Source organism: Corvus hawaiiensis, chromosome 2, assembly GCF_020740725.1.
Source record: "Corvus hawaiiensis isolate bCorHaw1 chromosome 2, bCorHaw1.pri.cur, whole genome shotgun sequence".
NCBI lineage: Eukaryota > Metazoa > Chordata > Aves > Passeriformes > Corvidae > Corvus > Corvus hawaiiensis.
This window is the reverse complement of record NC_063214.1, coordinates 83,670,237-83,814,415: the sequence shown is the minus strand read 5'-3', so window position 1 is coordinate 83,814,415 and position 144,179 is coordinate 83,670,237. Positions and strand designations below refer to the sequence as shown.

The following is a 144,179-nucleotide window of genomic DNA, read 5'->3' as shown; positions in this document are numbered from 1 at the left end:
GAACATGCATGGGGAGATTGTGCCAAAGGCTTTGATGACAAGCAATGTCCAAAATATGGTATAAAGATGAAAACAGTGCATGTCACATCTTACTTGAGCTGGTGCACTGCACTAACCTGCTAAGTATGAAATAGACACAGCCAGATAATGAGTCAAAACCCATTCTTTAACTCATGCAAGCAATCCAAAACAGCATTGGAAGATGCTGCCAGATGGCAGTGCTTCACAGAAACACAATGTTAGCTTTCACAGACCCTGAGCAGGTAAAGCATTACCTGCAAATGGTCAGACTCACACCCAAATATTTGTAAGTACTTGGGCAAGTTCATACAAGCTAGCTTCAGGCTGTGCATTAAGACCAAAACAAAGAGAGATCTGTGACTTTCAGAGGAACCAGCGTTGTAAGTATAGTCTACTTTTTGTCTGAAATAAATGTCTTCTGTTTGCAGTAAGATACTTGTGGCAGCACCAGTGGGGCAGGCACTCTGCAGCATAAAAAGAAAGACACATAAAAACTCACAGTTCACAGAGGAAAAGGATGGAAGATAATTATACATAGACACTCATGGTCTTGATCATGGCCTATGTTCCTCCGATGATGTGAATGTAGAATATAGAAGGTCTATAAAACATCTGTCTATATTTCTGCAAATGGAAATTATTTCTTGGTGATGCAGCTTTTACCCACCTGTTCTGTCCAGATCCCACTCATGCACTCTAACAAAGGATGACCTGGCAGTGAGACAAATAGTGGTATGGAAAAGATAATGGCCAAAGCAATCTGTGCTATAGCCTGAGCTGCAAAAAAGATTTGGTTGCTTGTAATACCAGCTTGTGCTAATGCTCCAGTAGCTCCTATGAGCACCTAAACCTTACAGGTGCAAAAATAATACAATATCATCCTCAATTACTTTTAGCAAAACTTGGAATCAAAAATAAAACAACGAGGGACACGCTATCTATGTAGAGGGCCCAAGTCATAACTGTGGTGTCTAAATAGCCTTCTATTTGTAACGAAATACATAAAGCTTATCCCAATTATTCCTTAGACTAACGAATAATTAGCAACTAATTTTGTTCCTCTGTTCCTCTTGGAGAAAGTCACCTGATGCCAGCTATTAAATTACACATAGTAGACGGAGAGTTCTTAAGTTACCTTGCAAATGTCAGTGCCGGAGGTTGATATCCAGCAGTGTACAGAGTATCGTTACCTTACAGTTAATGCAGTTTTACGGGGAGTAGGCTTTATTCGTCGTATCTGAAAAACAAAAATTGCAGCTGCATGAGCCAACATAAATATTCAAACTGTTAATGCATCAACACAAGTGACAGTACCAGATTGCAAAGCTTAGCATAAAATCACAAATAACTAAATATGGTGTACAGCGTTGCTTCTCTGAGCAATCAAAAACCTTGCATAATATTATAGCACAGCTGGTTAGTAGCTCATGCCATGTAATTTAAGTCTCCTTAATAAATAAGAACTTTGAAGCATTCTCTAATGAAATATCCCTTTGGTTCCAACAGTATCAGGAATAAGTTCCCTCTTAGTTTTTCTCGGTTTCCAGGCTCATTGATTCATGACAGAGAAAGTAATGGTTTCTGTACATTATTATAAGCATTTTCACATTTATCATTTATATGAAAAATGGATATTATTCCATGCCCTTGAGCAGCTGTGCAATATATATTTTAGGTCAAACACTTGATGGTATGTGAGTATTCACAACACAAAATTAATAGCTTACATATTCAGAGCAGTGCAAAAGAAAGAGACCATAAAAGTTCTTCCATTACAAGAATTAGGCAAAACCAGCACACTTGACTTGTTGTGAGAGGTGATACTGTCCCAGAAACAACTTTATTACCTGTCACGTTGAGATCCAGAGCCATAAAACTCTCATTTCTCCTTGTAATTTCTGACATGCTCAATAGCCCTGGTAATTGAACTACACTCCTAGGACTTCTTTAGCAGGCTGAGATAGCTTACCAGCTAACTACTGGCAGTTAAAATCTGTAATGTGAATAGAAAAAAGAAATTAATTAATCAGCAGTATATTAGATAAGTAACAAATAACAAAAATAATGTTTTGGTGCAGAAGCAAAAATTTCAATACATAATGTGCATATAATACATGTAATGTGTGCAAAAATAAGAGGATGCAAAAAGCATTATTGAAACTGGACTTTGGTATGTGTTTCCATACATAAAATAAATCATGTGCATGTTCCTTGCATTCAGATGTGAAAAAACTGCCTGGAGCTATGATAACAACTGAATGTTTCATTCTGGGAAGAATTAATATTTTCAGCAACAGTAAACAGCACTTTATGGAGATCAGATAAATCATTGCAATAAATATGAGCTAAAGAAGAACAGACAGTATGTTTTCTTAATTTATTCATTCATCTATTCATAACATACATTGATGCATTGATGTTAAGACATATAAAACATTAAAAGAAACAGATAGGTGTCTGAGGCTGTGGAGCTTTTGCTTTGTTTTGATCATTAAATTGTAACAATTGAGCCAAGATTAAATTATGTATTTCCATTTGCAAAAATATGATATAAAAACATTCTGTTCTGGTACAAAATATAAATGGTCAATTAATTTCTTCACCAAGCCATTGTGTAGACTCTTTGAAAAACATGTTGAAGACATACACTATTCATAGAATACCCTGGAGAACAATGTGTTATGCTTAAGTAGTGATGAATTTTATGCTGGCCACTGCATTACCAGTCAGTTAAGCATTTTCTTAGTTAGACCCTTGAGAATTTAGCAAGTAATTAATGATCATGAAAGATGGGAAGATTCATTATGGGCAATATACTTCTTTCCAAAATATGTCATTTTTCAGGTTTGTCATAAAGCAGCACATATTGCATTAAAAATTTACGCAACAAGAACTCTAGGCTTAAGAAACAAACTTACGGAGAGACTGGAACACTGAAATATGAAAGGCTGTAACACACACCTTTCACAAGGCCATGACAGCCTTGAGGCAGTGTGTCTGTGCCCAGGTGGAGCTCCTCTGCCTTCACAGGAGCTCTACTAGAAGGGCAAGCTGCCTCAAAACAAGAAACAAGCAGGAAATCCAAATTGAAATTGTTTCCAATTCCAAACGTCATTGTTTTCAATGAAACATGGCAATCCAAATTACTTACAAGAGGTGTTGAAGAGGATAATGAACCTAAGCATCCTCAGCAATATTCTAAATATAAATTGCAGCAAGAGCTTGAATTCTGGTCTGGGTACATTTTAATAAACTGGAGCAGCTACAACAGAAGAAGACAAATGTTGTCTCTACGCTACCACACAGAGTGTGACCTTGAGGACAAATTCAGTCTATCCATATTTACCACCCACCTAGCTTGCTTGATCATATTAGGCAGACAAGACAGCTGGTACTCTTCCTACAAGTGCCCCAACGTCACATCCCTGAATTCAGATCACTTAGATGGGAAATGGGAACCCCAGGTAGCAGGACAATGAGGACACATCACTACCTTCTCCTTCCTTCCCTCCCCGCCTCCTCCTTCTATTCCGCCTTTGAAATAAACTTGTCAACTGAAGAGGCATGCTTACTGGTTCCATGATTCTGTCATTCTTACATTTTATTCTGTCTTGGTACACTTACCACACAAGGAAGAAAACAAAACAAAGCCAAAACCAAAAACACATTCTTAAAATAGTACAACCAAAAAAAAAAAAGCCACCTTCTTGCACTACAAATAATTGAAAAAACAGAAAAACCTGAAAATCCAAGAGAAGCAAGTAAAACCCTATAGGTAGCTGCTATTTTCTTTAAATCAACCTGCATCTTTGGGAGTTTGAGGTGACAATAACCCACAAAATACTATTCTTTTGGAAGGTAATTCCTTCCATACATATAAAGCTACACAAAATGAAATTTGGTAGTGCAAGTAAAAGACTATTTTCAGCCATAGAAATGATGCCTGCAGAACTACATTTTTTGCTTCCTCCATTGCTGTCATGCTGTTTCTTGAAAATCTGGGCCATCATTCAATCCGTAGGTTCTGCTGTGCTGTTTCATAGAGAACCGCTTGGGTTCTGTGAGAGCTGATCCAGTTTCAGCTGAGTGCACAGAGTGTTTCACAAAGAGCAATAAATCTCTGAGCTGCCTGTCTACTGTTTGATCTTTTTGATTAACGTTATATGATAAAGGTGATGTTTAGGAAAACAGTTCCTAAGAAATCGGCTCAGTCTAGAAAACTCATTTATGCTACCTTTCAGTTACGTCAAAGAAAAACTGGCACAGAGCTAATAACAGTCACCTTCACAGAAAGACCCTGATAGTCTGATTTAAAATGGAGCAGATCATGGGCCTGTTTCTCTAGAGGCATGAAAAGGTTTTTCTCCTGAAAATCAAGGTACTGATCTGAGGAAGTCTCCATAACCTGTCTAGATGCTGTGTGTTCATTTGATGACCCAGGCACAAACAATCACCAGGTATTTAGAAACCCATGGCAAGCACTTCACTTGGTAGCTCATAATTCTCAGAATATATTCACAAGCTATGAATATTGACCAGCAGTATGTTGTCTTCACTGGAGTACTCACTGAGATAATAATCTGTTCCTATAGGCAGCAACACTGATGGAAAAAAAGACCTAAAAACAGGGTTTACACACAATGCCATAAACAAGGATGAGAGGATCAGCCCTAAAGCCACTCTTCTGAGATGTGAAGTCAGGGAGCAGAAGTACAGGTGGGGGCTGAGCCAACAGCTGAGCAGATCCCAGACTGAGCCCTCCCCAGTGAGCACCATCCCATAGGGTCTCAGGACCGAGGCCAGAGCCAGGGACCAGAAACAGGGTCCATGGATAGACAAGGTAAACAATAAGCCAGTACTCACAGTGTAGCTTAGGGTCAGGGCTAAGTGCCCAGGGCTGAGTCAAAATAGGGCTCCTGGAGCATGGGAAGGAGGAGGCATAGGTGGGGATTTCAGGTATGGCTGCTCAGGGCAGTTAGGACCTACTAAAAACATCCCTGGTGTGACTGTAGTCGTGACTTTGAAACCAATAAATTTCCTTGGTAGCTTCCAGTTTTCTACTGTTTCTTGCCAAAAGGCCAATGTACTTACAGGAAATATATGCAAAGCATGAAAATTGAAAACAGATTCTAGCTCAGGTGCTCTTGTAAAGTCTGATAAATTAGAGACACGTGGCCAGCTTCTTTGCTTTTTTTAACCTCGTTAATGCCATATCTATAATGAAAACTTACATATAGAAAATTAGGGAAATCCTACCACTAATTTTCATCAACAAGCTTATATACATTCAAGTTTTTTATTGTTGGAGCTACCCTTAGTATAGGCCAACATGACCAAAGTTTTAGGAGGAACCAGGGTCTAAGCAAAATCTTGTGTAGTCGTTGGCCCAGAGAAAGGCATGAACTCTAGAAGGAAGCTTTTGGTTATAATAAGAGAGCCAAGATGACCTGTTTAATCTTTCCTTTCCTTTCCTAAATCTTATATTCCTTTTTATCTGTAAGGGGGTGAAATAATACTTCAACGTGGCAGCTTTATTGGCCTCCTAAAAAAAATTGTTATGCATAGTAACTGTGTTTGACTTGTCTACTGGTCTGGAAGACAGGCAGTAGATTGCCCTGCTATCTTCTAGGAATATCTTATCCTGATATTTTGCTTACCCTTTGCTGCCTGAATTAATTACAGTCTTTCTATATAAGAAAAATATATGGATTAACGAAGACCCTGCCTATCTTGTCAAACCCAAGATCTCCAGATCCATGTTACAGCCTTACTTTTGACTCAAGCCTCTGTCAGGGTCACACAGACTCAAGGGCCTTCACCACTTATCTACTCTGTCAAATGTATTTCATTATTTCCACTCCAACAAGACAAATTAATAACCCCATTGTTTAGATTTGTTTACCATCTTTTTGATCATTAACTGTGTTGGATGTGGACATCCATTGCCAGCCAGAGATGGGATAATTAGAATAGGAATATAAGTGCCTTTAATAAATTGCCTTGCAAACAGGAGTAATCTTTGGAACACAATTAGGAAACCATTTTCTTCTGTTTCCAGAGAACATCCCTGTGTTGTACATTAAAAAAGAAAAAAACTAAACACTGCAAAGCAAGACACTTAAACTATCATTTTATTAAAAGAGATTACAAGAGTGCACAAGATACAGGCCACAAAAGGGGACTGGAAAAAGTGATTTGTGAAAAATTAATTCTTTTCATCATCCTGTAGCTATGAAGCAATATATTTTAATTGGCTGGATGTGAGAACCTATATTTCTCCTCTTTCCCTACTCCCCTTTCACCTGCAGTGTTAGCCTTCTTATATGAGAACAAAGATGGCAGGGTACCAGCACAGCTATGAAGAAAATACCATACATGCACTGTGGGGGCTCAGCCAGGGTCTGAGTCTTACCAGAGTGAAAGGGAGAGGGCAGAAAAATGCTCATGTATTGCAAGTTATATAGGAAGAATTCTCACCCACAAGGTTTGTGAATCAGCACCACAGGAGCCATTGTGAGGGCACAGAAAACCTAAAATAAACCAAAATTAAAGCATAGGAAACTACTGGTTCCCTAACAGAAGAAAAATCCAAGAAATAAGAAAAAACATTCTGTCTTTTTTGTGAGGGACCTTTCCACCAAGTAAAATAAATACAACCTCTTTTTTTTCATAATCAAGATGTGGAGAGACAAGTAAACAAATGTGTTACAAACCACTTGGGCAAGATTTATTGGCAAGAGGTCTATATTGTGAGGAAGCCCAAACCTCTGATCCACAGCAAGGATCATGATTTCTCTGTGGAAAGGGGAGAGGGAATGTTCCAAGTCCTGACAACTGCAGTTTGATTGAATAAAACATTGCAATAAATAATGCTATATCCAGTTTTTCCCCAGTTTTGTATTTTAGGAAATACAGAAGTATGTTTCCTGATTAATATAATGTAAAAAGTCAGTAAGTATTTAAGTAGATGTACATTTGAAGACACAGCTTCCAGGTCTCAGCACAGCCAGCCACTTAGATACAAAGCAGCATTTCTGAACAACCTTTCTGAGCAACAATTTCAAGCCCTTTCCTGCATCAAATTACAGATAGCTCATATTTTTAAGACATCCTTTACTATCACAAATTATCATTTTGTCACAACTCTCATAAATACTTCTTTTATTAGTGACAATAAAGTACTGTAGGGAACATTAAAGGAGATGTCAAGGATATTTATAGCACAGTGAATGTGAGAACCAGAAAGGAGAAGGGCAAGACCGCACAGGGGTGGGCACAGGAACTTGCAGACGTGTATGCTCCAAGTAGAAGAGATGAAGGGTGCAAAGCTGAACCAAATACTTCATTTTTCATTTGTCCTACTACTCAATGAACAACTTCATCTGTAACCAGCAAAGACAGATTTAGAAGTTCTCTCAGAAGTTGTCTGCTATCCATTAGCTGGTGAAAGATGACATCAGTCCTCTGTTATACCTATTTTACTTTAAATTCAGATATCTTCTGATATCAGTTGTTGTATAAAAAGGATGGATTTGCCATTAAAGAAATACACTAACTCCATGTTTAAATTCCCAGCTGCTGCACCACTGATTTTCTGTTTCCTGTAAAGAGGCAGCCCAGGCTCCACTAGTAAGGAATAAGTTTAAATTTCACCTTTTCCCTGGTGTGGATGGAGGAAAACATGTTAGCATAAGAACTTGCCTAAAATGAAATATAATCAATGAGATCCAGTAAGATTAAGTCATCTAAATTACCTTGCCTGCAAACCACAGCATAGTTAAGGTGGAAGCTACATTACATTAGGCCCTTATTAGCCAAGCCTGATCCAGGTCAAGGTCACCCAAAATTAGGCCTTATTGCAAGTAGTTTAAAAGCCCAAGAATAATGCTTGGCAAATCAGTGTGTATTTTGAAAAATTAAAAAAAAAAAAAAAAAGAAAAGCATTTGGAGTGAATTCCAAGCATTTTTTTAATTCCCTTCTTCAGAATAGGAAGAAGTAAAAAAAGGACCTAAGGTAACAAAAAAATTTTAATCAAACCCAAATGAGATGTTTTATCTCCCTTTATTCTTTAGTATATTTCTAATGTTATTACTACTTTTAGCCAAAATAAATCAAGATAAATTTTGTTAAATGCAGTAGTGAAGTGTGATCGTGGAATGTAATTGAAAGAGCACTTTGAAAACATCAGAACAAATCATTTTCATTTTTCAGAAAGAATCCCCATTTGACAAACATTTTCAATCAGATCAAAACCGCAGTTTTCCTCTAAAAGTACTGTTCACCTAAGAAATGGTGCCTACCTGCACTCTTGGGGACTCTTGTGCCAGGCTGGAGAGAGGGAGCTTTCCTGAGCCTTCCATGGGGTAAATGGGGACATCACGGTCCCTGTGAATTCTTCCCACCCTGAAGAGTAGACAGTGAAAGGATTTAGCTCTAGACCATGTCTGTACTGGAGGATTGAGGTGGCACAACCTGGCCCTGACCACGTATGTCTACACACACATACATGTGTGTGTGTGTGTATGAGCACGTGCACACTTCGCCCACGCCCACACACAGCTATCATAGCTACACACACATATATGTACTTGCTATTGCTTTAGCCTTATTTTCAGCCAAGAGCACGACACAAGGACATGGTGCCAGGAAACACAGCAATATCTCAGAAAAAAAAGTCCTCTCTACTACCAACAGACGCAGCCGAAGTAGATTATCTCACACGAGTTTCCATGGTAAACTAAATTAATGAAAAATGCCTCATTTCTGAATTGCATCACTGGAGAGCAATTGTAATGGAAGTAACAATGAGATATGTAGGTGATAATATTCTCCCTCCTCAATGTAGCAGAATGGGAGGAACATATCCCTGTTGTGCAGTAAATGCCAACACATGTAGCCAAAGTGTTTATTGTTTTGAAGCCCTCAGGAAATTTGGGTAAAAACTAAAGCCAATTTTTCTATTGGATCACTCACTGAAATGAATGTTCGTTATAACACAGAGAAATGAAACAATGCAAGGCCATTTTAAATTTAAATATATTTTAGCAAGTAGAGCAAGGACTGCTACATTATTCTCTCGGTAGGGTGTGAGCTGCTGTATCGGTAAGCATCTGGTCTTTGTAATTCCTCCAGTCTGAATCCAGTGATTTAGTAAATATGCAAAAAGCTGTACTTCTGAAAATTAACATTTTTCCTGAGGTGTTTGTTTCTAGCTCGTATACAGCAGATGGCACTGGTGGAATAAGAAGTTATGGTACATGACATCTTGTAGAAGCTCTTCAGCAGGTCCAGTCAGGTTTTGAATGTCTGCAAGAACAGAGACCCCACAAAATACTTGGGCAAACAGTCCCTATGTTTTACAAGCCTTACCACCCAGGAAATTATTGTTTTCTTATGCCTAAATGGAATTTGCTCTATTTCAATTTGTGTCCATTGTCTCTTGTCACTGGACACCACATTAAAGAGCCTGGAGCTCCCTTCTGTGCATCCTCCAAGTATTTACATATGTTGATAAGATCGGCACCTGAATCTTCTCTTCTCCAGGCTGAACAGTCACAGTTCTCTTAGCTCCTTCTCACGTATCAGATGCTCCAACTCCATAATCATCTTCGAGATCTTCTGTTGGACTAACTCCAGCATGTCCATAGGTCTCTTGTACTGAGGAGCCCAGAACTGGACCCAATGCTCCAGATGCTGACTAGATTACCTACTCTCATATGCTGGCAATGCTTTTCCTAATGTAGCCCAGGGCAATTTTGGCTTTCTTTGCTGCAAGAACATACTGTCTGTGAAGATCCCCAAGTCCCCTGCAAAGAACTTTGCATTTACCTCTGCTGAATTTCACGAGATTCCAGTTTCTCCTGCCTGTTGAGGTCCCTATGAATTGGTAGCACAACCACCATGCCTAATAACCAATCCTCCCAGCTTTTTATCATCTGCAGATCTGCTGAGGCTGCAGTGTCCCACCATCCAGGCTATCAATGTTAATGTTAAACACCATGGTCCCAGTATCCACGGCCCTTCTCAAGGCAGACACTGTGCTGCTGATCACAACCCTTGAAGACTGATATTTAAGCCAGGTTTCAGGCCACCTTATTGTTCCTTTATCTAGTCTGTATTTCATCATTTTGTCTGCAAGATTTTTACAGAAGACAGGTTTCAAAGCCTTGCTAACATCAAGATCCACTCTTCTCCTTGCCCTCCAAGTCAGACGTGGAATCATAGAAGACTATTAGGTTTATGGTGTATGATTTCCCCCTCATAAATCCTTGCTATCTAAACCAAATCACCTTCTAGTCCTTATTACATTAGGCAAAGCTTTCCAGGATCAATTGCTCCAACACTTTTCCAGAGATTGAGATGAGGTCATCCAGCCTGCAGTTCCTTGGATTGTCTTTCTTGCTCATGGCTTAAACTGAGCAAAATAAATTACGCCTTTCTTCTGAATTAATGCAGACACTCCTTCCCTGCATGCTTAGATGCAACATCTCAAAATTTTAAAAAGCACATTATTTTTTTTAATATATTTTTCTGTTTTCACCATGTATGAAGCCAAAAATAGTTACTGAAGGAGCAGTCAGATATTTTACACTACTGAGAGATTGCTGGGGTTCTGGTACAGTTCCAAGTGACCACAGCTGCAAGAAACATGATGTGTATTTTAGAAGAAATCTCCTGTGGTAGGTTCAGGAAGGTTGTGGTCTGTCAGGTAAGCCTCTGGGCTTCCCTGGGATGACACTTATTTTGATGCCATCGTCCTGATAATGACTACCATTGGCCAAATGCTGCCAAGACAAGGCCACAAAAATCAAGGAAAAATCCTTTGACTGAAGACTAAACTGACTGCTGAGTTTAAAAAGTACATCCAATGCTCTCAACAAGGCTGTGTTTAGGAGGGACTTGAAGTCATTTAAGGTAGAGAGACAGAAGAAAGGACATGGATGGTGAATTTACTTGAGTGTCACTATGAAACTTGACCTTCCTTGGGATTAACAAAATATGCTGTCTGTCTCAAATTTTATTTATTTTTATTTATGCAGTTTTTAATGAGAAGGGTTTTTTCCTTTAGGAGATAAAGTAAGTCCCCAGAGCTGTTACATAAGGTTAGATGGTGCTTGGAAAATTCTGGAGCATTCACCCTGGGCATTAAATCCTAGTTCTGAATTTTCCAGCTTTTATTAGCGCTTTAAATATTACAGCCCAACCGATTTGCTTTTATGTTTAATACTGGTGCTAAAAAAGTGAAGCCAAATGGAACCTTTTACTTAGAAGTGCACTTTAAAAGCATTTTGATAGAAGAAGATCTTAAGTTACAACCTTCTATTCTGGCATGGCACATGTGAACAAAAGAACAGAGCCAGAGCAATTTCCTCACTACCTGGATAAAACACAGCTGAGATTGTCAAGTGTTCTTAAGAGCACGAAGTTATATAGGCAGCCTAGGAAAGGAGATAAAGGGCACTCTTTTTTACAAGAGGACACATGGTAATTCATGCGTATTCTCTACCACTTTAGCGTTTTTCCCATGCATTATCCCTTCAGCGCACTATTTTGGGATAATATCCAGCCAGCTTTTGCAGAGGACATATAATTGACAGGACTGGGAAATCATTCCTAGGTCTTTATTCTCTGCTGGACTTTGGGACTGCACAGTCTCATCTTCCACTTCAGTGCATGTCACTGTGTTAAGTGAAAAAGTGGGCAACCTCTTGGCTTCACTAATACTCTGGTGTCAGGTAACACATGTACTGCTCCCCAAACACTGTTCTGGCAGTTAGCTCACGGCCATCTGCTGCCCACCGTTAGGGGCAACCTGTCTTCCCCCACAGTTGCTGATAGCAGCAGGCAGCTTGTGTCTTCACCTTCTTCTGCAAGTTCAGTTCCCTTCTTCCTCAGCTTGAGGTCTATGGCTTAGGGCAGTGCAGAGCAGCTACCACAGAAATGTACGAGCAGAGCTGTTGTGGTCATTGCAGCAGTGTAAAAGGATGTTTCAGCAACTTTTTCCAACACTTCAGTCCATTCTCCTGGAAACAGTCCAAATTTTCAGAATTCATAAGAATAGCTGGCATTGCAAAAGGCATGGTAGGAGTAATGATTAAAATAATGTTAAAATTTTTACCTAAGCCTTGTTGAAAAACTGATGAGTTTTGAGAAGGGAGGCAAATGGCAAATTACAGTGGAGAAGAAATGTTTAACTGGACTTCCATTCTAACATCATGTAAAAGACAGACAGCTTTTCTGAACTCTGGTGTAACAATATCAGGAGTGATGTGGAGTTCAAAAGAACAATAAAATGGCATTGAATATAGTCTGTTCCTATTCTTGCAGTAACAGCTGGACCCCATCCAAGGCATTCACACAGAGCTACAGAATCCCCTCCTCCTCAGAACCAAAACACACAGTAGGGATGTTTGGTGATACAGATGAGAAGTGAGCGAAAGAAGGAAAATAGCTTAAAGTGTTCTAAATTCTTCTCCGAAATATATGCCCAGCAGGGATGAGTATGAATCATCATTCCGAAAGGCACAGAAATTATCAGCCACCCTGTGCTAGCTTTGTTTCACTTGCTTTTAAATTTGTTGAAAAATTGTTTTGGTTTGTTTTGTTTTAAACACCAGAACTGTTGTTTTCTATATGCTCATTTGGGTTACTTTCAGCCTTCAAAATTTTCTGACATACAAGCCATACAAAACAGGTCATTCTTTGATCACCCTCATAAATCCTCACACAACAAAGTCATTGCCCTACTGCCTGCAGGTGACTGATTGTAAAAAACGAGTTCTGACACTGAAGAGATTATGACAAAGAACAGGGCTTAAGAAAATAGAGCCTGATGTGGAAGAAGAAAAGGTTAACTTCCTCCCAATTAACTTATGGGGCACAGAATTTTAAAGCATCAGTTTCAATCTGATGCTTTGTGTCAAAAATCTGTACACTGAAGTAGGGTTCCAGTAATCTGAGGGGCAGGAATGAGAGTTGTACACAGGAGCTGAGATTCAGATGTCTTCACTTTTTCCTCTGTGCCATGTACAGAGCAGGATGCCATGTCAGAGTGGTACAGAATGTTCACCATCTGCTGCTGGCTGAACTCTCACCAGAACTGAGTTTCTAGGTCCCTGCATTTCAAAAGTGCTGAGACATCCTGATAGCTCTTTCGTTTTAAGGATAAGGATATTCAGCACTCCATCACCTAGAAATTACCAACAAAATTTAAGAGTGAGCTCCAAAATGCTGAGTCAGGCGCCTGCAGTCTATAGAAAAGGTATATGGTCTAGATGAGCTTTGCAACAGCCAAATCCCTGAAAGGAGCAATATGTAAACTGCACCATGAGCAATGCCAAGTGAGAGGAATGGGGAATTTTGCAGAACTAAGGTTTTGAATGAAAGCGTTGAACCGATGTGAAAGGGATTCAGAGATAAAAACCATCTTTTGACTGAAGTACCTAAGTTACACACATGCAGACCTGTAATGCCTTACCTATAAAATCTACATGTCGATGAGATAGCCAGGCTCCATTTATACTCATAAAACAGATGTGAGCAGTCCCAGAAAGATTAATTTGTCTACTTTTCAGTATCGATCCTGAGATGAACCAAGCCACGAATCACATTATTAGCACTCTTATAGATAGTTTCTGGACAACAGGTTAGCTCAGTTGGTTAGAGCACAGTGCTAATAATGCCAAGGTCACAGGTTTGATCCTCATACGGGCCTTTCACTTAAGAGTTGGACTCGTTGATCCTTGTGGGTCCCTTTCAACTCAGAATATTCTGTGATTCAGTGTAATTATTCAAATACAGACTTCTGTATTCACAGAATCATAGATCGGTTTGGGATGGAAAAGACCTTTAAAAGTCATCTAGCTTCAACCCCTCTTCAGAGAGCCGGGACATCTTCAAGTGGACCAGGTTACTCAGAGCCCCATCCAAACGGACCTTGAATATTTCTAGGGATGGGGCATCTGCAGCCTCTGGGCAACATTTCAACAGATGACTCTCATTGACCCATCAGATTGAAAAGATGAATGAAACAATTTGCCTGAGATCAGAAAATTAATTATTACAGCATGTACCAGATCAATAGGAGACTTGAATTTCATTTTTCCTCCAGTGACCAGCATTTGGGTTTGTAACCTACTGAGAGAAGGGAACTTTAATCTCTCATCTCTTAGTACGGGTGGGCCACAGCTCAAGCAAATAATAGAGAGTAAGCCAGTGGCAATACCCCTGAAACGGAATTACAGTCATCTGGGTTCCTGTCAGTACTTCCCTGAGTGAAACAATCATGATTAAAACAGAGCAACAAAGCTTAAAGCTAGACCTAAGTCCTCTCTTTGGTCCCTGGTAAAAAAACAGTGCTGGCAAGCAAGACATTCTCAGCACATCCTTTTAACCTCTCTAATTCTTTAATTCTTTGCTGCCCCTGAAGAACAAAGAGTGCCTTTCTCACAACCAGATGGTTAAGCTCTGCACTGGTTGCATTGCATACCTCTCAGGCATGTGAGCAGCTATGCCATTGACCAGAAAATAGGCTTGTCCATTCTGCTTCTATCTTTGAAACGCAGTAATACCGACTGTTAATTTGTTAGGTGTAATTAGAAAATGCTTAGAGACACTGCAGTCTTCAGGGATGTCATGGGTTGCAGTGTATTCTATTACCATCCCCATCAGCCGTTGAAATCAGGTGGGGCAGTGTTTCCTTGCCTCCTCCCCCCAGACTATCTTTCTGTTAATTGCCCATCATTGTCCTGCCGCCTGACTCAGAGATAACTCCCTCCGGACTATCTTCTGTTAATGAGCCTAATCAACACTTTGCCTCCTGACTCATTACCCCATTGTGAGATGCTCCACCCAGAGGGAGGAACCAAGCATCCCATCGTGGATATAAGCTGAGGCTGAACACCAGAGACACCGGCTTCCCACTGGATTTCCAGAGGGCAGGAGCTACACAGCCACCATTGGACTTCCTGAGGAAGAGCAGACTGTTTTACTACAGGATCACTACTTCAGAGGACTGCAGCCACCTTTCTACCAGACTGCTACCACCACCCTGCCTAACAGGGTGTCAGGTTGTACCTTGACTCTGTCAGTTTGACAGTGTTTTCTTTTACCTTTGTTTTTTCCCTTTTTCTTTAATTTCCATTAAATTGTTATTCTGACTTGGTGCCTCCCACTGGTTTGTTTTCAAACTAGTACATAATTTGGCGCCCAACGTGGGGCTTGCTCTGAGAAAAAGTCAGAATTACAATTTTGTATAAACAGAAATCTATTCACCATGGTGCTCAGCTGGTCTGCATGGGTACTGTATCTTGCTCTCTATATTTTTCCTCACATGGGGAACTACCTGCCTGTTGTATTACTCCTGTTAAAACCAGGGAATGGTATGAGAATTGCTTTATTGGTTTATTATGTCTATAGCATAATAACCTGCGAGGCGATGAATACCATTCGGAATATATATTCAATTTTGTTTGGCTGTCCTAGTCTGGGCTCCTATGTCTGGGACCTCTTCAACAATCACAGCCAGCCCCTGGTGGGAGGAGTAGAGAGTGGTTTCTTCCAGCCTTTCAGGCCAGGCACAGCAGTTTTTGAAAAAATTGAGTTCCCTCTGGATGTTAAGGATAGTATAATCTTCTTGTCAGTTCTCTTCTCTTTTTTCTCTATGGCCTGCATTGTGTACACCATGCTTAGAAACAAAACACTACTTAGTGTGGTGCAACGTCTGCTTGAGGAGGAGGCAAAAAGGAGCAAAGCAGCAAATACCATGTCTACACAGACTGTCACACAGAAAGGAGCCAAAAGCAAAGCAACCGCATCCATTTCTACGCAGACCGTCACAGAGGAGAAAGGAACCAAAAGCAAAGCAACCGCATCCATTTCTACGCAGACCGTCACAGAGGAGAAAGGAACCAAGAGCAAAGCAACCGCATCCATCTCTACGCAGACTGACTCAGAGGAGAAAGGAACCAAAAGCACTGTCAGCGTCCCCATGCAAACCATCACTGAACCAGAACAGCCTAAACCGATTGCAGTTGCCCCCGTGCAGAAGAAGAAATCAAAAAGCAAATCAGTCCGCATAGTGACTGACGAGGATGCAGCAGGACCTTCGCACCCAGCAGAAGAGGCAGAGCCAGAGATCATCACTCGGTCGCTATCCCTGGGTGAGCTGCGAGACCTGCGGAGGGAATTCACCCGCCAGACGAACGAGTCTATCCTGACCTGGCTGCTCCGCATCTGGGACGCTGCAGCCAATGACACCATTCTGGACGGAAGTGAGGCCAGGCAACTGGGATCTCTGTCCCGGGATGTGGTCATTGACCAGGGGATCGGGAGAACCCAAGAAACCCTCAGCCTCTGGTGGCGACTGCTTACAAGTGTAAGGGACAGGTACCTTTGTAAAGAAGACCTCCAGGTGCACCAAGGAAAATGGAGCACAATGGAACAAGGTATCCGGTGCCTGAGGGAATTGGCTGTGCTGGAGATCATTTTCTCAGAAGATGAGAGATTTCCTAAGAGCCCAGATGGTGTCCAGTGCACGTCACAGATGTGGTTGAGGTTCGCACGCCTTGGACCAGAGATATACTCCCGTTACCTGGCAACGCTGCAATGGAGGGAAGGCGAGGACAGGGTGGGCGTCTTGGTGAACAAACTGAGGATTTACGAGGACACCGTCACAGCCCCGTTTCGCACCCATGTCTCATCCGTGGAAACAAGTCTTTTGGCTGAGCAAGTCCGGAGCTTGATTGAAGAAGGCCATCAGAAATTGAAAAAGGAACTTAAGGAAGAGATTTACCAGATCTCACCAGAACCAACAAGAGTCTCTGCCATTAGGAGCCGGCGACCCCCAACCAGGGAGAGAGGATACACCCCACGAGGTAACCTCTGGTTTTTCCTTCAGGAACATGGAGAAGACATGAGTAAGTGGGATGGAAAACCCACCTCCTCCTTAGCAGCTCGGGTACGTGAACTAAAAAGAGGGACAACTACCACAAGAAGCGCATCTAGAGTCAACATTGCTCCGGTCTCCCGCACACAGAACTCCAGACGGTACAGGAATGATAATATGACTGATCCTCTTGAAGGGACCTCAGGAACGTATTCACCGGAAGGGAGCAACATGCAACATGACCAGGAATAGAGGGCCCCTGCCTCTAGCCAGGTAGAGGAAAGGGAGAATCGGGTCTTTTGGACTGTGTGGGTCCGATGGCCTGGCACATCTGACCCACAAAGATACACGGCTTTGATTGACACCGGTGCTCAATGTACTCTGATGCCATCAAGGTATGTGGGAGCAGAACCCATTTCTATTTCTGGGGTGACAGGAGGATCCCAGCAGCTGACTGTACTGGAAGCTGAAGTGAGTTTAACTGGGAACGAGTGGCAGAAACACCCCATCGTGACTGGCCCGGAGGCCCCGTGCATTCTCGGCATAGACTATCTCAGAAATGGATATTTCAAGGACCCAAAAGGACATCGTTGGGCTTTTGGGATAGCTGCTGTGGAGACAGAAGATATCAGAAAACTGAGTACATTGCCTGGCCTCTCAGATGACCCCTCTGCCGTGGGACTGCTAAGAGTTGCAGAACAACAGGTGCCAATCGCCACAGCAACAGTGCACCGCCGGCAATACCGCACCGACAGAGACTCTGTGGTTCCCGTCCATGAGATGATTCGCAAACTGGAGAGCCAAGGGGTGGTCAGCAAGGCCCATTCACCTTTCAACAGCCCTATATGGCCAGTGCGTAAGTCCAGTGGAGAATGGAGGCTGACGGTGGACTACCGTGGCCTGAATGAGGTCACGCCACCATTGAGCGCCGCTGTGCCGGACATGTTGGAACTTCAGTACGAGCTGGAGTCCAAAGCAGCGAAGTGGTACGCCACTATTGACATTGCCAATGCCTTCTTCTCCATTCCTTTGGCAGCAGAATGCAGGCCCCAGTTTGCTTTTACCTGGAAGGGTGTGCAATACACCTGGAACCGACTGCCCCAGGGGTGGAAGCACAGTCCCACCATTTGCCACGGACTGATCCAGACTGCATTGGAAAAGGGTGAGGCTCCAGAACATCTGCAATACATCGATGACATCATCGTGTGGGGAAACACAGCAAAGGAAGTGTTTGAGAAAGGAGAGAAAGTCATCCAGATTCTCCTGGAAGCTGGCTTTGCCATCAAAAGGAGCAAAGTCAAGGGACCTGCCCAAGAGATCCAGTTCCTGGGAGTAAAGTGGCAAGATGGACGACGTCAGATTCCCACCGAGGTCATCAATAAGATCACTGCAATGTCTCCACCGACCAGCAAGAAGGAAACACAAGCTTTCCTAGGCGCCATAGGTTTCTGGAGGATGCATATTCCCGAGTACAGCCAGATCGTGAGCCCTCTCTACCTGGTTACCCGCAAGAAGAACGATTTCCACTGGGGCCCCGAACAGCAGCAAGCCTTTGCCCAGATCAAGCAGGAAATCGCTCATGCGGTAGCCCTTGGCCCAGTCAGGACAGGACCAGAGGTGAAGAATGTGCTCTACTCTGCAGCCGGGAACAATGGTCTGTCCTGGAGCCTCTGGCAGAAGGTGCCTGGTGAGACTCGTGGCCGACCACTGGGATTCTGGAGCCGAAGCTACAGAGGGTCTGAAGCCAACTACACTCCCACAGAGAAGGAAATCTTGGCAGCCTATGAAGGAGTCCAAGCTGCCTCAGAGGTAATTGGCACTGAAGCACAGTTGCTTCTGGCACCCCGACTACCGGTGCTGGGTTGGATGTTCAAGGGAAAGGTTCCTTCCACGCATCATGCCACCAACACCACATGGAGCAAGTGGATCGCCCTCATCACACAGCGTGCCCGTATTGGAAACCCGAATCGCCCTGGGATTCTAGAAATTATAACAAACTGGCCTGAAGGTGAGACTTTTGGATTATCTTCTGAAGAAGAGGAAGAGCAAGTGACTCGTGCTGAGGAAGCCCCACCATATAATGAGCTACCGGAGACTGAAAGACGTTATGCCCTCTTCACTGATGGTTCCTGCCGAATTGTAGGCGCTAATCGAAAGTGGAAAGCTGCAGTATGGAGCCCCACACGACGAGTTGCACAAGCTACCGAGGGACAAGGTGGATCGAGTCAGGTTGCAGAGCTTAAAGCCGTCCAGCTGGCTTTGGATATTGCTGAACGAGAGAAGTGGCCGAGGCTCTATCTCTACACCGACTCATGGATGGTAGCTAATGCTCTGTGGGGATGGCTGGATCGCTGGAGAAAGGCCAAGTGGCAGCGCAGAGGGAAGCCCATCTGGGCCGCTGAGATTTGGCAGGACATCGCCGCCCGAGTAGAGAAGCTGACCGTGAAGGTTCGACACGTGGATGCGCACGTACCCAAGAGTCGGGCTAATGAAGAGCATCGCAACAACGAGCAGGTGGACCGAGCTGCCAAGGTGAAAGTATCACAGGTGGATCTGGACTGGCAGCACAAGGGAGAATTATTCCTAGCTCGTTGGGCCCATGATGCCTCTGGTCATCAGGGGAGAGATGCAACATACCGATGGGCCCGTGACCGAGGGGTGGACCTTTCCATGGACAGCATCTCACAGGTCATCCACAGTTGTGAGACCTGTGCTGCAATCAAACAGGCCAAGCAGGCGAAGCCTCTGTGGTATGGTGGACGATGGTCAAAGTACAGGTATGGTGAAGCCTGGCAAGTTGACTACATCACCCTTCCCCAAACCCGCCAAGGCAAGCACTACGTGTTGACCATGGTTGAAGCAACCACTGGATGGCTGGAGACCTACCCTGTGCCTCATGCTACAGCCCGGAACACCATCTTGGGCCTGGAAAAGCAAGTCCTGTGGAGACATGGCACCCCTGATAGGATCGAGCCAGACAACGGGACTCATTTTAAGAACAGCCTCATCAACACCTGGGCCAGAGAACACGGTATTGAATGGATATATCATATTCCTTATCATGCACCAGCTGCTGGAAAAGTTGAACGCTGCAATGGACTACTTAAAACTACCCTAAAGGCACTTGGTGGGGGGACCTTCAAAAATTGGGAAGTGAACTTAGCAAAGGCCACCTGGATAGTCAATACCCGAGGGTCCATCAATCGAGCTGGTCCTGCCGAGTCTGAAGCCTTACACACAGTGGATGGAGATAGAGTCCCTGTGGTACACCTGAGAGGTATTTTAGGAAAGACTGTTTGGATTAATCCCACCTCAGGCAAAGACAAACCCATCCGTGGGATTGTCTTTGCTCAAGGACCTGGTTGCACTTGGTGGGTAATGCAGAAAGATGGGGAAACCCGTTGTGTACCACAAGGAGACCTAATCTTAGGTGAGAACGGTGTGTAGGTTTCACTGTGTATATATATATATATATATGTATGTATGTGTGTCTTAGAGTTTAAGAAGGTATTGATTTGGGATAATGTAGATGGTAATAGAATAAGGGGTGGATAATGTCATGGGTTGCAGTGTATTCTATTACCATCTCCATCAGCTGTTGAAATCAGGTGGGGCAGTGTTTCCTTGCCTCCTCCCCCCAGACTATCTTTCTGTTAATTGCCCATCATTGTCCTGCCGCCTGACTCAGAGATAACTCCCTCCGGACTATCTTCTGTTAATGAGCCTAATCAACACTTTGCCTCCTGACTCATTACCCCATTGTGAGATGCTCCACCCAGAGGGAGGAACCAAGCATCCCATCGTGGATATAAGCTGAGGCTGAACACCAGAGACACCGGCTTCCCACTGGATTTCCAGAGGGCAGGAGCTACACAGCCACCACTGGACTTCCTGAGGAAGAGCAGACTGTTTTACTACAGGATCACTACTTCAGAGGACTGCAGCCACCTTTCTACCAGACTGCTACCACCACCCTGCCTAACAGGGTGTCAGGTTGTACCTTGACTCTGTCAGTTTGACAGTGTTTTCTTTTGCCTTTGTTTTTTCCCTTTTTCTTTAATTTCCATTAAATTGTTATTCTGACTTGGTGCCTCCCACTGGTTTGTTTTCAAACTAGTACAAGGGACCTTAGACTCCCAAAGAAGCCCAGGCAGGGAATAAGTTCCCAAATGTTCAGTTCAGCCACAATAGCAGTATTCTTAACTATGTACAATAGAAATACTCTGGAGGTTCTATTGCTGTTTAATTACAGAGATGATTGAACAGATTAATTTCTTTTTTAATTTTCCTGTCAAAATTAGATATCTGGTTTCTTTTCAAAATACACTTAAGGCATCTAGGCAATATTTTCAGATTTTTCCAAAATATTTGAATTTTTTTTGTATTAAATTTAATCACATTCCCACTGCACTGTTATCAAGGTTATCTAATTTTTCACGTATCCTTGCTCTCTTCCATATCAACAGCGTGACCCAGTTCCATATTAGATATCATTAGTTCAATCCTACGTCTCATGCCAAAATCATTAAAGAAAATACTAAGATCCACTCCAAGGCTGATTCATGAAAAATGGTCCTAGTAGTTTCCTTCAACCCACTACATATTTTTCTTAATATTGCTCATTTTCATCTCCACTTTAAACAACTCCCTAACTATCTCAAAGTTTGTACCTCCATGTTATTAATGAGTACTTTCCTATGGGCATCATTTCAGATTCTTTACTCATAAATTAGTCTGTCCCTACTGTCTCTACCAAATTAGTCTGGCACTACTTCTATTTAACTTCAGATATCTTTAGAGTGGTCATCTACAGCTGAGCTAGTCACCCCTGTCTAACTTTGCTGCCAATGGAGAGAAATAAGCACTTGCAGGTGTGATTCATCTGACATATTTTAGATATTTATTTCAGGATGGGATTAATCATATCCTAAAAGGAACTATTTTCTGGCATTGTTAAAAAAAGGGAGCATGAGGTGAGTAGTTCAGAAACAGAGGTCTCCAGAGTGGACACATGCATTTAGTCAGATGAATCCCGTCATTCATTACTAAACAAATTTGATCCTTCATACCTTTCAGCTTTATAAAACCTGTTATCCAAAAAATGAATTCAGTTATTCAGGCATAAACCTCACTTGACAAAATTTATTCTAATTTATACCATTTCTTTTACCTTTATGTCATAAATTATTCTTTCCATCATAATTTTATCTTGCATACTCTTAATGTTACACTAGTAGGTCTGTTGTTGCTCAATACCTTCACCCTGATTAAATTAACGTCAATGTGTTTTGCTCCAATCTGCAAAGCAGATTTTCTGTGCGTTCATTCAGATTTGTACTTTATTAATTTTTATTTAGTATTAAGTGTTTATACATAATTATATACTATATGATATTGATGCCATGAAGATTTTTGCCTTTTCTTTTATACCCCTGTTACACCTTTTTACAACTTCTGTATTCCTAGTGCTTTTTGCCTACATTCTTGGACTTGTTTGTCAAGCTAAGAGACTAAACATTTTAGAAGCTTCGTAGCTATGGATCAGTGTGCCCCAGACCCCAAGGTCCCCTCCAGAACATATTCTGTAAACCAAGATAGAACCATCCAGGGGAAGGTTCCTTGGGGAGGGGGGGCTCACTTGAACCTCTCATTGGGGAATCTTTGATAGATATGCTAATTAGTAAAACCTATAATGTTATACCCAATGTTGGAGGGAAAGACACACGGGAGGAGAGAGACACAGAGACACAGGGAAAGACTCGGCGGGGTACATCTCGATGCATATGACCTGGACGTGTACACCTAAGGATCCTTAAGAATAAATACCAGGGTAAAATCCCTTTTCCCCTTCTAACCGTGTATGCCTCTTGATTTTAAGACCAAGAGAAGGCATCAAAAGAGCTTCTTTTCTTTATACTTATGTCGGATATTTTAAAAGTTAAGCCCAAGCAATGTCAGAAGCTTGGAACACAGGAGATTCATCACTAAATATCGTTCAAAAGGATGTGCTGTCGATTTGTAACTCTTCAGTTGTGTGTTTTTAGTCCCAACATCAAAATAACTAGTAAAGCTAATAAATGCAGCTAATTATTCATTTTACATCCAGTGAATCACAATAGGTATCAAAATCTGAAAACATGGAAGGGGGAGAATGTAAAATTACTTAGAAATACATAATCCCAGAGCAGTAAGCAACTTCCAACTCCCCAAATCCTCTTTATTGTGAAGTTCTTTGCAAATAGATGCACTCAAAAATGATCTCTCAGCTTCTTAGTAAATTAATTTCAATTTGACTTTATTAATACCAAATAGGTATCCTCATTAACAACACATATTCATCACTAGATTGCCATATTTATCAGAAATAGTAAACTGCAAACATTTAGCATAACATTCCAATCATTAAAATGCTGTAGTAGGGAGGGGGTTTTCATACTCTGAACAGTCAAGAATCATGAATAATGTAATAGCGTGTTTTTCAGCTGGTATCAGCAGGCCAGATTTCAAGAGATGTTTAAAATGTATTTTTATTAACAAGAGAAAAAGGTCTTTCAACTCATCTGAAGCAATTTCTGTGAGAAAAGCCGAAGAGGCTATCATTATAAAATGTAATGGTAAACAGAGAATCCTGACAGAGAACATCCTAGGAAACTGTTTTCCCCTGTATTTGATCTGTATTTAGTGAGGAACTGATCCAAAGCTCATTTGAAAGTCGGTTGAAAAGCTCCTGCTGAAGCCAATGGATTTTGGATCAATGCTGGATTGCAAAAATAAGGTGGCTGAAATTATCCACAGGGGTTTGGACTTGAGATGAAAAGTAAATGGTGTTCAAGATCATGTATATAATTGCATGAGAGATGAGACTAACAGGCAAATTTGAAAACAATGTGGAGTTCTTTTGGATTTTTTTCCCTATTTGACCAGCCCCAATGGCCCTCAAGGCTTTGGATCTGTGGTTTGATTTAGAAGCATTACAGAAATAGATGGCAGGTATGAAGTGTAGCATATAGAGGCTTCTATGGATCCACAGATAAATCTTAATTCACATATCAGACCCTGGTTTATTAAATACTGTGGGTTAATAACATGAGGAGCTCTTAAAAAAAAATACACAGATGAAAATTTTATATGGGAAATCAAATGACCAGAAAACATTGGTAGTGAAAACATTCACATTCAAGAAATGTGTCTGAGCTTCCTATGAGCAAAGCTAGAGAAGCCAGGTCATTCACAAGTGGGTTTTTTAACATTTACCTCATGTAAGAGCGAGACAGTTTTGTATTATTAGTAATTCACTCATCTACCTTTTATAGATTAATATAATTTAGTATTTATAATAAACTATTACATATATTAAGCTGATTTTATATCAGAGTTACAATAGTAATAGAAGAGTTATGCTTTGCAGGAGTACTTTACTCTTGAGTCAGTGCTCATGCTGGGGTTTCCATCTGCAGACTTTCAAGCTCTTTTTCATCTTTAAACTTGGGCAAATTAGATTCATCCAAAATCGGTTAACTACCTAATAACACTGTTTTGGGTAAAATGTACATTTTTAATTCAAATGTCTAATCTCTCTTTTCCATTTGTTTTTATCCCTTGGCTATTATTGTAATAATAATTTTTAATATATTTCTTATTATTGAAGATATGAATTCTTAATGTGCTACCTGTATTGCATTATTCTGTATTATTGTATGGTATCATGTATATAAGATTTTTAGTAAAAATTAAAAATATTTGTTACACTGAGAGACTTTCATCAGGGGCTGGCTGTTGGAATCCTCTTTGGGAAGATCTCGAGACCTAGAAATGGCACATAGTTTCTAGTGTCAAAGGAGACAGGTTTTATTATTTGTTATATATTATATATATTGTTATATAGTATTTGTTATAGATTATTGTTACATTAGGATTTAGCTTCTGCCAGTGCAAATCTCTAAAATAAGTCTGGGGATCTATGGGTGCCTATTTTTCTTCCTATTGACTATGAAGAAGCCCAGAATGAGTAGCTCAGACATAGAGAAAGAGCTACGTGTGATCAGTTACATCAACCTCACTTCAAGTGATGTAAATTTATCTCTGTCTGTTGTCTAAAGGTCTTCTTAGAAGGGGAAATATAAATCCCATTCAAAACTTTACTCCACATCTTCAGGAGCAGTTCCAGCAGAGAGGAAGAGGATCGAACAGGACACTTTGTGTTCTGCAAGAGTTTGCAATTCTACCAGTCTGAAAAGGTACTAAAATTTTCAGAGTGACAAAGCTTCCCTTGACAGTTGTAAATTCTGACACAATTAGGATAACATTTTTAAGCAGGAAATTCCTCAGGGGGTGCAAACTTTGCCAAAGATAAGGCATATTAAAAGAGGCATTTACTCTACATAGCCTGTTGATAACCAGAAACCCCTCTTGAGCTTGAGAACAGGTATCAAAGGAATATCCAGCAATTAACTGGTGGTTAACCAAGAAGAAAAAGTTTTGTCTCTAATGCTGTGTGAGAACACTTGCGAGCACAGTGTATTCTGCCTTGCATTCGTTTACAGTGTACACAACAGCTTCCTGGTGCTCTTGTCCCCAGATACGCTGGTAAAGCAAATGTGAGATAAAATGTAGGCTTTTGGATGATCTGCAGGGCAAGTTCCACCAAGTTCACACTGACAGACTGGTCTGCCTGACTCATAAATTTAGTCTTGATAGCTAGCCCTCAGGTCACTGATTTGCTTTCAGCACATCACTTAGACACACTTGGTCATGATCTGGAAATTAATGACTGTTCAAAGTCACTGCCCTGGCAGTGTTCCTGCTGCAGAGAAAATCCCTAGCCTTTTTAGGAATTGTGTGGAAACAAATGATTGTGACCCAAAGCTTTAGATCTAAATCAGACCTAAACTCAAAGAAGAGTGATAGCAAATTTACAGCTTAGTCTCTTCTGTAACTTTGAGCATATTTTGCACTGTGACTTGCTTAAGAAGATGCTATACACTTGAGAGTCAGCAGCATAAATTTATCAGAAGGCTCATTCAGAATACTCAGTCTGGTTGAAAGTCCAACACTGTACTTGTTTTCTCAATGCAGTGGGCAGCACTGTCAAAATCACATTTCTGTTGCTGATAAGAACAAAAAAGCACTAGTTCTTTTCTGTTTCTCTTTTTTTTTCTTTTTTCTTTTTTAGAGAGCTGGGGTGCCTTAATCTTAAATTTAGCGCATGATAAAGCGCCTGGGCAACATTTTCTAGATTGCTGTTAATGCAGAGTGTAATTGAGGGCTATTTTTAGCCCTTGTGACTTTAACCAGCCATTGTGATTGAAGCAGACACCTTCCTAATTCATTCTTCATCATCCTATAGTTGTTTTTGTTTGACCTAATTAGCTGTGACTGCACGTGTCAGCCTTTCTTAATGTGCTTAAATTGTGTGCTTGGAAAAAACATCACAAGAGCTTTGAACATACAGATTCCCAGACAGACAATCTATAGAACCTTTTATTTGCTTTCCCTGTGTATCACTAGTGGTTTAAAAACTATACAAAGTAAAGTAGGATTTTTTTCAATCAAACTAGGTGATTTCTGGCTAAGCTTGGTGCTGTAAGGCCTGTAACAGAAGATAGGCACTCTGTTAGCATCTATGGTTTAGCAAGGTATTTAAAGAGAAAAAAATCACTGAGCAGACAGCCTGCAGCCAACTAAGTTCACATAGCAGCTATTGTGCAATGCCGAAAGGTGATTCTACCAAAAAAAAAAAAAGAGCCATTCTGCAAATCTGGGGTAAATATGGAATTAGTGCTACACTAGCAAGAAGGTCAGGATGCAAAATGTTACAAGGCAATCATCCAGAGTAAAGATGCATCTTGCAACACGGGATTGAAGAAGACAGGACGGCTCTCTACTCAGCATCCTATAATTGGATAAGTGGTGAAATCACACTCAGCTCCACTCATGCCAAAATATGCTGATGGTAGGAAGGTAGTACTCAGCTATTCTATTAGTCACTCACTGGAGAGATGAGGACTCAGGCTGCACTGTAGATACCTAAAGGGAATCAGAAGAATCCTCCCCTCTTTTTTTACAATCTCCCCATTGCTTTTACTCTGTTCAGTGTGCTCCTCCTTCTTTCATTATTAAACTCACATATTCAATTAATCACTTGGTAGTGAGAAAATACCATTCTCACACAGTTTGCTTTTCCACACTTCTTGGAGGCATGAGGAAATTTTGCATGTCTGTAAAGTTTACTGTGGTCATTTCTACTGAACCAAAATCTGGGAACCTTGAGGAAACATTTGGTTTAGGGTAAAGGTAAAGGACTTTCATGCACAATATATGTTCTTATATTCATTTACTATGTATTTTATTCTTTCTGTAGACTATAACAAAAAAACCTCCAACAATGCATGCCCTTTCCCTTAAACTATGTGAGACTGACTTGGCTTGTATTCAGCCTCTGCCAGTGGCTGCAGCAACCAATCCTCACCAAATGCAGTAGCACATACTCTGACTCTCAGGCAGCTTTTTTATGCTGTTTTGTTATTTATGATCCACCTACCATGCAGGGTGGGATGGTGGGGGAGAGTACCACTATTCAATTTAAAAGTGTAAGCAAAATTCTGGTGTTAAATTTTGCTGATCCCTTAGCACTTCTGCAGCTGTGTTCACAAACAATCCAGTCCGTCAGTGATGTACACAGACTAGCCCTTTGCCAGTGATATGGAACATGGGAATCCTTTTGTGGGAGATATCTCATTTTTATAACAGGACATGCAGATAGTAAAGGTGCCTTCCGTGTTCAGCTTTACCTTTCCAGAGTCAGGTTCTGATTCTTTCCTGCTTACTACTTCCATTAATTTCACTACCCCTATGGCAACAAATGAGGAAGGTGGTGTTCTAGATATACTGTGGATAATGCCTTCTGGAAAAGAGTTAATTTGGACTGACTGCTGATGGTTCTGACTGTGTGTCTGTGAGGGCCCTAACCTGCCACTGCTGAAGGGAACTAATGAGATGCAGCACAGGTCAGAGAGAGGGAAAGCACAGGCAGGCCCTTCAGCTGTCACATAGCCTTTGTTTTGATATTCTAACTCACCAGGATCACTATTTTGTCTTAGGAAAAAGCCTAACTGCTGTCTCTTCTCTTTTGTTTTTCTGAATGTTTCAGTGCACTTTTGGAACTCGGTGAAACAGCTACCACCAGGAAATAATTTTGTTGCTGGAGTTATCTCTACAGTAGAACTGTTTGTACCATTTAGCACCCCACACACACCCCAACTATTCTTTTTCTTGCTGCTCTACAGCACAGCTAACTGGGAAAATCTATTATCCCAGACCACCATGACAAAGACTTTCCTACTACTCAGCACAATTGGCTCTAATGTCTACCTATAGGGGAAAATCTGGTGGCAGATTAATCTGATTCTGCTGCTAAGAAAAAACTACATACACTGCTGTACACACAATTTTACCTAACTGTGCTCCTTGCCACCATCTAGTGGGTGTCTAGACATTTTGTTTATCCCTAAAAATTCCTGGGTTATCTTTTGGGAGAAGGCACGGAAGTACTTTGCATATGTACCATACTCAAATGTGTTCGTCAGAAATAGCTTCTCTGCTAGCTGGTTCAATAATTACTATATCTGTTTTATCTGCTACATGTTTTCACCATAAGTATACTGCTAAAAGTCAAATATGTCAAGTCTTTGCTCTGTATTTAGCTCATCAAAGCTGTCTTTGAAAACCTCAGCCCACTGAAAGCCCTTAGGAATGTATGACTGTTCTCAGATGGAGACATTACTTGCTTCAACTTTGCCTTTTATAACAGAACATATTGCATATGGACCTAATGTGTATATACAAAGAGAAACCAAGTCAAGATGACTTACTCAAATTTACTTCTGACCTCAGTCAGTTAAAACTGTTCTCCAGCTTTTCATACACTTGTGTATAAGCCCCCCGGCAGCCCTTCCGTACTCCCACTAAACTGAAAGCTTAACGAGGCAGAAGAGATACAGATGGAGTCTTAAGAATACATTTACTGTGCAAGAAAGAGGTTTGCTCTGCTGTCCAGCCACCATCCTGACCTCCTGTTACACTAACAAGCACTTTTCAGCTGGGTCTATCAATACAAATTCAATCCTCTGAAATCACAGCCAGCTGTGTAACAGACATGGAGTTTTGAGAGCCACAAAACTTTCATTCTGTTGCAATGAAAAAGCTTAAAATCTCTACTGCCAAAGTCACAAAAACTGCAGTGTACAACAGAAAAGAACAGCAGTATGACCAGTGCTCAAAATACCAATGAGGTTTTTAGGACATGGTTAAAAAGCTGCTCTTATTCCCTTCCAAGTATGTTTCCAGAGCTATTTTCAGCAGTCATTACAGTTACCCACATAGATAGATAGATAGATAGATAGATAGATAGATAATGTGTCTGTACACATCTATGTATACATACATACATATATTTTCCTGTACTTCGCCCATTGTGACTTACTGATGACTCCTTATTCATTCTTAGTCACAGTGATAAGGATTTCCTCAAGTCTTCCAGTGAATCTTGATAGTCCTTCTCCAATGAGTGCCCACCATCACCAGCTTAAATGGCTCTTGGGGACCTTCTATGAGAATGCTTTTCTTGCTTACGTATGACTTAATTACTACTGTTAAAACAATATTGAATTCATTCAATTCATCAATGAGTAGGTTTTCTCACGTTTAAAAACCAGTAATTCATAATTTGCTACAGTTTCAACAAGCAAAACAAGGTTCCCTTCTTCCAAACCCTGAGAATTGTCAACAACCAAAATGAAGCCGGTGTACACATATAAAGCAGGCAGTTTTCAGAGAATCATAGAATCATAAAATCATAGAATCATAGAGTGGTTTGAGTTGGAAGACACCTTAAACACCATCTAGTTTCCACCCGCCTTCCATGGGCCGGGACACCTTTCACAAGACTAGGCTGCTTAAAGCCCCATCCAACCTTGTCTAGAAGACTTTCTGGAGTGGGCCAGACAGAGCTCCCCTGAGCAACCTGTTCTGGTGCCTCACCACTCTCATACTGAAGAAATTCTTCCTAATGTTTAATTTAAACTTACCCTCTTTCAGTTTTAGGCCATTGTCCCTTGTACTTTCACCACATGCTCTTGCAAAAAGTCCCTCTCCAGCTCTCTTGTCAGCCCCCTTTAGGTACTGGAAGGCCATTCTCAGGTCTTCCTGGAGCCTTTTTTCCAGCTGAACAACCCCAGCTCTCTCAGACTGCCTTCACACGAGAGGTGCTCCAGCCGCCTCCTCATCTTCACGGCTCTTCCTGGACTCCAACAGGTCCACTTCCTCCTTATCTTGGGGTCCTCAGACATGGACACAGCACTCCAGGTGGGGTCCTGTGAGAGGGAAATAGAGGGAATTACATCCCTCGACCTACTGGTAAAAATCCTTTTCATGCAGCCCAGAATACAGTTTGTGGTTTTGATGCACTAGATGTCCCCTGAGCCAAAACTTGTATGAAGCGACAGCAGTGCCCCCTTGGGAAGAGCCTAGAATGCCTAAACAGGCCATATGTCTGCCTACGAGATCTAGATTTACCTGTAGGAAGAAGCTCCTCAAGTAACTGTTTTTCTAGCAAACTGTTAGTGGTGCTTCTGTGCTTAAAGAGTCAGAATAATGCTCATAACAATAATAATCATATGTTTGTTTTCTTTGCTGCTTATGAGAGAAATAGGTATAAGACATATTCAAGAACACTTTATATGGCAGCTGGTTTATTTAGGTAGTTAAATTCCTTAAGCCAAAAGATAAAAAATATTAGTTAGATGTGACACACAGAAAATATCCTTTCTTACGAGAAACCTTTTGAATTTGACAGATGGCTTAATGTGAGATTTCAATATACCTTCCACAGGAAAATAAAAGGAATAAAGGTGGTAATAAAAGTGGATGGTCTAGAGATATGTTATTTGCATGGGGTTCAGAAAATTAGTTTTCAGTTTGTGGCAGGAATTTACAGTAGCCCAGTAAGGTTAGTTTTATTAATCTCTACTGGTAAGCAGTGGAGCCACAGAGGAATATGCAAGAGGAAATTTAGCTGTTAGAAAAAACCTCCTTCCTTCCCCACATATTCCTTTTCCTTTGCTCACTGGACAATCAAGATCTTCACAGAATCACAGAATAAGGAGGTTGGAAGAGACCTCCGAGATCATCGAGTCCATGTCCTAACACCTCAACCAGACTATGGCACCAAGTGCCATGTCCAGTCTTTTTTTAAACACATCCAGAGATGGTGACTCTACCACCTCCCTGGGTAGACCACTCCAGTACTTCATTATTCTTTCCATGAAAAACTTTTTCCTAATATCCAACCTATACCTTCCTTGACACAGTTTGAGACAGTGTCCTCTTGTTCTGTCAGTTGCTGCCTGGTGGAAGAGACCAACCCCTGCCTGTCTACAATCTCCTTTCAGGAAGCTGTAGAGAGCAATGAGGTCACCTCTAAGTCTCCTTTACTCCAAGCTAAACAATCCCAGTTCCCTCAATCGTTCCTCATAGGGCTTGTGTTCCAAACCCCTCACCAACCTTGTTGCCCTTCTCTGGACACACTCAAGCATCTCAACGTCCTTCCTAAACTGAGGGGCCCAGAACTGGACACAGTACTCAAGATGTGGCCTTACCAGAGCCAAGTACAGGGGAAGAATGACCTCCCTGCTCCTGCTGGCCACACAATTCCTAATACAGGCCAGGATGCCATTGGCCTTCTTGGTCACCAAGGCACACTGCTGGCTCATATTCAGTCGGCTGTCGACCAGCACCCCCACGTCCCTTTCCACCCAGACACTCTTAAGCAGGAAAGGCTAGTCCTGCAATGATAAAAATCAAGCTGAAAGTGGCGAGTTTATTGGTCATCTCTCAGCTTCAAGATGGATGCAATGATGTATGAAGGTAGTGCACATGGATGGTGCCAGAAGCTTCACTACTCAAGAAGCTGAAATCACTTTTCCAAAACTATTGAGTGTACAACAGCATGGGCAGCCACTGAGATAAATATATCACTATATTTGGACCCTGTACAATCTTAACAAATAATTTTCTATATACTATTCAGAAGAAGACTCCAGCCTTTAAAAATATTTTAGAAAGTCTTTCTCAAAGTTGTTTGGTTGGGTTTTTTTATTATTACTTCCAAGATGGATAAATACTTAAAATAAATCCTACAATCTATGAACCAGCTCTACTGTACTACTTAAAGGATGTGACACAGATCATGGTGAACCATTTCAGAATGAGACTTGCTGAAGCTAAACACAAAATAATGGTTCCTGAGGGAATTATAAAATCAACAACATGAGCACAAGTCAGTTGCAGAAAAATTTTTTGTTATTATTGCAGTCAAGAGGTATTAATCTTTTGCCACATATTTAGGGGAACACAATTGCATGAAAGAAAATGTTTAAAAATTCATGTTATAGAACTTTCTGGGACAACATAATTGGAATTATTGCCTGCTACAATTATTGCCTTGGGTCTTAATTTTTTTTCTCCTTCTTCTACTTTTCCCTTCTCTCTCATTCCGCTATATAGAGATAAAATTCCTCTTCATGTATCAGTATACCATTTGCTGAGTACTGCCCAGTATTTCAGACAATGTGATATGCTAAAAACCCACAAAAATAAAGTATTTTATAATACATTTTCAGAATATGGAGTTCCAGTATCCGTTCTCATGATATCCAGAATTTAAGGGTAGTAATACATTTAAACCCCTGTCTTACTATTTTACATCTAATGGAGTTAGTGGTCTTGTATTAGACTTTGCATTTAGTTCTGCTGTTAGTGAGCACCATAATAGCCCTGTAGGAACAGCAAATTTCTCCTTTTGGATTAATTTGGTCTTTCATAAATGTTTTTTTGTTAGAGCTACACAACTGTATTTCCTGATGGCTCCCTGTAGTGTCGTACCAAGGGATAATTTAGGCAAGAGAGTACAGGACAGTACAAGACTAAATTTTTGCAACACACCAGTGTTGGCATTTGAGGTCAGGGACACGACATCACCAGGCCTTGATCCTGAACACAGCAAACTTGCTCAGAGACAGCTGATATCTTGCAAAATGTTTTTCAGACTAATTGCATTGGAAAAGGAAGACTTAAAAGCTAATGTGACTGTCTGTACGTACCAGCTAGGGCTATAGTTCTGCCTGGTTCCAGTCTTCTCCACCCAAGTGCTGATGCTTTCATACAACTATTGTCACTGAAGTCAACACACACATTTTAGGAGCACTTGGCACTTTTCAGAACTGGGTCCTCAAGCAGATTCTGATAAAAACTGTAAGTGCTGTGAATGCATGTGGGTTGCCAAGGATTCTTTAAAGCCAGATATCTTTCACAAAAATAACTAATGCCTGGCCTGTGTTTGGTCATGTTCCACAGGCCACTGCATCTGTGGAACAATTTCTTGACGTTTCTGACTCACTTGGAAGGGAATAAATACACAAGTAAGAAACACGAGTAAAAATGTTCTTCCATCAAGATGTGGTCAAGAAATCCCTTATGTCTTTGGATTCTGCCTGAAGGTTTCTACAGAAAGTTCAAAGAGACAGACTTGCTGAAAGCTCTCCATATATTTGCCTCAGGGAGTGGGACTGGAGTGCATGGTTGATATTTTTACTTCCAGTTTGCAGACTGGACCCACTTATTCTTCTTCTTGCTTTTTTTTTAAATTTATTACCTTTTATTTTGACACGTTAAAAAAAGTAGTGAGAAAATAGGCAGTAAGATTTTTCTTTCTTTTTCTTTCTTAGTAAATCAAACTAATAATTGCAAGAGATGTTTATTATTAGGCAGGCCTTGATTTGTGATACACTGAGCCATCTATCTTCTGCTGTGGTGACATGAACGACCTGCTATGGGTAAGCCAACATACATGTTCCTGTGGGGCATCAGCTCTTTTGCAGAGACTGCCTGCACACACATTGCTACTCTGACGTACCCTGGGGTAGATGCAAGCAAGTTTATCCTCCAGTGAAGTTATTCTTCCTTTATTATCCTATTGCAGACTCTATCAGAGCCAAACAATTCCACGATTGATTTGCTGGCAGCCGAACCCTGAGGCTTGGAATGTAAATAAGACTCAGAATTAAAGTGATGTGCACTGCAGCAGCCAACACTGAGTGCAGGTACTTCATCAATTGACCTGATTTCTGGAAAATCTGCTTGCAACCTTGAAACTTCCCTGCAGTTACAATTTTTGCAATAAAATATTAGTCTCCATGGTAATGAGAAGTGCTGTACTAACTTATTTTGGGGGGAAAAAATGGGGAGATTACAGTATCTCTGAGAAAATGAAATTTTCAGTATTATTTCACAGTTGGACAGCTTCATGCAGACTTGTCAACAGATTAGTAGCATTCTTCTCATTTTATATATGGAAAATCAGAGTAATTAGTATCCCTCAGGCCTTCCTTGCAAAAAGGAGATTTAATGAGCTCTGTAGCAGTATCAGAAGAGCACATAAATAGTTTGCCTCTGTCCATGCAAAAGAACACCACCAATAGAAGGATGGCCCCGCCTTACTCCTTACCAGATCTACTAAATGTTATTAGATAGATGTTGCTCTACCCATCTAAATGTTGCAAAATTCTGGGGCTTAAAAATTATCTCTTTGGGGCAGGAATTCTGTCTTTCCTATGTTTTCTATCACTATGGGAGTCTGACCCACAGGCCTTAGTTTACTGGGGGGGAAAGAATAATTGCATTTCAGTAGGCACCAGAAGAACAAGAGAAAATGTTACAGGCTCCATAGAAAGCCAGGTGCTCAATGTGTTACTCAGACCAACTTATGAAAAAGGGGCTCTTACAAGCCACATGCACAGGTGTACAAAGCTGGTTGTGAAATCTTTCTGAAAAACTTCCTCACAGGAAGCAGTCAAAATAACAGGCAAAAATCTTCAAGACTGGGAGGCACAAAACTGAAGCCAGGGTGGGGAGAGAGAAAAGAACTGTCCTTTCTCTCCCTACTTAGAGGGTCAGAGAAAGAGGTGCAGAATTCAGTCCATGGCAGCCTGCCATGGGGTGTCCTATCAACTCCTCCTTCCATCAACAAGAAGTCTTCTAGAAGATAATTGGTAAGATGGAAAACTCACTCTCATTCCTCCTGAGATGGAGCTCTCTTGGATGGGCAGAAGAAGAAGAGTGAAGTTTGTGTCCTATGAAACTGTTGGGGTTTTAACTTCCTTCTAGCTCAGCTAAAGTTCTTCTGAAACCTCAGAATTCCTCACTAGATGGAAAACATTATGTTATAACCGGCTCTGTTGGGTTCTGTTTCTTGTTCTTGCCGTTGAATTACTGTGCAATCATGGATAAGCAACTGTATCTCATTATTCTTCAGGTTTTCCACATCTAAAGCAAGATGCTTTCCTTTGCAAAGCACTGTAGATGAAAACAATGATAGATTGTATAGATATAGATAAAGTATTCCTTCTTAAATTTGTTATATAGTCTTAATTACCCCTGAGCAAGAAGGGAAAGAAAGAAAAATGTTATTTACAAATCGCAGCTGGAAATTATCTAAAAGCAGCCACTCTACCTACATTCCACAGTAACTCATATGTCTTAAATATCTCACTGCTTTCTTGGGTAGACACTAAAAATGCCAGCATTACTGTAGGATCTCATGCATATAGCCACAATTATATGGAACAAAATTATTTTAGCAAGAATAACAATTTAATTTCACAAATAAAAGCAACAAGAAAAGTTTAAAATAATTTCTGTGGTTTATGTCAGTGTTACTCTCTGACACCCTGACCTGCTGTCTGATGTCAAATGGCTGCCTGTTGGATCATGCTGCTCACCAGCTATACCTCAAACAGTGATGCAGTTTTAAGATCTTTCAATAAAGATTTCGACTTAGGAGTTATAAACTGGATTCATATGAATCATGCATTATTAACTTCTCTCTTTTTTTCATTATATTATAGTATTTTATTGCAGGTATTTCCCCAGAGTTCTCACTTTTAGAGATCAAAGATCCCTTTTTCCCTCTTATTTTTTAAATATAGGCCTCGGCCATGGAGCTCTTTACATGTGGATGAACTTTCAGGATTTCATGGGACCCATTGTTAGGTAAGCTGGTGTGTGGAAATGAAATAAAAGACAAGGTTAGACTCACGGTTGAAAAGTTAAAAATAGCAGGAAAAGGTAGAGGCCCCAATTCATTCTTTCTTCTACTTCACATCATCATAATTTCATACTACTCAGTACAAATGACATCATCTGACTGACTTACCACATTCAGCACTATATTTCATTTAGGCATATTAATATGTGAGTGCAAAATGAAGGTCCAATTTGCTAACATTAGGTAGAACAAGGAAAGGCAAATAATTTTTCTGGTGCTCTGACCAGGGTTTTGAATGCTTCTCAAGAGAAGATTCTTTAGATGCTGTAAGGTTTTTGCAGTAGATTATTATTTTCCTAATCTTTTAATGTATTGCCAAATGCAATTTTGTATTATTTACAGTAAAGTTCTAATCAACTTAACCTTAAGACAGATACAGTGGTCTTTAAAAATAACTATTTCTATTTGTGTGTGTATGTGTGTGTAGTTTAAAGACTATTAAACTGGAGGACAAAAGTAATGAACTACAAATTGATTCTGACAGCAGAGATGCTTGTACAGCCTCTTGATTCGGGCAATACAATTTTAAAATGTAAAACTTTGGTACATTCTTAAATCATAATGTTAGCACATGCAATCATTCAGACTATGTCTCCAACCTTCTCCTCATACAGCTTGAAATAATTTTAGGAAGGAAATTTGAGAACCTTTGAGAATGATTTAGGAGTTCCACTTTCCATTTAAATTTTCTTTTTTTATCTTCTGCTTCTTTGTGTGAAGCATAGATATTTTAATTTCAATGTCTGGCAAAGAGAGGTGTATTTTCTCTAACGTAACAAAAGCTAGGCAGATGCACAGAGTGAAGTAGTTCAGAAGTAATGGTGAATTTGTAATGAGCTGGAATAACTACACTGGTACTTTCCTTGCTTAGGTTGATTATTGATAGATAGTTCTTTATTTTTCCCATAAAAGCTGAAGTATAGCTTGTACTATGTCTAAAGTTCTATAGTAAGAAGTAGTGATGAGTATTCTTATGGTTCAGAGAGCAACAGAATAGCAGAATCTTTGTTATTCACAAGTCTTTGACCTGCTACATTTTCATTTTATATTGAAAAGAACACATTCCACAGAGCATGGTTCTCGCATTCAGAATAAACTGTTTTAAAAATATATTTCTTATCTACCTATTTAGGGGAAGGAGAATGTGTGATTAAATATATACTTCTAACCTAATTTAAGACTGTGAGCCATAATCCTTCAAATCTATGCTAAATATTTTAGTAGCAACAAAACATAGTAGCAACAAGTCTTCAAGGGACCTGTTCATTCTCAACCAGTGTGCAAGGATATGTCTACAGTAGCAGGGCTAAAGGATTCAGTACTTCACTGGAAGCCTCAATTCTAAAGAAAATTAAAGTTGTAGGGTCTGTCTGTCAATCCTTTTCGAATAACTTCTGTTCCATTTAATCCAGAGTTATCAAAGCCCAGGAGCCTCAAACACGTTCAGTTCCGCGTGTTTCATAAAAAAGCCCATAATGGCTGTGTAAATGGTAGCAACCCGACAGACACTTTACAGAGAGACCCAGCTGTCATCAATTCTTCATGGTGACTGCCTGGCCAGGAAGCCTGGGCAGGCTCTTCACTGGGGAACACACTCATAGCTCTGGTCAGTCATAGAATAAGGTGAACCTGGAACAGGTGGCAAGCCAAAAAGCAAAGTGAGGAATATCGAGGGATCTTAATGCAGATGACTTACATGGGTCACAAGGGGAACCGCAGTTAGTAAAGCAAGGAGGTGTAGGAAGATGAGACACAGAAAAAACAGGAAACATGACTCCATTAATTCTACTCCTCTTGAAACAATTTTGTTTAACTTCTGTTTCATTTCTACTTTGTTTTTAGGACTTACAGTTGATCAACACTGCAACTGCACCAGGCACATGAGTTTGCCTATCTCTATATCTGCATGTGTACTTATAGACACAAACACACACATACAATACATGACATACAAAACAAGCTGCCTCAGACCTTCTGCTACTTAAAACCCCTCATACAGAGTAATTAATTGGGACACCAGTTGTCTAAAGAAAGAGAATATCGAAATACTATTAACAATATGCCTATTATTTATGAAAATATTTGCATATATAATGCCTGTGCATGCCCCAACCATGGAACAAGTAGGGACCAGCTGGTTATCTACAGCCACAAGCAGTGGCTGTCAGTGGCAACAGCCACATTTATGATGACAAAATCCAGGTGATGGAGTAGACACAGCTGTTCGAAAAACAACTGCGGTAGCAATTGACAGCCTTTTTAAGCTTCTGAAACGTTTTGGTTGAATTCCGCATTACCACAGCCCCTGACATTTTATTCTCTTGTCTGCAAAGTCACTGTGATACTGTCAAGTGCTGATCCCTTGAAATATGACGGGTTTTGCACACTCCTTTCTTACAAGAGAAAGGCTGGCCTTTGTGCAGATCTGCAATGGCAGGCTGCTAAAAATAAGGATGCAATAGCCACTTAGGCAGATCAATTTAGCATGCTGAGAAAACTACAGAGCAAGGAGATACTCACTTCATACATACAACCCTCCCAGAAACTGCAGATTAAAAAAAAAAAAAAGAAGTGTTGTATTTAGGAACTGCTTCAAATTGAAGTGCTGTAATAACCTTCCGAAGAAGCAGACTGGAGATAAATTATGCAACTGTAGCTGATTTGAATCAGATTTTGAGGGAACTGGGGAACTCTCCAAAACAGGTATTTGCTCTGCAGTTCTTCATGTTAATTAAAACAGAACAGAAGGTCATCATAAAAGCACTATATTATAAAAAGAAAAATAATAAAGCCCTAAGAAAAAGGGTTATTTCAAAATGAAAAATAATGGGAAGCAGAGCCTTCTGCATGTGTTAACTAGTTAATAAGGAAATGTTAATCACTACTGTTGTATTGACATAAGTGGTGATGAGGTGATTTATACCATCTGTGCATCTGGCTGTGTGGAAATATATATATTTGACCAGAACTGATGATACCAGCAGACACACTGAACAAATGAAATTCCAGTTGTAAAGCACAGTTCAAGGATGTGCAGATGTCCAAGAAATGTGAGCAAAGGAGCTACTAAGAAGAGTATGTGATTTGAACGGGCCATCAGTAGAAATAAATAAATAACAAATGGGATAACATCAAACTAGCTACGGAACAAAACCCAGAAACGTGAAAGTGAGTCAAATAGTACAAGTCTGGCAATTGTCACAGTGAGTCTGGTGAAGCAAATCTCAGCCTTGATTCACAGAACCTTACATATATTTACATATGCTTAAATTAAAATAAATTCTTACATATGGGCAAACTTAAGCATGAACTGAAATTTCATTTACCTAATTAGAAGTTATAGAAGATAAGATTGAATACATGATATACTGTCTTTTCTAACTACGGAATTTCTTTCTAAATTGGGCCCCTCTCTTCTGAGTCAGGGCCCTTCCACTAGCAAACGCTAACTAAAAATTCTATAAATATTTTAATCTCAGGAAGATTGTTGAATTTGAGAACTCTTGTTGACAAGAATTTGACTTGATAATACGTATTTGTGGTAGTTTGGGAGGTGGAAGTTGAAACAGTAAGGAAATGTCAGGAAACATCAACCAGCACTTCCTTATCATGAACTAATATGGCCAATCAGCTAATTTTAGGAAGTGATATAAACCTCAATGCTCTGGATTGTAGAAGCAGAAACCTAGAAAACATGCTTTTGTTGATTATCTCATGCTTTACCTTGTATTTATAAGGCAAAATGACCCAAAAGTCATAAAGACATCTTTCACCATTTCATGATGGCAATTTATGAAACAGAAATCTTCCTCATTGGGCTCACTTAGATCACTAAGTCAGGGACAAAGCCAGAACAGACAAGATCATTTTAAAGTACAAGGCTCAATTTATTGGTTTGCAGGTCTTTGTGTATCTATTTCAGCTCTTGTACTACAGGGACCAGAAGTCTGCAATCAGTTCTCAGAGCTTTGGGTCCTCGATGACGGCAGGTCGCCACTTTTCCACCACTTCACGACCAAGAAGCATCTCAGACGCTTTGTGGTAGCTGTTAAACAGGCACAAGTTACAGACCTCCATCTTAAAAGCAGGAGCTTTGCATATACAGCTGAATAATATACGAGCTTGGCAATTGTGCTGGCTCAGCTGCTGCCTCACACGCAGCTAAGCTGCCCGTGCTGCAGAGCAGATGTTCCAAAGCAGGTGTCAGTAGACAGTTATGGGTAGCAGCCACCAAAGCCCTCCCAAAGCAGTGTTTCCACTCGAGAGTTAAAGCCTCAAAGGAGCCATGAAATAACCTTGTTAATTTGACGCTTGATAATGCAAACATCTTAAAAAATTCCACTCCAAAGTGTATGTCACTCCCTGGCACACAGCCAGGAGTTCTCATCCAATTTCAGCATATTAAGATTTTAATGGGCTTTTTTAGGGAAGCTTCTGCCGAACATTTGGTGCTACCAGGTCAATGTTTAATCACACTTTCTTACGAGGAAATCGCGGTGATGTTTAAACGTACGAATTAACTACACCTGATACAGCCTTTTTGTTGTCTCCTTACAGGACCTGTCCTGCGGAGAGCACCTGCAACAACCCCGGTAGGACCAGAGCCTCTTACAGAAAGGCTGGAACGCTCTGCTGAAGTCCCCATCTCGTCCCGCTACCCACCCCAGGCGGCGAGACCCCGACACCCATCCCCGCCGCCGCCCCACTGGCTCTGTATCAGCTTTCCGGGGGGATTATCGCTCCGCGCACGCCCGCCGCCGCAGGAGCCTCGCCTTTGCGAGAGGAGTGGGGGGCTCGGGGCTGGCGGTTCTCCCGCCCCGGTGCCGGGCAGCCCCCACTCTCCCCGGCTCAGCCCCCACCCCGCAGCCAGCCAGATACACGGGACAATGACCACCGCCGGGGCAGAGAGGGCGGGCGCGCTCCGGGAACGCGGAGCAGGCGGCAGCGGGCACTACCAGGAGCCCACCCGACCCCGCCTGTGCGCGGGGTGCAGAGTTTGGGATCCAAGGGGAGCGACCCGCACCGACCCCGCTGCCACCGCGAGTGAGGTGCCGGCTCCGCTCGCCCGGCCCCGCCCACCGCGCGTCACCGCAGCCGCAGCCAATGGGCGTGCAGGGCAGCCCCTGGGGGCGGGGCCAGAGGGGGGCGGGGCGGGGCGGTGGCCAATGGGCTGCGGGGATGATCCCGGAGGCGAAGCCGCCGCGGCCCCTCCCCCGCCGGCCGCTCCGGTTCGGGGCTCGCCGGGCGGGAGAGTTTCTCTCCCGGGTGGGAGATGCCGCGCGGGCTCCGTGTCCTCGCAGGTAATGCTGCGTGGGGGAAGGGGGGGGGGGGGTCTTGTCAGTGCCCCGTCCGCTGGCGGGACCGGCCTGGGGGGGCTGAGGGCCTGATGGGACGGGCCACCCCCTACGGCGGAGCCGTCGCCGCCAGGACAAAAGGGGAGCGCCGAGCGGGGCAGGGCCACCGCCAAACTCCCGGCGGGGCTCGCTTGCCCGCCAGCCTTGCCCCTTACTCCGCAGCCGCCGCTGCCTTGCCGGGCCGGCGCCTTCCCTGCGACCGCCCGCCGAGTGCCCGGGACGCCCCCAAGTTTGCGGGGCTCCGCTCACGGCCAGTGCCCGTCTGGGTGCGAGGCATCCCCGCGGCGCCGGCGCTCTCCGGCGGGACGCACCGTGCCCGCCCGGCCGCGGAGGTGCCTGCGGTGTGGGGCGGGCGTTCTTCGGGTCGGTTCGGGCTCGTCTCTCCCCGGAGAGGGCGGCGGGGAGGCGCCCTCCCTGTCCCCGTGCCGCCGGGCAGCGGCTGTGCGCCGCTCCGGGGGAGGTGGCGGTCCCTCGTGGGTGCTCGCACCGCCCGGGCGGTCACCGCGCTGCCCGGCGAAGGGAGCCCCCGACGGCCCGGCCTCCTGGACCGCGGGGAAGAGGGCTGGCAGCAGCTGTGCGCCGGATAAATAGAGCAAGCGTAATGGGAGAAACTTTCACGGCGGAATGAATTTTGACTAGATTAAATATTTTAATTCCGTGGTGCGTATTGATGCTGTATCCGTGCTGTTGGGAGCAACGCCGTGCGCTTCCCTCAGTTAACAGCCACGCTTTTTCTTTGTCTCCGTCAAACTACGAGCACAAGGGTGAACTACTCTGAGAAAAGGTTTTGCTCATAAAGCAGCTGCTTTGCTCAGCCGGGGAGCTCTAGCCTCTCAGGTTGCACAGTTCCAGGTTACTGACTTTATCTGGATTTAGGAGCAGCGCCATATGGTCCCCAAAGCGAGGAGGGGCACTGGTGTGGCAGGGTGTACTGCCTGTCCCTGTGCACGTGTGTGTGCAGGAATTGGGAATATGCGGACACTGGAATGTAATATTGCAAAAAGAGAAAGATACAGAGCAGTTACTGTAGCAGTTCTAATGGTCAGCTCTGTTCCAGAAGCCAAGTCATTGGAGCTGTTTTCCTAGACCGTACAAAGACATTAAATGCAATGCTTTCAGGGGTGCACTGGAGCTGTTTTTCTAGATTTTCTGTTTTCCTGTATGAAGATATTAAATGCAATATTTTCAGGAGTGCAACAGTTGATTTAATAAGCAAATAAATAAAAGAAACTGAAGATAGGCTATTATATGTGCCTATCATTCTTTAGGCTTCCAAAATAAAAAATTCATAATCTGCCTGGCTTTTACTGCAATTTTCCATTCATAACCTCCTTCCCTTGCCGTTTATACCAGCACTTGATAATAGGACCACTCACAGTAGTGTCTGAGCACCCGAGAAGCGGAAGCAGAATAATAGTTCAGACAGAAGGCTGGCTCTGGAGCATTCAAAGAGACCCATCCAAGTGAAAGTGGCTTATGGGTGTAAACCTCTAGCCTTACTACCTCCACATTGATGTATCACTCAGTGTGCTTGGATTGCAGGGTCTCTTTCATCTGCCTCAACAACCTCATGAGCCCATGAATACAACAGTGGAATTTCAACTCTACTTGAGGAGTGCAGAGTGATCTAGTGAACACTATAGGCCCCACCTTAATTCTATGGCTTTTGTTGTCTCATTGCTTGAATTGTTGAGATTCAGGGCCTAGTCGATTAACTGCTATCTCCATATGTCTTTCTGTGATGTTTGTATGAAGTCCTTTTATGGGGAATGTATAAGACTAGGTCCTTTAATTTGATTAACTGAAGAGAGTTGAGCTCTTCTGGCGATGTTTGCTTTTCAAATGTGGAGGGAAATTATAGTGTTTATAATTTTCTACAGAATTTTGTAAATGCTCCACAGTCCCCCTGATGCCTCTGTATTACTTGAAAAGAACAGTAAGAAACAGAAAAACAGTGATTTGCTCTAGGTTTTAGAATTCGACTGTGCTAAAGTTTTACCTTAACATCTAAGAATTTCTTGTATTTATCTCTGTGCTCCAACCATGAAAAATTCTGCCTTTATCTCCCCATTTGAAGTACAAAATTATGTTTAGGTATGTTTCAGTAACTATGAAAGGCACTGAGAGAAAAAATGTAAGGTTGTATGAAACTTCATCTCCTCTCCCAACCCAGCTTTCCTTTTAAAATTCTTTTTTAGTGAATTAGAGCTGTAACTGTGCATTTGTATGTGTTTCTTCCAGATTTTCAACTAACATAATGCTGAAGCTCCCAACTTGGAACAAGCATTTCACAGAATGGCACAAATGGAACCTAATCTGGACCATGATGTATCATGGTTCCTCCTTCCATCATACTGGGCTAAAATGGTTGTGGCGTTAATTTCCTTCCTCTGTTTTGCTAACAGCTATGATGGAGATTTTGTCTTTGATGATTCTGAAGCCATCATCAATAATAAGGTTTGTCTCTCTTCTTTTCCTCATGCTGTTTGGCATAAATGGCCATAGGAAAAGAAATAATGCAACAGTTGATCTAAACAGGCCCAAAAGTTTCAGCCTAGTAAAGAGCTTTCTTTGGGTATTACTTTTTTTTTTTAAATTCATTTTCCCTTTTTGTCTTATTGGGTGTTTTTTAAAGTAAGCCTGATATAAAGGTACCTGTACATCAAGACTGCCAGTAGGTCTAATTTTATGCTGATTTCTAAGTCAGTGAGAGTGTACAGTAAACTTTCCTGATACCCATGGATGTTAATAGGAGATTTTGTTCACTATCTTCTGAGGGTCACAGAATAAGACCAGTGAAAGAACTTAGTCTGGTTACAGGTATATAAGGCATCGTTAAGCTATTGTAGGGTGCAGGGGATCTCCAGGTGTAGTTTATACCATAAAAATGTTACAGGAGCAAGCAAAGCTCCCTTTTCCTATGCTCCTTCCCCCATTAAAGTTCCTGTGACAACAGTATTTTTTTTTAAATAGAGGCAGAGTGTTCTTGTGTTCAATTTTAAAGCTGATCATACGTGCAATGAACAGACCTTTAAATGCTTAGAAACTGACATGTGACTCAAACAAACCTCTAGCTGAGATTCTTTTGACTTTGAGCAGTGTAGTGTCTTCAATTGCTGAGACACATCACAGGATCACAGTGAGCGAGCCTGTGCCCATGGATGGGTATTGGTGTTACAGCTTTTATGCTGTTCTGGAAGGTACTTGTTAAACATTTAGAAAGACAAGCACAGGGTAAAAATAATCACATTCATCTCTTGGTTCTGTTTTCCTGAAACCATGGGGTTACAAAGAGGATAATCTGGAGACTCATACTGCTAGAAAAACACAATTCACTTTTTTTTTTTTCCTTGCACAAGATATAGAGGCAACTTATCACAATGTGCCTTTTAGAATCATGCAGAATTACTGTTTCCTTAGACAAATTTCTATTATGCATGTGTAAGTCATCATACCCTCAGTTATAAATGTATGGGGGGAAAATACATCTGTCAACGTGAAAATAAATCTCAAAGCTTTCAAGAGAATGCTGTAGACAAATTAAGAACCTATAGCATTGTTGGTTTGGGTTTTTTTTAAAGTAGTATTGTATTTTAGATTGCACAGCTCCTGGCAGTGTTTCATTCTGCAAAATTTTATTTGGGACCTGTTTATAATATTTTAATTTCCTGAAAGAATGAACAAAAGACTGATGTTGAAACAAGGCAGGTTGTTTTGTTAATGTGAAATTTCCGCACTTGTAATCTCTCCCCACTTCTTTCAGTCTTTACTCTAAAAATGTTTCAATTTATCTATGCAACCCAACAATTCGAAGTGGGATTCTAGTTGTTGGCAATGCTGAGGAATTCAACCAACTGCTTAAATAAGTTAATTCATATGTAATCTGTATGTTTGAAAAACTGGGAGGCTGGTTCTATTTTTCACATCAAAATCCTCTATTATTCCCTAGAAATTAAATGAGGATTTTATGACAATATCATTTTAACACAGGGGTCGTATGGATATATGGAAATTCAAAATCCACAAGAAAAATACAGAGACAATGAGTTTACCAGTTTAATGGGGAGGGAGATTATCTGGCAATGGCACAGTTTATTAAACAAAGCATAGCATATTTTATTCCTATTTAATAGGAGACAGCAGTTGAAATAATTTTGTAGATTTACTGAGCCTTGCTACTGTAGTATTTTCTTGGGTACCACACAGTGCCCCTTTTGTTAATTTACTAGCTGCCATCATCCCAATCTTTCATTTCTTTTGCTGTTTTTTTAGCAAAAGATACACATTTAGTTGACCCCATGCCTATTGTATCATGGAACATTCCATTAATAGAATTTATTGGAGTTAAAGGCTGTTTTCCAGATGCTTTCTTATAATTTTAAGCAGCATTTTAACTGGTACACAACAGTGACTTTTGTCTTTATTTATTTACTAGCTTGGCAAGACAAACAGTTGGATTAAGCAGAGCTTCAGACTTCAGAGCTTCCAAAAGCCTTTATATAGAAAAACTGACCTTTCTTCAAATCTTGAACTCTGCTGTGTGTAAGCTGCTGCTAATAAAATATTCAGAGATTATTTGATAGCTACTTTTGGTTTTTAAAGAGAAAATCATTTGTAGCTTTTAAACAGCTGTGTCTCCTGGAGAAAACCATTCCTATTTTAGGGTAAGTTCACTAAGTAGGAAAATTAATGAAAGAAACTTTCTCACAGAACGTGGATACAAGAGCAAGATACATGATTGAAGATTTTTAGGTCATATGGAAGCATAATCTAATCACTAAGTAATTCCATGCATTCAGCTTTCCCTGCATTCTTCCGATGGAAGACAAAAGAAGGCTGATTATAGCGGAACGTGAAATCAAGCCTTGAACATCTCAAATACATTTCCCATCTCAAGTTATTGAAGACCATCTGTGACATGAAAGACATACTTTTCTTTTTCAGTACTAAAATTTATAGAAGTATGTCCTTCTCAGACTTTATGTACATAAAGAGCTGTGCTGCTGGTTGGAAAAACAGTCTGAGGGCCACACCACCCTCTGACAACTGTACCCTGCAGAGTACAAAGACTTCAGTAGATTTTGGTGTACATCACTGTCCCAACTTGCCCCTGGAAAAGCTGGCTGTATTGATTTAGTGAGCTGCTAGTTGAGTGTGTTCCTGCTCAGAGAGTCAAATTATGACCTTTAGGGTTTGTGCATACCAGTGAGGAATGGAACAGGAATTTAGGTGCCTAAGGCTGAAATTGCAGTCCTGGGAGACGAAAGAAATTTCTAGGTATTACTTGGCAGTAGAAACATCTGTGAGAGCATGAAGAGATTTTTCACCTTGGTAATTCTTAAGCCCAAGTAGGATCCCCTGTGGCTCTTGATTTCTTAAGAATTTCCCTGAGAGTGCCTTAATTGACAGCTGCAGTCTTGGTTTTTCAGACTGCAGTTTTAGCCCTGCTTTCTTTTCTGTGTATTGATTAGTAACCTATTAGAGAATGCTTCAGTTCATTTGACTGTATGCTAGGAACTTAAGCCTATTTCCCCTTCCTAATTTTTTTTTTAATCTGTTGTCTACTACTGGCCAAATTTGATCAAGTGATAGAAATGAATCTCTTCCTGGATTTTTTTTTTGTTTAATTTGTGTTTTTTGGATGGATGAAAGTCAGAATATGTTAAGAGAGAAGCAAATAAAAATGAGTTAAGTTCAGTTTAGCAGCAGCCAGTCATCAGCAATTTGGCAGTAGTTTGCAAGTATGGGCAGGCCAAAAATTCTAGCTAAGGGTGAGATGGAAGGTACTGGAGACCACAGGAAGTGCTCAAGATACTGTAGAAGCAAGTGAGGTGGTAACAGCATTGGAGAGGAGCTGGAATTAGTAAACCAAGGGAACTGCAATGTGGGAATCTTAGAAGTAGCTGGAGTTGTAGGAATAATAAGACAGGGGCACCAGGCTTTGTAAAACCTTTCATGTGGTTAGCAAGCCTATTTGTCTACTTACTTGTGTTTGCAATTGCCTTGTTCACCTCCTTTGCTTTGTTGGTCTGTTAAACAATTTCAGGACAGAAGGTGGGGGCACAGTAACTTGTCGATTGCAGGTGTAGTACTAACTAGTACAATTTTGTTCTTAGGTTCTGTCTCAAGTGTCTTTAACCTGCATGTACCTTGCTGTAGCATAAATTGGTATTTAATTGCACTAGGGAAGCAGAAGAGGGGTAAGTATATGTTAGTTTGAACTTCCAAGTTTGTCTTCATAGAAAACTGAGGCAGATGCTGGCAAGATCCTGATTTTTATTCTCCAAAGGCTATGCTTTCCATTTAATAGCCTACATTATTTGGATTTTTTCATTATCAGCATGGCTTTGAGATAAAAGAGAAGAGCAAGCAAGCAAAACCTTTTCTTTGCAGTGGTTTTTTTTTATAGGCCCCTATTGCACCCTAAATTAAAATAATTCATTACCTTTCTGTCTTTTAATCTTTTAGAGAAGTATATAGAGATGTTGATTCTTGATTTCATGTATTAAGAACTAAAAAGACCTCAGCTGTTTGAATAGCTCTGTGCAAACCAAGGCTTCAAAAAGAGCTAATTGTTGTTTCCTACCTTTAGTCTACTTGATTTCATGCTTTCATTAGTAGTTATGCTACTGCACTGGTAAAAAATTGATATTTTGCAGCAGTTTGTAGTTGGCCTTCTTCGCAAGATAGCCTACACCTCAAATCAAAGACTTTTTACAAAATTATAAGGTAAGGAGGTTTATGTGTTTCATATCTCAGCTATTGACCATCTTATAATCTGATGCAAATATAGCTCTAAATTGCATGTAGTTATGCCTACTTACAGAATCCACAATCATGGCTTTTACAATGACAGGCATTCAAGATGTGACCTTTATTGCAAACTCAGGTACCGTGGGTCAAATGTCAGTAGTGAGGCAACAAAACTCCTGCTATGTCCATGTTAGTGTGAGCTTGTATTAGTTAGAACTCACTTGTGTTTTAGCTGCTTTGAACCAAGGAGAAATGTTAAGAATCTGGTAATTTATTGTTTTCTTTTAGGACCTCAGGGCAGAAACCCCACTTGGGGACCTGTGGTATCATGACTTTTGGGGTAGCAAACTCAGCAGCAATACCAGTCATAAGTCATATCGACCGCTAACTGTCCTAACTTTCAGGTGAGACTTGAATTTTTGCTCAAGGTCTGAATATTTTTTAACCTCTATTGACTCAATTGAATTTAGGGAGGAGGCAACAGAAAAGGAGAGAACATAGTAGCTGGAGGGTAGTTGGATACCTTTCCTGAATATGATTTTTGAGTTCACTACCTTAATCTCAAATTGTGTTTTAATTTTCCAATGGTTTCTTTCCCAAAATATTCATTATTTTGACATTCTGTATTTCTATCTACTTTTCAGAGATTTCATTTTAATGCTCTTCTGTACCTGGTACTAGGGGCAGTGTAGTTTAGTATGTCCCAACATCAAAGAACTAGGAGGTGTATGTTCCCTTCACTTAGCCATGCTGCCACTTATACTGCTATTGTAGTTCTTGTTCTCTGCTTTCCTGCTGACCTTTCAAATGGTTTATTTTATAAATAGCATCAAGGTACTGTGGCCCTTTTCCATCAGCTCACTATATAGTCTTCTTACCTCTTCACTCCAATATTCTAACTTAAGTGAGTGTCTGAGAATCTAGTGAAATGTCTGCCTATATATAACTTGCTAGTTTTGTCAAATAACTAAACGTTTAAGAGGATTACTTTTGTAGATACTTAGCTTGTGTTTATTGCACAAAGATTTGAGCAAACAGTAGACCATGTAGAAATTTGGCACAGTAATGCAGAGAATATTTGAGGATTCAGTCTTAATTTCTTTATTTTCCCCACGTGACTCAATGGTGTCAGTGGGGACTTGGTGCTCATTCTGCAGTTGTCCATTCCAAGCCAGGGACTAAGTAAGTGCAGAGGAAATGTTCCCACTCTTAGTCCTCATATGCAAGCAAAAACTCTGACCCTTTGGGGTGGTGTCAGTGTTTTAAGTACCTAGCACTGTGCGTTTCACTGTCTATTGGTCTTTCTTCACATTTTCATCAAGAAAAATACGCAACTGAATAGAACGTGTCAGAGTCCTAAACCTATTAAAGCTTTCAGTGCATTACACGAAACATGCCTTGCTTTTTATTTTTTTTCTTGTCTCTGTGGTATATTCCATCTCTAATAACATTCTGGTTTGTTTAAAGAGTGAACTGGGATACAATCATTTCTGTATCTGAAAATATAGATGAGCCTGTGGAGATGGTCCGTAAAATGCTATTTTCACAAGTGAGAAATGGGTTTCCTTAATTTCCCTAAGCTCCAACTTTTATGTGTATCATATTTATAATAGGTTAAGTTTTTAAATAGGTTTCATTTATGCCAGATGCAGATTGACCAAATGAGCTATAAAATCCCCTATTCAAACTAAGTTTCTGTATATCTTACCTACTGATAAAGTATATGGATAATAGCACGATATTTCCCCCTTTTCTTCTCAGCCTCCATTTTACTGCCAAGTTCCTGTTTTGAATAAGGATTTAGACTGAATTTTCACTCACACTTCCTTCTGATTCTAATACTTGTATGAAACTTCTCTCTAACCAGCCTCACGAATCAGTTACCAAGATGTGCTGGCTACTTTCTGGGTGGATACTGATTGCACCCAAATGCTAGGACCTCTTTCAGATAGTATGTCAGTGGAAATCAGTCTCAGTGCATATTAGTTTCCTCACTGTGTGGTGAGGAAATTTAATTAACATAATTTCATCAAGTTGGCTGTTCTGGAGCCCAGCAGTATCCCCTCAGTGGGCTGGGTTGTTTATCCCTAGGATACTCCTGTGTTGCAACACTGAAGTTACTTTGTTGACCAAAAGCCACTTCTAAGTAACTATAGGTATGATTAACATAATAGTGCTAACATATGTCTTTGGAGAGGATAGATACTGTATCCATATTATATTCCATATGAATACCTTGGCCTAAAGACTGGGACCTGTTTCTACCTTGTTGTGATGGCTAAATGATAACACCATGCGTATTGAGACGTGTCAGCTTTATTTTTGGGTGCATATGTCTGATATGGTCTTGCTATGGGGTTGTTTAGTTTTTCCATTTGTATTTTTCTAACCATTGTTGTAATTCCTAGCCTTGATATTTTTGTTTCTATATAGAATTAATTACCTTTTTGCTGGAGGCTTCTACCCAGTTGGTTTCCATGTCATCAATATAGTACTGCATTGTACTATCTCAGTGTTGATGGTTGATGTGTTCTCCATACTATTGGGTGGACTGCAATTCAATAATAAAGGAAGACGGCTAAACCTGGCACCAAAGTCCTCTCTTCTTGCTGCTTTGCTCTTTGCTGTACATCCAGTGCACACCGAGTGTGTAAGTATTGAATAATTATCTCCAAAGATTTTTATTTTAGCAGTTCTTGACCATCTTGACTAATTAATTATGGCATAGCCTTATACTTTATACATTGCTTTTATATATTCTTAATGCTTCTCTCGGCCCACATCTTAACAGAACAATCAAATTATTATGGTTAGTACGTCCAAGGCTTGTAATTCCACCGAGCTAGATCTTACTAAGGAAGATAAATCATTCAAGTACAATAACTAAAGGAGGATAGCACTATGCTACAGTTTCCCTACCTGCTGGATTTCCCTAATTACTTTCCATTTCCATTTGCATTGATAAAAAAGCAAAGAGATATAAAATCAGAGTAGGGGCACTGTATGAAATTTGGATGTGACTCTTAGAATACTGCCTTCAGTTTTGCTGAAGGACAACACTGGAAAAAATGGAGAGTGCTCAGAAGAGCCGTGAAAGTGATTAAAGGGCTGGAAATCATCCTGTTTCATGAGAGATCAAACTCCACGGGTTTATATTTTTAATATGAAGGAGAAGATTAAAGGATTTTTTTTTTTATCACAGTCTGTAATTATGTACATGGGGAACACAGATTTGACAGTAATGGGCCCTTTAATAGTGCAGGCAAAAGCAAAGATGTGAAGATGCAGAATAGAAGCATGGCATGTGTATAGCAATCAATTAAAATATCTGACAAAAACGTAAAGTCCTTGTGTGGAAATTCTGTGAAGAGAAGATAGTGTTCTTAAAAAGCTCTTTTGCGCTCATAGTTAAGAAAATCTTATGGCCTTATGCTAGTGGGCTTGCTGGATGTGGTCACTGATTTCTTGATCTTGTGATAAGGAATAAATGAAATATAAAGTTATCACAGTATTTTTGGGGGTTTTGTTAGAGTTTGGAAGGTCTGTGCTACGGAAAAAGTACTAGCTTTAATTTTGATTTTGTCCTAGCAATGAACAGTGAATCCTACAGTGCACATTCTACATCTGTGGCACTGATTTTTCGTTTATTCACGATATGCCATGGTTTTGGCTTCTTGCATTTGCTCTGCACACAATTGATGGGGAAAAAGTTATTGAAAGCTGTGCTCTCAGCTGACTGGAGACCTTGCATGTATTGAAGACCTAGAGATGGTGCAAAGTTATGCATTAGTAATTTGGCACCTTTTCTGGCAGTGTGGCTAAAATATCTTGACAATCCTTCTCTGATGTTTGCTCAGCTGCACAATAACTTCTTTGTGAGAGTGCACTGTGTCAGAAGGGCCCCGCATATTTGTTCTCCAAACCCAGTTTTAGATGTCAGAGTAAAGTAGAACAAGTCTTCAGTGCCTTTGATGTTCTGGTATGTAAAGAGAAATCTTGTTTGAGTCTTAACTTTGTAGCAGACCTACTATTGACTCTTTTATCAATATCCATAAATTTATTCTTCATTCCATTTGACTCTAAAAATATATTTAAATCAGCATGAGAATATTAATAAGCCCTTTGTCATGTCAAATAAATTACAAGTGATGTGGCCTGCTTGCATATTTGAAGACTTGCATATGCTGCGGGCAAACATTGGAAAAAGAGGGGGGGAAAGTAGCATGCTTATCTATCAGGCATCTTCTAAGATACAGAAATGAACAAAAAAGCCTCTAATCATTTACATGGTGAATAATAAATCTTGCTGCAGTGAAGGAGTCATTACTGCTACAGTTCTAGGATGAGTGTGTGTCTGGCAGCATCTCTTAAAAAGCATTCCTTATGATTTTAAACCTGTGAGTTTTAAGTATCACGACATCCCGGTTTGGAAATGAGTTGACATATTTTGACATAAAATTGTGAAGAATCCGTCTGTTTGCTGCTTTGGGTTTTGGTTTATACAGCAAAACAAACTGTCATGTAAAACAGATCTTGAAAGGTGTAATGCTTTCAGTACCTATGTAAGGAAAACACTAACTTTTCTACCTACAAGTAAATACTCTTGTGCTATAGTTCTCTGCTCTAAAAAAGGCCTGTTCTTTGTAACGCTTCAGTGATGAAATGCTAAATGAATCATGGACATAAGAATGCATCTGATACTAATTTAAAATTGGTTTGTTCTTTTTTCCTTTGTTTGCCTTCTTACCAGAATCTATATGCCTTACCTTGCATTTTAGATAACATTGTGCTGTTGGAGTCATATGAGGCCGTGTGTGTTATTAGTCCCTCAATCTCTGCTGTAACAAGTGGACATTTATTTTCGAAATTGCGTCAGCTCACCTTAAGTTTTATCTCATTAGCAAGAGCGGCTCCTGAAGCAGAATGACACTTCATTATTTTCACCTTTCAAAGCACTCCACAGCTATTGAGTTAATTCCCGTAATTCCTTTGTATGATAGAAGAAGAAGCAGAGAAGTTAGGTGCACAGCTTTAGATAAATCAAGAAGTTCTTCTGAGCTAATTTAGGAGTCCAACAGTTTCTTCTTTTATGGTGCTCGAGTGAAGCTGAGGGTAAAGTGGGAGAGAGTCTCTGCAGTGGAATCAGTCATACTGTCATGCCTCTATGCTTCTCTTTCTCTGATGTTATTTAGAAATAGTTGTTCCATCATGTTACCCTGACACAAAAAATGCCCTTTTCCTATTTACTTTCTTCTTTCTGTTCCACACACAAAATGGGTCAACTGGTGTATTATACAAGAACTGAAGTTTCTGCTTTTGTCCCTGAAATATGATCACAAAAAGTGAATTTAAAAAGGAAACCTGTTGCTGTTCTGCCCTGCTTTTGTACTTCTCCTGAAAACATGGAACTCAGCACTCCAGGAAGCAGAGCTAGACTGAAAAATAAGGTGTATTTACATGATCCTTGCTCTGGGGGTATGTTCTAGTGCGGTTCCAGCATCAGGGCCTATACAGTTCCTTACCAACTCCATGTCATGATTTTCACAAAAAATTTGTGGTGTATCCTGACACTTGTGTAATTGAGAATTGAACGTCCAAAAGTGTCTTGTTCTATTTCAGTAAGTTATTGTAAATGGTTATGGGGTTTGAACCACAGTTTGCAGATAGCCCTGAGATTGCACTTGATTTGAGTAAGTTGGCACAGATCTCGAGTACAGAGGTCCCAGGATGTGCTTCTCATTTTCTTTTGTATTAGTACAGCTTCTGTTTCAAGATGAAGTTGGACATAGCTCTAATGCAGTCAGTTAATATAACACAAAAAACTGCCAGAGGGGGATTCTTTTTCTTTTTTTTTTTTTTTCCCCCCTGAATCTGCAAGCTGGAAGCTATTTGTCCATTCTGAGTGTTCAGATTGCAATTTGAAGGCTGGCTTGTCTTCTGAAAGTGAACAGTCTTGATTTGTGTTTCAGAGAGCTGCCAATTTAATTGTGGTTCTGGATGTTTGGCTTCCAAGCCATGTAATGGCTTCAAATTGAAAGAGAGTAGATTTAGATTAGATACTGGGAGGAAATTCTTACTCTGTGGGTGGTGAGGCACTGGCACAGGTTGCCAGAAAAATTGTGGATGCCCCATCCCTGGAAGTGTTCAAGGCCAGGTTGGATGGGGCTCTGAGAAACCTGGTCTAGTGAAAGGCAGGGGGGTTGGAACGAGATGGTGTTTAAGGTCGCTTCCAACCCAAACTGTTTTATATTTTCATGTTTTCCAAGTGTTCTACTGAAATGCAATTTGGTTCAAAAAACAGATGGAATTGTGTAGAGTCTAAATTTTATTCAGTGAAGTCCTCCTTCATTTCTTAAAAAAAAAAAAAAATTCATAAACTAAAAGTTTCATAAACCAAAGCCAAACCATTTATGTAGTTGATACTAAGCAATACCCAATAAAAAATAAAATGCATCTTAAAAAACTAGATATAACTAATCCAGTAAACCAAGTTAAAGAAAAAAAAGTCATACAGTTATATTCTATTATATATTTCACTTTACCTTTACTTCAGGTTTTCTAAGAATAGAAATCTGATAATTTGAAACTTCTTTTTTTTTTTTTTGAAGGTTGCTGGGATTGTTGGCAGAGCAGACCTACTGTGTGCCCTGTTCTTCTTGTTGTCATTCCTTGGCTACTGTAAAGCATTTAGAGAAAGTAAGCATTCTCTTTGCCCCTTTAATTTCCTATTGTGTGTATTTTCAGAATTTGTACATTTCAATGAAGTATAGCAAAATTTAAAAAGTCAGACTGATTTGTTTACCCTCATAAAATATTTTTTTAAAAACCCCGCTTTAGCAGCTATTTATTGTTAGAAATTCTGAAGAGGTTGCAGTTCCTAATTCCTGTTAAACACTGAATTTATTTTAAGAAAAGTCCATTTTTTAATATGCTTATTTGCTAAATGTTTTATAGTTTAGAATTGTAATGAATTATTTTAATAAGTATTTTAGAAAAAAAATCAAACCTAAAAATGTATATTCTTAAATATTTTACTACTCTTTATGCCATAATGTTTGGATGTCTTAAATGGGAGTCAACTTTTTGGAACCTTACTTGTATTTTTAATGAATTGCAAAGAATTATTCATATGACTAAGCCTTCTAAATTCTTGCAATATGCAAGTGCTGGCATATAATGCTGAATATAGTGTTACTCATAGAGTTTTTGTAAGACAGCTGTGTTTAACATGAACAATTCCTCGGTGGATGTTTTTTCAAGTGAGCTTTGAGATCTCTTGTATTATTTGATCTGAGTGCAGGTTGGCAGTTCAAATACAGTTGTGGAGAAATTATCTTGGGGCTCTGTTAAATAAGCATGCAAGAAAGCACAAGTTCATGACTATGAAAAGCTATGCAGGACATGCAGTCTGGTATCTGAATGTGCTCTGCCGCAGGAAATAGGGGAATCATTTGGTGGACCCACAAGGAGGTGTGTTGTGAAGAGCTTGTCTGTCATTCAATAGGCACGGCCTGTAATGATTAACCAGAGCTGGCAGTGTATTTCAGAGGTACCTGAGCTGACATTGTGATCTGGCTTAACAACATAGTCATGGCACCACAGAGACCTTAGTGTGAGCTGAGGGGAGTGAGTGAGTCCACAGTGAGCTGTAAGATGCTGTGAACAACTCCTGCTGGTTCAGTTCAGATTGTTTGGAACTATTGTGCATATTTCTATTGCTGATATAATAAGTTTATCTTGCCATTTCAAGTGTTACTTAGGATGATTCCTGTTTACTTTGGATATATTTTTCTTCCCTTTGAGTAGGTTTAATTTCTTTTAACTGAGCTAATGATTTATTGATGAAAAGATGCCTTGGATTCTTGCTTGTTTGTTTATTCTTTTCTCACCTATTTTATTGGATATGATTGTGCTTATGATGTTTCTTATATTAGTGGTAGAGTAAGATAGACAAATCAAAATATTGCCTTATGTGTTTTCCAGTGCACTGGAGACAATTATATATAGGACCCTCTAATTAGTTTGTTATAGAGGACATCTCAGGAATGATTAAGGATGTGTATTCTGGTTAAGGATGCTCTTCAACTTGTGAAGGCCAGTTTAACAGCTTTTAGAAATCAGCATCTATGTAATAGTATTCTTGGACTGAAATTTGTGTCATTGATACAGAAGGAAAATGGTGTAAAGACAAGATACGAAGCAGCACGTACAGATTTTTATTGGACGTTACATCATAATGGGGGGCAGATGTGTCTTATAAGCAATTTTGCCAAGGAAAATTATAGTCTGCCAGCATTGCCTTTCAGCTCAGTTTTCAATGTTTACTGTCACCTTCACTGCCTGCTTTTCCCTCAGCAACTTCTTTAAGAAATGTAGACTGCCTTTGTACACAAGAATTTGTATCCAAGTTACATACTTGAGCCTTTAACCTTCATTGCTGCAAAGGCACACTAATGACTCATCAGCCAGGAGCTTATCAACCAGGCGCTCCAGACCTTTTTCTGCAGAGCTGCTGCCCAGGCCTTAATTGTTGTGGGATGCTGTGTTTGATTTTCATGAGGCCCATTCCTCCAGCTTGTCTTAGCCCCTCCAAACAGCAGTCCTGTTCACCATTGTATCCATGTATCCTCTTGCCTCCAAAGACCACAAGCAGTTTTACTTGCTGCCCTTATTATAATTCATTTTCCTTTGTGGAGGGGAGGTTGGTCTGACCTGCAGCTGTTTGAACATGAGTGCTTGTGTAGGAAAGGGCGTGTCTGTATTGGAAAGGGCAGCTACAAAGAGAATGGAGGATCTCTATTCACCAGGAGCTACATGACGAAGACGGGGCAATGGGTGCAGATGCACTGGGAAAGGTTTCACCTTGATATAAGAATTTTTTTACAGCAAGAACAATCAACCACTGCAACAGTGTCTCCAGAAATGTGGCAGAGTCCACATGACTGGAAGTTTCAAAGATGCATTTGGACAAGGGTCTAGGTGATCTTGTCTAGGCTCCCTTTCACACAAAGATTGGACCAGATGATCTCTGGAGGCCCCTTCCAAACTGAGCTGTTCCTGTGATTCTTTGTATGAAAGGTTTTAGGAAGAGGTAACCAAATATGAGGAAGTAGCTGTAGTAGAGAATGACTCTTCAGTGTGTTTGTAAAGTAAATAAAAAGTTTTACCCTTGGATGCCTCCATTTTGGTGGTATGAATTTCCTTCTTTTGTGAACAATTCTTCTAGGTACTCTCAAATAACAGGTTAAATAAGGAGTAAAGAACTTTTATCTGACTTTAGCTGAGTTTGATTCTGCATAGATTGAGGGAGTCAATCCCAAATGTAAGCTGGTCTGACTGTGAATATAAGAACATGCATTTTAAAAATATGCACATACTATTTAAAAAGCAGACTTAGACAATGTCTCCTAAGCAGCAAAGTACCTTTTCTTCTCTTAGAATGTTTTCCTTCTGATGTCAAATCCTCAAGATCCAGAATGTCTGTGATACTGCCAATGCATGTTGCTTGTTCTAGAGCAAGTTAAGAGCTGTTATTACATCATTTTCTAGGTCAGGCCAAGAAGGTAATTTGTCTTTGATTGTGAGAAAGAGAGGGAGAAAACAACCAAAAACCCCTCTGTGTATCAGGTTTATGTTCCTAATCAAATAGAGATGCTTTATGGTGATCCTACACAAAAGTGGGTTGTACCTGTTTGTTCTAATATCATATTTCCTTTTGTCCTGCTGGGTTTTCTATATGTTAAAGGCAAGCATGGCCCTACACTGTAGGTCAACTGCATGTGTCTTTGTTCCTGGATTTGGCTGTCACATTTATATAGAGCTTAGCTCACCAAATTTTTACAAGGAGTAGAAGAATTATCAAAGGTTGATTTTTTTTTTTTTTTTATTGTTACCAATAGATGTGTGGTAGTATGACTCTTTTGGAGCACTTAAAAGAGGGTACAACTCTTCAGACTGTCGGGATTTGTGGCCTGCATTTCTATTGTCTTTTGTATATGGTTACCAAAACATGTTTGATGCCAGTTTGTTTTTATTTCATGAACTTTAAGTGATCATCAGAGTAAAATAAACATTGAAAAGCCTGAGTTGATGCTACTGACATAGTTGGGTCAGTAACATATATTTGGCTACCAGCAGCATCCCAATGCTATTGTCAGACAGATTACCTAAGCCTTTAGTAAAGAACCTGACTATTCTTGCAGCAAGGCAATGTGAAATTTGTGTATGGCTGAATTCAAAAAACCTGTTTATGTTTCACTGGTTTAGAAAAAATTAATAAATTGTCATTCTTTAAAGAAAAGGGGTTAAAAATTATGTGTGAGAGAGAGTGGTTAGTGCTTTTTTTTCACTTGAGAAAATGAATGTAAAGATTTATAATTTTTTTTTTTTTGCGTGGGAGTAGCAACTCATGAAATGTCTGAGGAGGATTTGGAAGTACTATGGGGAAAGTATATGTAATAGTGAAAACAGTCAGGAGACCAGAAAAATATCAGTGTCAGGCTGGAAAACTTCCAAAGGAAAATAATGGTTTTTATAAAGCTCAAGATATACTGCAGCTTGTTTGCCTGATTTATTTGTGGTTTCAGTGGATTTTTGGGTAGACAGTTTCTTTTAGCCAGAATCTGTAGGTTTTGTTGGCTTTTTTTTTTGAAGTATAAGCATTTAACACACTATGTGGGCTATAGTTATGTCTTACTGAAGTTCTACAATTCTGTTACTTTTTCCCAATATACCGTTTTCATAGTTAGCATCTTTGAAAGGATAACATTTATAATTGCAAGGAACTAATCTGTTGTTCTCATTCTGTCCTGCTGTTTTAAACACAACTGTGGGGACAAATCCACTGCATAGGCTTTGGAGACAGCAAGAGCTGACAACTGTTTAGGTATGTTCTGAAGGGAATTGTGGGTTATTAACTTTGTTGAATTTTAATGCAGCTTCTCTGGGAATTCATAAGGCATTTTAAAACTGCTGTAGTATTCATTTTTGCCTTCCTTTGTCTTCAGTTTTGACAGTGATCCAGTTGCATGTATTTGCCATCTGCACTGGCGATCTCTGAGTAACATAAAATGAGGAGTTCGTGACTTGATCCATGTGAATAATATTGGTCTGGATATTAAATAGGGGATCAACTCTTTGCTCATATGCTATGACATCTAAAAATTACTTTGTTCTGGTTGTGTGTTTCTGTTTTGTTATGTTTTGTGTAGCTGTCTGTTAATCATCTACTAGTTCATTGCTAATTTAATAAAGCATGCAAAGGAGTGAAGAGTTTTGTGAATATTGGAGGTTTGTATTATGGAAGTTTTCCTACAGACTGGAAATATTTAAGTCTCCTGTGTGAAAGAGATCATTGTTAAGATATGGGGAATTTGTTAGCTATTTTGCAATTGGTCAAGAGGTAGTCACTATTGTTAAACATGCGGGCCCTGGTTCTTCAACTGTGTGCCCTACCATTCATATTTGAACACATTGGGAGAGAGTAGTTGTAAGTGAAAAACCTAATAATTTTATGATTTTAGTTGTCTGAGGAAACACTATGACCTTTTTTGTGGTAGAATTAACGCTAACTTTCACTTCTCCAAGATGCTGTAATTCAGGGGATAGATGCTTCCTTCATTGCGGCCTCTAGGTAATGAGTTTGAGATGGCTGATATGTTTAGGAATGGCATTCTCTACTGTAATTTCATTATTAAGGGAAACACTGAGCTGAGCTGCAGTAGTATGTACATTTGGAGACACACAAGGAGATTTTGGGCTTAATTTAATTCTAACAGTGGATTCTTATGTGATCTTTTAAGACTAGGTAATTCTTCCCCCTTTGCTTAGCAATTCACAAGCAGGGAAATCTTAGAACTTGGTTAGAAGAATATTTGTAGCAGTTTAGTTGGAAGACACTATCCCCACAGACAAGGCACATTAATGGAATATGTGAGTGTTTGTGATCTATTTCAGTTAAAAAGTAAAGCTTCTTGCAGGAGCTCAGCATAACTTACTTTGCATCAACCTTTAGAGGAGAAGGTGCTTTCACAGAATCAGTTGCTGTGTTTCACTTAAAGATGGTGACTCCTTAAACTGCTCCAAGCTGTCACCTGGCTGACTCTAAGTTGCTCAGCTGGGTTTGAAGAATGAAATGCTGAATGCCTAAGTGTCTGAATTGGTAGTAATTGCTTTGGATTTTGTTAGTTTGGCTTTACAATAAAACTAAGCTTAGTAGTTTAAATGTAGCATTTTCTTCATATCCTTCACTTCTAAGGAGTTTGTTTTCATTGACCTGTGGATTTAGGACACCAGAAAATAAGGTCTCTTGAAACAGGATTAGTGTTTAAGTGCACTGTCAATGTGTTGCTCATAAATTTAGGATCAGTCAATTCTACACTATAAAACACTTTGTGTATGCATCCTTGCTCTAGAAATGCTTATACTCAAGTCTAGCAGCCTAAATGGAGGAGCTGTCATGGCTTTTTTATGGTTTACATAGGTTTTTCTTGAATTCTCTCAACTTTCAGACTTCATGTACCCCTAAAGAGGGACCATCTGAGCAACGCTTTTTGGGTTTGCGTAGAAACACTACATTTTTCCAGCTTAAAAAAAAAATAAGCAAGTACTCTATTTCTTTGGCATGCTTACAATTTTGTCCATCTGTTAGAATGGCAAAATGCCCACTCACAATATGGTGTACCAGCTTCAACCAGGCACAGGTGCCAATGAAAGATTGGTTTCGTTTTCTGACACAAGATTTTACTGGTGGGAAGCAGCGCCATATTAGGGGAATATGCTTTGTTAGACTGATTGCTTCTGTTGGCATGTGTATATCTCATAATAAGCACTTATGCAGTGCTTTACATTTTCAAATCACTGTTAAAAAAAAATAAAATTGAAGGCATTGCTGAATGACTGTCCTTTGTATCTATTTTGCCAGCCTAGTTTACTGAGATTTCTGCAGTTGAGGCGGGGGGTGGTGGGGATGGAGGGATGTTGTGCTTATTGACTCAGGAACAAGCACAAAATAAATGTTTCTTAATTAAAATTCTTTCTCTTGCTGAAGTTTAATCACTGATGAATTTTGATAATACTACAATTCTCTGTATAACTGTTGATTTTTTGAGGCTGCAAAAGAAAACAAAGGAACAGAGATTATGCTTTTCAGGAGGAGATCTTGTTTACAGAATCACAGAATGGTTGAAGGTGGAGGGGCCTTGAGGTCACCTGAGCCGACCTGCCCACACAGGGTAAGCTAGAGCCAGTTGTCCAGGAGGCTTTACTGCAGGATTTTGCAGTTCCCCTCATTAAGCCATACGAGGTTCCTGCCAGACCATTTCTCCAGCCTGACAAGGTCCTTCTGGAGAGCACAACCTTCTGGTGTATTGGCCTCTCCTCCCTGCTTGGTGCCATCAACAAATGAGCTGAGGGTGCCCTCTGGACCATTGTCCAAGTCATTGATGAAGAGGTTGAATAGGACTGGACCCCTGAGTACCCTGGCCTTCAAGTAGACTTTGTGCCACTGATCACCACCCTCTGGACAAGCCATTCAGATAGTTTTCAGCCCACCTCACTCTCTGCCCATCCAGCCTGTTCAGCATCAGCTTCTCTATGAGGATCTTATGGGAGACTGTGTCAAAGGCCATATTAAAGTCCAGGTCTTTGATGCTCATTTTTTACATCCTTCACTATTTCTCTTTTGCTGGATGTTTTTATCATCTCTGAGGGTCCATGCTTAAACTTGGCTTTGCTGGGCAAGCTGAGACATTTCTTGCATGTGAGACTTGGGGTGTTACCAAGAAGACAAACTTGTTTCTGCTCAACTTTGAGTGTGTGCCTATTGAATGGCTTCAATTTTCTTTTATTTGGCTGGACAATTTCTCTATGCCAGGTTGGATGGGGCTCTGAGCAAGCTGGTCTAGTGGAAGGTGTCCCTGCCCATGGCAGCAGGTTTGGAATTAGATGACCTTCCAAACCAAGGTATTATATGATTCTGCGGTTTTTCCAGTTTGTCAGTGGAATTCTGACTTCTCCTTTGTATGCTTCCTGGCCTTAATAAGCATATTTCTTATTCCACCATCCAAACGGAATAAAGACAAAGGAAGAATCCAGTACAAAATGTTATCTTTACTTTTTTTCACAGCAAGCTAGTATCTTAATGTAGGTTTCCAGCTGTTATTTGTACCCATTCTATAACAACTTCATGCAGCCCATATAGTTTGTGGCATATTTCACACTCTTTCCATTCTCATGCCTTTGAGAAGTCAAGGTATAGAATGTTTACAGATTTCCTTTTTTCAGGAAGAGGTTTTTTTTCTGTCCAAGTCAAAAGTTATACTTAGTTCTATATAAATGATTAAAATATTTGGCAAACAATTAATCATATTCTTTTATGTTTTAGAGTGTCACCTAGAAAATATTCTGTCTAAGTGTAGCAGATTTTTTGTAATTTTGACCAGTCACCTTAGCTTTGTATCTGTAGTCTGTCCTTTCATATTTTGTTCCTTTTCAAAAGCCGACATGTAGGCATTGCTTTATTTTATTTCAAGCTCCCAGAGGCTCATGTATTTTTCATGATTTCGCAGAGGTAACAGTTGAGGTTCCTCTGGGTTGTACAGACCTGCTGAAGTGAGTGTAACCAATCATAATTTAAATCAGTTTAACTTCTCTGTCAGTTCTGTGTCTTGTAGTTCGCTATTTTCGCTTTTGTTCTTGCTCCCTTTCTGCTGATGCTGTACTTGCCACCTGATTGCAACTGACCTTTTTGGGAAAAGATGAAGGAAAAAGGCACAGAACACGTCCATATTCTTGGCATTGTCCATTTTATTTCCCAATGAGTATTGGAATAACTCCTTCCTCACTACTCTTCTTGCTAATATATCTATGGAATTGTGGGGGTTTGTTCTTTACATACACTACCTTTTCTCATTTTGTAATGTGACCTTTCTGTGTTTGTTTTTTTATATGAATGTGCTGCTATTACACTTGTCCTTGATGATTTGACCTAGTTCCCTTTATTACTCTTATATTTTGAATCATCAAAGCATTTTTGAATTGATAGCTGCTCTCTTACTCTGTATATACTTCCCACTATCTTCTGTGTTAAGATAATTTGTATTTGTGTACTGAATACTGCTTCTCTGAGAAGTGCTTATTTGTCCTGACCCCTTTCCACTAGAATTCGATTCTGAGAAGAAGAAATCTCTCAATGGAAGAAAGTCTCCTTCCATAAATGCAGTAAAGTCCATTGGCTGTCTTCACTATTTTCCTTTTTACACTTACTAAGGATGATTGATGGTCATTTTGTGAACACAGTCAATTACTTTGCCTTCAATCCCTGCATCCTCTGTGCTAGTTTATTTCTACATTAAAAAAATTAAAACAAAATTGGTTTTCAAGAACTGGCTGAACAGTCTGTTGTACTGTAAAGTCTGAAAAGTTGGGGAGCTCCTCAAAGGGATGTATTTAGACAGAATTCTTTCTGTCTTAGCAATACTCATAGAACAAACATTGAAGGTCTTTCCTCCATGAGTTACAGCCCTCAGCTGTTCTTCTGTATAGTTGATGTGGGCTGGAGTTTCCCCGTTGCATTTTAATTTTTTTACTTCCAATGTCTCTTTATTCATTATGTATTTTGTATTTTCTTGCTTTGTTTTTAGCATTATTCAGGTGTGTATGACTTCTTTCCTAAAAGAAAGCTCTCTTTTTATCTTTATAATATCTGCACCTCTAATGTTAAGTCTTACCTCACCTCTGGAGACATAATTTGGAGTGGAGGGAGAAGGATCAAATGCCCTCTAAGTATAGCAATGATGAATCTCAAACATCTTAATATTCACTCTGTTGAAGCTTTAGAAGCCTTAGGTAAGAAAGGAGTGTTAGAAGTAACCTCAGAACCTGTCCTTCCACATATTTTTGTGAAAAATTTCTGCTCTCTGCCACACAAAAGAAGTAGCCTGGTTCAAAATGAAAGAGGAGGCCAATGTCAGCAGATCCTTTTCAAACTTGTGGTTATGGTTTGTATCTGACCCCAACATTTGAGGTAGTGTACTGGTTTCCCTGTATAATCAGTACAGGGTTACTTCTCTGAAGGGTGTTCTGCTGCATTTCATTAGGTAATTTAATCCCTAAAGGTATCCTCTTCTCATGGCCAGTTATAAAGGAAGCCTAGTGTACTATCTTAGGTGTAGGTGCCTACTTCTGGTGAAATTAATCTTAATCTTGCCATTTACCCTTTCCCTAGGCCATTATTGCCATTCTCTTTAAGCACAGAGGGTCAAACCCTCATTAGCAGTAGATAAGAACTGCTCTAGAGATCAAGGAAAGTAGGAAAGGGGTTCAGTCAATGAATGCAAAGTTCAACTTCGTTTTTTCACATTCCAAGTCAAAGATTGATTCTTGTGATGCCTGTAGAGCCCATGTTACTTGAATCAAGAAACTGCCTCTGAATGAGCAGAGTGCTTTCCTCTGTTGCTTGCACCTATGGAGTAGAGGTTGTGACTCATATGTTTTTATGTGAAGTACCCGTGTATTCTGTGTGTGATAGTACCTTGGCTTCAGTAGGGTTTATTGTTAGATTCATCTCAGATATGCCTGCTTGTAGTACCCAAAATCAGCTACATGGTACAGTCTTTAAAGACTTTTTCTTTGAGTAGAAGCTGTAGTTGCTCCTGATCTCTTAACCCCAGAGTTCCTCACCCTGCTGTAAAACTGCTTCCTGCATGCAAGGACTAACTGCTCCTGCTCAGATACTGACATATTTGAGCTCCATGGCATTCTATTGCAGTGATAATAAAATGACATGTGGTACTTGCTAAATGCAGGAGCTCTGGAGAAGCAGCTCATTGTGCCTTTGTAGACTAGACTGCAGTTAAAACAGTTTGCGTGTGTGACACTTCATGGGTAACTATAATAAAGAATTTCTTGTTCTCGTGGTAGCTTGGAAGAGAGTGGCCAGTAATGACATCCTTAGCTCTAGCTAAGGATGATAAATGTCTCTAAACATTGGGAATTAACCTTTGCAGATGATGAATTGTGAAAACTATGTGAAGCTTCTGCCATTCTAATTAATCTGGCTAAAACATCGAGCAAATAGGGAGATTTCTAATGTCTCCAAGAACAGAAAATGACTGCAATAAAGGGACAAATGCCAGCATATTGCAGGAGGTGCCCTATGTTTTTTAAGTCTATGTATCCAGATCTTGACTGGTGGAAAAGATTGTGATACTAAATGCTGTTTATTTTTTAAATTCTAATTTTAATTTACCTTCAAGTGTGCAAAATGCCTAAAGATATGGCATTCTTTATTTTGACAGGTAAGGAAGGATATACGTTTTCTGTATTCTGGGTGCTGATGAGTGTTATCCTAGGTGCAATAGCCATGCTGTGCAAAGAACAAGGAATTACAATACTGGTAAGAATTCTCTTATTAACTGAATTTTGACTCAACATCTGTCAGGTGTAGTTGTGAAGTCTACAGAAATTAATCTTATCCACAGCTAATGAATGACATGCGCACCTTTTTGTTTAGTTCAGAAAACTAGTTGATGTTGACAAAAAGCAGTATTCTGGTAAAGCTGTCTTGATTGTATCCCTGCCAATCTGTTGAAGTTTTTCACTATAACTTTTGTAAGCAGGTTGCATATATTTTTGCAAAGTTTAAAGGTTTTACAGCATTAGTTTTGCTTTTGTTGCCCTTGTTTTTGAATGTAATTCTCAAAATAGCACGACTACAAACTTCTCATTGAAAGCTTATGAACAAAGATATGGCTAGAGGAGAGCATTTTTAAAAGCTCCTCCCCCTTGCTTTTGTGAACAATGTAATTATAATTAGGGCCATTGTTGATGCACTTCCAGTACTGCATCTCTTCCTTTTGTCCCTTATTTAAGGATCTGTCTATGAAAACAGATGTAGTTATTGTTTGTGTTTATTGTGGTCTGGCTTTTTGTAACTTCAGTGAAGACAATTCTCTTATGGGTGACCAAACTGGCGACCTGAAATGCTTTATCTGTGATTTTTACCTTTTATATAGCTATATATCTTTATAAATAAATCAAATTTACAGCTTTAGCTGACATAGATAAGCAACAGAATCAGAAAATTCTTTGCATCAAGGACCCTCTTGTCCTTGCTGGAAGAAAAGGGAAAAGAAATTACAGAAAACTTCTTGATTTGGGACATTTTTTTGGATAGATGTTTGTAGACTGATATATTTTTTGAAGGTGTCTGTAAGGAAAACGTAAGAAATTCTCTTAAAACATGGTGTGATTATTTATTCTAGAAGCATGAAGTAATTATATGAGCTAGCAGACACAAACTATTATTGGATTTGGGTTTTTTATTTGTTTGCTGTTGCATTGCTGGGATGATTATATTGTTGTGCTAAGGGGCACAGGTCAGAGGGATAAAGGGGTAAATCACATATTAAAAAGATTACTTGGAGGCTGAATGTATTTTTCAGTAGAATTCTTGCCTTCCTATCTCCATGTGAGTGGGCCAAAAGCCTTTTAGCTGCCAAGTGGCCGTTCTACATGGAACCAAGCCACACTCTAACCTATCTTCTGTCCCTTCCCTTTGGCTGTTAGTGATGGCCTTGTGGCCTCCCAGTGTACCAGCTCTTTGCTTCACCTGGAATTAGTTTTACTGTCTTTTTTCCACTTAGTCTTTAGAACAGTGAGGTAATTTCTGAAATTATTGGAATATAGGATAAATACTCAAGAATTATCAGGGTGATATGCTGAAACTTTGAAGCGGAAATGCTGAAGCTTGATTTTTGCTGGTAACCTCAACAGAATTACCCCTGGATACATTGATACAATACATTTTGTTTGTCTGCTTGGAGGTAGTTATGTACAAGTGTAGTCCTCCAAAGTGCTGAATGTGTTCTAGTTTTATGTGTAGTGGCTGATGTCATATGGAACTCTTCCTTTTTTTCTTTTTTTTTTCCCAGCAGCTTACACTGTGTATATTGTTATAATTGCAAGAAAAGCAAGCCTGATACCTGAGTTAAATCTTTCTGAGCCTTTGTCTGTACCCTTTAAAAACAGTATTTCTGAAACCTGAGAGTCCAAAGATACTATCAAACAAAGAATAAGTAGAAGGCTTAAAGAAATTCCACGTTACTGACAGAAGCCTTACCTTTTGACTGCAGCATTTACACTGCAGAACATTTTGGGAAGAAGATGGAGAGCAGAATTCTGTTGTGACCATGCATGTGTTATCTAGCTTGCTGGTACATGGTATTCCCTGAAGGGTTATTCCATGTAGCAAGAGAATTCCCATTACAGTAAAAGTTATTCTACTAATCTGAGCTCCATTTCCATTCTGCCATCATTACTACCAATGTATCTCTTCTCTGCTTGTTTGGAATCAGAATTAAGATGTACAGTAGGTCATGGTAGAAGTGCAATTTAAGATGTATTTAAAAGAAAATATTTGTGGTTAGCTGCTTCATCTTATGCTGTTATTTTTCTCTTTGTTGCTTAGGGTTTGAATGCAGTGTTTGATGCACTGGTGATTAACAAGATAAATCTTTTGGAGCTCATTCGAAAGTTACTGTATAAGGACAAGTCATTGGAGGTGAGTCTGGGAGGTTTTGTTCATTCTTAGAGATTTTGTTCATTCTGGCCTTTCCGACAGACATGCCCTAAAAGACAAAGATTCGGCTTCTGACAGTTTTGTTGCTGTTGAGAATTAGGGAAAAAAAAACCCAACCCAACCAACCAACCAAAAAAGGCATTGTTTGTTAGTCAGCCTAGGAAGGCATGTGCTATGACATCTTTGCAGCAACATGAGTAGTAGTGGGGTATTATTAGAATTGCATTGGATAGTGAAATCCCTTCCACAATTTTTTCAACAATATGTTAAAAATGTCGTATGGAACAGCTGACTGCTTGATGTAACAAGTTCTCTAGGGTCAGTAACTATACACCTGAAATGGCACTTAGAATGGTTTGGTCCAAATAACAAGAGAGAGAGAGATTTATTCAGATTCTTAATGACATAGTTAGATGTTTGAAAAGTACATTAAAAACATATTATGTTAATGGTAGCAGCTTTGGAGTTTAAAAGAAAAAGTTATGTTGGCACTGATAGTTGCTAAGGATTGATTTTTCTGACTTTCATTAATGTCACTTTATCTGGTATTGTCTCAAGTAGAGTCTGGCACCTAGTATCTGCACTGGCAAACAAATAACAGAAAAAATCAGCCTGAGATGAATGATGGATAGCAGTCAAATAGACCTACAGCCTACTAGAACATTGCTGCTGTTGAACAGCTAAGATTCTCACCCAACATTCAACAAGGCAAAGGAATATTCCTTGTACTTTGCTTCAGTCAGTGGTTTCACTGCAGAGGAGTCTCACTAATGTTTCTGAGTGGCACAGGTCCTATGGGGGTTTTAAATTCCTTTTCAAGGAGTGAAATGAGGAGCTTCAGGGGAAACCAGGGAAAGTAGGTTCTCTAGAACTGACATAATAGATTTGACCAAGGAGGGCTAAGTTGAGGAGTACAGGAGTATTTCATGCAGCAAATAGGAATGCTGGGGAGTTTTGCTGTATAAGGAGACTAATGTCAACTAGAATATGACAAGGGAAGCATCTAGAGCTGTAGGGAACTAAAGCAGAGCCAGTTCAGAATTAAGTGCTGGAAACAAAAGGTAATAAGTAGAATGTCAGGAGTAAGTGGCCAGTCAGCCTCACATCAGTGCCTGGTAAGATCATGGAACAGATCCTCCTGGAAGTTATGTCAAAACATATGAATGACAGGGATGTGACTAGAGGCAGCCAACACAGCTTGACCAAGGGCAGATTGTGCTTGACTAATCTAGGAGATTAATCTGGAATGGAGAAGAGAAGGCTCCAGGGAGACCATCTCTCTAGGAAGCCTGTTCCAGTGTTTGACCAGTAATAAATTTTTTACAATGAGGGTGGTGAGGCACTAGAACAGGTTACCCAGAGAAGTTGTTGGATACTCCATCCCTGGAATTGTTCTGGGCCAGACTTGACAGGGCTTTGAGCAAACTGATCTAGCAAAAAATATCCATGGCATCCCTTCCAGCCCAAACCATTCTATGATTCTGGCGAATGTGTCAGAGTCAAACCTTTTTGGAGGATTATTCTTTAAGCATGAAGAGCTCAGAGCATGATTCTTCTGTTTTGTGACTTTTAAATGGTTCTGTCTCAGTGAAGAAAACATCAGATGTGCCTTTCCCCTCTTATTTTTTTGATAGAAGTAATTAATTTTAGCTCCTGTTACCTGCAAAAATCTGTTCTGCTCTTTTCAAGGAAGTGTATCTAAGATTGTTTTGCTTTGTGGAAAGGCAGATCTTAAAAACTCTGCAAGTAAGAACTTTTTTTTTTTTCTTCCTGATTGAGACAGGTTTCAGTTTCATGCCAGATTTCAGTTAGCTCTAAATCAGAGAGGATACAATAACACTTCTTCCACTTTCAAATTCTGCCTACCGAGAGATTTTGTAGCAATTGTGAAATCTGGTCTTTAAGAAACTGCATGTACTGTTAAATGAAATGAAGCCTGGGACAAGAGATTTTGTGTAGTTGATAATCTGTCATAAAGCAGTTATAAATTTTCACTATATGTGGTTCTTTTCATAGCACAATTTTCTTCCAAAAGCTATTTTATAGGAAAACCATTCCTAAATCCTCATTGTGGGGACTTTGCTTACTGAGATGTCCAGATTGGAAGCAGCCATTTGAGCACAAAGGCTAGCTTATGTAAAATCAAACTTACAGACTGCTTTATCCTTAGGGATTCACCTAAATATTTTACCATGACTCTGTTGTCAATTACAAATACTAAAAAGCAATCTGAATATTGTTTTTAAATTCAACTTTCCCATCCTATTAGAAAATAAATATCTTCAGCCAGGGCACTGTTAGATGTCTTTGTTCAGGAAGCCTCCTTTTTTTTTTTTTTTTTTTTTTTTTTTTTTAAACTTCAGACATAGCTAATATAGATCTCCTAAACAACTCTGGTGATCCTTGCTAAAGAGCATGTTCCACTAAAAGGTAATAATAATAATTATTGTGCCATCTTAAAGCTGTGACTGGTGTATTGTTATACTTACTGGTGGTTCTGTTTCCCATCTCCACTGGTGAAGCTTGAAGAATCTCTATAGTGTACACTGGTTTGTTGTTTGGTTTGGTTTTGTTGGGTTTTTTTTCAATTTATGCAAATGATGTGTGCTTGGAGAAAATGTGTTATACTTTCTGGAGAAAAAGATGTAAAGGTCTGTCAAATTTACTGTCTACACCATCGCTTCTCTATGTTTTATGTGAGTTGCGCTCTTTACACCCTGAAGTGTATATTATAAAATATGTGATGTAAATCAACTGAATTAATGTAGATCAAACACAATCTTACACTTTTTCTGATCTTAGGTAATTTACCCTGAAGTAAGTGATTTGGGTGCCTCTCTGTCATTAGCTTTTTAATCATGCTTTTTGAAAATTTTAATTCAGTTTCTAACTGTGCAGTTTTCTTGGTATATAACTGTAATTTTACTTCTGAAGATGCCTAAGTGGACAAAAGCTTTCCATGACAAGCAGTCAGCTGGAAGCAGCTGTTTAAAACAAAGTCGCCAAAGTAAGCATCCTCCATTTTAGAAAGAAAAGATAAATTAATTTAATATGCTGTATACTAAAAGCTGTATTCTGCTCAAACTCCCTCTCAGAAATTGCCATGTAAAATTACATCAGCTATAGAATTACAGAGGATTTGTAGAAGACAGTCTTCTTGAACTAGAAAGTTTTGTTTCCTGACTGAGAAGGCAATTAAAATGTTTGCAAAAAATGCTTTCCAACTAAAATATCAGCTGTAACAGCAAAAATGCACAGGAATAGCTTTCTCTTTCTGAGATAGAGGTGAAAAGGATGTGAATCTGTTGGGTAAGAGAACAAATAATGTTTCTATATGAGGTGGTTTTCTTTCTTTCTTTCCTGTAGAATGCCGGGCTGTTAAGGAAGGGGCTGCTTTTTAGGATAACTCTTCTGATGTGTGGAGGGGCCGGTATACTTTATATACGCTGGAGGATTATGGGCACAGGGCCACCAGCTTTCACTGAAGTAGACAACCCAGCTTCATTTGCTGACAGTCTGTTTGTAAGAGTAAGTTATGAAGTTGCTTTTTTCTGGCCAGCTCAGAACATTTGTCTTTGTCATAAAATTGAGTTTTCTATGCTTCTAGGAAACAATAAAGTGGGCAGTTTTTACCTTTTAAGATATGCATCATGAGTCGAATTCACTTGTGCTGCTGTGATGATTTTCTGCAATGTTTTTTAAAATAGTATCCCATGTATATTCTTTTTATTCAATTTAGCATGCACTGTACGCATTGAAGTACTTTTCCATTTACTCACTATTTTTCCCACGCATGCAAGAAATTAGCTTTTGCTGATTTTCATTCCTTTTCCACATACTGTGCTTGACTTTTCATCTTCTTTCACAACTGAAGCAAATAGCACAAAGTTCTAGTCTGGTGTATTTGGAGTATGTCTTGGCTATACACCTCTGGTGGCATTAAGGATCTTTTTGGAGATGGAGAATGAAAGATGAAGACAGTGGGTGATGTCTTTTGATGTCTTCTCCTATAGTAAGAGATTGGTTTTTTTACATATGAATATTGGTTGGATAGCACAGAATTGCATTTCCCTGCTCTGAACTAGAGAGCCACTGAGCTATGTTTAAAAGAAAATTAAAAATTAATTTCACAGCTGTAATAGTAATGGATATGTAAATAGTTGTAGTCTAACAGTATTCATGGCATCTTTATTTTGTTACAAGGGAAATGAGGGAAGAGAGAAGGACTAAAGTTGCCCCACTCCTCCTCCTCCCCCCAGGTTTAGTATCAAATAAATGTTTGTTTTCTCTTTGACTGACAGGCTATAAACTATAATTACTACTATTCGCTGAATGCATGGTTGCTGTTGTGTCCCTGGTGGCTGTGTTTTGATTGGTCAATGGGCTGCATACCCCTCATTAAATCCGTCAGCGACTGGAGGATAATTGCACTAGCAGCACTTTGGTTCTGCCTAATTGGTCTGATATGCCAAGCTCTGTGCTCAGAAGACAGCCATAAGAGAAGGTAAGAGATGTTGATGAATTTTAAATGCCTGGCCAACTTGAGTACAGTATTATTTTGTTAAATCCACTACTGATAATTTTAACAATTCAGTGGAACCAGTGTCGAGCAAATGCAGTTCAAATAAATATTTATAGCTGTCATTACAGTTTTATCCCAATTTGGGCCCATCACTGTACACCAACTACTAGGAAACAGAATTGGAGGAGGAGGCATGGATGGCTGCTTTATATTTTCTCCTGAAATGGTATTTTGAGATCCTTAACACTGTAGGTGGTAAAAGGTAATATGTGCTCAAAACGCAGTAGGAAATTACGTATGTTGTTGCCCTTACTTCTTAAAAGTCATCATTTCCTTTAATCTTCTCCTAATAATGGAGGAGAGGAGACGTGCTTTGAAAGCAGGTAGAAATACTGGCCATGGTCAACAGTTAAAAAGTAAATGCTTGACCCATAGTATCTACTCAGAAAACAACTTGTATTTTACCCAAAGAAACTAAAAAATTTATTGTAAACTGTTCTTTCTTACCAAGGGCTTCTGTTTAACTTTGCAGGTTCTGTTCCCATGGACTTTTTGTAGACTTAATTTCTCAGTTCTTTAAAATTTTTCAACTGCTCAATCACAGAACGGTTGAGTTGGAAGGGACCTTAAAGCTGGGGTAGTTCCAGTCCCCCTGCCATGGGCAAGGACACCTTCCCTGAGATCAGGTTTCTCAAAGCCCCATTTATCCAGGCCTTGATTACTTCCAGGAATGGGGCACTATCACTACATGTCCTTTTTTAAAGCCCCTCTCTTGTTGTGCCCTTTAACTACTGGAAGATTGCTAGAAGGTCTCCCTGGAACCTTCTCCAGGATATGCAACTCCAGCTTTCTCAGCCTGTCTTCACAGGAGGCAGGCTCTAGCCTTCTCCTCATCTTTGTGGCCCACGTCTGGACTCACTACAACAGGTCCAGGTCCTCCTTATCTTGGGGGCCCTGGAGCTGGATGCAGCATTCCAGGTGGGGTCTAGAGCAGAGCAGAGGGGCAGGATCACCTCTCTTGCCCTGCTGGCCACACTGCTTTGATGCAACCCAGAATATGGTTGGCTTTCTGCACTGCAAGTGCACATTGCTGGGTCATGTTGAGCTTCTCATCACTGAACACCCCCAAGTCCTTCTTCTCAGGGCTGCTCTCATGCCATTTTCTGTCCAGCCTGTCTTTGTGCTTGGGATTGCCCTGACCCAAGTAGTGGACCTTGCACTTGGATTTCATGAGGTTTGCATCAGCCCACCTATCCTATCCAGGTCCCTCTGGATGGCATCCCTTCCCTCCAGCGTGTCGACCGCACTGCACAGCTGGGTGTCGTGGGCAAACATGCTGAGGGTGCGCTCAGTCCCACCGTCCATATTGCCAACAAAGATGTTAAACAGTGCCAGTCCCAATACCGGCCCTTGAGGAGCACCACTTGTCACTGGACACTGAGCCATTGACTGCAACTCTTTGAGTGCCACCATGCAGCCACTTCCTTATCCACCAGGAGATCCATCTGTCAAATCCATGTCTCCAATTTAGAGAGAAGGATGTCATGCTGAACAGTGTCAAAGGCTTTGCACAAGTCCGAGTAGATGACATCAGTTGCTCTTCCCTTACCCAGCAAAGCTGTAACTCCATTATAAAAGGCTACAAAATTTGTCAGGCAGAGTTTTTCCTTAGTGAAGCCAGGTTGGCTTTTACCAATCATCTCCTTATTTTCCATGTGCCTTAGCATATTTTCCAGGAGGATCTGCTCCATGATCTTGCCAGGCACAGAGGTGACCTACTGACCTAGTTTCCTGTGTCTGCCTTTTTCCCTATTTAAAACATGAAGGTTATGTCTCCCCTTTTCTAGTCAGTGGGAACTTCAGTGGACTGTCATGACTTCTTAAATATGAAGAGTAGGGGTTCAGCACTATCTTAGCAACTTCATCCATCCAGTTCCCTCAGGATTCATGAATGTGTCTTATCAGATCCCATGGAGCTGTGCACCTTCAGGTTCCTTAGATGTTCTTGAACCTGACCTTTTCCTATGGCGGGCAGTTCTTCATTCTCCCAGTCTCTGCCTTTGCCTCATGCGACTTGAATGATGTGGCTGGAGCACTTGCTAGTGAAGACTGAGGCGAAAAAGTTGTTGAATACCTTAGCCTTCTCTATGCCCTGGGTAACAAGGCTTCCCATTTGCTTCCAGAGAGGGCCCACATTTTCCAGTCTTCCTTTTATCACTGACATAGATAATTCTATTGTTCAGAGTGCAAAATCTTTTCTTATTCTTTTCTTCCCTCTCATCCCTTTAAATGTTAACAGGGCACCTGCCTGCCTTTCTGCTGTTCCCATACTTATTTGCACAGAGAAATCATTTTGGAGAGGCGGTGGAATTCTTGCTGCAAGTGATGTCATACTTTCCAGTAAAAATGCACTCACTAAGCCTTTATTGCTAAATAGTTTTTTAGTAAAAAGTGAAGACAAAAAGTATACTGAAGGCCTAGGACTTTTGGGAATGAGAAAATAGCAAGAGGACACATCTACCTTACGCTGTGGAGATTCATTTGTAATAAATTAGAATAGAAAATTACCATGCCCGTGGCCTTTTTAAGAAATACCTGACATGGACCTGAGGTTCTTATTCCCTTATGTCAGCTCTATAAAAGTGAGGTACCTAGACTCTTTTGTCTGAGCTGTGTATAGTCCATAAAGAGTTACCTGCTGAGGATGTTAACACTGATGCCTAAAAAAAGGAAGACAAACTGCCCTTGAAAAGTATGTCTCTTCTGACTGTAGAAAGAGTGTAGATTACTAACTTTCAAGTGGTTAACCACAATGGATTCTACTATTGATGTGTTTGTTAGGAGAAAAACCACTCTCTCAGTTGAATGTGCACCTAAGTTTCTTCTTTAACAGTGACTTATGTTTTTACCCCCATTACTGTCTTACTAGGTCCAAAAATAGACAGGTAGCTTTTACCATTACTTTTCCTGCCTGTGTATTTTAAATAGGAGTTATGTAATTAATATGTAATGGGGCTATCTTCTGGCCTGGAAGCATGAATATTGCTTTTCTGGAAATTATAGCAACGATTTTTAAAGTGCCTCACTGAAATTTGATCTGATCTTCTTAGTGGGTCTCAAAGGCTATGTTTGAACGTCCTGTTCTATATGCACATCCTTCTACAGTGTTTAAATAAAGTTTATATGTTAAGTGGAAAAGGTACTTTTGTTAAGATTTGTAGTTAATCTGAGAATCTGTTTCTTGTTTGCAGAATCCTTACACTGGGACTTGGATTTCTTATTATCCCTTTTCTTCCTGCAAGTAATCTCTTCTTCCGAGTAGGATTTGTTATTGCAGAGAGAGTCATCTACCTCCCCAGTATTGGATATTGTATTCTCTTTACATATGGATTTAGTCTCTTGAGTAAGCAAGCCAAGAAAAAGGTACCATCAAAATAATCAGTAAAGTTGATGATGAAGTTGTTCAACTGCATGATTTGTTTCTTAACTTGGCTCTCTTTCCTTAAGAAAATTCTTGCTGTGGCAGTACTTGGAATCTTGTTGATAAATGTTATGCGCTGTGCACTCCGCAGCAGTCAGTGGAGGTCAGAAGAACAGCTTTTTAGGAGCGCGTTGTCTGTGTGCCCTCTGAATGCAAAAGTAAGTCACTCATGGACTTCTAATCTTTTTTTCTTTTTTTTCAGGTGTTTTGAAATTTGGGGTCAAGGAGGTGTTATGCATAGTTAGTATATTGTGCTACAGTGTTATTCACAGTCTTACTTGGTTCAGGAATGACATTGACATGTCAGACACCTAAATTACAGTGGTAGCATAGTCAAAATACCAGAAAGTGCAAATTACAATATTGTAATTCAGAACTTGGGAGTGGGAGTGGGGAGGTGAGGGAGAAGGGAGAGTGCACTTCAAGAAAGGCATCCAGTCAAATTGGGTGTACTGCTAATAAAATCTACTTAAAAAATTGTGTGTATAATTGCAAGTTATTGCAGTAAAAAAATCAAAACAGGGTAAGTAAATTGTAGCAATGTATTCAGCTGAAAAATGTCTGTGCTGTTTTTAGAATCCTTTCTGTATACCTTCCAGTAGTATGTAAAGCCAGCACAGCTGAGGGACAAAGCAGCATATCATCAGTGCAATTGCAGGATGTGGGAGTAAAATCTTTGCTCCCACTTCTGCTCTTTTACAGCAGCTGAATGGGCTAGAGTCTTCAGACATGGACACTGAGGAAAGCTGCAATTTTCCCTGCAGGCTTAGTGAGGGAACAAGTAAGACGTGGAACTGGATAGCATGTTTCACTGAGCTGAGCAGCAGTGTTCAGCGTTGGAGACTGACTCTAGCCTCCAGCAGAGGTGACCTCCACAGCAGTCCTTTGACAGCCAAGAGTGTGATCTGTTGGAGTATACCACTGAGCCTTGATGGTGTCTGAATTTCAGTAAAGAGACTCTTTGAAGAGCCTGGGAGTGGGAACGTGCAGCTATAAAAATATAAACAGCTATATGTCTATAAAAGTACATTGATGTTTTAAATTATTAGATTTCTGTAATCTAGAGTGGTATCTAGACAATACCGATCAAGATACAGAGTTTAAAAAGTGTGAATGCTCAACTTCACAAAGAGAACAATAAACTTAGCATTTACTGGAATACAAATATGCAGCAGTGAGCTGTAAAAAATATTTATGGCTAATATTTACAACATGGTGGCGTCTTTTGGTAATCTTGGATTGTAATACATAGGAAAAGAGCTGTTGTATTTTATTGTGTGGCAGTGGTAGGCAACCATCTTCTTTTTAATGATGACCTCAGTATATCTTGTCTTCTGGATGACAAACGCATACTATAAATGGAGCAAATGCAATCTGTTTTCTTTGTGTGTAACTCCATCCATCTGCCATGGTAAGAGTGCTTCAGACAGATCCACACTCTTTGCCTGTGCTCCAAGCTCCTTGGACTCCCGCCATGCCTGGCTGGGAAGATGTGTAGCTGTGCTCTCACAATACTGTGCTTGAGCTGATAAGCTGTGCACAAGCTACTGAACTAATGCAGCTGGTTTAAAGCCAATGAATGTACAGGCAAAATGAGCTTGTGTTTGTCAACACTGGGCACTGTAGACATGCCTGAGCTGTATTTTTGCTGGTGACAGCTTGTGCAAGTGGAAAGCGTGGCGATGTGAACAGGGAAGGGATTGTAGGCTCACATTTCAATTTTGCTGAAGGATGTAACTTTGAAATCACAATAGTAGGGAACTTTCCTAAGCAGGAACATTAGAGAGTCCATGTGTTAAGAGCCTCTTTCTTGTTTTCTTTGTGAACTCAGCTATATTTATTTAATTTTGACAAAGGTAAATGTAAAAATTTGAACTGGGTTTTGTTCTGATCTTCAGTTGTCTTGAAATTGCAGGCTTCCTTTAAAAATGACTCCACAGGACTTTTTGTCAGTGACCCGTTTATTTCAGTAGGAGGCTGGTGCAGACCAAAGAATGGCACATAGATAATAGCTTTTTCTTGTTGTTCCTGGAACATATTAAGTATGTCTAATGTGGTCCCGCTTTACTTCCATTATGTAGCAGGATCTCAAATCCTAACTAGCAGAAAAGGCTGTTCATGTTTTGTGGTACAGCTCTTTTCAATTCCAAATAGTCTGTGTGGGAAGTATAGGGTAAACTTACCCTAATTCTAAATAACAAGTAGGAACAGCACTGCCTTCTCTAATTCCAAGACTCATCATCTTTAAGCATATCTTTAGATAAAGATGAGGAAACTGCATTAAATGAGGTTGTCTGGCATAGTAGTGAACCTGGTGCCTTGAGTGGTGACACATCTGGCTCAAGATCTGGCATTTAAGATCAACTTTAATAAATGTTGCAGTGACTTTAAAATTGATTGGAAATAATCAGGTACCATAATGAAGCTACAAATATTTTGACCTCGAAAAAAAGCTCCCAATACAGATTTTTAAATGTTTTAAATATTTTAAAATTTATTTTAAATGTTACTTATTTACAATATTTTTAAAAATATATATGATAGATATATATATAGATATTCACACACACACACATATTTGGATGTAAATACCTATTGGGTGGGTGGGTGTTTTTAAGAGAGAGAAAGAAGTATGTTACACATCTTGGTTAAACATGTCCAGGAGCATGTCACACATTTGAACTTGCATGGCCCTACACTCAGGTTGGTTTCAAAGGTCATTAGACTGAAACAGTACACATTTTTAATACATTTGGCAGTATTTTCCTTAGCTGAACAGGAGGTGCCTGTATATTGATTCCATTTTTCCTACCACCTTTTTTCATACTATATGGATTGGATTCTTCTCCTGGGGAGAAGAAGCTGTTTCTTTTAGCATGTGGTTCATCACATTGGACTAAATGAGAGATATAACTCAGAAGGACTGCATCCTAGATTTGTCTTTCTCTCCACTGATGATAAAAGTAGTCCTGACAACTACAGCAGATGTGGATACATAAGATTATGTGAGATTTTGCCCCTGCCCTACTGCTGTTCTCTATTTCTAGACATTGCTGGATTTCTCCTCACCTTCTGAAGTCATTACACATTGTCTCTTTTAGTTTTAAAGATTATTCCCAAAAATACTCATCTTGCTGCCTTTTCTTTTTTTGCCTTTGGAAATGTTTGCACTGTTGGAAGAACTGAGTTATTTTTTCTTACCTTTTGGAAAAGCCATAGCAGTTAAGAATCCAGAGATGGTCTTTACTCCTAGATTACTTTCTCTCATTGAGTATCTAAATAAATAATTGCAGTTACATTGTTACGTACATGGGAAATAGCCGGCATTTTTCTTTTCCTAGATTTGAAATAAATAAATTTAAATGATTGTAAATTGTTGTTATTTTGTATCTAATCTCTACATTCTCCTTGCTACTGGCTTTTCTTTAAAGGATAGAAATAATTAAATGTAATTTTTGAAAAGCCATTTCAGTAGCAACTTTTCTACAATAATAAGCAAGGAGGTTAAAATACTCTCAACATAATGTTACTATCTGCCTTGACATACCAGGGTAAGTAACTTTGAACTTGATGCTTTATGCAAACTGCAATCATTATAGATACAAATTTGTCAGAGACAAGCTGTGCTAATGCTGAAAAGGTACAATAAGTTTGTGAGATTGGTTTCTATACTTTCTTAAAAGGTCCTGTAAAACCCCTTTGTGACAGAACAAGATTCCTGCCTGAGGATCTGATCTTTGATCCTTAAGGAAGCTGATCTAGAGGACATTTCCTTTTGATATTGAAGTTTTGTTTTTGGTTTTTTTAATGATATATGTTAAAAGGGGATTATCTTCTCAGGAATTTAACTTAAGTGCTGTGGGCTGTCTTTATATGGGCTATTTGCAGTGTTTTGCCACCATTTGAGATGTCAATTTTTGCATGTACAAGCACAGTCATGCAAAAGAACCTTTAGACAACGTTAGATACACAAACAAGATGTGACTATCAAAAAAGCTTTGTTTTATTATTATTTAGAAAACAGAGTTTTAGCAGTAGAAGAAAGAGAAGATTGATGACAGGAGCTGGCATTGAACGGAGGCATCTACATGTTCCTGGAGAAATTTTGACGTCTGTGCTTTGCTTTCATCCTTTTCAGAAAATGTTCATATTTGCTGAAAAAGTGATTATCAGCAGCTAGGAAGAGAGAGAGAGTAAAATTGATGATAATAGTAGTGCTTCAGCTGAGGGGATGTACCTCCTAGAAGGTGATACTACATTTTAATTTCTTCCTATGCTACTTTGAGGGGGGGAAAAAAAAGCAAAAAAAATCAGGCTAGCAATAATTTCATTTTTGTACAGGAAAATATAATTTTTTTTCTCTCTTTGTTTAAATTTAACATTTAAATACAAGTTCAAGTACTATGTATATCTAGCACAGAATAATATGCAGTGCTTTTTCTTTTTTATCCAGGCTTCTTAGGCAGATTGAAGTATTGCAAACAGACAAAACACTTAGAGCCTATTCCTTGGCTAGGCTGTGATGCCATGGTTATGTTAATTAAACAACACATGCCTGTTGAGTGAAAGTAGGTTCTACCCTAGAGTATTTTTACCTGATTGTCTAGATTTCAGAGAATACTATGTTGTTATGCATCCCTGAGAATGCTCCTTTTAGAGCTACTACTGTAAAGTAATTACCTGTTTAAGATTGATAAAGGATCATCTGGGTATAATGTAATACGTCATTTCCAGTTAATATTTAATCATTTAATAAGGAAGGGCTCTGTCTGCTCTTAAATGTTTAACCAGAAAAGGAAGATCTTCCCTCCCAGGCTGGCATGCACAATATCTGCCAAAAGCAGAAGAACCACACCTCTAGAGATGAAATTTAAAACAACTCACCGGCCCCTCATTATTAAAGACCAGATCCTTCCCACCAATTGGTACATAGAAAGCACTTGTGTCCCCGTGTTGTGCAGGAGAGTCACACCTTGTGCTCAGCAGACAGCAGGTGGTTACTGCAGGCCTGCTTTAAGTGAGCTAAAGGCTGACCTTGGCATCTCTCTGCCGTGGCCAGTGAAGTGAGAGACATGGCTGGATGGCAGAAGTAACCTGCACATCTCAAATGACCGTATGTGCCTGGAAACCATTTGCTGGTTCTGTTCTTAAGAGCAGGAAGTTACTGCATCTTACAACCCATTGCAGAACTGGTTTTGTCATTGGATATTTACGGTAAGCTGGACACTTCTTTTGGTATGTTTGGTTTAGTTTTTTTTCCCTCTTCCCTTCCTTGTCACCACCATATTAAGAAGAACTAAAGCTACAATTTCACTTGAAGGGAAATTAGAAAACTTACATACACCAAGGAGCCCTTCATTTTTGGGAGTATTGTATAGAAACATCATTTCCTTTCACACAAAAGCTAGAGCTGAGGACAAAAATACACCACTGAAAATGCTAGTAGTTTATTTAAATTGTTGTGCTATCAGCTTCAATAGACTATAGTACATCTTTTTAGTTCAGTTCACAAAAGTGCACTTAATACCTCATTTGATGTTTTGACTTGAGAGAATTGATATCTCTCAGTTTTCTTCAGACTGCACAATTCTGTTTATGTGAGAAAAATACTCTTTCTGATGCTACTTTTGGGAAAAAAAAATTGATGTGAAGATACTACATGTTAACAAAATAAGCGTGTGAAAGATAGAAAGTGAAGTGCTGTTTCCTAACACAAGATAGCTGGCATGTGAAAGACTGAGTGGTTGGTGTACACCAAGATTTTTCTCATCTGCTCTGTCCCAGTCTTTAGTCAAATTTCATTTTGTAAAGCTTCTTAAAGAATGAAATTGAATCAAGTTAAATATAATTTTGTTTGCTGATACTGAAGTGTAAAGTCAGGTACTTCAAGGGCTAACATACAGTATTCAGTGACATCTTTAAGTATTTCTTCTGTGTTGCCACAATTTATCTTTTATCTGGGTGAAATTTGAATATGTGATCTTCAGCATATATAATCAGAGCAATCCAGTTTGGTAAGAATGTTAGTGTTCTGAAACATTTCTGGAAGAGATATATAAATAGAATTCAGTTCTAAGAAACATCTTTCAGGGTACTTCATTTTATTTTATTGGTTCCTGGGAAAATGCTGCACCATCTTTTTGTATTTTTTGACACAGTCAGTTGATCTTTGGTTATTTCTTGATATAAATGTACCGTTCTGTTGCTTCTTTTCCCTGGGCCTTGTCATATTTTTATGAATGTACAACACAGTGCCAGGATTCTTTTCTTCATGGAAGCTGTGCTAGAACTGCTTTTATGGGATGCTGAATTTGTGTGCTGTTTTATATCTTATAGTGTGAGGAGCTGCCTCTGTGCATGCTTACTAAGCTTTATAGTATCTCTGCTCTCCTTAAAACCAGTGAAAACACTTTTTCGCCCATTCAAGAAAGTGTGGAAAATGTCCTTAACTTTATTTGTTGATGGTATGTTACTATGTAGTTACAATCATATAGAGATGAAATTCAACAATTAAATACCCTAACAACCAGGCTCCAACAATTGTGTGCATTGGATCAATACTGTGCCAACTGCAATTAGCATTTTTCAGTTAATGGACACGTCAGAGAAAATCCTTTTTTGAATGCAGAAGGTGAGTTGGACTTATCTAAGTGCATTACAGACCTATCTTTTTGGACTTCAATCTGAAGTTATTACTGTGTTTTTAAATTGGATTTTCAAAGTTTGGAAGAAATTACTGTATGTGTTTGTTTTAGATGAAGTATATACAAATTGATTTCAAATAGTAAGGTAATCTAAATAATGAGTCCTGATCCAGGTACTGAGAAATCTCTTTTCAAGAGTCAATATTCACAGTACTTTTCAACCAGGTAACATAGTCTGAGATTTGTCTTAAAGTGGGATTTGAGATGTTTTCCAACTCAGATTTGTCCTGAAATATATTTATTCCTATTTACTCCTGCCATAAATCAGGATGATGCACCTTCTTCCCTGTAGTCTGAAAGCTCTAGATCCTTCCTTCATGCTTCAGTTTTTAGCAGGCAAAGTCTTCAACATGTTGCTGTTATTTCAGAAATGCTCTTTGGTTCATTTTTATCCTAAGACAATAATTGTGTCTGTCTGTTACCTTTTGTTTGGTTTTTCTGTGAATGTTGAGTTTCTTCTAGTTTATGCTATAATGAAAACAAATTTAATTGATACATTGCTGTAGTGTTTCTTCTGCTATGATAGATTTGGTTTGAGTCAAACTTTCTCTTACCTGGCAAATAAACGAAATTAAGAGCAGGAGGTCTCCATACAAAGTGTCTTGTGAAAGGTGTGGTATCTCATTTATAAAACTAGGAAGTGAATAATCTCTCTTAAATAGCTGGAACAGGTAAACTGATCTATTGATATATTCCTCAGATTTTTTTCTTACTATCTTCATTGTATGAACTGTCCAGTTTTAAGTATCAACCTACACCAAAAGCCAGCCGTGAATGACACAAGTGCTGACTGTTTCTTTTTGGAGAAAGAATTTTTAGCTACTTGGTTCCACAAAATATCTGACTGTGTGGCATCTGGTGGAATATCCATCTGTGTTTTCAGGTGCACTACAATGTTGGCAAAAACCTGGCTGACAAAGGAAATCAAAGTGCTGCAATCAAATACTACAGAGAAGCTGTAAGGTATTAGAAATTTTACTACTTTAATGATCTGTCCTAAAACTGCTTTCATGTTTAACATGAAGAAAATGCTTAGGTATTCATTTTTATGTTCTGCAGCATTGCAGAGCTAGCAATTTGCATATATTAATACATGTCCATACATAATAATAATCTCTTAAATTTTAAATTTTAGGTTGAATCCAAAATATGTACATGCCATGAACAACCTTGGAAATATTCTGAAAGAAAGAAATGAGCTCCATGAAGCAGAGGAGTTGCTGTCCTTAGCTGTACAAATACAGTATGTTTAGACCAATGCTAAGCAGTTTTTTGCACTAACTGAGCCAAAATGATACAGTAGGATCTTGTGTTTCAAGTGCTTAATTGTCCTCTCTCTTGGTGTTTTTTCCCAATTTGCCCAGACCTGATTTTGCTGCTGCGTGGATGAATCTAGGAATAGTACAGAACAGTTTAAGAAGGTTTGAAGAGGCAGAGCAAAGCTACTGGACAGCAATTAAACACAGAAAAAAATACCCAGATTGTTACTACAATTTAGGGCGGTTGGTAAGTGCTTAAATGATAGCTATGACTGGAATCTGTGTCTCTCTATCTGTGTATATGTAGATAGATTTATATAATTCTGCTGTACTGTTAAAAGCTGATAGTTATCCCAGTTTCCTTGTATTGTGATTGAGGCTGATTTCATACTTTAGCAGCTTTTCCTATAGCTTTCCTGGTATACTTCCTTCCATACAACCTTTGGTAATCCTACTTTATCATATAAAGAAGTATAAACAAAAATACAGATTTTAGGGTTTTTTTCCCAAAAGATACTATTAATCATTTCCCAATATTAGACTGTTTTGCATTCATTAATATATCATTAGCTAGTAGAACTATGCTGAAAAATTTGAATTAGATTCTTGGAAATATGTACATTAAATATTTACTAATTCTCTTGTGCAGATTTCTAAGTTGTGTGCTCTCTCTTGTCCTTATTCTATTGGTACATGCATATTGGAAGACAAGCCTCGCTCCCAGAGAAAAGAAAAGGAAAATCAGTATATAGCACTCTCATCTTCCATACTACAAGAGTATTCCCTTTACATTTCTTGTTTTTGTCTATAAAAAGAAATCATACTAGAAAGGAGAAAGACATTAACAACTCTTTAGTGTCTTTAGTGCATGAGAGGAAAATAAAGCAAGTAATAACAAAATTACTGGATTTTTCTTTTTAGTATGCAGATTTGAATCGCCATATAGATGCATTGAATGCATGGAGGAATGCTACAGTCCTAAAACCAGAGCACAGTTTGGCTTGGAACAATATGATAATACTGCTTGATAACACAGGTAAAAGTCTATTTGAATGTTTCAATTAATAATTCAGTGTCTAGAAAAACTTAAAGCTTTATCTGTTTTTATCTGAAAGGATCTCTACTTCTTGTTTGGCTACCCAGACAGACACTCTCTAATGATGTAAGAATGCCTTCTGACTCAGTGATTTTAAAGCATCACTTGAAATCCAGCCGATACATTGAATTTCTGATACTTACTTGAAATGCCATCAATGTGCAAGCATGTTTGTATTATAGATTAAATTCTAGAACATTTTCATCTGTGCTTTGTTGTTCTTCTGAAGGTGTTACATGTTGAAAACAAAATGAAGAGCTTCTATTGCCTGAGTCTGCAGGATTTTACATTTGTGTGTGTGTGTGATACCTGGTTTTCTTCAAAAAACTATGCAATCAGCTATTTGTAAAATATGTGTGCTTGCATCATGAAAAGTAACTAATAGGGCTGTGTTGAAACATGCCTTCTCTTTTTCTTCTGCCTGGGCTCCCAGGCAATCTAGCTCAAGCAGAAGCAGTTGGAAGAGAAGCCCTGGAATTAATACCTAATGATCATTCCCTTATGTTTTCCTTGGCTAATGTACTGGGGAAATCACAAAAATATAAGGTAGGTACCTAGATCTTTTTGACTGTAGGGCTTTGGGCTGGTTTAGTTGGGATTTTTCCCTCAATTAAACTCCATCTAAATCTTTTGTAGAAACCGTTTGAGGACATCATTCTGGATTATGACTTAGATAATCAGGTTTCAGTGCCCCTTTTTTTCACAGTGTTAGTGTGTGATTCTGGCTTGAGCTTATCTCTCCTTATTTTAGATGCCTGGGTTACAAATGTCACTGCCCTACACTATGTCAGTGGTCAGTGGAGAGAAATAGGCTCTTAAGCACACTAGAGGGCAGTTAGGGTCTTGTGTTGCTTCACTGCCGAGGGAGAGAGCCTGCATTGAATTAGAGACCTTGTTTCAGGAACTCAAATTGGATGGGACAGGCTAGTCCTTGTGCTTTTGCTATGTGTTCTGTGAATATAGATAGATAAGAATTCTAGCCTTTTTGCCTCAGATGCTATCTAAAATACAATAATACAAGTTTGTTAATCCCAGATTGAGGATGGGATACCTGGGTGATCTCAGAATACTGTGAGAGAAAGTCCATACATTGAGCAATGTATTGAACTTTCTCTTGGATGCAGTGGACCAGCCTGTGAGTGGTACCTCAGCATTAGCTACCTTTATTTGCAAGTAGCAAATGTAATGAAACTGAGGAGATTGACTTGTTTTCCAAAGGGAATTGTGTGAGCTGGTAGAGAATAAATCATACACATTTAATATAGTTAGTTGTTTAAACTGACTCTATAGTCAGTGATTTATGTATATGATAGGGAAAAATTAATAATCAAATTCTGGTGTTCCTCAGAAAAACATCATTTACCAAAGCTTGGCTTTTAAGGGGTTTTGATGTCTTTTTGGTAGTGATAATGTTAGCAGCACTGAAGGAACATCCTCATTTATATACAAAGTAAGAAGATTTTATTATATGAAACTTGACAAGAGGAAATGGCCTAAGTTGCACCAGGGAAGGTTTAGATTGGATAGTAGGGAATTTTTTTCATAAAAGGGGTTGTAAAACATTGGACCAGATTGCCCAGGGAAGTGGTGGAGTCGCCATCCCTGGAAGTGTTCCAGAAATGTGTGGATATGGCACTTGAGGACATGGTTTAATGGTGAACATGGTGGTGGTGCTGGGTTGACAATTGGACCTCATGATCTTAAAGGTCTTTTCCAACTTTAATGATTCCATGATTCTCAAAATATATACATTTGTCCAGCAGTTACTGTGACCACTTAAATTTCTACAGTATTGTTCAGCTGTGGAGTCCTGACCTGTCCACATGTGAAGCCAGGGCCTGTGACAACCCAGCACTTGCTTTTGTTTGCATTAGTGATGCTGTTTAACACCCTGCTGCTGTTTTTCTAAACTGGCTGGGTTTTTTTCCTGTATGCTCTAATTCTTTTCTCTCTCCACCTGAGACTGTTATAAAATATATATTTTAGGTTAGTTTAACAAAGTTCCAGAAGGATACAAATTAACATCCAGAATGCATAAGGTATGAGATTATGGAGGAGGTAATTGCTAGAATTATTTTGGTGAGTCATGACTGTGGAAGAATAGAGGATTTTATAGTCAATCATTGGGAAGAATATGTAGCATGACAGAATAAAGAGCATTTATAATGAAATAAAGTAGAAAAAATAAGTTGAAAACAAGCTAGAAAACTTTTCCAGGTGTAGGAGAGTCAAGTCTGTCTTAGTGGATTTAAAAAATAAAAAAGAAGATAGTGGTTTTGATTGCCAGCCCTGAAAGTTGTTATGCTGCAGGAGAACATGTTGGAGACGAAGTAGAAATAAGAGTAGGGGAAAGTGCAGCTTTTAAGTCCACATTCTGAAAAAAGCAAAAGGAATAGTGGAGCCCAGGAAAAAAAGCAGAGCGCCAGTGAGTGTTTTAGTAGTTCAAAATGGAGTAGTAGGTTTGTGCAGAGCTTAACTAGTCACTTAAAACTGCTGGGTTATAACAGGGAGAGCAAATTAGGGGAATTGGAAAGTGGGCTCATAACCAAAGGTTATGATCTCAGCAGCTGTATTTTCCATTGCCTGGAAAGAAGAGATACAGATTTGTTTGTAATGGGAGAATGCTTACTGATGAAAAAAAGGCATGAAAATTTCAGGTTTCTTGTCCACCCCCTCACCGTGTAAAAACAGAGAAGTGGATGGCTCTTCAAGGATTTTTATTGAATCGAATTGGAGGGGAGGAACAGGGGATGGAGACTGTCAAGGTGATGGGAGGTAATTTTCAGAGTGCTGCCTGGCTGTGTCTGATGTGTTGTATAACCTCAGGCATTTAATTTATTAGGTTACTTATTATGTGTCTGTATAAAAATTGCTACTACATTGGCTTTGTTGCCACAAAGGAAGATTTGTTCTAGGGATTTTTGTTATCTCTTATTTTAAAAGACATTGAGTCAAAAAAGTTTTATGATGTTGTGAGAGATTTCCTTCCAATAAGCACACAACATTGTCCTTCAGTTTCAAATGCATTTTGATTTTCAGCAGAAGATAGGTTTCCTACGTCACAAAAAATAAAAAATAGTGCTTTTTTTTTTTTTTGCATTGACTGATAAATGATTTATTGTTCCAGAAGGAAAAGCACATAAAGGATGAGCTGTTTCTGTGGTTTTGTTTGGGTTTTTTAATTAACGTCTGTTATACCAAGTTAGATTCTCCTTTAATTGCTTGTTCTTATCTCAATGGATGAAGAACCAAGCTATCTTTAGTTCTTTGAAAAAGATGTGTGCTATATTTTTGTTATGTATACGTCTATACTTTTTCTGTAAAAAGTGCAATAAATTGAAACCATTCAGCATTTTTTGTATTTGAAATAAAGCCAGACTACAATTTTGTGGCCTTGGCAGCAGATGGAATGCAGTGTGCTTACCCCAAGCCTTTGCTATATGCAAGCTGCAAGTTTCTTGGCAACACTTAAAGATTTGGCAAGATGCAGCAATCTGAAATATCATTGATGTACTGGTATGTATATTTACTCCATATATCCACAGTAATATGAATATGATGCACCTTAAATAGCCTTTAATCAACCAGTATGCTTCTACTAGCTGCTGAGCAAAGTAGTGGTGATAAAAATATTCTGAGCATGGAGTTGAAGATGTATGGTAATGGCAGCCAGCTCTTGAATATCTATTTCATTAAATTATCTGGAAGCACATTGCACGTGTTGTCCCACTGTGCTTCAACAGTGAAAGGATGCAATTCTGTACATTAGGTGCTTCTGCTCTGTGTAAGTGGCAACTTTTAGGCATAAGACTGAATTAAATGGTCAGCATATCTTTCATTTTGATTGGTGTTAACCTGCCCAGTGAGGAAAAAAGAGATTTACTTATTAGGCCAAAATACTAAAATTTGGAGTGGGAAAAAATACAGCTTTGTGGGACTTAAAATTACTACATGGTTTCAAGTGCCAATCCACTGTTGATTTTTAGGACTGCAGAGTCGTATGAAAAGAGGAGGTTATCTTGAACCTCTTGTCATATTTTTGAGTCTCTAATCCAACCCCTAACCCAAACCAGGGCCAGTTCCAGTTGAATCCTAAGTATCTCTGTGGATAGAGATTCTAAAACCTCTCTGGACAGCATGTTTCAATGCTTGACCAAATTTATGATAAAAAAAAAAAATTGATGTTTCCTTTATTGGTATTTCTTGTAGGCCATCTTGCATCCATTATGTCTCATCCCGTCTTACATGTGAGAAGATTTTGTTTCCATCTTCCGTGTATTATCTCATCAAGCAGTTGTAGGCAGCATCTTCATCTTCTCTCCTGAAGCCTGAAAAGATCTGTTTCTCTCAGCTGTTCCTTGCATGTCCTGTGCTCCAGCCTTTACCACCTTCGTGGCTCTCTGCAAGACTCACTGGAGTATGTCTGTGTCTTTCTTGTAATGGAGACCCCCAGCCTGAACACATACTTCAGGTGTGGTCTCCAAGTGCTAACAGAGGAAATCACATGGTCAGAGGTCCAGTCCAGCCTCAACCATTCTGTGATTCCTGCTAGTCTGTTTCTCTGCCCTGCCCAGGTCCCTCCAAGTAGCTGTTCTCCCCTCCAGTGTATTTCTCACACCCTCCTCTTAGGTGCTATATGTAAAGTTTTGGAACCGCATTCAGTCCCATCATCCAAAACATGAATGAAGTCACTAAATAGTATGGGTTTCAAAGAGACCAATGCATCCAGGAACTTTAATAGTCTGGGTATGAGAATGCTGGAGCAACTGCTCATGCCATAGAAAAGCAATGCTAGAATTTGCACTATGGAGTCATATACTCTTAAATTTGCCGGCATCTTGTTCCCTTGTTAACTCCTATCCAAGTATTCCTTGTCCTGAAATGTAGGAACCAGAGTGCCGAGAATATTTCTCTGCCTGTTTTTATGGGTTCTTACCCCCCTGAACAACACTGTTTTAGCTTCAAACCTTGGAAAAAATTACCAACAGTCAGACAAGAACTAGAAAATACAGTGGTGTGAATCAGGTGATAGACTACTATGTAAGATTGTCACAGGGTGAAAAATTTAGAAGTTTTGGGCTTCTCTTTGTAGTACATAGATAAGAGTAAAAAATATCAAAATGGAGGATTGTTGTTCTCTAAACCTTCTTCTCCTTCTTCTACTACTCCATATTCTGCAGTAAAAGTAGTTTGGATTGATTGGATAGAAAATTCCGCAGTTCCTAGTCGTGTTACTGAATAATTGGTAGGAAAGTGAAAATAATGTACGTTTTTAGTAACTATTGGTTAAAATATCTTTAAAAGCTGTGTAAATCTTGATAACTAGAGCTCACTCCTGCTTTTCTGTCTTCTGTGCTGTACCTGGGTCACGCTAGTGGCTCTGTTTCTCTGATAAGACTTAATAAACAACTATCTGGAAGCATTGAAACTAAAGGAAAAGTCTCGGTTTATCTGTGAAACTCCTCTCAAAGACTTTCAGCAAATTCTCTCCCATCAGGAGGGACTTAATTTATGGCACAGTTCAGTGTCAATGAAACAAAACTTTAATCACAGATTGCTTAGGGTTGGAAGGGACCTCTGGAGATTGTCTCATCCAACCCCCTGCTAGGGCAGGTTCACCTAGAGCAGGTTGCACAGGATCCCATCCAAGCAGGTTTTGAGTATCTCCAGGGAAGGGCACTCCACAACCCCTCTGGTCAATCTGTTCCAGTGATCTGTCACCTGTACAGTAAAGAAGTTCTTCTTCGTGTTCAAGTGGAACTTCCTGTGCATCAGTTTCTGCTCTTTGCCTGTTGTGCTGTTGCATGGCATGAATGAGAAGTGCCTGGATCCATCCTTTTGGCACACTCCCTTCAGGTACTTAGACATCGATGAGGTCCCCTCAGTCATCTCTTCTGGAGGCTTAACAGGCCCAGCTTCTTCTGCCTTTTCTCATAACAGAGATGCTTCAGTCCCCTCATCTTTGTGGCCCTCCACTGGAGAAGCTCTGAGAACCCTGGGGTTTGTAATTTCCTTGACCTGTGGAGATGAAGGCACTTTCCGCATGAGTCTCTCCTGCCTTGAGAATGGCAGCCTCAGCTGTGCTCAGCAATGCTTTTAGTTTGGGCTTGAATTTGGACATATGGGGAGGCTCTTAAGTCACTCAGAGTTGAGTGACTCAATCTTGACATCAGAAATTTCTTTTCCCCTGAAGGGGCCCTTACAGAGAGTTATTTCATGCTTGACATAAGAAGATGGTGGAACCAAAAATCTGGCTGACAGGTTTTCTTTTTCAGTAGAGCCTGTGTTATATTTTAAGCAGCAAAAGCTTAGCACAAAGGAAAGGACTTTTCTTCATGTTACTATTCTCACATACCTCAGACAGCAAGTATGTGCATTCAGACGGAAGCCTACCACATTGAGGTAATTTTATCTTCAAGTCATTTGCATTGAAACTGAATGAACAACTTTCCCTAAAGCACAGCATAGAAATCTATGTAAAATGTGCTCTCAAGTATCTAAACTTGCATGTCAGTGAGTAAATATGCTTCATTTGGGCTGGGGGCCTGTGACTTTTTAAACTTCTGCAGGAAATATGCTCTGGGAAAAAAGTATCTATATTAGCAGCTAGTTCAGAAAAATAGAATTGTTTTAACTAGAGAATAAATTTAGCAGTAAATTATTCTCTGAATATTTGGTGAGGGAGCTGATGTTTTCTAAGTACTCCGATACCAAGAGTCTTAAGAGTACACACTGCAAGTGGTAATGCAGAGAAGATAACTGGTGAGGAAAATGTGAAGGATGTTGTATGGCATGATATGATTTGGCATGATTTTTTAAATAAAAGGTACGCAGGTACTCTTCATTGGGAACCACACTGAAACATGTTTGAAAGGGATTTACTGCAATGCCCCTGTTTTTAATGCTAAAATTATTGTAAAAGGAAAGGTGTCTAAAAGCAGTTTGCTTAGATACTGAATTCCATTTTCCTTAATTTGATTGCATAAGTAGGGAAAACTTCAGCAGATAATGTTTGAAAATACTATAACTATTAAAAAAAAAAGGTACTTTAGGTAAAGAGCAAAAGGTAAAGAGTTATTTAGGTAAAGTAGGTAAGAGTTTACTTAGGTAAAGAGTTATTAAACACTTCACTAGTGCTTAATAACTTTCTGCTAAAATTACAGCAGCCTATGAAAGCATGACACTTACTTGTAGCATTATTACTGTTTCCAGGGGGCTGTAGCCACTTGAGCTACAGGATTGGGCAGGCTCAGGATATTTATATGGTGGTATCATATAGATATGGCATCATTTCAGAGGGTTTTTAATTACAATGCTGGGTAAATTTGGCATTGTTTTATATATATATATATGAGAATGGACTTTCCTGATGACTTGTTATTTTAAATTATTCAGGAATCTGAAGCTTTGTTCCTCAAGGCAATTAAAGCCAATCCAAATGCTGCCAGTTATCACGGTAATTTGGGTAAGAGCCTTTCTAACTCTTATCAGCTGTATTGTTTATCTGCTTCATATTCATTGTGTTTAAAAAGAAAAAGCAATCTTTTGAGCCTTCTTCCTGCTGGGCAGATTTCTATTTTACTTTCTAGAGGAACTGCCAGCCAGAAGAACAGGGCACTAAAACCAGAAAAGCTGTCACACGATATGACAGATCAAGAGGGCTGCACAATCCAGCCCAGAGGTAGCTGCACTTCAGTGTCTGCAAATTGGTTCATTTATGCTATGCTTGTAACCCGCAATGAGCTCACCAGATAAGAGCTGCCATTTATGGCTCCATTGTAATTCATTCCTTCATCATTCCCATGCCAGTTCTGCTCCCAGGCTTTGCTCCTGCATTTGGCAACAGAACAAGCAGCTACTGTGCCACCAGCAAGTGACAGACCCTTGCTGGAAACAAATACTTCAATGTTGTTTTCTAAGTGATTGGCAAGACTGTACGTTATTCAACAATATTGCTAATGAAATTCCCCATTGATGTTCCAGCTGTGCTTTATCATCGCTGGGGAAACCTTGACTTAGCAAAGAAGCACTATGAAGTCTCTCTGAAGCTTGATCCTATGGCACCTGGAACCAAGGAAAACTACAACCTCTTAAGAAGAAAACTGGAGCAGTTGCAAAAGAAAGGCGGTGCCTGATGTTCCTTTTCAGGTTGCCCGTGCATGCTGTTTATGACTACTGTTACATGGGTACTTCTGACCATGTACAGGATTCAGTCATCATTTCTCAAAAACAGTACCACCAGCACCACACACTTGAATGTCCAGTATTGCCCTCCTACAGATCCTAGCATTTCAGCTTGAGGGATCATTTTATTTTTCCTTGAACTGCTTTTAAAGTCCATTAGAACATTTTTATAGGTAAATGAAAGCAATGCAGATGGAATTTCACAGCATACACTTGTAATTTGATATCTTCATCTGACTTTTTAGTAGCAGGATGAATAGCAGGAGGCAGTTTTATTTCTGAAAGTGATACTTAAAAGTGTAATTTCCTGTTTAAATCCTGATCTTTTCAAGTATGAAAAATATCTGTCCACTTCTGTTTTATTACTGCCTTCCAGTGCCAGTCCTGCAGAGCCAGTGGAAGAATGAATTCTCTCCAGCACATCAGTCTATTCATATAATTTGAGTTAAGCCCTATGCTCATTTCTGTCTCTAGGCTGTGAAGTGTCAGATTTGTACAGGAGTAAATAAGGGCAAGGATTTGACCATAAATATCTCTCGGCCAGTGTACTGCTGAGGTATGCTTGAGTGTAGAAAATACTCTTAGATGGAGATGGAGATTTTAGCAAGCAGCTAGTGAAAAGAAGATGAGGCAACAGAGGAGTCAGGTAGAGTTTCTGTTCTTGTAGGCAGCCTCACGTAGCACAGACAACATGGACAAGTCAGAATTGCTTTAGCTCCTGTGGCAGGTCAGTGGTCTAAGTACGGTATAGTGTCTGTAGGAGCTAATTGCTGTGTTCTCAGGCAATTCAGTGCTTTCTGGTTAAGGACATTATACCTTTCAGCTCCTATATTGCTGGGGAATAAAGAGATAATTTCTGTGGAAGAGTAACTGTGCAGAAGACCTGACCTTGGCTGTTGATCAGTTACCTGGAAGAACTTGGCCGCACCTTTGTCTCCCATGGCTCACGTGTTTGCTGAAAGGGCAGATAAATAAGCATAGCTGTTAATGCATAAACTGAGAACATCGATGTGGGATGACTCAGAGGTGGTTTATGTCGATACCGTGTTACCTCTCAAACGGGGCTATGCTTTAATACACATTTGAACTCTGGCTGTCCAGAGTTGTTTGTCATGTACTAATATTTACATTCCTGCTTCAGGAAGTAGTCACATGTCTGTTTATTTGCTGGTGGTTGCATTTTCCCGTTTGTTTGGGGTTTTTTGAGATGTTTGTGTTTGTTTGTTTGTTTAAGATGGGAAGTTTGCCATTGGATATGAAAACTGGGGAACTTTACCTGTCTTTTCATGTTCCTTTATTCTTGCCAGCCATGTCCCCTGGAAGGAACTGATCAGTGCAGTATTTGCAGCTTTCCTAAAATGTCCATCAATTAATATGAGACTGTTTAACGTTCTCCACACACAACTCATCTGTGCATGGAACCACTTAAAGTGTCGGGGAAATTCCTGCCGCAAGACAGGATGTTGTATGACCTTCTCATCTGACCACCATAGAGCCATTCTACATCTATACCATGTTTTGAACCTCCCATAGGCTACTTTTACATTATAAATTTGCTTGGAAAAGACAGTTGTTTCAAGAACTAGGTGTGTCTACAGAGCACACTGCAATACTGCAGAACTACCAAAGGATCTTCTGACAAAGCTAGCTTGGGTACTACAGGTCATGCAGGTACTTTAATGTAATATTTTTGCCAGACTAACTGTAGATCTAGCCAGTAAGGCTGTGGCAGTGCAGTGCTATCCACAAGTTTTGGCTTTGAACAAACTAACATGGCTTCATTATGTAGAAGGTTGCCATACTGGTTTTAGTAAGGGGGCCAGAGGCATGGATGTGTGCTCCTCTCCTGCAAATATAGCCTGTTTCTCAGCAGGACTAATTAGTTCACATAGGGTACAAAGCCGTTGCAATTGTTTCCATTTCTTCTGGTTTCTGGACAAAATTTTCAGAAACTTGTTTCTGAATATGATATTAGCATACCCTTTAACAAGCATCTGGTAAGCAAAACACTGCACCAGTATGGCTAATCATCATCCAATGACCAGCACAGCTTAGTACCAACTTTTGCATCTGAAAGGTGCTGAAATAGATACACCCTTCAGTGAAAACAGCAGGCTCTTAAGGCCTTCCATATGTAGCCTACTATTAATCAGATGGGGAGAACACGTAGCTTCTTCAGTCATGAGGAATTAAAGCGTTGGGATCTGGCTGGATGAGCTAATTTATAGCAGAAGATAAATGTGTTTAATATAATCAGGTCTTTTCTGTATATTTGAAATATGACATCCTGAGTTTAAATTATTATTCTCATCATAAAGTCCACAAATACAGCTTTCCCTGTTGCTTTCCATATCAGCTTTAAAGACATCTACTAGATCAATATGTATGAGGTATGAATTCTTTCTAGGTCATTATAAACCAAAGTTGTAGAAATTCCTCTGTGGAAGTCTTTTTACTCAAGAGTCTTAGACAGAAGAAACAGACAAACAAATTGAATGTTTTGTTAGTATTTGAAAATAGTGTTTACTTTTTAGTACAGACAACATCATTTCTTCTTGATTAGCTTTCTGGGTACCTGTATATATTTTTGTGAGGGTTTATTTGTTTTATATAATTAATATTCACTGCTATAGAAATGCAATGTGATTACTTGTATAATGGTAATATGAAGCATATCCGTATGTCTGAGTGTAATGTTGCGGCAGAATTGTGTTCAAAAGAAGCCACAAAGATGACTGCTTTTGTAATAAAAATTTCCTTAAGACTTTTAAGAATACTAAATATTTTTTTACTTTATTTTCAGAAATATTTTGAAAGTGCAAACAGTGCAGTGGCTTTTATTAAAATGGTTATAATGTTAACCTTTTTATTGGTTTTTCATACCTCATAACCGACTCCTGGAATAGTGCAGAACACTCAACTTCAAAGAGAAAAAGGTGAAGAAAAAGTGGGCTTGTATATAACAGTAGTTACAAATATTGTCAGTCTTTCCAGTGTGCTGGATTTTTTTTTCCCATTGCTAATTACAGAAGATTAAAGTTTCCTTATCAGCTGGCTTGTTTGATTCTCTAGGGAAATTAAGAAGCCTTTTTTCTTTTTTCTTTTTTCTTTTTTCTTTTTTTTTTGAGAAAGATTACTTGTTTAAATACAATTCTGAGAAGAGAAATACAGAATTATTTAATGCACAGAATGGAGTCAGAAAAATAGTCACAATGACTGCTATGGATGTTAGTTTCTTTTCACCAAATACTTCCAGTGGAGTTCTCTAATTGTATGTTTCTCTTGTGTCTAGACCAATGCCATGTACATGAAGTTCCCTGTTATTTAATTTAATTTCATACTTAGTATTTAAACTTTAGAGATGTGGATTGTGTGTGTGTTTATGGGCACTAAGAAATAAAAATCTACAATACTTTTGAATGGTTTGTTAAAAATATTGGGCCTATTCACTGGGAACTTTTTCCTTCAGGTACCTGTATCTGAGCCCTTCATCCTAGTTTCTCTGTGTAGTCACTGGGGGAAAAAAACTTCTTTAGGATGTGAGAAGTTGTAGTTGAAGGAGGTATTCGTCTTCACTAACTTCAAAGGGTGACTAAGGTGATAAGTTCATATACATGAAGAAAAATCTCACTGCTGCTTTCAGTTGAAGTAATCTGGTCCCATACACCTCTAGCATTCTCATATATTATTGGCACCAAGAATGTTAAAAGACTGGTATTGGAGCAAACTGGCAGGTACTTGCCTTGAGAGTCAGAGAGTAGTTGGATGAGGGAATGGGAGAAAACAAATTAACTTTTATAAATTTACGACTGATAAAGCATTGAACATCAAATCCCTGTGTATGAAAAAAGAACATTCACGTCCAGTTTGATTCATTGCTAGCTTGTTTATGTTTCTGTAATGAACAGTAACAACTTCTTATTGAATTGAATTTTCAATAGTGTCCTTCATTCCTATTTTAAAAAGCAATTCTAAAGCAACTGTAAATTTGCAACAGTGATATTTAATTTTCTTCTTTAAGTTCCAGTTACTATTTGAAGCTGTAGCTGTTAGAATGTTAAATGTGATAGCATTGTGTGTTTCAGTATGGTGAGGTTTTTTTGTTTCAATATCTTTTGGTGTTTATTTGCTGGTTCCTGCCTGTGTCCCATATTTCACATGAGCACTGGTACATTGACATATCTGTCATTACATGTAGATACCCATGTGCCTCGTGACTTGGCCCTTTCACTGAATAGTGTTTCCTTCCACAGCTCTTGGTGTGTCTCTACCAAATGTGTGTTTATGAGGGCACGTTTAACTCGAAAAGACTAAAATTTGCTAGAAACAAAAGTGAGATCACATGGCTGGATTTCTGTGACAGGAAAGCTGAGGGAGCCAAACTTGTGTCATGGAACACCATGAGCAGCAGGTGCCACTAGTAAAGGGCACTTCAGACTCTGTGCTGGGCTCCACAATAATGTGAAGTGGTTGTACATAGAGGTAATGTTATAAACACAGCAACTTGGACCCTGTGCTTTAAAGAAGGACTATATAGCTCTCCAAGGAAGAGGATGTGCACAGCTGCATGGACTATGGAGCACTGGAGGACTGATTACTTTGTATTAGAAAGTTGCGCTGCAGTGTTGTGGCATGGGTGTTCCGTGTGTGTCAGTGATGATACATGTCAAGTGGTTCAGGGCTTTTTAAAATACGTATTTTTGTTAGGAAAAATCCCTACAGGTACTGAAACTGGTAGCTTGTGATTTCTGAGCTGAACTTTTTTATGTAGTGTTAATCATTTAGATTGCCAGTGGTACACCCCAATTTATTTTCAGCTAAGCAGGAAGTAAATACATTTGTAATTGAAGCCATGAAATAAATCTGCATTTTGCTATCTTTTTTTGCATAGATTTTAATTGTGACAATGGTGTTTATTTTTGTAGTAAGTTTTTGATTCAGGGTTCTGCTACAAGCTAGGAAGGAAACCTAATGGGCCTGGCAGAGTAGTCCTGGGACATACAGGAAGACATTCTTCCTCTTAGAGTAACAGTTCAAAATCTTGATTCAGCATGAGTGTACTTATATTAAATGTGTGTGCCTAAACAAACAAACAAAAACCAGCAGCACTTGAAGAAAACGATGGAATACTTAACTAATTAATTCAGTCTCTAGACCGATAAAATATAGAAAGCAGGAGCTACTGCCCGAAATGCTGAGCAATCTTCTCTGCCAAAATCAGATTTGTTACCCAGTGCACAACAAGCCAGTAATGACACACTTAAGAGAGACACTGATTATTTATTTCAGAGTTGCACAATCCTGGGCTGCTCAGTGTTATTGCACAAATCATGCACACCAATTATCAAAACCTTTTACTCTTTATACATTTTAGCAAACAAAGGAATTAGTGTTCTCTTATTAATTGGTATTCTTTTATTGGTTAATGATTCTCTTGCTTCTCATGCTAATTAGTCCCATGCTCAGTCTTTCTCTTTGGGGTCAGTGGTCCATGAGCCAGTGGTCACAATCTTCCCCTGCTGGAATTATCATTTACCCAGTCAGTGCTGATTTCAGCACAGTTGCTGGGTTGGGTTTATTAGTTTCTTCTTTATCTTGGGAGTTCTCCCAGATGTCTTTGTGGCCTGTAAATTCTGCATTCTTTGTGTCCACTATCAGTGGTACATCCTTCTTCCCAAGCTTTGTTAACCTTCCCCTAGGTCTGAGATCTCTGTAGCATGTCAAGCCCTAAACCCTAACAAGGCAATTCTACCAAGTAATTTGTTTTTCTAACACCTGGACATCACTTAGAGCTTGCTTGTTAGCTGTTGTCTGTTCCACAGATTGAATATCCCTTCTTGTTGATAAGGCTTAAAAGCAGACAAAGAACAAACATCAAAGAACATCCTTTCTTAAGAAAATTTTTACATATTCCACATTTTGCAACAATCCTACCCAGTGTTAGAGGTGGAATAGAATTATTGAATGGTAATTGGGTAAGGAAGTGAATAGTCTATAATAGATGCAACCTGGCTTCCACATAGTAACTAGTCAAGGAGGAGGGACTGACATCAAAATATCACCTGCTGTCCCCATAACCAGGCTACAGAATGGTGCTTGTATGCTCCAGTCATAGAATATCCTGAGTTGAAGGGATCCATAGGGATCATCCAAGTCCAACTCCTGGCCCTGCACAAGGCCATCCCCAAGAGTCACACCATGTGCCCAAGAGTGTTGTCCAAACACTTCTTGAATTTTTTCAGGCTAGTGCTCTGACCACTTCCCTGCAGAGCCTGTTCTAGGGCTCAACCATCCTTTGGTTGAGAAACCTTTTTTCTAATATCCAACTTAAACCTTCCCTGGCACAACTTCACAGCTTCAGGCCATTCCCTTGGGTTCTACCACTGGTCACCAGAGAAGAGAGATCACTGTCAGCCCCTCTGCTTCCCCTCATGTGGAAACTGTGGACTGCAATGAGGTCTCCCCTCAGTCTCCTCCAGGCTGAAGAGGCCACTCCTCATACGGCTTCTCTTCTAGACCCTTCACCATCTTTGAAGTCCTCCTTTGGACACTCTGTAATAGTTTAATCTTTCTTATACTGTGGCACCCAAAACTGGACATGATATTCAGGGTGAGGCCACCCCAGTGCAGAGCAGTGCGGGGCAATCCCGCTGGTGATGCTGTGCCTGATGCCCCCCAGGACACAGGTGGCCCTCCTGGCTGCCAGGGCACTGCTGACTCACGTTCAATTTGCTATCGGCCAGCACCCCCAGGTCCCTTTCTACAGCACCAGTAAAAAGGGTATCTCACTCTTACTCCTCCTATCAATGTATTCACTTTGAAGTGATTTTACTGTGTGGAGCCTTCGCATGCTTTGCTAAACAGCAGACTGATCCCTACAGAGCCAGCTTGAGGGAGTCTTCAGCTGGGAACTGGAAGCTGCCTGCAAAGGTGGTAAACAGAAAGGCACTTGGCACCCTCCAAGTTTAAAACTCCTGCTTCAGCCGGCTCAAGACCAATCTGTGTCTGCAGCCAAAATGCTTTCCTACAGAGTAGCCAATAGCGTTTATAAAACAGTGAGTTTTTTAAAGGTTCCCTAAAAGCCAGATTGGATGCCAAATGTTGCACTGCTTGACACACGTTTGTTACGGCCTCCAGGAGGCGAGGCCCCGGCGCTCGGGAGCGGCCCTTCCCGGGAGAGCCGGGCGCTGCTCCTGCTTTGGCAGCGGGCGCGGGGTGTCCCGCTCTCCCGGCCCCGGGCCGGGCTGGCCGCCCTGTCCGCGCTCCCGCCAGGCACGATCCGTCCCTCTGGCAGCCGGGGCGGCTCCGGCCAGCAACCCCGGCTCACCCCCGGCCCCGCGCCCGCACTCCCCGCGCTGTCCCGGCCGCAGGGGAGGGAGCGCAGGCAGGCACCGCCCCACGCCCAGCTCCGCCCCGCCGCCTATTCCCCGGAGAGGCGCCCTGGGACGGGTAGAAGGCGAAGGCCGCAGGCAGGAACGGAGGCGCGGAGGCGGCGGCAGCAGCGCTGGCGAGTGAGTGCCCTGGAGAGCGCCGGACAGAGCGGGGCGGGGCGGCGCGGCGCGGTCCGGTCCGCCCTCGCCACACGTGATGCCGCGGGGAAGGGCTGAAGGGATACGGAGGTGCCGGCACGGGCTGCGGGAGGGCCGGCGGCGGCCAGGGGCTCCGCTGGCGGTGCGGCACTGTGGGCAGCACCCTGCGGCCGCGGGCCGCGCTCCCAAAGCCACGTGGGAGCCCGCGCGGCCCTGCCCTGCCCTGCCCTGCCCTGCTCTGCCCTGCCCTGCCCTGCCCTGCCGGCGGCGGGGGAACCGGCGGGCGGCCCAGGGCTCCCGGCTGGGGCATGGTTGCCCGTGGGACAAGGGCGCAGCTCCGCCTCAATGTGCGAGGGGCGGCCCGTCGGTGTTACAGCCGAGTGCAGGGAGAGCTGTGCCTGGCGCTGGACCGGCCAAGGGGGTGATCACCTTTGTTCTCCAGGTGCTCAAGCGCATCCTCCAAGCAGAAGTGTACATTATGATCCAAATACTCCTTCTAGTAACATACCTTTCCCCTTGTAATGGGTTAGTGACGTGTACTTGAAGAGCTAATACCTAAATTAGAGGGAAAAGAGAAAGGAAAGGAAATAGTTCAGGTATCATAGATGCAGAGTTTAGCGGAAGGTGCCCCTGCCCACGGCAGGGGTTAAAAATAGATGATTTAAGGTTACAAGATACCGTTTCGAAGCACTTACCTTTTGCCTGCATTGCTTGACCAGAATGTTTGGGGGGGCTTTTTTTTTTAATCCTCCTCGGCATTTCATTTTGCTATACTTTCGTCTCCCACCTTTTCTGTATCCTTTTCCATTATAGAGTTACATAAGTCTCTTGGTTTTGGGTTAAGGTTCATTTAGTTACATCTGTGTTAATTCCAGGCAATTAACTTCCTCATTTTTTGCTCCAGGAATTTTTTAATTTGCTGCTTCTGTAATTTTTGCTGTGCTTTGAAAATATCGAGGTAGCAACTTCTGTAGAGCTTAACATACAGAGGCACAACTGTAAATACCTCCATGACCAAGTCGTTTCATGTAGAACTCTGAGGAGTGGACTTGTTTTATATACTCTAGTTTAAGCAGGCAGTCAACCTGGAAAAGCAATTTCTTGGCAATTAAAGTTGTTCATTGTGTGACAAAGGCCACTAAGAGAGGCTTTAAATTTCACATCTCTGAACAAAAAATGGGCAAATTTTCATCTCAGTTCTCCCTTCCTCTTGAGAAAAGCCTTAAAAACCTAGACTGTCTCTAAAGTATATTTATCTTTAGCTGGCATTCATCTCCTGCCCTCTCTCCATCATAGCTGTCAAAGTCATATAAACAGTAACATGTCTTGTTACCTAAGTGTAGAATAGCTTTCTCTTGCCATGGTTAAATAAAAGCTAAACAGAACATGTCTCTTTTACTGTCTGTCCCAAAACCTGAATTTTTAAGGATGTTACATGTTAAACAAAACGGAAAATGGCCTTTCCATGCATTGCTAATGTTTTTAAATCTGCACTCGACTGCCGACAAATATTAACTACTTGATATGTGCATCATACTTCATTTTCCTTGGGTTCTTGCAGCCTGTTTGCTCCTCACTTTCCAGATTAGCATGGTTTTCTGCCATCAGCTTAGCAAGCAAGTTTCTTTGTGCTTGTTCGTGAGTTTGTTTTGAGACCATTGGAATACTGAACAGAGCTTCGCTCCGTCACAGAAGAGAGTGTGTCGTGTTGTTGGTATGTGTCATGTCATGTACTCCTTACACCTTTTCTTTTCGGTGACTTTATACATGAGATTAGAGTTTTCTAGTGCTCATTTTCTCCTGTCATTCAGAGTGGAAATATTGCTTGGAGCACTTTATTTACAGCAGCATCTCCTTTCTTTCCTTTAGAAAGGCTCACCATGTCAGTTCATGCTTTCCTTGGCTGATATTTGACATGGAAATATAGGTGCCTCTGGAGAGTAGAGGGTACAAGCCAGGCCTGGTTTGCACCAGACATCCTGCTGTCTCTGCCACCCACTGTTCTGCTGAGCACAGCCTCTTCCCTTGGAAAGTGTCATCTAGCACTGGCTTTAGCCCTGCTCTGGGCTAAAGGGAGGCTGGGCTAGGTGACCTTCAAAGGTCCCATCCAACCAACATTCCTCCAAGTCTGTCTATACATTCTCTTAACTCTTAATAGTAACCCAACCCCCTATTTTAAAGGAAGTTTCCTCTTGAAAATTACTTTCGTCTGACTGCTCATGTAACCACGGTTTTTGCCAGTTCTCCTTCTCTTGTTCCTGTGGTTGTGCTTGTTCTTGGGGAACTTCAGGGAAATGGGGTTGTGTGACTGCCTGATCTACATTGTGACTGCACAAGTGTAGGTACAGGCACAAAGGTGTAGTCATGAGGGTGTTATGAAGTGACAAGAGTAAATTCCAGGGGTATGCTGTGGCATTTGCCTTCTGCTACTAGCTCTGGTATAATTTACTCTCGAATGGATTAGCCAAATTATTTTTCTGTGTAATCGTGAACACTATTAATAGTTATTGTTGGTAGAAGAAAAAGGCACTACATTTTACTATAGTTTTTGTCATTTCATTTTTGGAGCAATGCACTCTTCTATTCCTATTCAAGTCTTCTTATGTGTTTCTCACACTCTAAAAGTTCTTTGAGCTTGAACCTGGTCAAATAATTTTCGTAACTCTTTTGATTTAAGTAGAATTGAATGTGAAACTTGAATTACATTTTAAGTGACATGAACTGCTTAAGCAGAGAGCATGTGCTGTAACAACACATTTTCTATATGAACTGATGTTACCTTTTGTTTTCTCATCTTTCATAGATTTTTTGCAGTATTCTTACAGAAAGGGTAAGTATTACATAGATAATTGAGTAAGAGACAGGGAAAATGGATGAACCCAGTCATGTCATTGAGTTAGCAAATGTAATACCCTTTCCATTCAGTCTCTCTAAAGAGGATGTTTAATACCTTTTTTCTTTAGAAATTGAACTATTCAGGCAGTAGTTAATCACTGTTCTTAACCCAAAATCTGTAGCTATCCAGAATTTTCTGCTCTTTTTCGCTCCAAAGGTTTAATTGCATTTTATGGACCATGTCAGATACATCTCTCTTTTCCCCACTTCCAATTAATGTTAAAGAAGGACAGACTGTACCAGGATAATATCATGTCCTATTGATTTACCATTACGGTGTTGTTCAAGAATGGCCTTTACATTAAGATTCTTGGCCACCATGATTTCTTTAAGTGTGTCAGCTATTCGTTGTTAACATCTTGAGAAAACACATTCGGTATCACTGTCACTCCTGATTTTTCTGTTTTACAAGACACCTCTTTTCCTTTGGAATCACCTACATAACCACCTCTCTCTGTAGCGTTTCGACTGTAATTGCTCATGACCTTTACTAACAGCCAGAGTTACCACTGTATTGCTGACATTCTGACAGAAGTTCTTGGTCACATAGAATGGCTTTTTCTCATCCTTTCCCTCAAGCATTGCTTTTTTACCAGTGCTCTGGATTGCTAGTAACTGAAAGGGAGATCACCCTGCCTGTGCCAGGCTTCAGCTGTACGAGAGTATCTGTATTAGAACAATGCTGAAGTGGGAAAAATACTTGCTATCAAATAATACCAGAGTAACTGCAAGTCTCTTTATCTTCTTTCTCTCCCCTCATTTTGTCTAGCCTGATGCAGCCCACAACTTTTATCACAGTAAAATTCAGGTTGGAAGAGACCTGGGGAGTCACTCGTCCAACCTCCTTACTCAAAGCAGGGTCATCTGTGTGGCCAGACTGGGTTGCTCAGCATTTTATCCAATGTGTCTTGAAAACCTATAGAGATAGAGACTACACAATCCCTCTGGGCAGCTTGCTTCAATTTTTGTCTGTATCATCAGAACCTTTTTCCTTGAATCAAGTTGTGGCCTCTCTTATCTTGGTTTATAGCTATTGCTTTTTAACTCTGACATGCACTGCTGTGAAGAGCCTGGCTGTGTTTGCTGGACAACCTCCTCACAGGTATGGGAAGACTGCTATTAGGTAAATCGAAAGCCATCTCTTCTCAAGTTGAACAGGCTGTTTCCTGAGCTGCTTTTAACAAGGCAAGTACTGGCTGACTCTTGGCTCCAACAGCAATCAGGGTTGTAGCTTTCCTTTTAGTGAGGAAGCAGATGCAGATAGTAATTTCTCATCACGTGTCTAGAAGTCTTGCTGTTTACTTAGTATTCCACAAGTGTCTGGAATGTTTGTTGGCATTATGTTACTTTCTGGTAAAAGTATCATGCACAATTTCAGTAGTGCTTTGGAATGTTAGTATAAAAGACTTCTCCAAAATATTTTTTTACACCTGATCTGGACTCAAATCTTTTATATTTTATCTCTTGCATCTCTCCATATCTGGGCCTGTTCAGCCTCGGGAAGGGACATCTAAGAGAGGACCTCATCAATGTCCGTAAGTATTGAAGGGAGGGTGCCAAAAGGACGGAGCCAGGCGCTGCTCGGTGGTGCCCGGCAGTAGGACGAGAGGCAAAAGGCAGAGACTGATGCACAGGAACTTCCACCTAAACGTGAGGCAGAACTTCCTTACTGTGAAAGTGACAGAGCACTGGAACAGATTGACCAGAGAGGCTGTGGGGTCTCCCTCACTGGGGATACCTGAAAACTACCAGGTTGCAGTCCTGTAAAATGTGCCCTAGGATAACCCTCTTGAGCAGGGAGGTGAGACCTGGTAACCCACTGTGGTCCCTTCCAACTTCACTCATTCTTGATATCCTGGGTTTCAATCTGTACCTCTGCTGCCACCTTTGCATCTCAGGGACTAAATGTTGTCTACACATCTAGTGAAATATGTCAATGAATACATTTTGCCTGCTGGTGGGCAGGCCAGTTCGTGTACAGGACTTTCAATAACTAAGGTTTTATTGTTTCTGCTGGCACACAGTACTGATAAGAATCATGAGTTTGTACCTCAGCACTGCCCCCTTCTTTCATTTACTTTATTAGATGACACACTTGGCATTTGAAATGTGAGTTTCATATGTATTTCGTGACAAGAGGTGCAGCTCACATCTCTTTGCACCAGCTGGTGAAGCCTGAGTGACTAGATTCCGAACTGTAGGAAATTAAAGCAAGGTGAATGCTACCCTCTGGCTTATCAGAGGCTATTAATAGCATTCTTTCTGAATTCTTCTAATTGAACCCAAGAGTTTGTTGTTTAATTTGCACGTTAAACTAGGCTGGGGTATGGACACTGAATTTTACCACTAAAATCAGTATGTCATTATAATTGTCTGTGGACAATTCTATCCACTGCAAGTTCTGTAAACAACTGTTTCATTCTTGGTTGGATCTCAAAGTGTGTGAATTTCTCTAGAAATCAAAGGTAACAGGTTAGATTATTTCCTATCAGGAGTCCACATTTACAGTAATGCTGAAAGCTTGAAGGAAAATAGAAACAAACCAATTTTCTTCAAAACATTGCTGAGAAAAATGATCTTGGAAGTGAGGCTGTAAGTAGTGAGTGAGAAATAAGGGTCTTGTTCTGGTTTACTGTTGGAGGAATGGTGTTTGCAGTGGTTTTGAATGACAGGTAGACCCAGTGATGTCCTCCTGCATAACTCTTCCCTCCCTTTTGTGATGACATTCTTTTGGCCTCTGTTTTTATGTATTTTCCTGTACTCAAGGGATTACGAAAACTGTATGATGGCAATATGTGGAATGAGTGCTGGAACACGCACTCATTGTGGGTATTTACCCTACCCAGCTCATCTGGACTGAGATGACATTATCATATGATGAGGCAGCAGGTTCTTGTTAGTGTTTCAGCTTGAGGAAAAATGGGAATTCCTTCATGGGTTTTGTGAAAAGCTCATGGAAAAAGAGGAGAAATGTTAGGAGTCTAGAGACTAGAGACGGAGCTTAATAACATAAGCATCCCTAGTGACAAATTTAAGAGAAAATTGCTAGATTCCAATTTCTTTATCTTCAGGATCAGATTTAAGCTCACAATAGGACATGTTGAGAGTGAAACTCACCAGAATATGTGGGTGGAAGAACTGAAGACAACTGAAGAAAAGAGTTTTAAGCAATAGCGGTTGGGTGCAGATGATCAGATGAGAGATGAAAAAAATATATACTTGCAATGATTGTCAGCTGAGATGTGATGGACTTGGATTTACTGCCAGGAATAGAAGGAGGATAATAGGTATTAGAGTTCCTTATTCCCCTCATTGCATACCTGCACAGGTGCTCAAGGGAAACTGTGGCTTGAAGAACACCTTAGGCCCAAACTTATTTCTGGCAAAATAAGAACTCTGAAGAGGATGGGACAAGCCTACAGAGGCTAGGAAAGTGAGGGGAAAAGATTACTAGAAATTACTGTGTAGAAAACAGAATCTCTGAATGAATGTCATCTTTCAGATATGTTTGAGTGCGTATCAATTGCTATTGATTATCTTTGAGGCAGTTTTTAGTGAAGCCATCAAAACTTAGATTTTCTGTAGCATGAGTAAGTAGGAGTCTGAGTTCAGTGTTCCAGAGCATTTTCACTGAGAGAGATGGAGTACAGCACATGTACGGAGTGTGGCATCATGTACTGTGAAGCAGTGCTTCGTAAGTCAGGTGCTGTTTGTGAGGTGTGGAGATCATTCTTGCTAAGTATTAGGCTGGGATGTGGGCATAGGAAAATAAATTAAATTTAGATGAGATTGCACTGAGCCTGCACTATATTACTAAAAGGTATAAATAACTGAGACACTATATGAATGGAGAGGAATGTTTTAACACAGTTTATGAAGTGGAGCCCCAGGCTTGATTTTGCCTTAGCTGAAAATTACATAGGGAATAAATCCCAGCAGGATGCTTACCATGCACGTACACATTTCACACATCAAACCACTAACCTGCTCCAAGGCTGCAGTCCTTTCTGTGATGTAGTTCAAATATACCTTCTATGAAGACTTTCAGAATATGAATCCAGCCACAGGCCAAATCTTACTGAAGCTTTCTAAAGCTCATTTCAAACATGGTAAGTAACACAAAGTTACTTACTTAGGAACTGTCTGGTTGCGGAGAGTGCCCAAAGGGAAGGTGATATGAAGGGCTCAGAAAGAAGAATCTCTGCCTTCTGTGGACTCTGTAGATAGAAACAGTTCTCTTAACTATTATCTCTAGCAGGGGTCAAATTCAAGAGAGAGTGAACATAAAAGAAAATCAACATTTAAGAGATTTAAATTATATTACAGGTTAATAATGTATTTGTTTTGATTAAACTGTCCTAAGGCAGTGGGCCTTATTTTGTGATTTGGGTTCCAGGCATAATAAATGTCTCAATAATGTGAATATGTATGTGGTTATGGGAAGCTTCAGGAGACCTGCTTAACAGAAACAAAACATCTTTGAGAAGACAAGCTGGTGAGCAGAGAAAGAAAAGGATTTGATAGTGGTTTTTTCATCTTTCTAGTATGAGGCTCCTTACTGCAATATACTGATGGGCTGGTTATTCCTCTCCCTCCTCTTCTTGTTTATATTTACCTTTATTTATCTTGTCAAAATATCAAGAAATTTAGGTCAAAATATATCTGGATCCATCTGTTCATCTAGTCTGTTCTTTTTACTGCTAGTAGTTATTATATCTTTTAATTAAGTATGCTTAGTGACAGTTTACTATATTAATAGAGGGCATCAAGTATCTTTAATATTATACAGGATGAACTTAAAATTTTGCCTCCTAATTTCTGTATAGCAAAACAATGATTTAATCTCTTTAATTTGTCAGATTGTAGTCTATATGTTTTATCTGTAATTTCGGCTTCAGTATTGGTTTAGGTGGAAACTCAAATCAGGCTCTGTATTCTAGCCGTCTTTAGCAGAGGTTTATTATTATTGCAGTCTTATTGTGAACACAGGAAGTGTTTCTTCATTGACATGATGATCCATTTCAGTTTTGAATTTTGTTAACTGTAGTTATTCTTTTGATATAATAACTTTGTGTTCTCAATCTTACAACAGAGTGAGAAAATTATTAAGTCCACAACTGACCTTCCAATTCTAGGTTTGTCCAACATTTTGATTGGTTTTGGGGCGCTTTTTTGGAGAGATTTTGAGATTGACCGTCAGTGTTGTTGCAACCAGATTTTAAGCAGGGTCTGGAGACCTTGGAGAGGGTGCAGCAGACACCAGACCTGGTAGGTGGGATACTAGAAGGAAGGAACAGATGATACTGCCTTTAGGATAATTTGTCTTTCATGACCCTGCTGCCACATCAGGTAATTTGGTTTGACATTAGATGGGTCAAAACTTAATCTATTGGGCTAATTTTTGAGATAATACATGGGATGGATTATTTGTTTGACATCTGCCCCACCCCTCTGTGGTTCTCTATGCCAGCTCATAAACCATCAGCACAACTACATTATCAGCTGGATTTTTACTTTAGGTAGTAGTGATGCTTTGGGAGTTTAATTAGGGAAAAGTGTTAGGATATATTTTCAGTGTAAGTGGAGCAGTCACTCTTTAAGATTGATGATTTTTATCTCTTAATGGGAATAAACTCCCCAGTGGTCATCTACTTTTGTGATCTGTAAACACTCTGCAGTATTAACAGCACCACACAACTTTACTGTTTACTTAGACAGCTCTGCTTGGATCCCAGCTCTCATTATTTCTGTGTTGTGGGCAAAGCTGCTGCAGGTGCAACTTCTGTAGCATCTAAGCTACCACAATACTATCACTTAGCTATCTAAGAAACATGTACTAACATTGTTCTTTTTGTTAAAACCTGTGACACTGCTGTGGATTATGCTCATATGCATGTGCAGCAATTTACCTGTGAATCGCACATGCAGTGGGTGAACGTGTGTGTAAGATTGTTTACTGTATGTCTAGAAAAAAAGCAGTGTATCTTACCTACAGTTGCCACATCAGCAGCTTAGAGGAAAACTACACGAGGGTATAGATTTTTAATGGCTCCATATCAAAGTGATGTATCTCACCAGCATGCTACCAATAGAACAAATAAAACCTATATGCCTATAAGCAAAATATAATTTATATTTTTAAAATCTTTATTAAATAGTTATTTTAGAATTACTTGGGATTAAAAGGTCTCATATCTGTGATCTTAAAACAGGTTTTGAGAAGAAAAATAGACACAACCAGGAGAAGGGTTATTTTGTAGATTCAGATTTATAGTGGCCTTTATGTACAGTATGTAAACCAGGATGGCTGTCTTGGAAGCCTGAAGGGCACAAGTGTGCGTAGCTTTCAGCCTGGGGACCAGAAGTTTCAGAGTGGGAATGGTACCAGTGAGCTTTGCACCTGATCTTGAGGCCATGGTGTCAGAGGCTTTGGTTGTCCTTGCACTTTGCCTTCTTTCAGTGCTTTTATCAGGCAAAGATGTACAGCTGGGCTGGCACTGCTCCGCATTTGAGCCAGTCATACCCCTGCCTGTGCCAGACCCAGCTGCAGGACTAACAACAGTCTTTGACCTGTCTGAGTTCAAGAAGCATTTGGGCAAAGCTCTCAGGCGCATGGTGTGATTCTTGGGGCATCCTGTGCAGGGCCAGGAGTTGGATTCAAGGATCCTGATCAGCCCCTTCCAACTCAGCATATTCTATGATTCTGTGATCTCCGAGGAAGTAGAAAACTTAGATTCATGCCCTCTGTCCAGAGGGCTCTAACCCGTGTCCCATTTGGTCTTGCTTGGCCTTTTGAAGCTAGATCACAGTGCAGAAAGCGATGCAAGATTCATGGGATCAGAAAGTGCTCAGTGTAGCACCTCAGGATTATATCTCTGTGTGTGTTTGGGAAGCACTACATGGAGTAAGAATGGGTGGGAATCCAACATTTCATTTGCTTTTCAGGGTTATTACTATTTGGGAAAGTAAATCTAAAAATTCAAATAAGTGCATAATGTACCATCTTTAAAGACGCAGGGAGTGGGATCTAGACTAGAAACCTCTCCTTAAGGTAGTGGGAATTTAATGACCAGACTTCAGAATCAGTCTCTTGCAGTCTCCATGAGTCCAGTGTTCCTTTCCATGCATAGCATATGAATCAAACTGCCTTTTATGTTTACTTTTAAAGGAGAGCTAAGAGATTGTCCCATCTAGTTCCTTGGCAAAAGGCAAGTTTGGCAGCAGCAGTGTTATTTCTGATAGATGTTTGCTGTCTTGCTGCTGAGGATAGACAGCAAAGGATTCCTAACCTTCCTAGATACCTACGCTCTTCCTAGGCACCCAGCTTATCAGGAGTTGGATAGTCTTTCTAATGGCCATCTTTGGAATTTGAGCTTACTGGATCTTCTGTCAAAGTAGATGTGGAAGAAGCTTACAGCCTTTTTCTCTTCCAGTATGCTTTCATATTCTTAAAGGCAGGACCCTGTTTTCTCTAAAAGAAGTGATCACAGTGCAGGCTCTTCATTTTTGTTGTTTTCTTCTATAGATTTTGGCTTCCTGACTTGTGATTGCTCTCTGCAGCTGATCACAGTTCTTTACATGCAGTGCTCAAAGCTGGGCATACTACTCAATTTCTGGCTGGATTAGAGCAGGGTATTTTTTCCAGCCCTACCAAATTGTTTACTCATGTTGAGTTCATGATCATTGTAACTGTCAAATTTCTTTCTGCAGAAGTGCTGTTACACTGGTCTTTCCCCAGATTTTGTTTATGCAGTTGATTATTCCTGGCTTAATCTTAGAACTGTGTTCTGGCCTTACCTGAACAGCTGCTGCAGAGCAGCAATTGTGCAGGGGCTTGTGACTGCCACATTAGCCTTGAGCACAGCCCTGGGAGTCAGGGTGTTACCTGCATCTTTCACATCATTCAGCATTTTCATTACTGGTGCTTCGGTGCTGCTGGAACGACCATAACAAACTCTGAGCATATGTCCAGTTTGAGATGAACCTCTGATAAATATTAACTAGTCTTTCCAACAGTTTGGGGTTGGTTGGGGTTTTTTTTTGTCTAAATACCAACAGTTCTTGTTAAGTCATGTTTTTCTGGCTTGCTTTTGGGAATATCGTGAGTGATATCAGTGTCAAAAGTTCAAAATCAGTGCCAAGGTCAAGACTAAGTACCTAGTATGGATCAAAACAGATGATTTCTTTTCAGTGCCTGCACATCTTACAAGGGATAGAGATGGGAAACTGCCTCTGTGCGCATTCTAAATATTAGTTTTATTACTAAAAGGTCTTCTTTCTTCTATAGGAACTGACTTTGGAAATAGTGGGTATCTCCATCCAAGTGGTGTCCCCTAGGTCTGCCTGGGCACTCTTGCTCGTCAGCTTCACCCTCTCACTGAGGAGGTGGAGGACACATCAGGCCACTCTGCTGAGCAGCTCCAGATAAACCTTTGTGACCTGTGTATCACTTTACCAGTTGTCCTTCTTACATGCTGCTGTGCATGTAAGCTTATTCTGAGTCAGTGACCACTGAATACATGTATCTTTTGGGAGAAAAGGGTCCTCTAAAACTTTTTTTATTTTTTTATTTTTTCCCTTTCTAAAAGGGATAAGGGGCTAGGGAGTCCTAAAATAATTGATACCTTGTTTTACAGAAATCTACTGGTGTTTGATTTGGGGTTTGGTGTTGGGTTTTTTTTGTTGTTTTGGGGGGGTTTTGTTCTGAAATGCTGAAGAGAACAAGTGGTGGTGTTATAATAAAACCTGCATGTAAAACCTGTCTAACTCGGTTAACCCACCAGACTTAAGCTGCCTCTTTTAAAAATTACTAATTTATGTTAACATCTGTTTAAATCAAGCATTTTTCTTAATGACTTGCATCCCTTTTCTCAGGCTAAAGATTTTTTCCTGTTTTCCGTGATTATTTTATTCTTTATATGGGTTGATGTTATTTGATACCATTATTCAAGGTTGTATTGCTTGCCTATCTTCCTTTTAGGGGATTTGGAAGTCTGTTATCAAAAAGGTGAACCCACAGATCAGTTTAGAGGTAGTAAATGCCTTGCAGGCACAAAGGAATCTCCTCCAAACATTGTCTATGGATCCTAGATAGGCACTCACCTGAAAATAATTCCTGTATCAGGGTTAGCCTTTCTGTTCTACCTTTAAAATCCACAGTGACTGCACTAAAACCTGCAAACTTGTACCTATGGAAGTGCTTCTATCTTAACTGAAAAACTATTGAAAGACAATATGACTTTTGGAAAGTCTGCTGCAGGAAATGCATGCATAATTAGTGGAAGGGAAGTGTCAGTCTGAGTATGTTTTTACAAAATTAATTATAAATACCTTGATTACATCTTCCTTTGTTTTTGTTACAGAATTTTCTGCCAAAATAGAGACTCTTAAACCTTTTGATTCTGAAATACTGCATTTGCATGTTATAATACAGTATTTTCTCTCTTTCTTGTATCACAAGCTTAGGACTTTTTTTTTCCTGAGAGTTCAGGATTCTTTCACTTATTTATTTGAAATGCTATATTAAAAGAAAAACATAACACAAATCTTACACCAGTTAATCTAACTGCCAGCCATAACTCCATTTGGGCTTTGGAAAAAGCATCAAAAGCTGAGAAAGTTTTCATTCTCTTATGCCCATTATCTAAAGATTAGAGCAAATAAATGCATGTACTTTCTCATTAAAAAAAGTACAGGGTCACCAGTTATGACTCTTTTCATTTTCCTTTAATTTGTCAATTTTTTTATTGGCTCTATTTTGCTGATAGACGGGAAAGAACTGAAATTAATTAAATCTTCTTTGATATTTAACTTTTTATTTAGTGTCTTGGGAATCCAAGGAGCTCCAAGCAATAATCAATCAAAATTTCTCCCCTCTGTCTATTCTCAGTGGAACTGTAATAATAACCAATTAATACAGCCCTAGACTGGACAGAAGGGTGGTGATTAGCCCCTACAAAAATTGATTTCAATTAGCAGAATTCTGGTGTAGCAGAAACCACCATTTAAAGCCTTTTTGCAAAAAAAGGTTTAGGATTTAGCTTGCTCGAAATACTGAAATACAGCAAAATTTTCACTTCATTCAGGCCTTTTTTGACCTTGTCTAAGGGATGAAGGCTTTTAGACACCTTGAGCCTCATTTTTAAAATGACCTGCCATGGTCAGTTAACTGATAATGTATCAATTAACTTAAAAAGTATTGTGTGTGCATTGCTGGCCATAATTTTCTGTGGTTCCACTTCCTTTGAAGTATTGCTGCCCTAAAATCAAAGCACACATGCACACCACTGCAGAGTGTTTCAGAAATATACGGTGTTATTCTGGTGACACCAGGTGTTGAAAGTAAAAAATGTAATGCGTTATGTATTCAGAAGCATGCCTTTACTAATTGATAGTTACTGTGGGGTAAATGGTAGCTAGTGAGGGTTTGTAATTTGACAATAATTTATCTATTTTGAAAGAAATGTTCATGTACTGAAAGTCAGAAGTTATTTGATCATTACCTGTCGTTTTAAGTCATATCAAAAAGACAAAATTAAATCGTCGTATGGTTTCTCTTCTTTCTGTGTGTTAAGTAATATACTGTTTCTTGATTTACATGTGGCTCTCTAATTATATTATTTAATTTTTCCTCAGTTAATTAGCATCACTAAGTGAGTGTTTGCTTAAGGAATGCAAAAGTGAAATTAACTGAGATTTCCAGATGTCCCTAGATACTGTCAAGTCTGGGAGAAATGCTGTTCAGAATAATATTATTCCTGTGTGTGGGCATTGGGAGTTGCCCAAGTCGGCAGTACTGCACAGTGTTTGGGTGGGGAGAGTGGTGCTGGGAGGGCAGTGATTGATTTGTTCAAGAGCTGAAATGTAACTTTCTGTGGCCAAGTTGGACTAATAAGTTATTTCATAATGTTTTGTGCATTTTCAGTATTGTGTGAAAAATGCTTATCCTTAATATTTTTCAGGTAGCATTATTTTAACTCCAAAAATATGATATTTGGTTAATCTGTAAAATCGTCCCTTCTTATTTCAGCTTTCACTGTCAAATGCATTTGATGTGAGGGTGTACCAGTGTTCATCCAGAACTACTTCTTGAAACTCCCAGGCTGTATTTGCTATAAGCCAAGACCTTTCAGTGGAAGCAGACTGTTTTTAAAGGGTGGTGCCGATGGTATTTACTGGAGGCTGTTCTCTTTAGTTGTGGCTTAAAAATAAATTTTAAGTGGTGCTTGTAAATTTATTTTAGTAGGAGCAAAGTTGCTGACAGGAAGAGCAGTTGTATCAGCTTGTGCTGAGATGTGTGTGTTGAAAATGTCTGCTGATCCCAGTACAAGAGGAAACTTTTCACTTAGAAGGATAGAGAAGTCTTGGGACTTGCTGTTCCTGTCCTACTTAACCTGTTCACTCACACTGAAATTTGAAAAAGAAAAGCTTGAGGAAGTGAATTGGAGGATATTCTATGTACTACTGGATATTTGGGACCTGTTTGGAAAGGTGGGATCCCAATAAAATAGCAGCAGGTGTGAATTGTTTTCTTATTTCCACAGCATACCCTGAGAAAGCAGGAATATAGTGAACCATTGTCATTTCTGCCTCATGTCCCACGGCATGGACAGGGGACAATGGCACTTTCCCTTCCCATGCTGAGATCTGTGCATCCCCTTTGGTCTGCTCTGTTGACAGCTAATGTAGCCAGTTTAGCCATCCTCTTTTCTCAGAATTTTGGCCCATATTTGGGGTGTGCAAGGAGGCTGTTGTGGGGACATACTAAAGCTAGTCAGAGGATATGCTAATTTATAATTGAGGCTTAATCACCTTTGCTTGGGACCTGCTCCAGTCCTAAACTGGCTACATCTTAAGATGTAGCTTGAGGAGTTCAGAACATTTTATATTGTAATATTGCCTAATTCATGCCGCTGTTCTCAGCACAAAGTCTAGATTGATGGATAGGTGTAGTTGGACACTCTCCTAGATATTTCAATGCCTTAAGGTATGTGAGTTTCCTCTGATGTGCACACAAAGTAACTTGGAAGACTTATGTCTCCAGAATGCTGATTTTTATTTTAAAAAATGTTTAAGAGTTCTTTTCAGCTGCCTATATGCTGTCATGATGCAGAAACGTATCACAGATGGAAACCACCTGGTTTGTAGAAGTAAAATCCTTCCCAAAAGCCATTAGAGTGTGTCCAGAGAAGGGTGACCAGGGTGGTGAAAGGCCTCAAGGGCAAGACTTACAAGGAGTGGCTGAGGTCACTTGGCTTGTTCAGCTTGGAGAAGAGGAGGCTGAGGGGGGACCTCATCACAGCCAACAGCTTCCTCAAGGGGGGCAGTGGAAGGCAGGTGCTGATCTCCTCTCTGGTGACCAGAGATAGGATACAAGGAAATGGGATGAAGCAGGGGAAGTTCAGATTGGACATTAGAAAAAGGTTCTTCACTGAGAGGATGACTGGTCACTGGAACAGGGTCCCCAGGGAAGTGGTCATGGCACCAAGCCTGTCAGAGATCGAGGAGAGCCTGGGCAACGATGCTTGTCACATGGGTTAGCTTTAGGCAGTCCTGTGAGGAGCAGGGTTTTGGACTTCATGGTTCTTATGTGTCCATTCCAACTTGAGAGATTCTGATTCTTTTATTGCCTTCAAATGATGAGTCCCCAGAAGCTTGTGTCTGTGGTCCGTCCCCAAGCATATGTTCTTACACTATTATTAAAAGCCATCTTACTTCAATTACACAGTTCTTAGGCCATCTCATATGGCTGTAGCATGAACTGATGCTCTTCTGGATACATCACACAGATGTGGTAGGCACACAGCTACTTGCTGTAGTAAGATTACTAAGAAATAACACTGATTCCTGAGGAATATGACTGGTAAATTTTGTCTGTGCTTATTACTTCTTATTTTAATATAGTCCGTTCTAATCTTCCCTTAACTTACTCTTTGTTCATAGACAGTTCTTCCATGTGACTTGGTCTGGAGCTATTTTCACTGCTTATTAAATAATGGACTCCATGTCCACTGCATTATCCTTGTCAGAGGTTGTTTAATGACACTGGCCTGGCTTTTTTGCATTCAGAACCACATTGCATATTACTCCCCTTCTCATTTACTTCCAGTACTTAATTCTGTTCTTCTTTCTTTATCAAGTTACTAACAGAAATTCTTTCTCAAAGGTCACTGAAGAGAGGCTGCATGTATAAAGCTATTTTCATTTCTGTAAATATTTTATTTGTAAATAATTGACTCATATAACTTAAGAGGAATATTATGTAATGTCTTCCTGTTACAGCCTTACCCCTGCTATAAGATGCCCTTCATTAAAGCTTCCTTCTAGGCATTCTGGACACTGGCAAGGAGACCTTGAATTAGCGTACATTCTACATGTCATCATAAAACCAAAATAGCTTTTATCTGCAATTGCAAATGTATATGTAGAGATAGGGAATTATTTCCATCAGTAATTCTTGTGAGACTCTTGGGGCTCCAGGAGAAGATTTAAGGGCTTGTGTAACCTTTTCAGTAAATACAGACTTTACAGACCTGTGTTAAATTTTGCATTAGACTACAGAACCTGTTTCTGCATCAGAGACCAAATCACTCTTTACCGAAATGTAAACATTTAATTCCACACATCCCTTATAGGACACATACAAGTTGGAGATTTCTTGTCTTCCTATCTTTGACTCTACGAGGCAGGAGGATATTTGAGAGTTTGGTCAGTACGTTTTCTGGATTTGAAAGCAATTACTCCAGTGCCTCACTAAGTGCAATTTCAGGCTTCTTTGGATGTCCTCAGAATATGTATTTGTTTCTTTTGTGTAGAAGATAGGAGGCCAGTAAATGTATTTACTTTGGGATAAGGATGCATTCTCTGTTGCTGAAAAAGGATGTGATCTGTGTTTCAGACTTCATTGCAGGAATTTGCAAGTCATTCTTAGCAAAAATCAAGACCAGGACAGTTGAAATAACTCATTAACTCTCTTTTCATGATGATCTGTGACTTACTTGTTCTGCAGTAAACTTGTTACTAATTTCTAAAGAGAAGTGATATGCCTCAGTGGGATTGAAGTTAATTATATACATCTGTTCATGGTTCTTTGTAGTTTTGATTTGATGTCCTATTTTAGTTTGTATTTTCTTGCCTTTTCTTATATTAGAAAATGGTGGAAGAGATACATTGCTGAGATATGGATTGAGTTTTTATTTCTGACTTGTATTAAGCTGAAATTCACTTTAAAAATCTTTTTTTAAAATAAAACTACCCACGTAGCTTATCAGTGTAACATTTGCATATACATTTAATAAGTAAGACAAATAACTGTAGTGAATTAGAATAGAATTACAAAATCACCTAGTTCGGAAAAAGACCTTTAAGATTGAGTCCAGCTATTAACCCAGCACTGCCAACTCCATCGCTAAACCATATCCCTGAGCACACATCTGCATGTCTTTTAAATACCTCCAGGGATGGTGACTCCTCCAGTTGAGTGACCAGTCAACTGGTCACTGTGGACACCTCCAGTGACCCTCCAGCCTGTTGAGCTGATTTATTTTGTTACCAGTATGTCCCATGTTAGGTATTATGCTTTTCCACGAATTTGATTCATAGACTAAAAGGATGGTATAAGCCTTTCTTCTTAAAAAAAAAAAAGCGCTCCACTTTTGCTTCTATGCACCTTTAGTAACCTCAGCTGTGGTCCTCTAAATGTGAAGGAGGGCCTCTCCTCCTTCCATTGCTACCTAGTGGCATATATAGAAATAAAAAAGCACTACTGTTAGTGTAACTGCTGTGTGTATAGATATGCTTTATTGTCCACTACTCCTTCTGAACCTCAAAAAATTTGTATGATCCTGCTTCAGAGCAAATGTTCTTGGCAATTACCCCACACTATCCATACCCTTTCTGGTGGAATATTTAAAATTGTGTTTGCATTTAGATCTGGTGGCTCCTCCAGTACAGCTGGTTTTAACCTTCCTCTCTTCTTTTCTGTTGGCCACTAACACTTCACAAGCAAAGCATGGCTCTGTGTAGAAAATCTTTGTGCGCGTGTATATGTGGATGCAGCAAATGCCTGTGAATTACCTTTCTTGAACCCTTTAAAGCAGCCCATAGTTTCCCAGGGAATCATGAGTTGAAAAAAAACGGTCTGTTGAGTTTTTCTCATGTTTCATTTCTGCCACATTGGTCAAAGGTTTATTTTTTAGGAGCTAGTCCATGCTGGAGTAGGTAGTGATTTCTGGAGGAAAAATACTGCAGTGTAATGTGACACTGTTCCCAGATTTATACCTGGATTTTTCTATTTGGCTCATTTAGCAGAGTGCATTTTGTTCCCTGAACATCTGTGCTCTCATTTGGTTTTTAACAAGGTTTGAGGAGCATCATGTTGCAGTGACCTCTCCACATGGTGCTGCAGGGCTCTGGCACCTTGACTCATCTCAGGGAGACATCCTGCTACTGCCTATAGAGCCACTGGCTGGAGCAGCCTCCGCTGTTCCGTCAGGATGTCCAGCTGCTGGCCCTCCCAGCCAGCCACACAGTGAGGCCCAAGAGGCACCACTGGGTCTCGCCTGGGCAGAGCTCATCCCGCCTGCAGCCCCTGCCGTGGCATCTCCACGGAGCAGGAGCAAAGGCATAAGATGGCTTCCTGAGCCACAGGCCCCTGCCAGTTGGGAGGATGCTGTTGCTCAACAATGGGGCTTTATAAATATCTCCCAGGCTCGGTCGCACTCCCAAGGGACGGTGCTGTGCCATGACCTGGGCACCTCTCCCCTTCTCACAGAGGATCATTGTGCAGCTGTTCCCTCATTTCCTTTGTGGAAAGGCACCTCACGATCCCACACAAGACCCCATCTTTTCTCTCTTCCCGTTCTCTCTCTCACCATCCTTTCAGTGTAGAAAAACACATTCCCATGCTTAGGTACTCAAAGTGTTTGCCGTGTTCCACAGGCCGGGATGATCTTCTCGGTCCAAAACAGCGAACTGACCGCTCCGGGTATTGGCATGTAAATTAATGTGCTGACCTCGCAGGGAACCCATCCAAGCTGCAGGCTCTGTCCCGAGTTTCAGGATGTCGGTGGTTTGAAACTCGGCTCTGTTCTGCATCTCAATGATGGAAACCACTTCAAATTCACCGTGGCATAGCAGGGCTGCCCTATCAAAAGTTGTTTTTCTACTTTTTTCCTGTAACAGCAATCTGGCATTTAAAGCTTATGCTCCATTCTTGCGGGTTGTTTTTTTTCCTCCCTTTTGTGTAGATACAACAGTGTAAGCATCTATGCTAGAAGTGCAAAGATGAGATATTTTTGTATATATAATTTAAATTCATTGTCTTGTACTTAAAACTGCATCATAAGGACCCACTATGCTTGAGTGGGATTTTGAGAAGCCATCTAGTCTCTTGCCTTTCTCTAAGGCAAGAATAACTGTAGCATCCATGATAGTTTGAACAAATTCTCAAGAGTTCCAGTTTTCAAGGCTTCCACACTGTTTATTGACTTTCAGTAAACACTTCACACCTCAGTTGGCACTCAAGACTAAGATGCTTGAGGTATTGCTGTGTTCTTGTGATACGTCAGTGTGTTACTCAGTAACACTCAAAAAGGCATGGGGAGAATGGAGTGTGAACAAAGGAGACATGGTTTCTATCCCTGTATAAATTCATGGTTTATCTATTCTCAAATATTTCAGTTCTGGTTTCCCTATGTCGGAAAACCATAGGAGAACCAGTAAAGACTGCTTTTTGGTTTGTTAAATATATGTGGACTTGTCAGCTATCAAGAGAGTAAGCACTGGAAAAGTATCTGGCCACACTGAGCAAGTGCACAGAGCCCCCTGACTCAGGAAGATGAAGCAAGCAGGCATCAGGGAAAGACCCCACAGTAATCTGGCCTCATGCACATGTGCTCAGTCACAGCCTGAGGCTGCCTTCCCTGCTTCTGCCATTGCTGACACAAAAACAGGCGTGAGAGCTCACAGGAAGAAAGGGCCTTTACACAGCACAGTGCTCATCACGTTGACTTGGGGAGGGTCTGGACCCAAGTCTGGAAATGCAGCAGTGTTGCCTTGCCCTGTTCTTGCGCTCTGATGCTGAGCTCAGATAGGGGGCACTGGGCCCTCAAGCTTTTTTGGGGTCATTTGTTATGGTTGTTCTTACACCTGTCTGTTCTTATGCCTAGATCTAACTTAACAATTAGAAAGTTGTTCCTATCCATGTTAATGATTCTGTGCAAAAAATTTTGGCTGGCTTTGTGTTCATGTATGTAGAGACCCAACTGTCTCTTCTTAAAACCTTTACCCATATTTGTGAGTGATTATGCCCCATCTCATCAGCTCCTGTTTAAGCTCCTGCTGGTTCATTCTTGGCCCAAGTAAAACAGTCCTGGACTCAGTGCTCTGCCCTGAGCTCTTTCTGAATAATTTTGTAGTCCACAGGTTTCTGAATTGAGGTCCCAAGACTTTAGTAAAACTCGTACAACATGATTTAATATTAGGACAAAACAGTCAATACTTACTAATATAATATTCTCTTGAGGTGATAGCTTTCCCTTCCTTCCCCTCAACTCAGTTTGTCCACATCCACTGACCTTCTGTTTCCTTCATCCGCCTTTTCTTGTCCTGATGCACTGGCAATCCCCTCCTGTCTCTGCACTCTCTAGAAATTTAGCCTGTTCATCAGTCTAATGTCATCTCCAGCGTGTTTCTGCATTCCATCCCCAGCATCTTTTTGCATGTGGTGGTTTTATCTGTTTGTCACTTTGAGACCTTCTAACAGTCACTTTGGGAATTAAACTCTCTGAAAGTACTAAAAATTAATCTAATTAATTTTCTCTATGCAATACAGTTGAAAGTGATTTGGAATGCTTTCAAACAGACAAAAGGCAAATGTTTGCTGTGATGACAAAGGGGTACAAGGCACGTGAGCCATGCTGATTGATGCCTGTCCAAAGGAAGGGCATCCTCACTCCGCCTCCTGGCAGATACTCCAGTTTAAGCGCCAGGAGTATTTGTTGGTTTGGGGATGTGAACTATCCAAGGAAGAAATGAAAAGAATCTGCAGAGGACATTAAGTGGAGTTTCGGGTAGTGCCCAGTAGCATCCAGCATGGCCCTGGTTACTCCAATACTCTTGTTTGTTTTCACAAACCAGCACCTCACGGTTTCGGGGCGGGTGACCGCTGCGAGGAGACTGTAACCTCTTGATTTCAAAGGAGCCATCGTTTCGCTGGTGCCTCTGTGGTTAATGTAAGAAAGGTGTCTTGCCATAAACTTTTTCCGAGGTATTCAGCAAGGTTGGGAAGGGGTCGGCCCAGGCAGGAAGCCCTTGTCTGTGCTATAAAGAAAATAGCTAGCAACAAAATGAAAGCATCAAAGGACCAACAGGATGCGGTCCCAGGAGTCCTCTCTGGCATGTTAGTCCTTCTTGAAAGTTAGCATTGAGTGAAGAGTGACCTTAAAACTCCCTTCATTCAAACAGACTGGGCTCAAGTTTAAAGTTCAAGGCATTTTGTTTTTTCACCTGTTTCCTACAGTTTTTAAGAAACTTCTGAAGAATTAATGTGTAACTATATCTGGTCACAGAGCCAATGCAGAGAATTTTTCTCAAGGGAAAATAATGTTACTGTATGGAGTAAGAGAAATGGATACTTTCTGAGTTAGGTTTTATTTTGTTGAAACTTTTTCTCCCAAACCCACTTCAACCATGATTGCAAACAGCCCTGGAGCCAGCATAATGCATGGCTCCAGGGCCGTGCTTTATTTTTGAAAGAAGCTGGTAGGGTCCTGTAATTGTCTGAGTTGTGCTGAAAAAAAGGTGGTTTTTGCCAAAGCTGCTGCTGCCACTTGGGAAGCAAGGTCTTGTTTTGGGCACAACCTGGGGGCAGAGAGCCTGGTTGCAGCTCCATCTGCGAGTGCACGGTGAGTGAGCCAGCAACTGGCCCCATGGCTGCCCACCCCTCTCTCACCGTGCTGAAGCTGTTGGGAGAGGGAAAACCAAAGCCCTGAGCCTGGTGGGTGAGGGTGGATGTGGATACAGTGCTGCCGCCCTACCAGCGCTAATGCCAAGTGGCAACCCAGGCTCCTGGCTCACACTGGTTGTGAGCCACTTTTCACCCTATCTGTGTGATCCTGAAGTTGGTCCTCTATTTTCTGATCTTTGTATCTTGCCTGATGAAGCAACTAGTAACTGATCCCACAAGTGACTTGGCAGGTCATCTTTCATAGCTAAAAGAAATAGTTTGCAGAGATGACATACAAATTTTACTTATGCTTCCCCATGCCATTAAATTTTAATGACTCTGGTATAAATATTTCATGAAAGTACTTTCTGAATGGGTTTGTTTTGTCCTGGCAGCTAATACTCAGTATAAGTCTGGGCAGGTTTTTTTGGTTTTTGGTGGGTTTTCTTTTCCTCTCAGGTGGTTTAGTGAAGGTAAGAAGTGTCAAACTGGATTAAGTGAGAAAAGGCAACTTCTTGTTGGTGATTCAGCAAGGGGGGTGCCATCGATAACTCTTTTCAGCTGCGTAGTGGAAGCCTGTGAAATGACCCTCAAATACAATTCTGCTCTGTGCTCTCCTGCCACAAGGTGGCTAAAACTGTTTTAAAAGCCCAGGATTTGCAAGTGCTTTAAGTGATGCTAATACATCTACAGCTTTTCTGCAGCGCAACACACGGCACACTAGAGACCAGATTTATTGCGCAGAAAATTGTGTATGTCTTATTTATACAGAGCAGAGATCAGAAAATGTTATTATCAAGTTTATTTCAATCCCTCCTCGGCTGGAGGGCTGCGCTTGGCTTTGTTGTTGGGTTTTTTTTTTTAATAGAAGAAGTCATTGTGCCCAGCCCATCCAGGGTGAGCGACAGGACTGCTGTGGGGCACAGCAGTGCCAAAGGGAGCTCAGTGTCCACCTGCCCGCGAGCCACAGCTCACAAGGACATCAGCCTCACATTCCACGCAGACTGTGGCTGAAACTTCAGCTTCCCACTCCATCTCCATTTGTACTGCATGCTGAATCCATCTACTCAAAGGCTAAATCAGAAACACTTGTCCAAACCTGGGTTAGCAAGTTCCTTTGCTGCTGTTGAATTCTGTGGACCCTGCACTGGGATGACGGGTGCCTTTCTTTAAATAGGTGATGTTTCGCAACAGCCAGCTGCTGTGCCATCACAAACAGGGAAGTTGTTTTCACCAATTCCAGGAAATGGTGACAGTCTTCTCTGCAAACTTTTTGGAAGCTTATCTCCAGCTGTACAGTAGGGACAGGGCTTTTGTTTAATGGAAATGAAGCGTATCTTTTTCTTACAGATGCACCACTCACTATAGAGTGTTTATGTGCGTTTTAGGTTTCCCTTTTTATTTTTTAACTTATTAACTCTGACAAGTAACCTCTTGGTTGTGAACAATTTAATTCGCGATTCATTTTTCTGATTCAAAGTGAACACGAGTGCCCTAATCCCCTAATGGGAATTAATTGCATGTTTCAATGCTTAACTCTGATCCTTTCTCAATCCCCACTGGGACAAGTTTCTTCCTGAAGGATCTGTGTTTGTTATTCAAAACACAATCTGAAAGGTAATGATTTTTCTTATAAAAGAGACTCAGGCCGACTGAATATTAATGCTCTTTTTATTGTGAGGGAGTGAGTTGCATCCAAGAAAAAAACCTCGTTTATGTCATGACGGATAAATTACTCTGAAGTATATCTGATAAAATACAGGGAAAAAATCAGTGTGTTCTTATTCCCTTAAGTAAAAGCAGTTTGCCAGTAAATAAAGGCACACACTTGTTTTTGCTTGGAAAGCTGTATTTTGATATAGAGAAAAACTGTTTACTTCACCAAAGGGGAGATTGCTTGGCTACTGAGGATTTTTAAATGACACTACTCTCGGCCAGGAACACACCCTTTTGGATAACTGACCTGACCTAATAGTTTACTAAAATAAAGAGTAAATTGCAGAAAATAGATTAAATTTCTACCTCCAGTCTGTTTTTAAAGATTTCTCAAACTTGAAATACATTATTTAATGACACTCTTTCCAAGAGGAGCTGCATGGGCTCCTCTGATGTTGGGTGTAGGGCCCAGCCAGATGACTGTGGATGAGGCAGGCTCTGCACAGTCGGTGACCACAGGTAAAATGTGGGAAAACATCACAGTGCAAGAACTGCTTCTACCCTACAGAAATGATGGGGTATAACCAGGGCACAGTGTGAAAACATAGTGCAGGAACCATGAAGGTCCCTTCCCCCCGTTACGTTTCAGTAAAGCCAGTCTTTTATCCCATTTAAACCAATTTTGAGTGTTTCATGCTCACAGGTAAAATAAATGGTTGTTCAGGGTCTGTTTTCAAGAGGGGGCTTGCACATGTGCAGAGCAGCTACTTGAGGTGGTGCAGCACTTTGGGGTGTCTGTCTGGGGAAGAGAGGAGGATCACGGCATTACCTGGTCTCTCTGCCAGCAGCCCCAGCTTTCAGTTTCTCTCCCTGGCCCCACAGCTTGCTGTTCAGCATTTGTCTGTCACTCAGCAAGTGGGACCTTGGCACATTACTGCAAATCCATCAGCACATCCATGAGATGACTCAACACCAGGGTACGCTTGCTTTTGGGGCACCACTGAGCACACCACCACACATTTTGCTGTAGCACAGCTCCCATAATGGTGTGAAAGAAAAATTCTTTAAGAAAGATTCAGAGTTTTTCCTGAGGGTCAGGGATGTGTTGTTGGCTGATGTTGGGGATTCCATGAAGACCGTAATTTGGTTACAGCAAAGAACTGCAAAAGGCTGACTTTCTCCTGGTGTCTGTTTTTCCCTGATGTAGTTTTTGTCCGAAAAGTTTCAAGATACTTGAATTATGATACTTAAATGTGGTGTAGGACTACAAGACCACTTTTGCATGTGCCCGAACAGCCTTTTGTGTAGGAGGTGCCTTGGCAGGGCTATGGTTCTCCAGGGCACTGGCCACATGGGTAACATACCTCTTTGTCTTTCAGCTGCTTTTGGAAGTACGATGGCCCGTGTCTTTGTCTACGGCACACTCAAGAAGGGCCAGCCCAACTACAAGCACATGATCAACACGGCCAAAGGGCTAGCGAAATTCCAAGGAAGGGGCCGCACGGTGGAGAAGTACCCGCTGGTGATTGCAGGGAAATACAATATTCCTTACATGCTGAACATCCCGGGGACGGGTCACCACGTTGCTGGGGAGATTTACTCCGTCGATGAGCAGATGCTGCGGTTCCTGGATGAGTTCGAAGGCTGCCCAGACATGTACCAGCGCACCCTGATGAGAATCCAAGTGGTGGAGTGGGAAGGGAAGGGCAGCACAGGCGAGCCGCGGGCAGCGGCCGACGGCGTCCTGGAGTGCTTCGTGTACAGCACGGCCACGTACCCGCCCGAGTGGGTTGGGCTCCCCTACCATGACAGTTACGACTCCTCAGGGAAGCACGGCCTCTCCTACGTCCTACGGGAAAGCCGGGAATAGAAACGGGGGGTGACGCAGCCTGGCCGAAGACGTAGTGCTAAGCAGGTGTTGCTCAGTAACCTTTCCAGGAAAGCTGTAATACCTTTCTATTAAAATGCAGGATCTCTTGTAACCTCCCCAACCCAGGAGCCTTGGCGCTAGCGTTGAAGTCCTGTAGGCCCAGAGCTGCAGACTCCTCCCCAGGCAGTCAGTGTCCTCCTGGCTCCCCCTACCTGCTGCAAGTAACTGCGTTTGCACCAGGTGTAAAGTAACTGTATGTGCACATCGGGTCTGGGGTCTAATTATTCCCTTAACTTCCCCCTTTGCCTTGGTGCATAATGGAGGTCAGTGAAAGGCAGAGGAACAGATCAGTTTGTTTTCCCTGAACTGACAAATTTTCTTGCACTAATATCTGAAACTGATTTAAATGTCTGCAAAATAAAGCACAACTCATACTGAATATTGACTTGTAATGGTGTTTAGTAGGCTACTGCATGTAAACAGGGAAAGCTGATCATATAGATAACTCGGTGCTTCTAGACAAATAGGAAATTGCTGGAGAAAATGTGAAGAGTATTCTTACTCTGCATTGCAATGGGTGTTTTTCTGAACTGGAAAGGTGTATTTTTAAAGAATGTTTAGTTTTACAAGGCACTGCCAAGAAATATTGAGAGAATTAAGAGTTACATTTAAAATTGTATTTTTAATTTAACATTCTAAGCACTTTGAGTTCCACTTCTGTTCATTGAGTGACTGTAGGATTTGGGGGTGTGTGTGTCTGTGTGTCTGTGTGTGTGTTATGGGGGATGTGGGGGATTTTGGGGACCAGGGAAAGCAAACCGACACTGGAGCCATTGTGAGCACTTACTGTCAAGGTGACTTTTTGCCAAGCACTTTAATGCAGGACTTGCAACCATATGCAAACTGAGTTTCCTACTGAGGGAAAAGATGTTTTATACATTATAAAAATATCCAAAGGACCTGTATAGTGATTATTGCAACCCTTAAATTGGGGAAAAAATATGTAAAGAAGATTGTTGTCCCCCTGACCCAACCAACTGTGCTGGTTTCTGTACAATCTGGGAAAATCGTGGCTTTCTGTTGTTACACTCTTGTGCCTTATATTTTCCTTCAGCTGCAGTGTTTGGTACAGATAGATTGTACAGTAGCCAAAGCTGCCAAAGGGATGGGAGCAGGCATTGTATGCCATGCAGTGAGCCAAGGTACCATCAAATGCAGCAAGGATACAATTAAGAACAATATTGTACTTTTGCTTCACTGCCAGTAGCCCTGTGATGGCCAGAGGAGATCCGGGGTAGGGAATCAGCCTAAACTTTAGCAGTAGTAGGCACTGCTGCATCTCATTTAGAAAAGCTTTTATGTTGCTGCAATAAGCAAAACAAGTAACTTGACAGTAGAATACTTGTGTCTCTTTACAATACTTGTCTGTTTAGGGCACCCTGCAGAGACTGAACTGTGCACCTTTGGGAAGGGGCAAGATGGCGGTAAGACTTGTAAAGAGATCTGCAGGGTGTCTGCCTCAGTTTCTCCAACTGCAAAAGCATTAATTTTCCCAGAAGGCTGGTACTATTCAAACACTCTCCTTACTCATCTTGATGAGTTTTGTAAACTAATTCCCTAAGCAGATCCCTGTGCTACATTCCCCCTTGGCCATGTGATGTAGTTAATTAGCAGTGTCTCAGTAACATGAAGGATGCCTCTTCAGTCAGAAGTTTCAAGCAGAATCAAACGTTTCTGGTTGAACATGAGTCACCAGCCCTGTCACAGACTGTTTTCAGCCTTCACCTTCCAGGAAAGGGCCCAGGCACCTCTGGCCACAGGTTTCTTTCTGGGAAGTAGCAGGACTCTGCACATCCTAGGCAAGAAAATGAGAGGAAGCCTGGTCTGAGGGACAACACGTGCTCCTAGCAGTACCTTGCGGCAGCTAAAGAGATCTGAGAACAGTGCCAGCTCCTTCTGTAAAGACTTGCATCCAGTAACCAGGATCACAAAGACAAGGGTGGGGAAATTGAGTATGGAGTTTGAATAGAAAGAAGACAATTCCCTTACAACTTTAAATGAAAATACATGACAAATGTCTGCACTAGCAAAATAAAGCCTCTAACCTGTAATTTAAATCTAATCTATACAAATCATTCAAAATATAATAATATATAAGTATTTTAAACATAAATAATTCTATAATAATTTATTATTAGTTAATAAATAATAATTCAATAAATATATATCCTAATTCAAAATAAATCGGATCAGAATTTAAGCCATTGGTGGTACTTGTGCAGCACTTTTACAGAGTAAAGGAGAACTGCTCAGTTTGCTCAGTGGTTAATTTTTCATTCTTGCCAACCATTCTGTACAGCCTGGCTGGGGCCTCAAACCAGGGACATTGCTGTGAAGAAGACAAATCAGATTTGGGCTTTTGTTATGTTTTCTTTTTTTAAAAAAAGAGGCTTTTCCTGTTTCAAAGCAGAAATGGTATTTTATTGATTTTTTTTGATCCTGAAAAATCAAAGCATTACAAAGGTTATGTACAAGTATTTCTGGAAGTAAAAATCTGGGATCTGTTGCCAAGATTTAACATCTGTGTTTGCTGTCTTAACCACTGATACAGTAAATATGCCTGTATAAAATCTTGTGCGTAGTACTGTCCATTTTCTGTGTTGAATTGTCTTAATGTTACTTTACAGATAAAAATAATAAAGGCTTAGTTAATTCAACAGTGTGAAGGCAACCTTTCATTCCAGTTCCACCAGCAGATCTTCTTCTCCAACGGTGTCACCAGCTTTGCAGTGCACAGCTTTCACCTAGGGTACAGAAACAGCAGAATTTAAGCCCTTCTTCGACAGGCTGGTGAAATAAATGGCTTGGCTGACACGGCTTGTATTGCACAGAGCGCTGTGTCTGCATGCACAGGGTGATGGCCACGTGCCAGGGACACTGATCCACCTGTGCTGCAAGGGCCTCAAGAGGCTGAGTGCTCGACCTCCAGTGCCCAGAGCCCAGCTGGGTTTTGAGTACCAGTGCTTGACAAATGGTGTCCAACCCAACAGGGTATTCAGGCACCTGCCATTAGCTGGTGTGCTTGCAACAAGAGGTGCTTGAAGACCTGAATGTTGGATAGAGATGCCACCTTTTAAAATTAAAAAGCACCTTTTTTTACCTGGTTGCACTGCTGGTTATTTGTTTTAAATCAGAGGACAGGCTGACTCTTCAATACTCACGTTGGGACGTTGCAATGAAATATTCCACCATTTCTTTCATTACAGTTCTTAAATATAGCTGAATTTTGGAACTGCAGCCATGAGTGGGTTTCTCTCAATCTCCAGAGGGCTGGGATAGGGGATTCAAATCTGAATTGGGATCCTTTAACGTAATTGAATTTGGCAAAGTGCAACTACATCTGTAGATGAATTACATACTCACATGCAGATTCCTGAGTTTTAAAACACAAACACCCTAGACCAGTCTCTCATTTCCTCTATAAAAGGCTGCAACATGTTTGAATTCCCTTTCAGCACATGAAGCAACAAAAAGTATTTGAGGCTGTATAGTTTGCTTCCAGTATTAATTCAGAGCTCACACTGACATGCCCAAATCCTTGTCCAGCAGATTGCTCCTTTTAATCATCCAAACACTACCCTGGGATCCTGAAGGAAATGCACAGCATACCCCAAGTAGCAGGCTATGATGGACACACTCTTGCCCACATCCACATTTGACAGTCCAAAGCCACATGAGCTGCAAGCAGATCTCTGGCTCTGTAGCACAGGCACGCTCACAGCACTGCTCCAGAAAAGATGCTGAGCACAGGCAAAGACAGTGTGATATGTACAAACAAGGGTTTCATTTCTAACTCAGTAGCTGGGCAGTGTACCCCATTGCTGAGCCTCAATCTTCCAGGAAAAGCAGGGTGAAAAACATTCTACCCCTTGCTTTTCTTTTTCTACAAAGCCAAGGTTCAGCAAACATTGGAGCTAACCCGTGTTTCAAGCTCCCCAGTGATTTCTGCCGTGCAGCAAGGCCGGCTCCTTGTGCTGACCCAGGCGCAGCTGTCCTGTAGAAGACAGGAGGCTCACCAGTTCCTCTCCAGCTCTCTCTCATTTTTAAACCACCTGCAGCTGGAGTAAACTCAAAGTAGATAAAAACAAGCCACTTTTCTCACAATTACAAACAGGAAGATGGGGTTTGATACAGAAAAGGAATTCAAGTCAGGAATGAAAATGGGAACGTCTTCCAGCTGAAGACAAATGAACTGAGTTTCAAAACACAGTTTCAAAGCATCAAAACATGGACTAACAGCCTGTGCCAAACATCCCATTCCTGTGGAGAGGCCAAGTTATTTTAGCACTCAGAGCCATGACTTTGCACTACAGAACAGGATGAATTCTGTTTAGCAGCTTCATTTCTACACAGCCCAAAACTTTTGTGCTTATTCAAATTCTTAACATTCTAAAGGTCAAATAATGTGCTTGCTATTAAAACGGGCACACCAAGGTGCACACGAGGCCCTCTGAATGGCCTGTGCACCTTTCACATCCTACCTTGGAGGATTAATAAACCAAACAGAGGTTTTATGTGGCATCTCTACTGAGTGAGTGGGAAATATTTATTACTGGGAGAAGTACAAGCAGGATTATAAGGAACAGGCCCATGGATTGCCGAACACCTTGGTGGGAAAGGGAAGGTTAAAGTGAAAAATAAATGGGGTGGGTGGGAGAGGGAATGGCATTATAATTATAAATACTCACTAGTTCAAACCAGTGAATGCAAAGAGCAGCAATAAGGGGCTAAACAAGCACTGATGAAAAACTAAATGCTTGGAAATATTAATCAAGTGAGAAAATAAATTCTACAGAAATTAATGCATGAAATAAAATAATAAAGTGGCAGTGTTAGAGCAAAAGGAAAAGGAACATACTCATTCTCTCAGTATTTTTTCTCTTGAGACCCAATTTTGCACTGGATGCACTGGAAGAGGCAAGTCCTGGGACCCAGCCTTGGTGACAATTTGAGAGCTGTGCCAAATAAGCCTTTCTTGTAAACACACAAACAGTCCTTGGCATTGAGAGCCATCCTGAGATCTCAGCAAACCTTGCCAGTGGCAAACCCCGTCCCTGCCCACAGAGTCAAGCTCCCTGCTGCCTCCATGTGGGCTGAAGGGTCCTGCCCTGGGGTCTGTGCTTCAGAGAGAGCAGAGGGGCTTGACCCCAGGTAGAGGTGGGCTACAGCAGGTTAGAAAATATGCAGTAGAGGAGAATATATAATCCAGATCCAGACCATGCTCTCCCATTGGAAAGGATGGACCTGGGCCCCATCTCCAGGTGATGGTTTCAGGCTGTGAATTCTAATCTGGCACAGGGATGCTCTGAAGTCCCAACTTGAGGTCTGACAGTCCCCAGACCAGCTGGGGTTTAGGGCATGCCCTTGTCACAAAAGCTTAACCAGTTCCCTGCCCAGAGTGCTGGTTTTGGCACATCCTACACTGCAGGAAAGTCCCAGCTCCAGAGCTGCAACGTTGATTCCTCAGAAGCAAGATACCACAATGCACAGCCTTGCAAAGCTTAACAAATGTGCAGATCTAGGCTTGATATTTAACAGTCACAATAATAAAAAATTGCTGTTTTCTCCCTCCTGCAAAAGCACTTTCTATGCCTTGTTCTGGGTGGGTTTTTTTAATGTCAAATTATTTGCCATTAAATAATTAACTGGCAAAGAGATCTCTCCTCTTCAGTTGCTCTCCGGAAAGATGAAATTTGGAGAAATGGTCTGCAACACCTTTCAATTCAACTTGGCATTGTAACATCACAGAAAACAAATCATTTAAAAGAAAGAGAGTTATATGAATTTCCGAAGCCAGTAAAACTATTTCCTGCTGTGCTATCTAAGGCTCGGAACTACTTAACAGCATTCACAGCAGATGCAAATGTTACAAAATTAAAGACACCTCACTTTGAAAGACTTACAACAATCAGACTTAATTCCTTAACAACCAGAATCCTCCTTCTTTTCTTTTTAAATTCTATCCTGTTTGACAAGTTGCATATAGTTTTAAGTGACCTAAGGTAGCTTACCTTGCCTGTTTTAGCAGCAATCATACTGTTCTGCATTTTCATTGCTTCAATTACACAAATCTCTTGACCTTCCGAAACCTGGTGAAATTCAAGCAGTACAAAATGAGGACAGAGGATTTGAAATGTTCCAAGTGTAATGATTCTTATGGAAAATAAAAGGATTATTTCATTAAATGCTACAAAGACTTTCATGACACAAGTCAAGTCAGCCAGTTACAACAGTCTCAACAGAAATGACAATCACAAAACTGGCAGCAAAATAGGGGAAAAAAATCACCTGCTTAAAACTATCACTCCAGGCCAATCTGAAAGGCTCCTCTCCCATCACATCCATTCAGCTCCAACTTCTACAGTTCACATTCCACAGTTCACACCACCACAGTTCAATATCAATTAAATGCAGAGCAAAATTTAATTTGTGCATTTTTGGCCGGGGAACTTTTGCTTTGCTTCCCTGGCACGGGGCCCACAGATACTCATACTGATTCAGAAGCCAGAAGTTTCTTGGCAGGTGTCCAGGGGAGCTTGGGCTGGAAGGTCCAGCAATACCCAGTGGGCTGAGGCTGAGGAGAATGTCACCCCTCTGCACATGGCAGCATTTGATGGCAGCTGATGACTTTGGACTGACAGAAAGGAGCACACTGGTGAGGAGCCACCAGCTCTCATCCACAGGGGAAGCGCCACGGAGACAAACCCATCACTTTCACCACAGCTCAGAGCTCTTAAAAGGAAACCCTGAGGTTTCCTCTTTCTGCTAGTCTGTGTCCTGCTATAACAGGCATGTGCAAGCTCAAGGTCACCAGGAACCCACTGGGCTGCTCTGCTGGATTCCCTGTGCCTCCCAGTCAGATCCTCCCTCCAGTGTCTTGGACCACCTTGCACAGAGGAAAATGCCACTCAACGCTTGACAGTGGTTGGGGGGGCTGCCTAAACATGAGGGGCAAACCAGGGGATTGGGAATTTACCCGGTGTAACCCAGTGATCAGCCGGTCATCCCACAAAGATGATGTATGCCAGAGAGGGAAGGGTGCCAGGCCCTAAATGCCAGGATTTAGGATCTCTACACTCCTATGGGATGCCTGGTTCCAAGTGCCCACCTGCAAGTCTTTTCATGGGCACTTTTGCAGATGGAGTCTGCTATTCCCTCATTATCCCAGCAAGTTTGGGATGCTTTCACTCTGATGTCAAGTTTCATTAAAGAGGATAATCTGAAACCTGCAGAAATCTGGTTTATGCACTGTTATATGTGCCAGTGCCAACAAAATGTTTGTTTATGTATACACATATATACACATAGATGTATTTCTCTAATTATATGTAAAATGAATAATACCTATTTAAGGACAAGTGTGTACCACTTTGGAGGAATATATTAACAGACAGATGTGAAGTCAGAGATGAAATGCGCATTGCATGAAGAACATTCCAAAAATTTAAGTAAGCTATTTTTTCACTAACTGACTGAAAAGCACCGATGTCCGCCTATGGATTCTGAGCAAAACAAAACAAAAAACATTACCTTAAAAGGTGCTTACACACCCTTTCTCCAACAGACTGGCAACAACAGTATGACAGGTTTTAGAGGGTAAATATGGAAAGCATTTGCTATGGGAATATGGTGTACTAACTGAATACAGACAATAACCAAAACCCAGCACTTCACCTGCAGAAATTCCATCCTGAGCTTCAGGCAAGCATTTAAGTCATTAGCAGGTGTCCAATTCGGTGAATAGTATCAAAGACTTGTTCTTTGTCCCCAGTTATTTCCCCTCTATTCCCTTTGCCTGTCTTTTGTCTCCTTACACACCTGCTGCTCTGCCCTTAGCCTTGTCCCAGCAGCTCACTCTTCCCTTCCTTTCCTCTTCTCCTCCCCTTCTCCCTACCTCATTGCTTTTCTTCCATCTGCTCTGAACTTTCCACACATTTCTGAGGTTAAGAGGAAGCAATGAATATCTACTTTGGATTCAAAAAGAAGGAAAAAAAAACAGGCAAGAAAGTTTATTGGAAAAGGGTTTTGTTTTAATAATGCTATTACTAAAATATGTCTTTCAGAAATAACTTTGCCACCCTCTGGTTAAGCTCAGCTATCAGAGAGGCAAGAACACAAGCCTCTAGAGGTTGCTGGAGATTGAGATGCTAAGGAGGATAGATCTGAATTCAGTGGCCTAACTACAAGGCCACAAGAAACTCTTTCCTTGAGATATTACATGTAACTGTAAGATGGTTTCATCAAGAGGATGGTGTGCAGAACCAGTTAGCAATTATCCAAACAGAGTTCTGGAGACACATCTACAGGAAAAGACAGAATTGTCTCAGTAGATCTAAAGTATGGTGCTAAAATGCCAGGAAGTATTAGTGATTGTGGGATGGAAATATCCCTTAATCTGAATTTCTTCTCCATTTCTCCTCTTTCTCAAAAATAAAGTTTTTGTGTTTTCTATTATACCTGCTGGGTTGATGACAAAGGGAGCAGTGTCTGGGAAGGAAATAAGCCCCTCAACCCACAAAATTTATAGTCAAAGTATCCAGTTAACATCTAGTCTTACTAATTTGAAAGGAAGGAGGCACTTTCAGCAGATATCACGTGTGAAAATGCCGTGTCAGTACTTCTGATGATGTGCAATTTGTTGAAAATTATCTTGGTGCAAGTGTCACTTGAGCACAGAAGTTTAATTACTGTTCTTATGTTAAACCTTTACAGCTCCACTCATTGTGTTGAAAAGCGACAAATCCTAAAATTAGGCACTTGTATCTCTCTTTCCTCTTTTTCAGTCTTTTGGGCATTGTCCAATTTCTTTCATTCTATAATTGCACATATCCTTTTGCCTGTTATTTAGCCTGCAAATGAAAACTGCAGAGATGCGTACAACTTCTTGCTGTCTAACTTATTTAAGGATTTATCTGGACCATTTTTAATGCTGCATTTTCATAGTGTAATTTATTTCTTTCAGTGGATGGTAAACCAGTGAAAACCACCATCTTTACATTTCCATTTAGAGAGGCCTCAGTGATGACCCAAATCTGTCAAAACAGGCAACTAAAATCAAACAACAAATCTCATTTATTTGAACCAAGTAAAGTAAAAGGGCTCCTTTTCTTAAAAGACATTAATCTCAGGTATCTTTTTCACAGAGTTACACTACAGACAAATCGACCTTTACGTTGTTTGGTATATCAAAATAAATGAGTGATTAACTGCTAGACCTGCAGTCTGTATTTTAGCAGTTTATTTCTGCACAGTGCAGTTCAAAGTAGCTGTTCAGTTTTGTTCTCCATAGAGTGGAAAGGAAAAAGAAAAAGAAGAGAAAAAGAAAAAAAGAGAAGAAAAAGGATCATTGAAGAGAGGGGTACTTAACATCTCGATGCTGCTAGCAATTGTAATGTGAATTTGGGAACAGCCGATGGTGCTGTCTGAATAACTCAGGGACTGCACGGTGGTTGTTCTCTTCGCTGGCCGAAAGGTTACACAGGGAACTGTCTCTGGTCATTTCCCAACCAAGCAACTCACGCCACAGGGTGGAAGCAGAATCTGAGGAGCAGCAACGCCGACCCGCTCTCATTGCACCTACATGAGGGCCATAAAGACTATCCACGCTCAGAGATAGGGCTCTTTAAAGCTCAGAAGCACGAAAAGACAGCGCACACCCGAGGGCATTGCTACCACGGGATCTTTGTGAATATGGTGCACTTTCTGCAGACTTTTGTGCGTCATCGGACAAAGACTTAATGATTGTGACAGGACGTCTCCCGTGTTAGGCTTACAAAATGGTCACAAGCCCCACAAGTCTTTCTGATAAACCCAATGGGCACTGATGTATTTCCCCGCTCTCTGTCTAATTGGTGTAAAGTTTGCAGATCTGAATCACGGATCTTTTATTCAGCTTGCTGCGTCCTCTCCTTTGACATGAGGTCAGGGTTCACATTCGCATCCGATTATCGAAGTGGCACTCATTAACCGGCAGCCTGCCTCGCACCAAAATGAGTTCGCTGGAAGGGGAACTCGGCCCATTTACTCAGCAGATTTCAGCATTTTAAGGAGGCCCGAATGTCACACAGTATTGCTACGTTTTGAGGAGTTTCAGACATCTCCAGCTGATGATTAATTGTGAGTGATGGGAAATAAAATCCAGTAAAGCCAGCTGCTTGCCATGGTCGGCAAAATTACTATAATGGATATAGGCTGCCAATTTTCCAGTTTTACTGGCAAGTCTTCCAAGTGTAATTAAGGGAAGTTATAAATGATATGGAAATCTATCAAGTCCCATTTATTTTCAGAGGACTCTTTCCCCTGAGACTTTTATCTTCAAGCTTATAGTTTGCTTTGTTGTGCTAATGATTTAAACCACTTCTTATTTCTGATTAAAGCCCCCAATATCCTTCACAAGAAGTTAGATCCACTTTATTCAGAAGGATTTAAAGAAACAGAAGCCTTTTTAAAGTTGTGTTTGTAAGCCGTGCTGAGCTCCCACTTCCTCTGTGGAGGCATAACAGAGCATCCTCCATCTTAGGCACCTCACTACCATCTGGATTTCCACTTCTGACAAATTCTGGGGACAGTGAGAGATTTGGTGGGGAAGAAGGGAGAGAAAAGAGTGAATAAAAATAAAATAAAATTTTAAAAATCCACCATCAATGAAACCCCAACTTGCCTCCCAATCCTAAATCCTTCAAAAACAAAGATCATAGGTGCTGCTTAGACACCAGACATTTAGCACAGAGTGGTGTTGCTCACTAATGTTGTTTGATTTGGAATAAAAGCATGAAAATGATGTGCAAAGGCCTAAAATTGGAGATGTAAAGGATGACTGCACAGTATTCCATTTCTCAATTTCATCCTTCAGAGCCACAAAATGGGGGTGATACAGTTACTGGATGAGATTTACAGTAACAGCTGTGGTCTTCCCACACAAGGGAGGACCTTCTAATGGGCTAAGGTCTGTTTTGAACAGACGGGGAGTAGCAAAACAAGGTTCCCTATTAAGGGTGTGCAGTAATATTCCTGATAAAGAAAATGAGTAGTGGTAGTCAGATTGCTTTAAAAGACCTAAATCTCCTTTTGCTGTTAAAAAAAAAAAAAAAAAACTAGAGCTATTTTAGAAAGTGCTAACTGCTAAATAAACGAAAGACATGTAAATGTGAGGGTTTGTTTTTTCCTTAATCTCCTCCCTACAAACTGTAAAGAATGCATAGGAACCAGTGCCAGGGGCATATGGCTTTCTCCTGTGCTGAACATTCATACAAAAGACAGGTTCATCAGTCATTGGAGTATCTGGATAAAAAATTAGCTCCTGATGGATGGTATTTAGAGCTTACCTGCTGCTAGTACATTACCAGAGAAGCACAGGTTTTGAAACCCACATGACATTAGAAACTGCAGACCATGAAATACCCCACGTGCAGGCGCGCTCATAATGTACACCAGGTTATACAAAATAAGAAATAAGCTATTTAAACCCTCTGCCTAAAATTGGGCCCGCTGCAAGGAACCCTGGGTCAGCCCTACACAGGCCAATTAATGCACAGCATCTGCTGTATAGAAGCCGCGCATGAAGCACTTCCGAATGATTTCAGCAATTAAAAGAAAACTGTTTCCTGCCTGTTTTGACAGCAACTGTTTCAATGCAAGAGTGAGCACCAAATCATTGTGTGCAGCTGAAAAAATTAAGTCTCTTTTTTTTATCTTGTGAAAAGGAGGTGGGAGGGATGAAGATTTCTTACGGAATCGGATCGCTCTTTTGTTGTCCGACATTCTGTGTTTTTCTGCCAAATTAGACAGAAGGCTCCAAGGGTTTACGGGGCCCTCTACAGTATCACCTTCTGGTGCACTGTGGCTCCCTAAAAAGACGGATCAATATCAACCCTGCTGATTTCCCTACAAAAGTGAAAATCCCTCAATTACATTTTAAGACCATTATATTTAGAACACAGGTGCTCTGATGCGTAACATTTTTAAGGCTCTTAGAGCTTTAGTGGAAAAAACCAATGACAGCCCTAAGCAAACATAAGCTTAGATTTGGTTAAAAGTGAAGTGAGAGTTGTATTTTATTGGTATCTCTATGCTGCAGCTTAAGTCCTTGTCGAGCCTTGTAAGTAAAAAGGGACGATGCAAGATAGTGCCATATGAAAGAGAGTTGTTATCCTCTCTTGTAGCCCTCTGCAAAATAGTTGCAAACATGCAACTTGTTTATGCTCATGCAAAACCACTGAACAGTGAATTAAGTATGCATTCACTGCATGCTTAATAGATACTGGGAAGATACTGGGAATTTCATTTGTTTGTTTAAACTTAGTCCATGCTAGTATCATTCCCTTCCCAGATTTTTTTCTCTCTGACTTGTTGGCAGTCTGGCAGCCAGCATCCAACAAGAAAACAAATCAAGAGGAATTGGATGAGCAACAATTGCAATTCCTTGGCATTGTCCATTACCATGTAAAATAATTAGTACAACTTTTCTCTACTTTCCAAATTAATTTTGAAACCAGAGCTACAGAACTGCAAATATAATCAGCAGCAATTAATAGTACTTGACAAATCACTACTAAACTTTTTTTGCCACACTCCTTTAACGAATGAATCTGAACACAGCACATCCCACATCTTACGACCTCTGACTAAAGGTCACTGATGTCCCCCTGACAGCAATCAGCACTGGTCATTGCACTCCCACTTATCCAAAACACCCTGCCCCAACTGCCTCTGCCATCCCAGGGTGCTGGGGAAGTGATATGCAGGCAGAGCACTTCTGGGGCTATCCTTTGGCTAACTCAGCCCAACCTGTAGCAGTCAACTTTTTTAGTAACACCTAAAAAGTTGTTTATTACTTGAAAAGGCAAAGCACACCAAAATAATAATTTAAAAATTGTATTAATTCATCTCAAGGGATTGGTAACATTTTTTCCCCTAGGAGGAAACTCTAATAATATTAACTATTTCTAATTGATCATCAAAATAGGATTTCCTTCTTAACTACACCGTACTCGAACACAAAACTCAAACTGTGCAATTGCATAAAATATACAGTAAATTTTTTTTCCAAGTCAAATATAAAAAAATACATAAATACATTATGAACTATTATAATTAATTTTTTTAAATGTAGCCACAATTAGTACTTGTGGCCCCATGTAATAAGAATGGTGAAATATTTGAATACTTTTACTCTTGAAATTATACAACTGTGAAAAAGTTTTCATTTCCTGTTTACTGACGGGGTTTTTCCCCTAAAAGATATGCCCCAAGAAAATTGTCAAATACATAGAATCATAAAAACAACGTGAGGTTTGTGACTGTATTTGTCAAGTTTGCAAATTCCCTTCAACTGACAAGTGGAGTTTTTATTTGCTCTGAAGAACAGGAGCAAGGAAAGGAGGGAAAGGGAAAGAAAGAGGAAAGACAACTATAAGAGAAAAAGGTTCACACACAAGAGAAAAGTACTATTCGAACTAAATAACATCTTACTAAATTACTGATACCATATTCATCCAAATAGAATGTGAAACATAAGCAAATACATTTTTACAGTTTTAACCTGGATGTTGTTTCTCTGCTATAAATTCCAATTAGTATAAGATTAAAAAAGAGAATTTTTTTTTTTTAAGATTTTGAGGTCTGAATGGCAAATACAACTTTAAACAATACACAACTGCCTGATGGCAACAAGTAAATTTAGAACTTCACCTTTTCTTTCACAAGAATGAATAAAGTAGTGACAAACAGAATTTAGAAAGCTGTTTTGTTTTGGTCTTTAGTAGTGAGCATTTCAGCAGTAGAGGTCAAGCAAAACATCTTTTCCCATAGCAAAAACTTCCCAAGGCTTGTGAGATGGAAAATCGTGAATAAAGATTTTTTTTTAAAAATATTCTTCTAAAGAATAACAAGAGAAATTGAAATAAAATGCATGCAACTGAACTGAAAGAGGAATGCAGTTTAAAACTTTTTCTTCAATTACTTTTAAAAGGTGGTAACTTTTACAAGTTATACAGCTGAAAAAGCAGCCTTCAAGTTACCCAATTTTGAAATTACTGAGACAATTAGCATCTACATTTAACAGCTGACATTTTGGTAGGAAAAAAATCGGTGCAGTATTAATCCCCACGGCTACACTAGCATCAATCTGAAATCATAAGGAATTTTCATATGAGAAAAGTACATTTAAAAAATTGCTTGAATGGTGATAACTTCCAAAACCTGGAGTACTCAATCTACTGGAAAGAGGAAATTTAGAAACTTTGGTGAAAGTAAGCAATAGTCCTCTTCTTTTAGCTGCAGTCCTACAAAGGCTCAGTAACACTGGGGTGTTTACCCAGAGGTGCTTTCCTTTTACATATTGGGGGGGGGGAAGGGGGGAATCATTAAAGTGATTTAGGTTGCCAGGTATTAGGCATTAGCTTATTGACCAATGCTTGGCTTAGTAATGACACCCATCCTGGCTAATGTTAGTAAAAAAGAAAAACGACCAACAGAAACATACAGCTAGAAGAAAAACACCTTTGCATTCCTGACAGGCAGAAAACTGAAAAAGCAAAAACTATTTTCATAGGTGAAAATATAGCAAAGACTGCAGGACAATCAGGACAGCTAAGATCTTTCTTTGTTGCTGTCGATGGTTCATATTACCAAAGTTGGAATCAGCAGTGGCAACACTTTGGGTGTGTTTGCTTTAGGAACAACAACATTGCTTTACCTGTGCAACCATTAGGATCTAGATCTATCCCCGCTCCTGCACTTTCAGTGCACAGAATCCTACATGCACACAAACCAAGCCAAACAACTCAACACAAAGAAGAAATGTTTTCAAGTGCCCGCCCGTGTCCTGCCCTCTGAGTAAATAAAGGAATTTGTGCAGCTTTAGTAGTTTTTATGTTGCTGTCTTTGTGGTAGCTGTGGGTGAGATTAGAACCATGTGCAGTGCCATCTCCACACTCTGGCATAAAAATCCTGCTGTGTGCTAGCAGGGCTGGATTGTGCTGCCAGCAGGGTCAGCAGAAACAGAGCAAGTTCCTTGCCTGGACTCTTGAAGTCCAGTGGTTTCTCTGGACCATAGCACCATGAGGAACCAAAAAGTAATTCTCCCAAAACCAAATTTCATCCTAATGCACACGATCATTAACAACCTACTAAGAAAACAAATACACAAACACCTTCATTCTCCAATAAGGGATATATTTCCTATATTAATGGGACTGTGTTATCATGAGGAATGTAATCTAAATTTAAATCTTCTTTCCCTAAATAATATTAACCTTCTTTCTAGTCAGCCAGATTTCTGTTTCATTGTTTATGTTGCTTTCTGCTTCTGAGTGCCTTCATTGTGCTTCCAGGAATAACTGAGTGACAACTAATTACAGTCTTCTGATCACATGAAGGAAAATAAAGAAAGTAGAAAGTAACTAAAAACCTAAAGAAATTGGCAGCATCACAAGTTCTGCTTCTATCTAAATGACAAACAGCACTTCCCCACTGTGTTACTAAAATCTACAGATCATCTTACAGACAAAAAAAAAAATAAATTCCTTGCATATGCAATATCTTTTGGCAAAAAATGAATTGAAAACTGCTTATCAGACCAGCTGGATAGAGGATGCTCACGCAATCTTCTATCAGGCTTCATCAGACCAAAGTATTTCTCAGCAACAGCAGACGAAGGAGAACACTATGCTTCAAGTAAAAACAATGACACATTGAGTGGGGAAAACTAACCCAGAGATCAGCACTGCTTTCTCATTTGGCTACAGAAACATGGAGGGGGACTAACAAACGCCATATGCTTTACCTGACCAGGCACGATGCCCTGGAGCTGAACCGTAGGCAATAAACACGAGTTTGCCAGTGCGGCCAGTCAGACGCATGAGATGAGATGACCCTCTCTAGGTGCTTTTTCACCACTTGTAAAGTTGCACCTGAAGGAGGGGGATGACAGCTCAGCTCCCCGTGCTACTGACCACTCTGAGAGTGTCTCTGTGAGCACAGAGACTGTGCTGCACTAACACCATAGTGCGCAGCTCACAGCTTAGGGCAAACAGTCTCAGAGCAGCTATAACCAGACAGCTTTATTGCTAGCAGCAGCAACACCTGAAGGGAAAGATGGACAACTACCTAACGTTCTCCCATTTTTCAGCTGTGCTGTTTTCACACACCGTGCAAATTTGAGCTGCCAAACCCAGTGGCAAGCACACAGAATAGGAGCTACTTAAATTCCCATTTCTCCAGCGCACTAAAGACTTTTCCCAAGCAGTGTAACAAAAAGAGCTGTATTTATCAAGGAGCTACGGCTCCCTGCCCATCATGCCTTCAGCAGCTGTAGTGGGTGAGCTGGTTTCTGACAGACAGCCAGGATGCGTAATCTGAATCCCACCATCCCACTGCTCATTCAGTGCCGATAGCTGATGTTACCCTCATTCGCTTGCTGGCTTGCTTTTTTTTAACGTTTTGACACTAGTCCTGAAAAGGAAGGATTTAAGTTAAACCCTTTTCAACAATGCAAATGTGTTTTTTGCAATTAAAGCCACACAATTAGCAATGACAAGCTCAGGTCAGCAGAACATAGATTATGCCGTTCAGATGCTCTGCCTCAACTCAGTGCCTCCAGCAAAAAGCTGCAGGAGAGGAGAAGAGAAAAAAAAACCTCACACACGTTATTTAAGAACTTGTGCTCTGATGCACAGCACCACTTGTGGATTTGTGGAGGAAGGTTCATTTATTTATTTACTTAAAATCCCTTAGGCTCTGGCCTCCTTCTCCACTGATTGTATTCCTTCAAGACAACAAGAACTATTCTTCGGGGCAAGAAGGCTGGTAAGATTTAGAATTAACTTCTCAAAAATAAATATTAAACAAAATTTTTAAGTCTTAAAATCCTTGACTTAAAAATGTTTCCCTTAATTCTTCACAAAAAGAAAAGTATTTGCTTATGATCTCCCTCATTCAGCCACTTGTATTGCCTAGACAGAGAAAGCAGATTCCTCTGTCCATGTCATGACATAAAGAATAATTTTAATTGAATACTGTTCTTTTGTTTTAAAGTATCTAAACTGTGTGTGTGCATGTATAGATCACAAACCAGAAAGCTAAGTGTAGAAGCTAAAAGAATTTCTAATTTCTTATCAGCTTAACTTAGATCTGTTTCCTCTGAAATGTTTTTATTTCATTATTACAAACATTGGCACCTACAGATCTTTTATATTAACATGATGACTTCGTTCTCGCTGTACACAGACAGAAATGACCATATATTTTAAAACCAAAGGTGGTATCATAGCAAAATGTAAGCAAATATACCACTTTGCCAGCATGATCGATGACTGCCACCTAGTAAGTGCAACGCCACTTTTGGATTTCAGATCTTGATCCCATTTCTGAATCATCTTTCAAGAAAATCTAGGTTTCATTGTCATAAATCATGAACCCTGTGACTAAAGTTTCTGTTTGTATCTAAGTGCCACATACATGTTTATGGCATCATTTAACTGACAACAGTACTTTAATATGCACGATCTGATTCAAATATTCCTGTGTCTGCAATCACTCCCTTGTTTTCAATGGTTATGAGAAATAAGGGCCTCGACCTTAGGAATAACATATGATACAATGTGGTAGAATTTAATGTAAAGCTGAGTTCAAGTCAGTGTTTATACACAACTTTAAAACAAAAATTTGTTCCAACTCAAGGTGAGGTAAGGAGCACTATAAATCCCCCAGACAGCAACAGCATAATCCCTTGCCCTTCTGTATGGCAAGTTTATTCCTTCTGCTAGACAAGAAGACTACCACATGAGACTGGAAATTACCAGCATAGAATTCCCAACTCATGTGTCTTGCAAAACGATAACACAAGGCTTCTTTAAAAAAAAAAAAAAAGAAAAGAAAAAGGGGTAAAGTTAAATATCTGTCCCGTGTTCCTTTTTTTTCTAGTAATATTTTCATTACTTCAGGGCAGAAAATCAACAGTCTCCTCCTGCTAGCACTAACAGCTTTTATATATATGTGTGTGGGTGGGTATATATATACACACACATTTATGTGAATTTACACACAATTTCCTCCCGTGTACCCGTCTTGCCCTTCAAGGTATTTGGGATACAAAACCAAGCTATCTCTTTGAGTTTCTGCTGTGGACTTGTACCAGGCTGAAAATTTTCCTTTTAAAGCCAGTTTAATTTGAATTGTTTTTCCTTATTAGTTTTTATAATTCAAACTAAAAAGAGCACACATCCT

The 144,179-nt window shown here is 40.3% G+C and overlaps 3 protein-coding genes and 2 long non-coding RNA genes across 9 annotated transcripts in view; 3 read left to right on the top strand and 2 right to left on the bottom strand.

Moving 5' to 3' along the window:
• Positions 1 to 39,929: 39,929 nt before the first annotated feature.
• Positions 39,930 to 41,157, bottom strand: LOC125322097. The gene is made up of 2 exons (XR_007201837.1): positions 41,094 to 41,157; positions 39,930 to 40,111 (listed from the first exon to the last, which is right to left on the bottom strand). It is a non-coding gene; the product is annotated as an uncharacterized LOC125322097 (long non-coding RNA).
• Positions 41,158 to 41,269: 112 nt separating this feature from the next.
• Positions 41,270 to 97,890, top strand: TMTC4 (transmembrane O-mannosyltransferase targeting cadherins 4). 4 transcript variants are annotated; one of them, XM_048295889.1, is made up of 18 exons: positions 41,270 to 41,366; positions 43,662 to 43,877; positions 48,462 to 48,577; positions 50,607 to 50,823; positions 54,782 to 54,869; positions 65,471 to 65,568; positions 67,642 to 67,734; positions 71,119 to 71,280; positions 72,054 to 72,256; positions 75,526 to 75,697; positions 75,782 to 75,913; positions 83,343 to 83,422; positions 83,595 to 83,702; positions 83,824 to 83,965; positions 84,640 to 84,754; positions 85,248 to 85,360; positions 92,210 to 92,279; positions 92,798 to 97,890. In XM_048295889.1, the coding sequence occupies exons 2-18, from the start codon at positions 43,716 to 43,718 to the stop codon at positions 92,947 to 92,949; spliced, it is 2,223 nt and encodes a 740-aa protein (XP_048151846.1). In that variant the 5' UTR covers positions 41,270 to 41,366; positions 43,662 to 43,715; the 3' UTR covers positions 92,950 to 97,890. The 4 variants fall into 4 exon arrangements, with proteins under 4 accessions (XP_048151846.1, XP_048151847.1, XP_048151845.1 ...); XM_048295888.1 differs by lacking the exon at positions 41,270 to 41,366 and having other exon boundaries at positions 43,661 to 43,877; positions 92,798 to 92,962; positions 94,306 to 97,890; XM_048295890.1 differs by lacking the exons at positions 92,210 to 92,279; positions 92,798 to 97,890 and adding an exon at positions 89,024 to 89,778.
• Positions 97,891 to 100,413: 2,523 nt separating this feature from the next.
• GGACT (gamma-glutamylamine cyclotransferase) lies at positions 100,414 to 128,611 on the top strand. Of its 2 annotated transcripts, none has more exons than XM_048295881.1 (2): positions 100,414 to 100,509; positions 125,404 to 128,611. In XM_048295881.1, exon 2 carries the CDS (start codon positions 125,421 to 125,423, stop codon positions 125,892 to 125,894), a length of 474 nt encoding a protein of 157 aa, XP_048151838.1. In that variant the 5' UTR covers positions 100,414 to 100,509; positions 125,404 to 125,420; the 3' UTR covers positions 125,895 to 128,611. The 2 variants fall into 2 exon arrangements, with proteins under 2 accessions (XP_048151838.1, XP_048151839.1); XM_048295882.1 differs by lacking the exon at positions 100,414 to 100,509 and adding an exon at positions 104,933 to 104,957.
• Positions 128,354 to 144,179, bottom strand: part of PCCA (propionyl-CoA carboxylase subunit alpha) — a 273,709-nt gene continuing 257,883 nt past the window's right edge. Inside the window, exons 23-24 of the mRNA XM_048295883.1 lie at positions 131,966 to 132,043; positions 128,354 to 128,698 (exon numbers count right to left, since the gene is read on the bottom strand). Of these exons, the coding sequence (XP_048151840.1) occupies positions 128,630 to 128,698; positions 131,966 to 132,043 (147 nt within the window). The 3' untranslated portion in view covers positions 128,354 to 128,629. The remainder of the gene's footprint in view (positions 128,699 to 131,965; positions 132,044 to 144,179) is intronic.
• LOC125322220 overlaps positions 142,652 to 144,179 on the top strand; it is a 6,397-nt gene continuing 4,869 nt past the window's right edge. The window contains exon 1 of the long non-coding RNA XR_007201887.1: positions 142,652 to 142,760. This is a non-coding gene — a long non-coding RNA (uncharacterized LOC125322220). The remainder of the gene's footprint in view (positions 142,761 to 144,179) is intronic.

What these genes read in the sequence shown, in the direction of transcription:
- GGACT (XM_048295881.1), top strand. Translation starts at nt 125,421, where the DNA reads ATGGCCCGTGTCTTTGTCTACGGCACACTCAAGAAGGGCCAGCCCAAC.
- TMTC4 (XM_048295889.1), top strand. Translation starts at nt 43,716, where the DNA reads ATGGCACAAATGGAACCTAATCTGGACCATGATGTATCATGGTTCCTC. An exon ending in GTAAGCAAGCCAAGAAAAAG is followed by an intron (nt 75,698 to 75,781) that starts GTACCATCAAAA and finishes TCTTTCCTTAAG; the next exon opens with AAAATTCTTGCTGTGGCAGT. An exon ending in AATACTGCTTGATAACACAG is followed by an intron (nt 84,755 to 85,247) that starts GTAAAAGTCTAT and finishes CTGGGCTCCCAG; the next exon opens with GCAATCTAGCTCAAGCAGAA.